General features: G+C 45.8%; 2 long non-coding RNA genes across 12 annotated transcripts; both read right to left on the bottom strand.

Annotated features, from left to right (window-relative positions):
* Positions 1-50,169: 50,169 nt before the first annotated feature.
* On the bottom strand, positions 50,170-130,117 carry LOC118914542 (uncharacterized). 11 transcript variants are annotated; one of them, XR_008993731.1, is made up of 8 exons: positions 129,239-130,117; positions 129,013-129,148; positions 127,047-127,096; positions 102,811-103,134; positions 97,314-97,528; positions 96,465-96,631; positions 73,809-74,623; positions 69,925-72,069 (listed from the first exon to the last, which is right to left on the bottom strand). It is a non-coding gene; the product is annotated as an uncharacterized LOC118914542 (long non-coding RNA). The 11 variants fall into 11 exon arrangements; XR_008993728.1 differs by lacking the exons at positions 69,925-72,069; positions 73,809-74,623; positions 97,314-97,528; positions 102,811-103,134 and adding exons at positions 50,170-50,244; positions 51,067-51,244; positions 64,450-64,769 and having other exon boundaries at positions 129,239-130,111; XR_008993725.1 differs by lacking the exons at positions 69,925-72,069; positions 73,809-74,623; positions 97,314-97,528; positions 102,811-103,134 and adding exons at positions 50,170-50,244; positions 51,067-51,244; positions 92,296-92,516 and having other exon boundaries at positions 129,239-130,108.
* On the bottom strand, positions 84,278-92,287 carry LOC130680684 (uncharacterized). Its single transcript, XR_008993736.1, has 2 exons — positions 84,775-92,287; positions 84,278-84,648 (listed from the first exon to the last, which is right to left on the bottom strand). It is a non-coding gene; the product is annotated as an uncharacterized LOC130680684 (long non-coding RNA).
* Positions 130,118-144,179: the final 14,062 nt, after the last annotated feature.

The following is a 144,179-nucleotide window of genomic DNA, read 5'->3' as shown; positions in this document are numbered from 1 at the left end:
ACAAGACAGATTAATAAAAAAACTGCAAACTGAAGCATGGTACTGCAAGTCAGATCCTTTAGGAAACAGATTCTGAGGTAGAAATTAGTATGCTTTTGGGGAGAGTTCTTGAGATAAAGAAAGCAAAGGAAATAGAATTAAGCAGAGCAAGAAACTAGGTTCAACAGTCAGATGACTACACAGCAAACATTTTGGTTTGGAGAGCCCTTTAGAATTTGCCAAGAGACAGGGAGCATAACAGGACCATCTTTTATACCTTTACATTGATGAGCCATGTGATGCAGGCTGCTCCAGAATGAGGGCACGACATTTGGGGAGGTGGTTCTCTTCAGTGGCGTTCAACTCCTGGAAAAGACTTAGACCTGAGAGTTATCAGCCCCAGAATTCCTGGCAGCTGGGAATAAACCTCTCCCTCCTGGCTGGGCATGTGGGTGGGCAGTACACCACAACACAAAGAGAAAACCGGTTTAAACAATACAGAGAAAAAAAGAGATGGGATATAATGAAAGGGTCTAACCTGCATATAATTAGAACCCCAAAGAAGAAGAGGGCAGAAGTAATATTCAAGAATTTTCCAAACTGACCAAAGATATTCAACCAGATACTTAAAAATCCCCTGAATCCAGTATAAATACAAAGAAAATCATGCTATGAATATCACAATCAAATTGCTGAAAATCAAAACATTTTTAAAGCAGCGAGAAAAGAAAAGACACCTTGCTTGAAAGGAGCAACAGTAACAATGCGAGCTGTCTTATCAGGGGAGACCGTGGAGCCAGGAGATGAAGATACATTTCCAAAGTGTTGATAATAAGAAACTGCCACTTAACCTGAGAAAATATTTTCTTAAAAGTGAAAATGAAAAAACGTGTTTTTAAGACAAAAACCAACAGAACTCATTGCCAATAGAACTTTATTAGGTATTTTCAAAACACTAAGAGATGTTTTCAATCACAAGAAAAATTATCCAAGATTTAAACATGGAAATGAAGAGAATGTAAAGTACTGAAGGAGTAAATCTAAGTGAATGTTATTTCTACAAAATAATGATAAAAATGCCTTATGAGGATTAGCATACGTGTAGAATTAAAATACAAGACAACAGTAGCATAAAGGATAGGAAGGGTGAATAAAATGTAAGTGTTCTCTGGTCCTTCATTACCCAGAAAGTAGTAAAAGTGACAGTTTGTATTAGTCTGCGAGAAGTTAACAAAGAATGCATGCCGTGATCCTGAGGGTAACCTGAGCAAGGATAGTGTAAGAGTATATTGTTAACAAACTATTCATGCAGAAAAGTGGAATACTAAAAAAAATTTGTTAATCCAAAGGAAAAGTAGAAAAAACAGAACAGGTGGCTCAAATAGAGCATAATAGTAAGATAGTCAGTATAAACTTAAATGTGTTAGTAATTAGTACAAATATAAATGGCAGAAATACTTTGAGTAAAAGATAAAAAATGTCAGGCTCAATTTTTAATACCCATATATACATGCTGGTTATAAAAGATACAATTTAAATGTAAAACCAAAGAAAAGGTGAAAATAGAAGGGATGGAAAATTTATGCCATACAAACACTAGCCAAAATAAGATTGGTAAGGCTAAACTAGCATCAGAAGGATAAGAGTTAAGGCAAAAAACATTACTAAAAATAAAATGGGTCATTTATTAATGACAAAGGGCTCAACTGACTGTAACACATAAAAAACAAAATCTATAGTCATATAACAACTTAGCTTCAAAATGTATACAGTAAAAATTTACAGTACTAAGAGACAAAATAGAAAGTCCACAAACATAATTGACAATTGTAACATATATAGCTCTAAGTAACTGATACAATATTCAGATTAAAAATTGGTAAGGACATTGAAAATGACATGATTAACAAGTTTTCCTAATCTACATATATAGACCTCTGCACCATCATTTGCAGGATATACTTTCTTTGAAACTGTTTAAAAAATAGTTACCCAATCACCCAAAGGCTGCAAACAATTTTCAAATATTGAAGTCATACAAATTATGTTCTCAACACAGTGGAATTCAGTTCAAAATTAATTATAAAAAGATAAGTTAAAAATCTCCAAAGCTTAGGAATTAAATATGGTCTGATAAATATTTTCTGATAGTGTCATGAAAATATGTAAATCACAGTAGAAAATATGATTAACTAAAGGTTAATAAAAATATACCATATCAAAATGTGTGGGATGCTGCTAAAGCTGTGTTTATAGGAAAAATTTATTTTGTTAAATGAAGATATTTCTAGTAGGCAAAAGGTTTAAATTAGTAAGTATCCATATCAAGAAGTTAGAAAAGGGGTAGCAATTTATATGTGAAGGAAGTAGAAAAGAGGAAATAATAAAGAGCAAAAATTATTGAAATAGGAAACTGGTATATTACAGAAATATTCAACAAATCCAAAGGTGGCTCTTTGAAAAGATTAATGAAAAGAATAAACTCCTAAGGATTAAACAAGAAAAGAGAGAAAAACTACAAGTTACATATCAGAGATGGAAAAGGGAATCATCATTATGGATCCTACTATTAAATTAAAATCATGAGAAATTACATATAACTTTATGTTAATATATTTGAAAATTTAGTTGATTAGGCCAATTCCTTGAAAAATATTGCTTCCTAAAAATGATTCTGAAAGCTTAAATAATTTTGTATTTATTGAAGATGTTGAATCTGTTATTTAAAACCATCTCACAAGGAAAATTCCATACCCAGATAGATTCACCATGAATTCTTCCAAATATTTTAGGAAGCAACAATGATTAATTTTACATGTTTTCCATAGCACAGGAAAGGAGAGAATATTTACCTGCTTGTTTATAGGTCTGACGTAACCTGGGCGTGGACATAACAAGAAAGGAAAACTATGCACCAGTTTTTCTCAACAACATAGATGCAAAACCTTACACCAAATATTAGGAAATGAAATTCTGAAATGTAAAGAAAAGAAAAACATACACTGACCAAGCTGAGTTTGTTCCATGAACTTGAGGTCGGCCTACCATCCCAAAGGCAATCAATGTACCCTTCTACACTAATGGAATAAAGGAGAAAAAGCATATGATTAACTTAAAGATGCAGAAAGGCACTTAATAAAATGCAGTGCTCTTTTATGATAAACTTTTAGCAAATTAGGACTTAAAGGGATATTCATTTTCCAATAGAGTATTATAAAAACATAGAGTACATATCAAACTTAACAGTAGTAATTTTCAAGTGGAAGGATGTATTTGAAGTACATATATCTAGCAAAGGATTTATATCCATAATATATAAAGAGCTATACAGCTATAAGGAAAAGGCAGGTAACCCAATTTTTTTAAATGGGAAAAGTTGTTCAAGGTCATTAGAAATGAAGGAAATCCAAAGTAAATCCACAAAATGTTACTAGTAAATATCCCCCAGAAAGGAGCCAGAGTAGGAGAGAGGAGATGGGCTGGGGAGAAGCAAGGGGAAAGACAGAGAAGAAAGAGGGGAGGGCGGAATGACAAGGCCACCCAGGGGGCACTCAGCCAGGGGACTCGGCTCTGCAGACAGACACGTAGCACAATACCACTGCTTCAGCCAGCTGTCCACCAGGGTCTTCTTGACCTGAAGACACGTATGTAAACCACAGGACCCAGCAACGCGTACGCCCTAGGGCCCAGTAACTCCACTCGTACAAATATACCCAAGAAAAAAGCATACACTTATTTATCAAAGACATACAAGAACACACTCATCTACAGCACCATTCATTCAAGCCCCAAACTGAAAACATCACCAATGTCCATCAGTAGACAAGTGGATAAAAATCGTAGGGTATTTATACAATAGAAGAACAACAAACAATAGTAATAAACAGGCTACAACCACACACAAAATCATGGGTGAATCTCACAACTATAATACCAGGCATAAGCCAAACACAAGAGTGAGCACAGAATTCAAGAACAGGCAGAGCAAAGCTTGGCCACGGAAGCAAGACAGTGGGAGAGGGGAAGGCAGGCCCGGAGGAGGGCTTCTGGGTCCTGGGACCCCTCTGTGTTTCGGTCTGGTTGCTGGCTTCAGTTTAAGATAACCCAATAAACTTTACACTTAGGATTTTGCTCTTTTCTATATGTTATTCATGAATAAAATTTTAAGTTAAATGTGTTTCCTTGTAAAAATATATAAGAATTCTATACTTGCCATCTTACAGCACTAAATTATGCTTTCTATCTTTATCTTGCATCTACCTACCACTTCAACATTTTATTTAAAAAAAAATAAGGGAGAAATGTGGGATTCACATATAAATCAAGTATAAAAATCAAATGAATAATCATACCTGACTTGATTGTTAATAGTTTATGATGCATGATCAAAACCAAAAGTTTCTGTGATATGACTGCCCTTGCACTTTTTACCATGTAAGAACTTATTCACTATGTAAGAACTTGTTCACCATGTAAGAATTTGTTCGTTATGCTTCAGAAGATTGGAGACTGTTGAGAAATAGGCTTGGGGTTGATTAATGACTGTGCATTGAGTCCCCTATACAGAATTTTTTATTGTTGTTAACAACCATTTGATCAATAAATATGAGACATGCCCTCTCAAAAAAAATAAATAAACTGGAAATGTTTCAAGACTTTAAATAAATAAATAAATAAATAAATAAAATAAGATTGCCCTGAAAGAAAAAAAAAAAATATATATATATATATAAGAATTACTTTGTATATATTCATGAACTTTAATCAGTTTCTTAGCATCAGCTATCTTCAGCATCATATCTTGCTATCTTTGGAGGAATTGATCTTTTCAAATATAGTATTTTTTTTTAAATTGTAATGCCTAGTACAATTTTCCTCAAATTTGAATTGTAGGGTTAATAGGTTTGAAATTATTGGTGTTCCTGTCCTGTGGACTGTCTACCTGAGAAAATCTCTCTACAGGCATTGTGTTACCTGGTAAACTCAGAGCTAATGCTGCTAAACTGAGGATATTCTTAATTCAGTGAATTTCTATTGAAGTGTGCAAATACTGAAGCCCATAGATTTTCTCAGAGAATACCTTTTTTTTTTTTTTTTGAGAGGGCATCTCTCATATTTATTAATCAAACGGTTGTTAACAACAATAAAATTCTGTATAGGGGACTCAATGCACAATCATTAATCAACCCCAAGCCTAATTCTCAACAGTCTCCAATCTTCTGAAGCATAACGAACAAGTTCTCACATGGTGAACAAGTTCTTACATAGTGAATAAGTTCTTACATGTTGAGCAGTGCAAGGGCAGTCATATCACAGAAACTTTAGGTTTTGATCATGCATCATGAACTATAAACAATCAAGTCAGATATGATTATTCGTTTGATTTTTATACTTGATTTATATGTGAATCCCACATTTCTCCCTTATTATTATTATTTTTTTTAATAAAATGCTGAAGTGGTAGGTAGATGCAAGATAAAGGTAGAAAACATAATTTAGTGCTGTAAGAGGGCAAATGTAGATGATCAGGTGTGTGCCTATAGACTAAGTATTAATCCAAGCTAGACAAGGGCAACAAAACATCCATGGATGCAAAAGATTTCTCTCAAAACAGGGGGGGTGAGGTTCTAAGCCTCACCTCAGAGAGTACCTTTTTGCCTGCATTCAGGATATATTTCTTTGATAAATATTTTTACAGAACAGAACTTGTCAATTAAGTTTATGATTTTCTTCAATGTTTGCCAAATTTAGATCCTGAAAAATAGTTTTAAAAATGTGATTAGCCAACTACATCAGCTGCTGGGATTGTAGCCGAGGTGGCACCTGTCTTGGGCTTATGTGCCATCATGGCCCCGGGGAGGCTTTAGTGCCTAGTCATCTGTCCACACTGACATTCACAACGTGGCCATTATCCCACCTGGTTAATGGCATCACCCCTCCATGCTGGTATCTTCTAGGGGGTCACTTCTCAGTGAGTTTTTAGACATACTGTCCCTGATAACCTTTGATGACATCCCCTTGCAACTGATACAACGATGTCAGGCCTGCCAGTTTTCTCTTAGCTAGTTTTGTGCTTTTCTTGGGGTATAGAAAAATGCCGCTCTCCTGTCAACTCCTTTCCGATGTGCAATGCATTGCAGAAAACCTTCTGGGAGTGCCTGCATGTCACAGAAAACCATCCTATTAACCCCCACACCCCATGCTGGTACTGACCACAAAGCAGGGGAGTAGGCAATACAGAACAGAGGGGTCTGTGCTCATGGCAAGCTGGCAGTGCTGCGGCACGAGCTGGTGCCCTCTGAGCCTCACATGGAATTCTTCTAGCTTGCCCTGTATGGAGATAGCCTGGGGAAATCTAGGACAGGAGACTGTTTTGTGTTTGGACCAACAGGTCAAAACAAGAACACCACAAAGGTGAGAAGGCGGGGAAGCATCTCCTGAGAGAGCAGCCGCATGAGGAGTGCGCACGAATCTGGGGCTATGGCTGTTCAACGCCATGTCAGTGGCCAGGCGACTCTGAGATGATGGCGTTTGGTTAAATATACACAGGAATGATTCCAATATTTATTGAGTTCTTGGTATGTACCAGGCCATTTTCCAAGCTCTTTACATGTGTTAACCTGCTAATGCTTATAGCAACTGTATAAGAAAATCACTACTCCCATTTTACAGAGAATTTGTCATAGATCACGTAACTCTTTCACAGCAGAGTTGGGATTCAAACCCAGGCAGCTGATTTACCTGAACCTGTCAAATCATACCATCTCTTAAAAATGAGACATCTGCATTTTTTGCTCTTTTAAGGATTCACTCATACATTAGTGCAGACAAACTAAAACAAAAAATCCACCTTTCTCTTGACTTTATAAGGTCCTGAGTTATATCTGAACTAATACTGCATTCGATCAGAACCTTGCCTTTTGCACAGAATGTCCTGGCTAGCATCCCTTCCTCCAATCCCAGCCCCCTCAAATCTTTCTCACGCTGGCTGCTTTCAGTGTATTAGTTTGCACAGCCATTAAAACACATACGGGTCAGTCCCTGGCCCGGGGTGGACACTCCCTCGCTATCTCGGTGGGAACTTGAGGAAGCGGAGCCGGCTAGAGTGAGCGACCACCATACCTTACACTGGAGCCCCTCTCTGTCGACTGGGGCCATACTCTGCTTTCTCCCCTCCCGCGGGGCAGCTGACACAGCTAGAGAAAATGGGACTACCTGCCAATCTGTTCCCCAGGCTCGGCTGAATCCTCAGTCCTGCCCTTCTCTCCCGTCTGGTTCTTCCGTTTAGTCCACATCTTCTCTATCCCGTTGCCGTTGCAAACCTTCTCCACGTCCAAGGCCCTAACACACGCCCACTCCTGTCATTATCAGCAGGTAGCACTGCTCCCTGCTCTGCCCGGAAGGCTGGGGCGAGCGTCCCGCAGCCACCGCGGCTCCGCACGACCCTGCCGCACGCCCTGCTGCCCCTGAACTCCACGCTCAGGCGGAGACCACAGCCCACGGCACCCGAGCTTGCAGAAAGGGGATCGGCTTTGATCACTCACCAGTCCTCAGCCGGTTGCACAGGCTTTCCCAGGACCTCCCAAATATTCCCCGGATTTGTTATTGTCCCATCAAACCTTCTAACGCTGACCTAGGGTATCTTTATCAGCGTTTAGAAACGACTGCAAGTTCCCTCCTGGTCTCCCTGCATCTACTCTCCTTCCCCTTAAAATCTGTCACTCACACCTGACAACCTCTTTGATCACTTTCAGATCCACTGTCTCCTGTGAGACGCTGCCTGACTTCCCTGTTCCTATGTACACAGCAGATTGTAAGCTAAGCTTCTTTTCCTCCTCCGGTACTGTATTGGTGATCGTGTCACCAAGCTGATGCACCTTAAAGTCACTCCTGGTTTTCAGCCATTGGAATCAGGGCGGGATGAGAGGGCTGACACCTAGAAACTCTTGCAGCCTCTGCATGGCTGCTTATCCTAATGGCTCTCAGTTCTCTGCTTCACACTGAGAGAAAAAGGCAGCAGGAATTGAGGAGGAAAGTGTTTTTCCAGTTTCTGGAACTCAGGATCCAGGGACAGTGGAATAGACACGGCTCCTTGGGCTCCTTATCTAAGCACTTAGACAGCAGGCGCAGACCGATGAGACACACGTGAGAACATGGCCTATGATAAAAGAAAGTTACCAAACTATTTTCTTCAGCAGGAGCCATATAATATTCACATTAATATTGCTTCTGTGGCGTTTAAACGTGCCCTGGCGCCTGTGGGTTGGGGTGTCTCCATCCCCGAGCTGGTGTGCACACACCCGCGTTGCCCCCAGCTGCCCGATGAGCCATGGGAGGGGAGCCCACACACCCCGGGAGCCTTCCTCCGCAGCTGGGTGGAGGCGCATGCTGGCTGGCTTCAGTCCACTGCCCCCTTCCCAAAGGGCTTAGAACTCAAAGAACTGACAGCTCATTACCTTGGAACTTGGAAGAAGTGTTGGAGGTGGCAAGCAAGAGCCTGCCTTTCCCACCAAAGCTACTTTACTGACCCTGAATTTGGTGTCATTCATTCACACAAATATTTATTAATGACCTTGGCACAAAGGGTGGGCCTGGATACTCCAGGACAAAAGGAACACGCTCTCAGATGTCTCACTGCAGGGGTGTCACACAGGGAAGGTAAAGTGTCCTGACATACACACATGCTGTGCGGGAGGGACGAGGGAAAAAGAGGACACAGCCGGTGCCCACGACACGTGGAACACGGTGTGGCCAGTGCAGCTCTGCCCTCCCTAGCTGAGCAGGGCCCTCACCTCAGATAGACAGACTAAGGAGTAGACACAATGTTCCAGGTGTTTCCATAGCACAGTACCCAGAAGATAACAGGAATTTAGCAAGTATTAGTTTCTTCTGCTTTGATGGAATCTGTGATGAAGATTGTCCCCAAAACAGGTGTGAGATTTACAGGCACACCAGGTGCATGGAGACAAGCATTTTAGGCAGAGAAAGATCATGAGAGAACACGGGGGAGAGAAAGTGGACTTTGTTAGGAAGAGCGCATGCTCCAGTTGTATGGCTGGGAGGCGAAGAGATGGACCTGAGAAGGCAAGTTGGGGCAGCATCTGGAGAGGCAGGGAGGTGCAGAGGTCAGGCCTGGTCCTTGAGGCCCGACCATCCAGGCCCGGCTCCTGGCTCTGCTGCACCCACTCCCCATGTGGCCCAAGCAGGCTGACTCTCCGCCCTGTCCATTCATCCTCAAAGTGGGGTTAATGCACGTGCCATTGCTCTCTTCCTGCTCTGCAGATTGTATGGTTTTGCTTTGTGAAGCAAATGGAACTGTGCCTGGCACATAGTAAATGCCAAATAAACACTAACTAGCTCTTAGCAGGCATGAATACTCAGGCTGAAGTATGCCTGCCCGAAGGCACACTGCCACTGCAAGCCATTTAGAGGGAATTCATCTTCCCCTATTAAAATAAGAGGGGACTTCTGGCCTGAGAAGTGACTCTGCCCCTTAACCCGGTTGACAAAAAGCAGAGGCTTCGTAGCCAATGGTGAACAACAGGTGTGGCCTAATCCCCAAGACTCCCTGTTCTTATTGCCATGGGCCCCGTCCACCCACGAGGTGCCCTCGTTCTGCCTCAGAAGAGAGATTGCCATCGGCCACCCCAGAACCTCCTGCCAGTAGCGGTCACCACCCTTCTTGCTTGCTGGCGATTGCAGGATCAGTCACCCTATCGTGCTGGAAAGATGACGAAGTGGCTGGACACCAGCCGTAGTCGTTACAGCTCAGGTTTTCGGGAACTAACGCTTCCCTTTACGAACATGCTCCCCAGGTTCAGAGATTAAGATCTGCCCAGACATGTGCCAGCTGCTGACCCCACCTGGCTGAGCTCGAGGCTGGCTAGATGGAGCGCCCACCCCAGAGGGATGCTGGCAGGCTTGGGGCCGCCGAGCCTCCTCCCCCAGCCCTTATTTTCAGCTGGCAGGAATATTTGTGAGGTAATATTGTGTCCTTTGGGTCGAGATCATGTATTGCCCCTTGAGTAAGAAGAGACAGATGGTTGGAAATATACTTTTACTTTCAGAAAACCCATTAAGTGAAAAATTCAATCCATATGGTTTAGAGAAGCCAAACTATATCCAAAGATAAACATGGACCTCTGCAAAGGGAAGAATAGGGGACCCCATGTGTGTGTGTGTGTGTTTACTGGAATTCTGTGCTAACATGGATGAGGGTGAATTCCACAGCTTTTGCATAGGCAAAAGGTACCAGATTCACTGGAGAAGTTTGGAGACCCCCCTACTCTCCTTACGGTACAAGCTTGAAAGTGGATTTATTAGTGGGGGAAACAAACACTTTTGGACGCAGGTGCTGAGCTGACTGAACTTGGTGCTTGCTGATCGGGGGAGTGCTGAGAAGTACCTGCTGCTCAGGACGTGGAGTCCATGGGGCCCCACCTGCTGTGGGAAGGCAGCCACAGGTCGAGAGGCCACTATTCCTTGGCAAGTCAGGCTCAGGCACAGCCCCCCCACTGGGAAAGCGGGGCCTCTGTCCCAGCCACCTTGGTACCGACAGTCCCGAGTCCTGGGCCATCCCACAGGCTTCCGCACAGAGCCCACACGCTGCAGAACCTCACATCTTGGTGAGGGCGCCAGAGGCTGGTCTGCACTCCCACTCCCACGGCAGGGGAGGGGCAGGTCGAGGGGGGCGGCCAGGGTGGCCACAGCATCCAGACATGCACATACCACCCACTTGGCACTGGATATTCCAGCTGGTGGTGGGTCACACACACACCCTCAGAAAGCAGTTAGTACTTTATGATGCTAAGCTGAGAGGAACTAGGCTCATGCGTAATGGTCACAACATTGGTTAAAACATGCTCCACGGTACCTGGTGCTAATTCTCCCAAGAAACAGCACATTTTTTTAGATTATGAAGAAAAAGCCGACTTATTCAGTGGAATTCCAGACAGCAGACCCAATAATACTGGGTAGATTTCACCTCAGTATAAAAGCAAGTGAAAGCACAGAGCGGCCCAGCAATGGAAGAAGGGCCAGGTCCACTAGAGCGGGTCCAGGTCCCTGGAGGTACCGAAGCAGAGACTGGGGGCCATCTGCAATGGGGCTGCAGGGAGAGTCTGCGCCCTAGGCGACAGTGGACGGCAGCAGAGGAGGGTCGCCCTTGGCCAACTCTTAGCCAGACCACTGTTGGTCCTTCAGTGACACAAACTCTTACATTCCTTTAATTTTACTTCACAGAACCCAGACAGCTAAAGAGTTTTGCTTTTGTTGTTTCAATTCTGCAAAGGACCTTACAGAGCATATGGATCAATCCCACCTCGTTTTTCCGATGGAGAGACTGTGGTGGAACCGTCAGGTGGCTTCTAAGGTTACATGGTTGGTAGGAGGTAGAACGGGTGTGAACCAATGCCCCGGAGCACTAACAGGTTCCTAATGGTCTCCCTCCATCTGTTATCTCCCCAGTACTATTTATCCTACACACACACACACACACACACACACACGCACACACATCCTACATGTACACTTATATTCTATAGACATACACATATATCCTACGCACATACACATCTCCTACACTAAATCACAGCTCTGATTATGTCACTGCTGTTGTGAGACAATTTCAAAGGCTCCCTGTGCTCATGAAAAAAATATTTAGAATTTTTTTATTATGTCATTTAAAATTCAACCTTCTTGATTTTATCTGTAATTCCAACCCCTCAATTCAGTTCTTTTCATACACTAAGATGTTAAGTTAAACATGTATTGGACACAGTGGTTTTGGGAATCATAATTTTTTTCTCAGACTATTTCTTGCCATATTCCTCCTTTGTGGGATTTGCTAATAATCTGATTGTTGACCAGCATGTGACAAATGTCAAGATTTTTTTTAATGTGCTATTTTTCAGGAAAAATAGCACAAGATACCATGGGGCATGTTTTGACCAATGCTGTACTAAGAAGGCATCACATGAGAACCTATAAATGTGGGAAGGAAAAAAACCTAGTCATAGGCTATTTCCAAGAATTTCTTAATAATTTCTCTTTATTTTGCCATAAAAATAATCAGAGCTTTTTAAATGTGCCTTCCAGACACCAGTTTCTCAGAAATCACTCTGCAGCTACGTGAGAGAACGTGCCTTCCAGGCATCAGCACCAGCATCTCTAGTGTTTTAAGAGGAAAGATCAAGCCGCCTGGATGCATTTCAAGGCCAAGCAGAAAAGATTCCTCCAGAAACATTTAAGACATCTGTAAATCTGGACTTTAATAGGAGTGACAAAATAAAATGTACTGAATCACAAATTAACCTGAATTCAAAACCATGATAACTTGGACTCAACCATTTTTACAAGCTATCATTTCCATTAAAGACCAACAACCTATACTCTTCAACTTCCGTGTCAACAGCCCTGTCACTTGCCAGCATGTGTGTGTTAGTTTCTGCTGCCTAAACAACCTACCACCAAACTTAGCAACATAAAATGACATCTATTCAATACCTTAAGCAAACAAGAACACAAAGCTGGACTTACTGTAATGCCATAGACAAGAGCTGTGCCAATCAGGTGCAGTGCCTCCAAGCAGGGCAGACTGTTGGTCTCATAGAGGGTTTGGGGGATACATGGAGTTCAAAGACTGGTGGATTTGTAGGGTCATAAGTGAATTGGCATTATCTGTTGAGCCCACTGTTAATCTTAGTGAGACTTTTATTGATTGGTTGGCTCACTCAAAGGTGTGCTGATTTGAATGAATTCATTCCTTATTGATTGACTTACAGAAGTGAGAGGCTAATTCTGATTGGTTGGGCTTAGAAATGCAATTTTAATGAGGCAAATTGTAGTGGATCTATTAACTGGGTTTAAAACTGGTATGCCAGCTATTTGTTTCCATTGCTACAGAAAAATTTATCTTTTTAAAAGAGTATGTGAAGTAAGTAGTCTCCATAGATGCTGAAAAAACATTTGACAAAATTCAACATCCATTCATGATAAAAACTCTCAACAAAATGGGTATAGAGGGCAAGTACCTCAACATAATAAAGGCCATATATATGACAAACCATAGCCAACATCATACTTAACAGTGAAAAGCTGAAAGCTTATCCTTTAAGATCAGGAACAAGACAAGGATGCCCACTCTTCCCACTTTTATTCAACATAGTACTGGAGGTCCTAGCCATGGAAATCAGACAATACAAAGAAATAAAAGGCAACCAGATCTGCAAGGAACAAGTTAAACTGCCACTGTTTGCAGATGACATGATATTGTGCATTAAAAACCCTAAAGAATCTACTCCAAAACTACTAGAACTAATATCTGAATTCAATAAAGTTGCAGGATACAAAATTAATACACAGAAATCAGTTGCATTCCTATATACTAACAAACTAGCAGAAAGAGAAATCAGGCAAACAATTCCATTCACACTTGTATCAAAAAGAATAAAATACCTAGGAATAAACCTAACCAAGGAAGTGAATGACCTATGCCCTGAAAACTTTTGAGAAATTACAGAAGACACTAATATATGGAAATACAAGCTCATGGGTAGGAAGAATTAATATTGTCAAAATGGCCATCCTGCCTAAAGCAATCTACAGATTCAAAGCAACCCCTATCAAAATAATGACAACATTCTTCAACAAACTAGAATAGTTCTAAAATTCATATGGAACCACAAAACACCCTGAATAGCCAAAACAATACTTAGAAGGAAGAATAAAGCAGGGGGATTATGCTCCCCAACTTCAAGCTCTACTACAAGCCACAGTAATCAAGACAATTTGGTACTGGCACAAGAACAGACCCATAGACCAATGGAATAGAATAGAGAGCCTAGATATAAACCCACACATACATGGCCAATTAATATATGATAAAGGAGCCATGGATATACAATGGAGAAATGACAGCCTCTTCAACAGCTGGTGTTGGCAAAACTGGACAGCTACATGTAAGAGAATGAAACTGGATCACCGTCTAACTCCATACACAAAAGTAAACTTGAAATGGATCAAAGACCTGAACATAAATGATGAAATCATAAAACTCTTAGAAGAAAACATAGGCAACACTCTATTGAATATAAACATGAGCAACTTTTTCATGAACATATCTCCTCAGGCAAGGGAAACAAAAGCAAAAATGAACAAGTGGGACTACATCAAACTAAAAAGCTTCTGTACAGCAAAGGACACCATCAGCAGAACAAAAAGGCATCCTTCAGTATGGGATGCATGCATGTGGAGAGGTTGCCAATTTTAGTGCTGCGCAGAGTGACAAACATTCACCCTGGAGTCTGAGCTCTCTTGCTACTCAGGCCCCATGACCCAGCAGATCCCATGGCACAGGAGTGGCGGTGATGCCACCGAACCCCAGTGGGGGACTGTCAGCACAGAGTCCCTCAGAGCAGAGACTGCTCTCTGCTCAAAAGGCAGCGTCGGGCATGCTACCAGGAACAGTGAGTCCCCGGCCATGGGACATAGGTGCTCCACACGAGCTCTCCCGTCATGACCTGGGCATTGTCAGGTTCATAAGGTCATACATTTGGATAGACACAGAAGTAATCAATTGTTTGATGAGAGAGTACATTGGGATTGGGCCCAAGATGTTTATGCTTCTGGTCTCTGATGGATTAGAGGTCCTGGTTCCTAGAGAAGATAATAATGAGACCCCTCAGCCAAAGAGCATGGCAGGCCAGTAGGAGGAAAAAGGAAGTTAATATAGTAGTAAGAATAATCAACTCATTATGAGAGACAAAGATTGCTGTTACCAAACTGCACACTTTTCTGCATCTGTTGTATTTCAATAAAAATGTACTTTAAAAATTATCTTAATAAGCGTTAGGTTTATTGAGGTTAGAAACAAAAGGTTTAAAAATGCAATTTTTTTTTAAAGAGACCATTTATAAGTATAAGTTTCCTAGGAATGTATCTACCCAAAACGTCAAAGCCTTTCTGGACAAAATCATAAATTTGTATTAAGAAATCTCAAAAAAGATGGAAAAATGGAGAAAAAAGATAGTTTCATGAATAAGACTAAATGTCATAAAGATGTTGCTTTTTCCAGTGTAATATACAGCTAGTGCATAATTCTAAGTAAAAGCCTAAATTTGTTGGGGGCAGGTGGAGGGCTTGAAAAGATGATTCTAAAACTTAAATGGAGGATCAAAATGCCAGAAATGGCCAAGTCAGCTCTGAAGACCAAAGTGGGAGGGACTTTCCATACCAGTTATTGGACTTCAGCCAAAGCCACAGTGATTGGGAGACCTGCTGTGGGTCCAGGCTAACAGGCCAAACGGCCGCGCCTGTGCCACGCCTCTGCACTGACCAGAAGATGGATCACAAGCGTGTCCAAATCAAAATAAGAGGTTTGAGGTACATGTGCACAAAATACTCTAATTCCTTGCTTTCATCAAAATTTTCAATTGGCTAACCAGCAGCATCAATAATCTCAAGCAAGAGGGCTTCTGCCATACCTGTCATCTGGCCTATAAATGTCAATTGAAAACAATCTTTTCAGAACCCATTTATTGACTGCCTCCTGCATGCTAGGATTTGTAGAAGGTACGGATAAAAAGGAACTTTGGATATGGTCCTTAATTCAAGGAGCTCATGTGCCCAGATACCATCTTAAATCCCACCTAGACTGATGGCCTCAGGAGAACGAGGCACAGAAACTGCAAAGGGCAGGTAGGCCCACTCTTTAAATGAAGGGTTTCCCCATTTCATTTCTGTTTTGCAAGGAAAAGCATTGTGCCCCTTTAGGAAGGATCCTTCTAGGTGCCCAAGCTTCTGTTTTTCTCACTCAGACACCTTTCAGCACAGATGACTCCAAAATCCTGATGCCCTGCTTTCCACTCTGATGCCAGCATCCTTCCTGAATGGCCGCCCCGGACCGGTGCTCCCCAGCTGTCAAAGGATCATCCTGTATGTTTGGCCATCTTCCGCTCCAAGGTACCAGGTCCCTGGGGAACCTTCCCTCAACAACGTCCCCCAAAGAACCAAAAGCACTTCAAAATTATGAAAGGGAGGGTTGGGGAGGAGGCGGCCTGCAAATACAATGTGATTGAAATGAAAACACCATCCACTACTGATCAGCTGGCTAAAGTGAATTCACTCCTTTACCACACATAGAGTCATTTTGATAAGCGTCATTGACATTCTCTGAGCAAAACTGCTTTCCATTAAGCAGAGGGTGACAGAGAGTGAAACGAGACACCTGGTCCGTGATTTCAATCCCTTCCACCCTGACTCTCCCAGTCCCCATTCCTCAGCAAACGTGCACAAACACGTTGCTTGACAGTCAGTGTAAATGCTGCCGAGCTTCTGGATTACGCTGTAATTGTAGTTAAAACAAAAATGAAAAGGTAATTGATGCCTGTGTATTATATGTTCATAAGATATGTATGAATAAAATGTATAACATAATAGTACAAGGGATGGGAGAAGGAAACTAAAAATTAATAGTTGTAAGGTTCTTATATTACATGTGAAGATGTATAATATAATTTGAGGGTAAACTATGATAAGTTCAAAATGCATACTGTAAACTCTAGAGCCACCATAAAGAAGAAAAATGAAGCTAGTAAAACAATCATGGAGATAAACCCAAAACATACTCAATTAGTCCAAAAAAAAAAAACAAAAATGAAATGACCTAGGATTCCAATTCAGTAGGTAAAATACCATGTACACAAAAATATATCTAAAGAGAAAAATTAAAAATTAACAAATTCAGAGAAATGAAATTCAATAGCGCTTTCATGATATTTGGATGTTACTTCCTGTGGCTAAAAGCCATGTACCTCTCCTAACCCTTTTTAAATACTTTTTAACTTCAAGCTGTTTCTTCCACACTGTCCCATCTGTGTGTGGCACACATGTGTGTACCCAGTCCATGCCTACTTTCTATTTTTACATTTAATTATTATAAGAATGCTAATAGATCAGTTACTCATCAAACTAAACTGGATGTGTCATCAATTAAAATAGATATTGACCAATATTCTCATACTTCACAATTCTGTGACTCTTGATGGGCACTTACTTACAAGCCTGTTGAAATCCAAAGAGTTAAACAATAATAATATCAGAAACAGTGCTTCCATAGCACATTGACATTTGAGAAATACACTTAAGGAATTCTGATTGTTGTACTAAGTTGACACTTTATGAAAATATTAAGAAAGTTCTAACACCAAAACATGCAGAAAAGGTGTCAACAGCTAGGAAAAAAACCTGCAGGCTACAAAGGATTATTATATTAAGAAATGCTGACTTCTCATAAACTGCTGCTGTGCAAATTGATACAATTACTTTGTACAACTGTTGGCATTATATATTAAAGGTTAAAACACACAGCATATGTACTCCTGGACATATACCTGGATATATATCTGGATGTGCACACACAACACCTGATACTTACCCGGATGTGCATACACATCTCCTACATGTATACCTGGGTATGCACACATATCTCCTACATATATATCTGGGTGGGCATGCACATCTGCTACATATATACCTGAGTGTGCACACACAACTCCTGATATATACCTCAGTGTGCAAGCACATTTCCTGATATATACATGGGTGTGCATGCATACCTCCGACATATATACCTGGGTGTGCATGCACATGTGTACCAAGAGAGGTGCACAAGAGCACTTAACATAGTATTACTTGTGGTGGAATGAAATGGAAACAACTCAGTTGTCCCTAAACTGGAGAATAAATAGATAAAATAAGTATTTACATATAACAAATCTTACAGCGCAGTAAGAATGAACAGACCATCCTACATACAACAAGGATGTATGTCATAACATAGTGTTCAGTAAAGGAGGTTAGGAGTGAGGAAATACATGCTGAATGACTGCTTATATAAATACCATGAAGAGGCAAAATGTACCTATTATGACAAACTAATGGTGTCAGTGGAGGAGGAGGGACGGCATCTGGGAGGAAGCGTCAGGGGCTTCCTGGAGGCACAGTCACGGTCTTTCTTGACTAGCTAGGAACTGAATGGATGTTCACTCTGAGATAGTTCATTCAGCTGTATATTTATGTAATATGCATTGTTTCTTCAATAAAAAGTTTTAAAAGCAGTAATGACACATCACCTGTACTTTTTATGTGTAGAGGAGGCAATACATGAAAACACTGACAACTCTGAGTTAAAAAGTGATTCAGAAGAGTTGGACTCTGTGCAGTTTTAGGTATACCTTAAACAATTTATTTTGCTGATATGGTCCTTTTTTTAAAAGCACAAAAAGGATATATGATAAAATTATCTACATAAATACTGCTTAAAGAGCCTTTAAAATAAGCATCAGTTCAAACTTCTAAGCGAGAAGAAGGCGCAGAGGCATAATTTGGCATTGTTTCCTTAGTTGTACATGAAATGATGGTGCATTTTACAATCGATGGTTTCTTAGACTAGATGAAATAGACATGAAGGTGATTGTTTTTCCAATAAGAAGGGTCTGAATGCAGTGAAATGAGGGGGTTGGGAGACAGCATAAAGCCATGTCTAAGCAGTGGAGTGTACGTGTGGACTTGAGTCAGTGGCAGCCTAGATAGTAGAAGCCCAGCAAGTCTTCCCTTGTGGGGTGGTTAAGCAAAGTGATGATAAAATCCAAGCACAAAGAAATGGAATTTAGAAGATGAACTGAATGAGAGCTGCATATCTGCTGTGTTTTTTTTAGTTCAAGCTAGCCTCGGGGAATCAGTCACCTCGAGTCTACCGATGTGGGCTAATTCCAAGTACTCATTATGAGAATTAACCAAATACCTGCATATTTCTAACTCCAATTTTACTTTGTTTCTCAGTTACCTGTGCACCTGTGTTGCCTCCCCTAGACCCTCAGTCCCCGCGGGCAGGGACAGGCATTTATCCTGCACACCCTCGGGCACCCATCAGGGCTGAAAGCACAGGAGGTGGTCGGTAGGCACCCCAAGGAGTCTCTCTGCTCTGAGCCTCTGTAGGTGCCCTCCAAGCAGCTTCGCCAAAGACATCAGGAGAAGCCTCAAGAGCTCCTAATTGTAATTCACCTTCATAGATCCTACCTTCATTGTAGCACCTCCAGTCACTTACAAAATCCCCACCACCACACAAGTCTTCGTGGGCATCACCAGTAGGTGGCTCGGCTAAGCTCAGTAATAATCCCTCTTGCTGACTGCTACTGCCCCTGCCCTCTCAGAGAGGGGACCCTGTGTGTCAGAGTATCTCCTGGAAAGGGGAAGACCATCTCTCTGTCTCCTGTGGGATCATATTCTGTTAAAGAACTATTCAGGCTGAGCTGCCAGTGCACTCCTGTCTTAGAATTTAGGGAAATAGCCCTTATAATCTTCATTCAGTCCTCTTCTCAAAATAGTAACTGTGGGCCCATCCTCCAGGAGATAGGCTTAGAAAAAATCCCCAAAACGCACTCACTGATACCATTTTCGCTCCTTATGGACTTGATAAGGTCCCTAGAAAAGAAGTCTCTTTAGAACTTTTAACAAAGACTTTCTTTGGCGTCATCAAGCTGTCACCTAAATTAATTGAACCGATAGCCTTTAAATGTACAGCTGGACGAGGCAACTTGATTTTAAATTAGGAATTTCAGTTTAGGTGTTTTGTTTGAAATATAAAAATGACTGCCTTTTGTTTCTGTACATTTCAAGGGCTGGCATGTTACCTGTGCTCGGACGGCCCAGCCTATGAATGCCTGGCTCCTCAAGCAGAGTCAGAACTGGCCCGACCACAGAAGCTCAGGACCCTGCTCCTGACACTGGAAGCTTCAGCACCTAGCTGCCACTGCTGTAACTTGCTCAGACCCTGCGGAGGCAACATTGTCCGAATGCCCACATTTCTGAAGTCTGTGCTTTCTGGATTAAAAGCCCATTCTTCTGGACCTGCATCTAGTTCTCTTCTTAAACCAAAAAGTTAGCCCTTCCTCAGAGTAACGCATCATTCTAGGAACTATCTTCGTTGCCTAACCTCCCCCACGTGCCTGGGCATGAGTGGAGTTCAGGGTGGGCAGGGTTTGTAGCAAAGCTGTAATCCTCTCCTCCATGAGTTAAGGCATGATGGAAGGGCGTGAACTAGTCACTTCAACTAGTTGATTCCCTATCAACAGTTAAATCTCAAAAACGCCCTTATAAAGCATTTTGCATTAGAAATGCATAAGGAAGTTAAAGGCAGTACATGCCAGAGAAATATTATAAATAGCACAGTTTATCTGATAATCTAAGGATTATTCTATAATAATACAGGTTCTGCCTCTTTGTTTGGCAATGAATATTTTCCAGGTAAAGTAATTAATATCTGCTGTGGGCAGTATCTTATAACAGAGACTTGCAATGGGTAAAACAGTATTGTTTGTGTGGTTTTGAAATTGCTCATCCTTAAAAGCACATTTACATTATGAGTTAAATATGGTTTTTGAATTGAGGCTTAGATGACTTAGATTAATGTAGACTCTGTACTGAAATAATGAACAGCTCGAGGAGGAGGATGACTGAAGCGGGGCTCCGGCTGTATAAGGGGAACTCCATGCAGCACCTTTATATTTATATTGTTTAGTGCTCTTCAGTGGTAGCTGAGATGGGTTTCAGTGGCTTAGAGTATTACAGAAAATTATACTAATATACCAATGGTTAGGTATGGTAAGTACACAAGGAGGGCCGTTCTGAAATTTTGCCCTAAGAGACTACAATTTTTTATATTAAATTGTTTTCAAGTTGGAGTTTCTAAGCCCCAAAGCCAAATGAGTTGACCCTCTACTTCCCTCTACTGGAAGCTTCTGGTACTCAGTGGTCTAAAAAATGATAAAAGGTCCCCTTTGCTGAGGTGTCACCAATTATTTTGAGGATTCCAACATTCTCCTTCTACAGTTGGCCAGTGCTTGTTATGTTGATTTCACTTCTTCATGAACTCCAGAGAAGCACTGAACAGTGATAAGGCATTGACCTGTAATTCTTACTAAGACAACCTACTGAAGAAAAAGATAAGAATTTTTAACTCTGATTCTATGAGCAGACAATAATTCCCTCACTGTTTTCGGTTTCTGTGTTTTTGCACTTGCCCAGCGAGATGCCACATAATGATTCACCCACTTTGACAGACTTCGCCAGCGGAGGTGGCTCTGCTGTCTGGAGTATCTAAGGGTGCCATTTCCCTTCTCCCCGCTCCCTCTGCGCCCACCTCTCCGTCCTGCCCTCATCCCCTCCCCACCCCTGCAGCCCCTAAGAGCCGTATCTATACACCTTTCCAGCCAGTGACCCTCACTCTTCTAAATCAAGTCAAGAGAACAATTTAACAACATTTTAACTAAACGCATTAGAGAAAAAACTTGGCACCAAACCATAAACAAGGTGGCTTGGCTTTGCTAACTGTGACCTTTGAGCATTTTGGTTAATTCTGTGAAAATGTTATGCACAGAAAAGGAGATCCAGGACTCAGACCTTCATTGTTGTCAGTGTCCCCTCTTCAAGCAAGCCGCTTTTGTCCCATGGCCTGCAATCGCCACACTAGACCTTTGGGTAAGGACTAACACAGAGTTTTGTTAAGCTCATCAGCTCCTCTTTTAGGGCACCTTTGGCATTTTCTTAACCTTGCTGCACACAGCCAGCCTCCTCTGCTTCAGATGAGTCCAGGTGTGAGCAGAGGCTGCAGGACGTGTGGATGCAAAGGCCTCCACACCACCCTGCTCCTTAAACCAGCATAGCCAGCAGGGTGCCTATTCAAGAACATACCCCTTCTGATCCCCTCTCAGATCACTGCCAACTGTGTCAGCTTGGCATAGCCGCAGTGTGCAGGGCCTCTTTAGCTCCAGAAGATTTTTTTTTCAAAGATTAAGTTATATAATATAGCATTAAATTAATAAGATTAATCTTCCTAGGTGGCTTATTGGAATTAGCATTATTACTTCATAGTCACATATTTTTCAATGGTCTCAAATTATTTAAACTCTTAATGCTTTGCATGAGCAGGCTGATTCAAAGACATTAGACTATTCCCTATAAAAACATCATTGGGATTCTGGAAAAAAGCTATGAATGCTACATTGCTATTTAAAATGTCACAGAAAAGGGCAATAAATAGTTTAATGCCAAGATTCAGCTTAAAGCAACTCTGGAAATGTCAGGACTTTATAACTATTACTTGGCTCCAGTTAGAAAGACATTAATTTCTAATTATTCCTCTTCGAGGCTAGAATAAAAAATTTAAATTAAAAACAATGGAGACCTTACATTCTTTGAAGATGTAGTTTCTTACACTCATACCCAAAATCCAGGCCTAGAGCATGGTGAAGACATGGTGAAGGTACAGAAATGGGGTTCCTTCTGGACAGCACTGCCATATCCCAGTGGTTGCTGCTGAGGAATAAGCAGTTAAAGGTCACCTGTTACTGTGAAGAACTGCTCCTAAATTCTGATTCACCCGACTGGAACGCATTTTCATATTATAGTCAGAATTGCCTCTCTAAGAGACAAATTTTCTTATCAGTACCTCTTTAATTCATTCTGTGGCCACTTTTTGTCCTCATGAAAACTTACCTTGTTCACCTAAAGTTTTCCAGTGCCTTGTTGTGAGATGCAAATCAAAGCCACAGTGGGACCCTACCACACACCAGTCAGAGTGGCCAGTACCAAAAGGACAAGAAATGACAGGTGCTGGCAAGGACCTGAAGAAAAGGGAGCCCCCCACACTCTTGGTGGGAATGTAAACTGGTGCAGCCACTGTGGAAAACAGTATAGATGGTCCTCAAAAAATTAAAAATTGAAATAGCATACAACCCAGTAATTCCACTTCTGGGAATTTACCTGCAGAAACAAAATCACTAATTCAAAAAAGTATATGCACTTCTATGTTGACTGCAGCATTATTTACCATAGCCAAGATTGCTTTTATTTTGTGACTTTTACCAAGAATATTTCTCTTTGTAGACCTAAGTTATTGATTACAAACTGTTAGTTCCTTCATCCTATATTTTTTTGTCTTTAACTTAGTTCAAGTACTATCACCATTCACCAAATCTCCTTTTTATTCTTCATGCTGTGAAATTTTCAATTTTCTAGTATTTTTAGAAAATATTTGAGCAGAAAAATGAATCCAAACTTGTGTAATTCTGTCATACTTTCATTCTAGATATGTCATACTTTCATTCTAGACATGTGTAAGAATTTACACGGTCACAGAGAGCTGATAATAATAAAGCATACAGAAAAGACAGAATCTCCTTATGTAAGATTTGTTTCATCATCTAGTTTCTTCTAGAATAAGAAATAAATGTTTGGGGAATGTCTATTCCAGATTTGGGGAAAACAGACTGGACCTAAGGTCAGTGTCATTTGCTCACCTGGGGCCTCGGCAATTGCTACTTTCGTCACTGGTTGGGCCCCAGGTACAGGTAAGACCTGCTGCCCCCTCTCATTCTGCCTTCAAGGGCTTCTCTCCTGCTATGAAGTCACTAGGTAGCTACCAGAAGACCGTCGTCGTTTTGTACCGCAGTCTGGGGAAGCCCCACTCCCATCCTTGCTCCAAACAGCTGAAAAACTAGAGAAGCCTCACCCTGGGAAGGAACGCTGGCAAGACTTTTAAGAATTTCACATCTCCTTTGAGATCCCAAGTTCTCTACACTCAACACTCTGCTTGACAAGCACGGTCACGGGGAGCTGCGGCTGATCCGCGAACAGCGCCTCCCGGGCCCCGATGTGCTGTCCACTCACCTCCAAGCTGTCCAACATTTCCCACAACTTTAGAGACTAGGCATACACAAGTTTCCATCTGTGCCACAAATATAATCTATATAAAGAAAATAAGGGACATTACGCAAAAGAAAGAAAAATTTGTCCGTTAATAAAACGGTTTTAAGTAGGGTCTGTTTGTGTTGAAATTAGAATTCAAAATATTCTGATAATTTTGATCATGGACTTATCTAATGAAAGAAAGAAACTGAATAAAGATCAACCCTGCCAAGCAGGAATAAAAACTGTACAGTTTGGGACTAGGAAGACGTGTTTTTTCGGCAGTACGGTGAGTGGAACGGGCAGCAGGGGGTGAGTCAGCAAGGACCCCAGCACGGGCAGCGTGAACGTAGCTCAGCGGCGGACTGTGGTCTGACGCCACCAGGAAACGGTCTCGGGCTCTGAATGTCCCTCGTTAAATCGGACAAAGACCAACTCAAATCTGTGCAGAAGAAATTAAACAGGATGGGAGCCTGACCTCAAAGTATATCACATGAGAAAAAAATCAAGTAAATCAGTCATGTAGTGTAGAAGTCCGTGGCAGGCTCATTCCACATGCTTCAGGGGCTGAAAGAGAGCTGGTGATGCCTCCGTGAAAGGAAGAACTTCGTAATTTTCAAGTAGCCCAAGGGACACGTTCCCTGAGGAGTTCGATGCCACCAGAGGGACACGAGCACAGCCGGGGGTCAAAAACCGCAGGACGGTTTGCAGGAAGAGACAGGGGGCTCGGATTGAATGACCTTTAGGACCTCTCCCAACCTGAATTCTATGATTCTTTTACTCTAAAGCAAGTATTTTAAAGCAGCAAGACATGATGGCACGCTTCATATGTTAACTCCATTAAATCATCCTAATGCATGGAGATTCCCCATTAATCACAGCAGAGGTGGTGGTGATGGCCAGAAGCTAGTGGGCAGTGCAGCCAGGCAGCGGGCACATGTCGGCTCTGTTCCCACTGACTGAACACATGTGGATTAATTCCGAACCTCTGGTAGGCTCGGCTTCCTGTAAAATGGTGATGACGTCATGCACCTTGCAGGGGTCTAGCCTCAAAGAGATTCTCAGTCCACACCAGCTATTTTTGTTGCTGTTACCATAGAGAATGTCTGAGAAGCAATACTCCAGTCACAACGCCACAGTACTGAACTCAGCACAACTTGGTAAACTTTACTGCAGAAGAGAGAGAAAAGCATTGCCCGAGTCAAGGAAGAGGTGAAGAAAATAACATTCTCAGCTTTAGGAGCCACATCAGACACCTTTCTGTACAAATGTAGAATCTGTCTCATTTTTCTGCCTTTCAGCATGGCTTGAAACGCTATTAAACCCCATGTAGAAGCATGTGAATCAACAATCTCTGGCTGGAAACATACACAACAGGACTGGGGACGTGTGGAAACAGAAAGGGTGGGGAGCAAGGAGCTGAGGACACAGTCCCGGGCAGCTTCTCTTTCCGTTCCTTTGAATCCCAAGTAAGGGGTGCCTGCCTTCTCAGCAGGGGACACATTGTTTTATTTTCCCTAGATAATATTTTTTTAAATCATGAAGTTCCTGGGGAGAAATGTTTAAAACAATCTAACCGCTGCTATTTGTCCTTCAGAGATAGAGAAGGAAAAGAAAAGGTGTGCCCATATTCTTATTACTTTGTGTTTACCAAACTGGTTGAAAGGCTCAATTTTGGCAATACTGTAAATACTGAGATTTTCTAAAACTTTCCCAGATCTGTTGTTTAGGTTCAACTGCAAGTATATAGAACTGCATGAGACAGTGGGCGGAGTCATGGGCTTTACCTTACGGAGTCCTAGATTCTGTTCTGAGCTATATTTGAAAAGGATGATTGAACTTTTCAAATACACATAAATCATGTCACTCTTCTACCCAAAACCCTCCCAAACCTAAAAGCCCAGAGCTGGTACCACACCTGCCAGGTTCCATGGGAGATGTCGTCTGCCCCTCTGCTGTCCCACACTGCTCCCTCCATCTACCCTGTCTGCCCACACTGGCCTTTGGCACGAGCCCGTCCGCAGACCCCTGCACTTGCTACCTCCCTGCCTGGACCTATGTCCCAGAGAGCCACATGGTTCAATCCTTCGCCTCCCTCAGGACTTGGCTCAGATTCACCCCCACTGAGCATTCCACCTGCAAGAGCCTCTCCTTCGTCTCCCCTCATCCCTTACCTTGCTCAGTTATGTTTTAACAGGTCCCATGATCAGGCCTCCACATATCTCTTGCTTGATATGCATTGGATGCCCCCTTCCCACTAGAAATAAGGCCCCGAAAGTCCTCTTTTCTCACTTCTGAACCCCAGCATGTAGGACAGCACCTAGCACATGAGAGGCACACAGCAAATACTTATTGAATGGATGAATTAAAGAACAACGTTGGACAAGACACAAAATCCCACTTGGGTTCCAATCTGTAAAATGAGGAGGTTGAATCAGAAGATCATCACATTCTCCTCATGCTCTAGCATTCTGGCCCTGCAGTGTCCCAAGCCAGGGTTCACAACTGTTACAGTGTTAAAAAGGATACAAAAAGTCTGCAAGGAAATGCAAGAGAATGAAACTGGATCATTGTCTAACCCCATATACAAAAGTAAACTCAAAATGGATCAAAGACCTGAATGTAAGTCATGAAACCATAAAACTCTTAGAAGAAAACATAGGCAAAAAAATCTTTTGAATATAAACATGAGCAACTTTTTCATGAACACATCTCCTCAGGCAAGGGAAACAAAATAAAAAATGAACAAATGGGACTACATCATGCTAAAAAGCTTCTGTACAGCAAAGGACACCATCAGCAGAACAAAAACGCATCCTAAAGCATGAGAGAATATATTTGTAAATGACATATCCAACAAGGGGTTAACATCCAAAATATATAAAGAACTCACATGCCTCAACACCCAAAAAGCAAATAACCCTATTAAAAAATGGGCAGAGGATATAAACAGACACTTCTCCAAAGAAGAAATTCAGATGGCCAACAGGCACATGAAAAGATGCTCCACATCACTAATTATCAGGGAAATGCAAATTAAACCAAAATGAGATATCACCTCACACCAGTTAGGATGCCAACATAGAAAAGACTAGGAACAACAAATGCTTGCGAGGATGTGGAGAAAGGGGAACCCTCCAACACTGCTGGTGGGAATGTAAACTAGTTCAACCATTGTGGAAAGCAGAATGGAGGTTCCTCAAAAAACTCAAATTAGAAATACCATTTGACCCAGCAATTCCACTCCTAGGAATTTACCCTAAGAATGTAGGATCCCAGTTTCAAAAAGACATATGCACCCCTATGTTTATCACAGCACTATTTATAATAGCCAAGAAATGGAAGCAACCTAAGTGTCCATCTATAGATGAATGGATAAAGAAGATGTGGTACATATACACAATGGTATATTACTCAGCCATAAGAAGAAAACAAATCCTACCATTTGCAACAAGATGGATGGAGCTAGAGGGTATTATGCTCAGTGAAATAAGCCAGGCAGAGAAAGACAAGTACCAAATGATTTCACTCATCTGTGGACTATAAGAACAAAGCAAAAACTGAAGGAAAAAAACAGCAGCAGACTCAAAGAACCCAAGAATGAACTAACAGTTACCAAAGGGAAAGGGACTGGGAAGGGATAAGGGGAACAAGGGGCATTACGATTAGCACACATAACTTGTTGGAGGGGGGTGTACACAGGGAAGGCAGTACAGCACAGAGAAGACAAGTAGGGACTCTATAGCATCTTATTACACTGATGGACAGTGACTGTAATGGGGTATGTAGTGAGGACTTGATAATGGGGGGAATGTAACCACAATGTTGCTCATGTGATTTTATATTAATGATAACAAAATAAAAACTAAAAATAAAAGTTCAGAAAGAATAATATGCTTTGAAAAGACCAAAAGTTCTAAGTAAATATGAGATTATCATCAGTAGGACTTAAAATGCTACTCATAGAAAAAAACATCTATTCCTGTTCTGTCTTTAAAATAAATCCCTCAAAAGACGCTATCTCAGAGATCCAGATACCAACTTTCTCCTGGGAAAGAGATGGAACTTCCCATCACCATGGTGGCAGCTCTCTGACCCGATGCTACAGCCACAAACCATCTTTACTTTGGAGGCCCTGGTGGGATTCCAGAGTGGAGTGTGACCTAATCTGTCTGGGCTGCTATGACACAAGTACCAGACTGGTGGCCTTTAAACAACAGAAATTCACTTCTCACAGCTCTGGAGGCTGCAAGCCCAAGATGAGGGCACCAGCAGCCTGGAGCCAGGTGCAGGCCCGCTGCCTGGCTCACGGAAGGCATCTCCCCACCGTGTCCTCGTGTGGCAGAAGGCGCCGGGGAAGTCTGAGGTCTCTAAGGGCACTAATCCCGTTCACAAGGGCCCCACCCTCATGGCCTCTTCACTCCCAAAGGCCCCTTCCTAACACCATACCACTAGAGGTTTGGACTTTAACATATGAATTTTGAGGGGACACAGACATTCTGCCTATATGAAGTGGGAGAAGAAACAACTCCTTCACTTAATGTCACAAAAAATTTCAGGACTCAGTCACTGAAATCTGTGAGGACACACATCCTTCTACCTGCAAATGACCAGCCCAAACGAGGGTTCTAAAAATGCTGGACAGTCAAACTGTCCTCAGCCTGCTAAGCCGGCTTTGCACTAGATCATCTCGTGCCCTCAATCACCATATATTCTTCTTTACATAATATGTTTAATAAGTTTAAACATTTGTTTTCCACAAATGTTTAGGGTGTACACTGAATTCAAAAACTTGACCATGATATTTTCTCTCTTGTATAAAACTGTAACTCTGGGGCCCAGAACACAGTAGACATAAAATATTTCCTGCATGGATTAGGGAGTAGGATCTAAAGCCTGGGGGACCACGCTCGAGCCAGTTCCCTTCTCACTCTGCCCTGTGGCCCCAGTGCCCACGTGGCGAGGAAGGCCGGAGGCAGTGAGCCGGGCAGATGTACCCGTGCTTCTACAGCTGCCTTTCCCAGGTGCCTCTGTGACTCTTCTGGAGCCAGAAAATGTCCACATTCTTGGAATCCTGAAATGGTAGAGTACAGTTAAAAAATAAAGCCAACCTCAGGATGAGTGCCCAGGAATTCTAGTTTCTGATCCTGCTGACTCCCACAGCATACACCACCAGACTCCCTGAACTTGGCCTTCTCATCCGTATGAGCGTGTGGTCGATCAGTCCCTTACACAGGGGGTTCCTGAGAAGATGGCCTACCCAGCACCTAGTAGGCCTCAGCTCCGTATTTGTTGTAGAACACCCATGACAAGACCATGCCCACCTCCTGCAGGCTGTGCCTGTGCCAGCCTGTCCATCAGCGAGACGCGTCACGGCCGGAGGGCAGGAAGCTTGGAGCCACACTGACGGGTCGAGCCCAGCGCCGGGACCCTGGCTTCTCCCTCCCGGCCGGGTGCCGACTGCCTTTGTCACCATCTTCTGGGAGCTGCTTCTGAGGGAAAAGGCGTCCTCCGGGGTTACTAAGCAGTCAGGGACATAAGGAAAGAATTCTAGCTCAATGGCATAGTCACGTGGCAACGTCGGTGTTTCTAAGTACATCTCATTCCTGCTGCAAGAGCCGCAGACCAGAGCGGTCTCCCCCGCCTTCTCCCAGGCTCCAGGTTCCAGGCCGCACACGGCGGTCAGACCTGCCCAGGGTTTTTACTAACAGCCTGAGAGGGGAACTTCTGGCGGCCTCACTGTGTAAGTTCAGCGGGAAAATGAAACTCTTCTGTTTGCCTTGCTTATGTAAAAGATATGTACTACAAACGTCTTTTCTCTTGTTCTTTCTTGCCCTTGGAACAAAGATGAAATCTCTTAAAGATACCCAGGCAGGTGTGGTCAGGAAAGGAAGTCAGAGGTGAGAACTTGAGGTCACCCTCCGTTTATGTCCTTAACACAAGATGGAAGGATTCACACACCCTCCACACGGCATAGTATTTCTAGAATTTTCTCTCTTAGATTGCAAAATCTTTAATAGTAAAGATAGGATTCTGTGATAACAATTCAGTCAACATCCCATTTCCAAAGGCGTTAGCGTGACCATATGATGTATGACACAAGCTGAGACATTCTGGGGAGTGGGAAGGGCTGTTGGTAATAGTCGTGACAGACGACAGCAACCGACGAGTTTGTGGCCACATGGTGTTCCATGGTTCTGGAAACGATCCAACTAAAACATTTACTATCTTAACATTTTATCTAGAAAAAAGAAAAAAAACCTCTCCTTAGAAAATTTCTTCACATAAAAACTATTTATGCTCATTCTGTACAAACAAGGCCACATTGGTGCCCAGGGCAAGTTGGCATCAGCCTGCTTGGAGCCAGGCGGGTGCCTCCCTCCCTCCCTCCATCCCGTTCTCTGGGTCCTCTCTCTCCCTCTCTCTCTCTCTCCCTCTCTCTCTCTCCCTCTCTCTGTCTCAGACCCTCGCAGAGCATCTTCAGTGGCTACATTTCATCTGAAGACTTCCTCCCAGGCAAGCTCTACACCACCATGTTTGTCTTTCTCTCTGTACTTCTTTTAAATGCTTAAATCTTATTGTCATTTCAAAAAAAAAAACGTTTTGCCAGTTTTCTATTCTAAAAAACACAATGCATTTTTGCAAGAATGAAATGACATACTAATTCTTCAGTTAACGTCCCCTGTAAAGTGAAATTTTGCTTGCTTAATCTGAATGTAGAAATAGAGACAGAGATGGTCCGTAAAAGGGTAGATGTGCTTCCTGGCAGTGAGAGGCAGACACCCCAGCTTGTGGGCAGAGGTAGTCACCTAAGCTCACCACCAACTTGCTGATTTCCTCTGAACGAGGTAGTCAGCATATTTACTGGGTAACCCCACTGAAGAGACATGAGCATCATGAGAACACTTGAATCTTATATGTTAAAATTCAGACAAAATGAGAGGGAAGTAATGGGGTAAAGAGGGGGCAGAGAAAGCCAAAGACAAGGGCCGCACCGCACAGGCCTCTTTGTTTCCTGGCACTCAAATACACAGAATATTTTTTATAAAATCATCGTGATTCTTCAAACTCCTTCCTGACCACCTCATGGGGGAGGCAATATAGATGCGTAACATAAAAGTAATGAATAAAAACAAAAGCTTCCTGTCCTTTAAAAAAAAGTGTTTTAAGGTTTTCTAAGCTGTCTTCTTTTTTTTGAACAAGTGACATTTCCACTTTTGTTCTCACTTGCCCATTTGTTCAGAATAGAAGGTTCTAACACAACAACAACTTTAAAAAACATCCTCCAGGGCCACTAGCTCAGAGACACAAAGAGCCTCCATTAGGAGCAAGCTGTGCTGGCGCAGACTTCCAGGAGGCCCGCCGTCTGCCAGGCACTTTCCCAAACAGCTCTGAAATTCCCCTAAGAGCTGACCCCAACCATCCACAAACACATTATATAATTTCATCAGTTGTTCCACATAACAACCTGTACATATCATTATTAAAAAAAAATACCTGACAATCAGGTTGGCCAAGACATCCGCTCTCACTTGTACACGCACTTGGCCTCCTCCCCCACCGCGTGCAGCTGGCCCTGAAGCACAGAACCCAGTGAGCAGCCCCCCCGCCGCCAGCATCATTTCTCTAGGGACCCTGAACAGGCTTCTGTTTGCAGGTTCTGTTCCCAAACACTTCCCCAGAACACTCAACCCACAGTTAAACCCTAGTCATTCGTCCGATCTCCATAAATATACCATACACAGCCCCTTGTTTTCTGATGAAAACAAAGTTAAACAAAATTAAAGATTTACAAATGTTTTTCTAGTAAATAAAAAGGTGTTGCCCATAAGAGCCTCTTGTTTAGAGGGACAGAGGTGGTCAAGCAACAAAACAAAATTTTTCTGAGCACTAAAACACAGTTTTGTGTCCAAGTGGGCTGGGAGATTTGCTACCAGTGCGCATGGGCATTATAATTATAAATTAGCTGACTCCCCTGGGGAAAGACTGGACACAGAGAACATTTGGCTGTGTTTGCGTCAATTACCTGAAGTCGTTACTCAGCGAACAGGCCTCTGCCCCTCACTTAGCAAGTTCCTTTTAAAGCGCAGTGGGGTGGCTCACTAAAAGAACCTTTTGTGAAGCAATGAGACTTTTGATAGTAGTGTGAATTTTACCCTATTAATTGCTAAGTTCCTGTTTTAGTGCATAGGATTTCCTCAAAGTGAAATACCCTCATTGAGAGATTTGATACAAAGGACATACCTCGTTAAATTTCCCATAAAATCCAATACCTCAAGGAGGGAGGTAAAGGCCAGGACTGAGTCTTTCCTTCCTTAGGAGGTAAGAGGAAAACCGCTCCCTCTCGCAGTAAGTTAACCCTCAGCTTGCCAGTATCCATCCTCTCATCTGGCAACAGACGTGTCCAAAAGAATGGCTAAAGCCATAGGCAGGCTCACTTTATACTGTTAAATAAACTATAACATTTAAAATTAATTTAATTCTTCTTCATCATATTTATCATGTTGAAAAACACAACCTGAAATTGTATGAAATCTCTTTATGTCAAAGTTAACCCTCATAGGCAAAGGTCTGCACGACTGGGGGTCGGTCCTGAGATCAGCCGAGCTCTGCCTGTGTGAACCGAGTATCCGAGCACACCGGAGGGCCGAGAGGGCAGGAAGGTAGCTCTGACCCATGCTGGTGGGATGACCCAAGCAAGTGGCCCCTCTGACCAGTCAGAACCTCACTTCCACTTAGGGATTCTAAAAGGCAACTTGATCACATTTTGCCAGTTTTCTGTTGATACTATTCTGCTTACTGTAAGAAACTGCTATCCCGAATGGTGTCTCTGGCTGCAATGAGATAGGCAGTGATCTTGACTGCCTGTCACTTAGACACACCTCTCTGCAAAGGGAGTTTCTAAATAGGCATCATAATCTAAATGACATTTCATGACAGTTATGCCTCAAAAGTGGGTTCTCCCCCCAAGAACACTTCTGGAAGTCTTTCTCCCCCTACACACAGTTGCACACCCCTCCTCTTGAAAGGAAAACAATTCAAATATGACAACTTGCCACATTTGTTGGTGAAGATCTGTTTTTGCTTAAGACAAAAAGAAGTATGTGAACATTTCTGATTGCCTCCAGTATAGAATTTCCCGTTAAGCCCCAAGACAATATATGTATTGGCCAACAGGGCGTGGGCTTTCCTGAGGGGGAACATTGCCCAGTTCTGATGAGAATATCAGCTTTCCCTTGCAAGATGTGGGACAGCTACAAAACAGCCCCTTTGTCTGGAGCCAGTGCCCTTCACCCAAGCATATTATTATTGCAGTAATCGGTTTCATGCAAAAACAACATTTGATCAAAATTAAGTTAGGGTTTCTGATAGTCTGGAGCCTTCACGGCTTGGTTTCATTTTTCACAAGCCCAAATCTGACCCAAAGTTCTAGGAGATAAAGGTACCTGAATGAAAACACACATCCCTGCGGGTTCTGCAAACTCCCCAGCTACATAGACCTACAACTGTTCTCATAGAATTAAAAGGATCCTTCAAGGTCATCCAATCCTCTGGGGAAACGGAGGCCAAGAAAGGTCAAGCAACTTTCCAAAGGTCACAGCTAGGCAGTACCAAGGACTCCTCCCTCCTGCCTCCGGGTCCAGGAGGCCCCTGCTTATAGCACATCACCGTTCCTCAGGTCAGCATTCAATGCACAAGCCACGACAAGGTGCACCCACCCTAATGCTCACAAACATTCTAACATTCAACAAACTTACATAAAACATATTTAATAACCACCTATCATTCAGGGAACTATCATCTTACAAAAAATTAGTATCCGGGAAGTCAAACCACCTACTTTTCTGACATACTATATCCCTTCAATCAAAGCTCTAAATCGAGAAGAAATTCAAGTCAGAAAAATAAATCAGCAGGTGGGTCCCATGAACCAACAACCATTCCAAGGGGCGGGCAGAGGGCAGCCCCCCGAGAGCGTCCCCTGAGGGGCGAAGAGGCAGGCGAGGGGGCAGGGGCGGACACTGAGCGGGAGAGCCCCCCGCCTGCGGAGGCCTGTCCACCCTGGGCGGCTCTGCCAGAGGCCGGCGGGAATAATGCCCGTGAGCACTGTCGTTCTGAGTGTCTTCAAATTACTAGAAATTTCTGGAGCACATCCCCCTCCGGGCCCTGCCCTCCAGCATTATATAGTCCAATTACGTAAGCACTCAGCGACATTTCAATAGCCTTTTTATATTTTACCAAAGCCCATTTTTCCAAGGTGACTATGGAAGTGTCTGAAGGCACATGGCTCCAACACTGGACATCATGTTGTGGCTGAGGTCAGTACCCGGGCCGGCTCCGGCCGCCTCCTGCCCCCACACACGCGCAGGGAGCCCCGCGCACCACTGGAAAGCAAGCCCGACTGGAAACCCCGGGAAAGGCGTTTGCGTCCATCCCGGGTAGGACCCCGCGGGCAGACGAGGCCGTGCAGGGGTCTCTGGAGCATGGGTGGGGGGGGCAGCCGAGAACCCCCTGGCGAACGTCTTCCTCAGGGCGCTTGAATCTCTTTTTTAACTGGACCTACCGACTGAGCGTTACATCTAAACACCACGTTGCTTCCTTTAGAGAAATAAATGCCGGTCACCAAACATCAGGGGGTCCCTCCATCTCCACCCTGGCAGAACGCGGAGCCCCAGGCCTGCGCAAGGCCAGGCACGGGGACCATCGCCCTTCAGCCGACCCTGCGGGCGAGGATGCCGGGCCAGGGTTGGACGGGACAGGCCCTGCTCAGGTTGTCTGCTTTGGGCCCTTCGATCTGACACACAAATCAAAGGGAAACAGGGGAGGGGAAATCGTCACAGCAACGCCAAGACCTTGTGGGTGTGTCCCTGGTCACCCACGTGCACGCCACTGACTGAATGGTCACCCTGGAAAACGCAGCCTCTCACCATGCCACAAGGCTGGGGATCACTGCTCCCCTGAAATTGGATGTTAGGTGCCCCTACTGTGTGCTCTTAGGTCCCCTGCTCTTCCCAGGACAGCACTTAGCCAACTGTGTTTTAATTGGCTGGGCCTGGGCTCTCATTAGACTATAAGCTCCACAGGGCAGGAGGCAGTTTGTCTCATTCACACTGTATCCCAGGAACTACAACTGTTACAGTTCAATAAGTTCACTGATTCATTCAATAAATATTTACTGAAGACCTACTATATACCAAGCTCTAGATACAGAACAATTAAGACCTAGTCCCAGATCCCACAGAGGTTACACTGTAGGGGGAGGCGTGTGAGCTGCCACTGAGGTGCCTGTCCCAGACCCCTACCCACCAGCATGTCCTTCCCCAGTGTCGGCTCCCAGCTTCCAGTTGCCCTCATCAGCTGAGGGGCACTGCCCCAGCCAGGAGTCGCATGCCCTCTCCCCAGGCCACAGCTGATAACTAACTAGTAAGGGACCAGCCCCTTGTCTCCAGATATGATTTATGGGCAGAAATGCTTCCTCACATCTAGACTCTCCCTGAAACCACACCCTTGCCTGGCTGCTTCCTCCCTGTACCCTGCTTCACCTCCTCCCCACAGGTTTTTCCTGAAGGGCATTTCTGCATGATGCATTTGAATCCCTCCCCCAGGCTCTGCTTTAGGGAACCCAACCTTCACGGACAAGCACAGGCATAAACGGACACCATGTCAGAGGGTGATGTCAGAGGGTGATTTGGACAACAATATAGCAAGGGAAAAAGGAAGGGGTATTCGGAGAGATAAGTCCCATTTTAGATAAAATTGTTAGGGAAAGCTTCTCTGATAAGATGACCTGACAGAGACTTAACGCAGGTTAAAACATGAGAAATGTGGAAGTCCAGGCAGAGGGAACCTCAGGCTGAGGGCAGGTGTACCTGCCGCAGGAGAAGGGCTGGAGGAAGGCTGGAATAAGCAGCCGGGAGAGGACGGAGGGGCAGGGGTGCATGTGGGAGGCGGGACGCTGGGACCGCCAACAGCACAGGGGCGGTGACCCCTTCCCCTGCAAAGTCACCTAAGTACCAGGACTCTGAATAAGAAAAAAGTCATGACACTGAGATGGCATGGAGAGAAGGTGTGTATGGAAACTTAATAATTAGGTGGTGAAAGTGCAAGGCTGCATATATATTTTAGTTTAGTAGAAATGAACAAATAAAGGACAATGGAAGTAAACTTCTCTATTCCCTTTCCACATTTTTCATGAGGGTGTTTTCCCTCTTCTTAACCTTTCTACCTGTATTCTGTCCACCCTACACTGGGATGTGACTTCCGTATGTCAATTCTGAATTATTAAACTGGGAGTACATAATCGATTTCCCTACTTTGATGATATTAATGTAAAGCATTACACAGCTGTATTTATGGGAAAGAAAAGAATCTTACCTGTTCCTTCCTCTGTCCTTCCCCTCTCCTCGCCCCCCTCTCCCTGTCCCTCCTCTTTCCCTTTCTCTCTCCCACGTGGGAAGGAGCTGCCTCAGTAACCAAGTAGGTTAGTGCCAGCTAAGTCAGTAACTGCCTTCCCTCTGCTGTCACTAGTCAGGACAGCAGGCATCACATGGCACAGCCCTGATGAACAAAAAGCAGACGGGGCTACAAGTGATGCTGCAAAAAATATATTAGGTACAGTCTGCGGTCGCTTCATCGACCATCACTCCACAACAGAGATGAATTTCTTTTTACCCCTTTGCAGATAATGGTGTTCATGGAGAGTGATTCCATGGCACACGTACTCATAACAATGGCTAAAAAGTATGACGCCTTGTGCTCACCACTGTGCTCATCAGTTCACACACATCGTCTCACTGAAACCTTACAACACTGTGAGGTGCTTACTGCTACGATCTGCATTTTACAGATGAGGAAACTGAGGCACTGAAGTGCAGTGACTTCCCAGGGTTACTCATCCAGTAAGTGGCATGACTTGGGGTACAGCCAAGGCTGAATGAGCAGGGCCAGGAGCTCCTGAACCCACACTCCACTGCCCATACGTCACACTAAGTCCCTTTTTGCTTCTATTTCCATCCATTCCACCTCCCCGCCTGGCTCTGTCAGATTCTTCAGAGGGATCACATCTTACTGGTCTTTGCCTATCAGGCACAGTAACAGAGCCCAGCAACGGACACCTTTGTTCTCCCAGCCTGACTTCCAGACCAAATGAGGGACAAGACAACAGACTAAAGCGGACGCAGTAAGTGTACAGTTTGCTGGCCCCCAGAGGCTGCCTCTCCTCTGTGCTTGGGTGTTCACGGGCCAGAAGGAGGCCAGGGCATCCTGGCATACCACCTGGGTCCTGCGGGCGGGGTGTGCAGGGAAGTCGCAGCTCGCTTTCGGGGCATCACTGAGAAGAGGAGCCCCTGTGAGCCAGACGTACGGTCAGCCAGGAGCTGAGCACACGCAGGCACTCTGTGCTGAGGGGCACGTAGCACTCGGCCCTCAGAGGAGGTCAGAAGCAACAGGGCGAACGGAAGTGGGTCCTCCCAGCTGCCCAGGACGCTCCGCGTGCCCCTAGAAGACATCCAAATGCTCCCCAGTTCTCCCGACAGCGGGATGTTGGCAGAGTGGCAGAACCTGCTCCCTGTCATCCCATCCACCCTCTGCCCTCATCGTCCCATTGAGATCACATGTGTCAATATTTTCACTCTGGAAGGGGTGGACCACGGGGCAGAGGTGAAGCCAGAACCTGTAACTCAGCCAGCCAAAATGAAATAGCCCAGCCACACACAGGATTTGAGTCTTCCGGGAGAGACAGTCTGCGCTCAAAGAAAATAACGTTTTGCTTAAATTGTCTGAATTGGCTCTTCTAGCTCTAAATATATTAAATTTTAACCTTCCAAACTGTGCTGGCTCTATTGGCCCAAGGGAGCCTTTCTCTGCAGCCGAATAGGAAGTGGAGAAAGGACAGAACCTCGAGGCGAGAAGCTGGCGCCACTGCACCAGCCTCGTCCTGCCACTGGGTTTTGTTCAGGGATCTGGGTGAAAGGACCACCTGAAACTGTTTCATCAGTCAGCCATTTACTTCCATGGGTGTTACTTCAGGTTTTATCCAAATAATACTGAAGGTGATGGTAATCGGAATCGAATGCCAACACCCGCCCCGTAAGACAATCACCTGTTAACATCCAAGCCTGGCCCCGGGATCTGGGGAATCTCCGCGCAGGCCTTCAGCCCTGTCTGCTCTGGTCTGCTTTGCCCGGATGAAGTCGTGGCCAAGAAGGCAACGCCACTGATGGCCCAGCTCTCCCACAATAGCCCCGTAAGGACCAGGGAAGAGCAGACCCAAGGTGACTCAGGAAAATCCACGTGTGTGGGAGGCATCAGAATAGGTCCGCGTGACAGCAACGTTGGTTTAGAGGGAGCATGAGTCTGTGAAATGTTATCTCTGGAGCTAAGCTGTTCAAACAAAGAGATAGAATATTGAAATAATGGTTAGATTGATGTAATCTACTGTGAAAGGTTCCAACCCTGTCTGTGATGTCATCCAAGGCCAGGTTAAATCAGGCTCAGGGTGAATGACGTTGTCTCTGCCTGGACCTGTCTAGACACACACAACCACCTGAAAACGCACGAGGTCCCAAGTCAGGTGTCAGCCACGGGTGATCCCCGAAGCCATGGGGGCAACAGGAAAGCTAAATGCTGCTCGCCTTTCAGCAAGATAATAAATGTCAGAAGGTTGCGCATGTAGCCCATGGGGTTAAAGTTCACCTGCCTTTTATACGCAGGTAAATGACGGTGACTGACGGCACTCTGATGTGGCCTGAGAAAGACAGGCTATTTTTTTCTCCTTGGAACAGACTACAGAACCCGATGTTACGATCTGAAGATACAAAGAAGGAATTGATGTAAGGGAAAGTGTGAGTTAATGAAATAACAGCGTCAGTGGTAGTAATCAAACATTCTCACTTCACCAAACTCTCCATCCCGGCTTCCCCCTGCCGAGCAGCCGAAGTTCTCCTCAGCACTGCCAGCTTACCAGACTCCCTCAGCTGTCAAAATAGTCAGTCTTGGACTCATTAACCAGATCAGCTAGTGATGTAGATAAACTTTGGTTTGTGACACTTTACATTGGCTGATTATGGAGTAGAAATCAGAATCACAACTGAAAGATGTCATTTTCATCAAGAATGTTTGCATAAAATTACCTATTTTTGAAATAATAAAGCCTATTTTTTAAATTAAAAATATACTGAAAAAAACAGCATATTAAAATGATACAAAATTATTTCTAGTTCTCTGTCAATATTATTAAAAATACTAAAATCAATGAAAGTAATAAAAAAAGAAGTACCAACACTGGATGTTTGTACAGAGAATTAAAGCTTAGGGACCACGTTCAAGATTTAAGGTGAAACACAGGAGCTGATGGGAACGCACTACTCTGGGGCCTCCCTCATTTCTTAGTCACTTCCCTCCATGGAGGACACCTAAAGGTGCCTCCTGATAGCCAACATTAGACAAATTTCAGTACATTTTATATGTGTTTGTTTAAAAAACAGGCCAATGTACATACAGAGACTTGATCACACAAATACAAGAATCACTGATGACCAGAGGTGGTAAGCATGACCCCTGGATTCTCTTCTGCAGAATCAGAACCCACACTTACCTCCTGCTCCCATCTCAGTCCCAGCGTAAAAGTTCAACCACCTTTTTGGACACGGTGTCAAACAGCATATGCTTTTGGACTCCTAGCTTCACTGGAAATTGGCTCAAAGGCAGAAAAGTACTGCTCAGACTCTTCTTGGTGACATGCATGAGAAGAGCAGCCTCCTAGGGGACTGATGCTTGAACTATGAGCCCTTTCTCATGAAGACAGCCTCACACCTATTCAGGGAATGGCCAGAAGCCATCTTGGTGCCCACTTCCACAGCAAACAGAATTTCCTGAGTTACTTCTGAAGGGTCCTCACTCACATATCAGGGAAGCAAGGCTTCTCCTAACCCTTCATTTGCATAGCAAAGATGTTTGCCACTGAAGCGTGCTTACCCAGACTGACCCCACCAGCAGAGGGCAACATTAGTGCCATTCCGGCCTCAGCCCCAGTGACCCGGGGCCCGACCCATCACCTACACTACCTGGCCATGGGGGACCCGTGCCTCTCTGGCCCTCAGTGCAAATTTCCCAGGCACAGCCACACTCACACCCCACCTGACTCTCACTTCACCGGATGACTGAAGACTGGCTTTCCTAGGCTTATTTAACTGCAGCAGATAAGCATCCTTGGTGGGCTGAAAGGCCAAAGTCGGCTTCTGTATGCTACCGACTGGCATGTCCATCCCTCCCAAAACTCCAATGAAGGAAATAAAACTGTCTGGAAGCTTGGCTGTTGTGACCACTCCCCTATCATCACATACACTGAGTTCTGGGCTCAGCTGGCTCCCTAACAGGCAGGATGCCCTTGGGAGTTAGCACACAGCCACCGAGGAGGGGTTCGGGACCAGACTCTCTGTCCTTGTGTTGCCCCCGCTTCCTGTGAGGCCAGCGTATCACCTTTCCTGTCTCCAGGGCAAAGGGCCCCTCCCTCAGCCACACTTGTTGAAAAGTGAAACTTTGCGCCTCCCTCCTTTAATAGCCCCCCAGTTTCCCACAAACAGATGAAACGTGCCCCCTGCTCATACCCCATTGTGTTTTGTACTGCTCATTGTATTTTAAATATTCAGTTTGAATTATAAAATTGAGCAGTTGCTTAAAGCCCTATTAGATGGGACAAAGGTACATTTTTTTCTCACCTCCACAGCACCTGAAACAGGGCCCCGAGCTGGTGAGAGCACGGTGAGTATTTGTTACACTGAACAGAGAACATATGCCTGGTCTGCCACCATCACTAGTCTTTGCTAAGATCAGTGTTTATGTCTAATATTCTAAAATACTGGAAAGCCTCAAAAAGAGAAATTCTAATAGTTGCCAGTGAAAAAATTATGTGCTTGGATTCAATTTGAGCTTTTATGCTTTTTTTTAAGAAAAGATTATTTAGACCAACACCAAGTAATTAAGGATTTCCTCATGTAGGTCACTGGATTTAAGGAGAATATGTAATATGATAAGGCAATGTTTAAATTATTAATAACAACCATGTAGAACAGAGTGATTTCCTTTTTCTGCCACTGAGACGTACATGCTGTCCCTTCGGAGGGTATCAAGCGACATGTGACTGAAACCCTACCTGCCCCTCCCCAAAACCCGAGTGTTTAATGGGATGGAGGCTGCTTGCCAACCCAAAGTATCTTAAATTTCTCCTTCTATCTCGTCCCAAGACTTGCCCAGTCATTTCCATCAGGCTTCCATTACAGGGACTCCCCTGTGGCCTGGCGCTGCGGACAGTGGCCAGCCAGCAGATGCACCAGTGGCAGGGGCCCAGCCCTAGGGCCCGAGCTAAGGATGCCCACGCGCCATGCCCAGGCTGACTGAGGAGTCGGAGTCACAGGGCTGTCAAAGCGTCCACATCACATTCACTATCCAGATTGACTAGTGATGCCAACAAGCTCTGGGTTGTGACCCACATTTAGCTATAGGATAGGAAACCAAACGCACAAATGAAAAATATGGGAGAGAGTTACCTGTTTTCTTCAAAAATGAGGGCTTTAAGGACCTCATCAGCAAGTGATTCCAGCAAGCGGGTGACAGAGACATAAGGGGCAGGGTCTGCAGGTCTGTTTCTGATGTCCCTGCCGCTCCCACTGGGGATGCTCTGCTCACCCTTCCTCTGCCCAGACCAAGGGTGGTGGTGCCTCCTCAACTCCCGGAGACAGATGTGGCATCCTTGAAGGCACACTGGAGCCGAACTAGAATCCCTCTCCAGCACTCTGTCCACAAATGTTGACAAGAGGAATGTTTATTAAATTTTGTATTTTGTATTTCTTTTCTTAAGTAGTATGTATTTACTCATTTTATGCAACTCAGAGAACACAGAATAATACAAGAGAAAGGGTTAGTGTTCCATTATTCCCACCCATCCAGCTCTCCTCTCCAGAGACATTCCCAATGGAACTCTTGGGGGCACGTCCATCCAGGTCTCTTTCCTGTGTGTGTACACACATGCACACACAGGCATGCATGCATGCACGCATGCACACACATGCACACATATATAATCATTCTTTATATGCATAAACCAGAATACATAACCACAACCTATCAGCCATGTATTGATTTATCAAATCATTTTGTAAATGCTCTGTAGTAATTTACTGCTTTCACCCACGACATGCTTCAGAGTTCCTTGCTCGTGGGAACTACATGCTTTGCCAGTGTTTATGTGTTCCCCCAGGAAGTTACCTGACCTCTAAAGCTTCCATTCAGGTCCCTTCTCTGCAAAAATGTGGATAATGACGTCACTTACACAGCAGGACCTCACAGACTCCCTCTCAGTGAGCACCTTCTGAAATGTTCATCTTTATTTGCTGTTTACATGTTTATTTTCTGTCTTCTACCCCACCCAACTTTAAGTTCCCTGCAGGCCGGGTCTGTGTCTCAAGTGTCTAGAACAGAGCTGGCACACAGCGTAAGAACAACGACTGCTTGCTTGTGCTGGTCCTGCCCCAAATAGCCAGCTATGCCTCTCAGACTCTAACAAGGATCATAATTCCCTGGGCACTTGGTGAAATGCAAGTTCCTGGGCCCAGAGAAATCCTGAGTTCTGATTCTGTAGGCCTGCAGATATGGTCCAATCTCTTGGTAACACAAATACAAATACAGTACAGACTGTAGTTGGTATATGAAGAAAAGATCCAAGCAGTGCATATGCTCCAAGGGCCGGCAGAGCCAATGCCCAGCACAGCGAGCAGATCCTGAGCAGCTCTACAGGAGGGTCCGCTGCGCCTCCTCTGCTCTCTCCCAGGCCATACCGCAGGGCAGGCAACAGCGAGCACCATGGTTCTCCTCGTCACCCTGGGCCAGCAGCTCCAGCAGCACCCGGAACTTGCTAAAAAAGCAAATGTACTGAGTCATAAATCCTGGAAGTGGGACCCAGCGGTCTGTTCTAATAAGCCCTGCAGGTGATTCTGATGTACAACAATTCTTGAGAACCTTTGCAGTGGGGGGTATCAGGTGGCCGTTTGCACTGCCTTTTCAGAAAGTCTGACTTGCACTGCATATGGGGGCCCCTGGTGTTCTGGAAATTCATTGGGAACCTTGCTGCCAATACGTTGTGAAGGTCACACTCAGGAGAATTTGAGAAATGATTCATTTTCCTATTCAGAGTAACTGGTAAGTTCCAAAATTTTCCAGAAACCCATCAGGTACTAGAAGTTGATGATACGAAGTGTCAACTCCAGCTGAGCTGCCCCCAGCGGGAACTAATGTGAGACACGGTTATCCTCACCATCACCACTGTAACCATCAGCCATAAGCATCACCCATAACCATCCCTATCATCAGCATCACCACTGTAACCATCCCCATAACCATCACCATCTTCATTGCCAACATTTACATGTTTACCATGTATTAGACACTATTATTGGAACATCATGAATATTTATCCACTTAATCTTCACACACACACACCCACACACCATAAGGTCGGTAGTATATTTGTATTCTCCCATTTTACAGATGGGAAAACTCAGGCAGAGCAATTAAATGATCTGCCAATAATCCCACCTCTCCCAAGGATCAGAGCAGGTTTTAAGCCTGGTAGATGACCTCCTGAACCTCCGCTCCTGCGGTCTGTGCCAGAGAGGCAGCCTAGGCAGTGGGTGAGGGCACTGAGGCTGGAGCCAGGCCGCCTGGATGTGAATCCAGCTCTGCCACTTGTCTATTAACTAGTCTAATCTATTGACCAATCTCCTGGACTCTAGTCCTACCCTTATCTGGAAATCCATCCTAAAATAATTATCTTCCATATGCAAATACATCCTTTGTCACTTTGCTCCTTAAAATTCTTACATTTTCCCCTCCCTATAAGATAAAATCTAAGCATACTATGCCATTCATGAACAGTCTCTGCTTCCTCACTCTGCCTCATCTGCCCCCTTCCTCCCTAGTGCACCGAGCCACAGCCATCCCAGACAGCCTACCACTCCTTGACTAAGCCAGCCTGTACTTCCTTGACTGGAATTCCCTACCATCCAACCCTCCTCTTACTTGGAAAGTCTTACTTTTAGTTTTGGCTAAACCACTGGTTCATTTGGGGAAGTCTTCCCGGAGTGCCCCCTGCACAAGCCTAAGTAAGGCACCCTTTCTTCCTGCTCCCATCGACCAGATTCCCAGTGTGGTGGTTATTATATTGTGCTGGAGTTGCATGCCAGTCTCTCCTGCAGCCTGTGAATTTTGGGGGAGCCAGAACTGACACGTCATCTCTGTTGTAGTCCCAGTGCACATCACAGACACCAATGAATACTGGTCAAATGGATGGATGGAATGGATCAGGGAAGGTCAGCCCTTCACCACAGGCAAAGCAAGAGACAAAGTTCAATAACTAGAGAGGGAACGGAAGTCACAGTGAAGTCCTAACAGTTGGTGTGAGATAATGTTCCAGGAACCCAGCGTGTGCAGTGCAGCAATCCTAAGCACAAGGCTGAACTCGATATGCATCATTTCCTGGCATGACATCACTGGGATACAGTCAATAGGAATCCAGTCTAGGAGTCATTTAGTGGGAAATGTCTCCACCTAACCAGAGATTCCTTGTACTTCCTACGACACAAATTTTTGAAAGTCCCCATAGGATTATGTCCCCATGGCTCTTGAAAGGGGCTCTCCTGATGGAGGTTTAGCTCACAGTGTGTGGACGAGAGCACCGTCCCCGAGCCACCCTGCAAGGCCCCACGGAGGCAGCAGCAGGGACAATGGCTGGAGCGAGAGCGAAGATGGGAAACTGACCTGCAGATACGCGGAGCCCAGACTTGAGGTCTCAGCTATCACACATCCGAATCTTAGCTAACAGAAGACTTTTCCTCAAACCTAAAATTTCCTTTTGTTTAGAATGAAATGAAACTACCAAAACATATGTAAAGTTTCATTAGAGTGACTTGTGTATTTAACGGTGCATCTCACACTGATTGCTGGATGGTTACTTGAGTTCAATCTGCTTGTCACTGACTTTTATATACTAATATGCCACTAACATTTATATATTCCAAAATAATTTTCATGATATATATGCTGTCAGACATTTATAATATGTGTGTTTGTATACACGTATATATCAGGGAAGAATGAAATGGCACTTTTACTGGAAAAACAAATCTTAATGGCATGTTCGTTTAATAAAAACCTTCCATATTAAAAAGCTTCCTCAATCTTTGAAAAGATCTCTTTAAAAAGTAAAACAGCCAGCTCAAAACTCTTTCTGGGGTGAAATCCTCCAGATTTTAGCCTGCAATCATTGTGTAAAGTTTGCCAGATGATAATGGAGACAAGCCAACCCAAGAGAATGACCAGGGACCTGGGGACACACCGCTGGCAACCAGCACTGGCTGACTGGTAAAATGTAACACAACCGTGATTCCAAATGTCGGGCGGGCCTCACATCCTTACAAAGAGCAGCGGCTTCGGGGAACACACCCGACACATGGCCCCGGCCCCTCGGGGCTTGGACTGCGTCTGGTTAGACGTCCATGCACACACATACGTACACACATGCACACATATGAGCACACGAGTAAATGTAGAAGGCAGTCTATTCTTCGTGTTACAGAATTAGTACAAAAAAAAGTGCTTCAAGGATCTAGACTAGGAAGAGATCAAATACTGACTGGGGAAGATTCTATAGAAGGAAACAGGGAGAGAGGCCTGGAGGGAGTACCGCTTGGAAGAGAGAGGCCATCGCAGAGGAGGAAAGGCAGAGGGGCTGCGCGCGCCGGTCCCTCCCCGGGCGCCTCCCGGGACGCTGAGCGGCTCGGCGCCCCACGTCCCTCGGTCTGTCCTCAGCCTCCTTCTCCACGGGTCCCCCACTGGCTGCCTTGTCCAAAAGGTCAAACCCGGCACCCCCTCGAGTTTCATGTCACCTTCTGCTGCTTTAGTCTCCCCTCAACTTCTCATCATCTAATCTGTTTTATATTTTAATTATTTATCTTGTTCACGGCTCCTTCCACTGGAACGTACACTCCGCCCAGCAGGGAATTTGGTCTGTTTTGTTCACTACTGGATTCTCAGCACTTATACCAGAGCCCTGCAGAGTAAGTGCTCAGGAAATACTTGTTTAATAAATAAATAAGTTGTATGGAGGAGAAAGGGGTTGATGAATGGGCTATTATTAAAATATAAAATAGACAGAAATAGGAAATTTACACACAGGAATCGGGTTCATGAATCTGGGCAGACAGTTTCAAGACAGCTGGGGGGCACCGGGAAGGCCCTGCCAAGGACTCATGACCCAGAGGCTCCTGGGAGGATCTGAGGGGCCATCTGGTCCGCCTCTCTCACCTCCAGGCAGCCCACAGGGAAGTCATCCCAGACCCAAGCTATTCAGCTTTCTATGTACCCAAGGTTCATTGCATGTTTCTTAGAGGGGAAGGAACATCACAGGGCTCCAGTTTATAGACTGGATATTCCATGTTCAACCTCAGAGGGAGACCTTTACACCTTTGCAGGGCTGAGCCCCTAAATCCCCCTTGATGTTTCAGAAGATCAGGCCTGGGTGTGACTTCCCTTCACTCTAATGGAAAACCAGAAGGGAAAGGATGGTTGCACGTGAATATCAACTTTTTCCTGTTCTGAAGTCAGAGGAGCAGCTTCCTGAAAACTACAGGGTACCTCTGGCTCATTGGCACCTGCCACACTTGTTCGCTTAACAGAGGAGAAACTCTAAGCCTGGGGTGACAGGTGCCCATTACCTGCTGTGTGCAGGCCCTCAAGCCCACCTGCACCCATTCATAACATCTCTCACCCACTTAGATGGAAGGAGAGGTATAAAAAGACACGGAATATGATGTACACCGGACATTCTGTGTAAAGCGAAATAGGAGCTCTAGCTCCCTGCCACCCCACCCGAAGGCCACCTGTTTATATACAGGCACTCACAGGTGGCAGTGCCCCTACCTGTTCCCCCACGGAGAGCATATAATAGAGAAAAGAAAGTTCAAATGGAGGGCAGTGACATGAGAGAAATGGGGGAAGGAGCAGAAATGCAGGGACGTCAAGTCAACCACAAACACACAAGCAAGTATTCAGTGTCTACTTGCAGAACTGAGGTATTTGCTGGAAGCTTAACTTGTCTTTAAGGAACATTTACTCCCATTTAGTTGGTTTAAGTGAGTCTTAATAATCAACAATAAGCTATTGTACCAACTAGCAAAACAAACTCCTGGCTGCATGCTCTAGCTGATGAAATGAAGAAACAGCCCTCATTAACATTTGAAATTCTTGAGTGAAATATTCAACAAGCTGTAGAAAAACAATTAAAGGAACTCAAATACCTACAAGAAGACTGCCCCCTCAGTGGCTCCCACTTTGAAATCAGGCAGGGATTTAACGTTCTAGCTTTTAAATTATTTTTTCTTGCATTTTCACTCTATGTCTAATATCCAATACTTGTTTTTCCAATACAAACATTACACAACTGATATCAATTTTAGACCAGGAAAGGCAAAGATAATATTCACCAATTTGGCAAAAAAAATCCTGAAAACATCAGTGGAGGTAAAATGGACAGTTAACACTGGGTTGAGCTCCTGTTTCATTTTGAACCTGGCAATGGCCACGTGCCACAGGCTTCCTGGTGTGGCCTGTGGTGGGGGATCTAATCATTAACCACACCAGCTTCCAGGATTCATATTAGGCTTGTTAGCAATGTAGTGACAGTTATGCATATATATATTTATGCACAGATATTACCTACAGTGCATTTTCTATTTTGAAGCAGTGACTTGGGTCCCTGGAATTTGAAGTACTGATTTAAAACAAAGGAAAGATTTAACCTTATTTTTCTTTCTTCCTTAGATGTATCTTTATTAATCAGTTTGCCATTATACTTTGTCTACACAGCTAAAAGATACAGATTTTTCTGGCATTTTTATGTTCTAGAAAGTTGTCCTAATTTTCTTACAACCCATAATTTCAAACTTGAGAGTGTTAAAACTTTTCTGGAAGGAGAGAGGAGAAAATGAATATTTACCAAATGGCTCCTCTGTGCCTTCTTCTTTGTGTGCTGGATTTTTTATTTGTCAACTCATTTCAATGTAGGTATACTGCCCTCATCTTACCTCTAAGGAAACTGAGACTCACCAACTAGACTTACTAACTGCTAGAAATAGCAGAGCCAGAATCGAATCCAGGTCTGTCGGGCTCCAAGGGCCGGGCTCTTGTCCATGTAGGGATGGGAGGCAGGATTAAGCAATGACTGGAAGGAGCCTCAGAGGTCGCCTAGCCCAGCACAGCAAGCCTCTGTCCTCAGCATATGCTTATGACTCTGCCGGATACACACACCTCGCAGACAAGAGCCCCGAAAACGAGAACATTTCAGTGGTTTACAGAGCCACATTACGCAGATGGTGAATGCACTCACACAGTGCCACTTAACAGTTCTCAAGATGCAAAATTATTGATTTTTATATTCACCCACTTCATCTTTTTAAAGTCACCTTCACTGAGATATGTTCCAATTCAGACAACTTCATCCACTTAAGGTATACAAATCAGTGACTTTTGACAGGTGAGTACCCTCATGAAACCACCTGACAATCAAGATACAGAACATGTGCACCCACCCCAAAAGGTTTCTGGTACCCCTTTGTACTCTATTCTGCCCTCTGCCCACGGCGCAAGACAAAAACTGACACGCTCTGGTCACTATTGATTAGTTTCCACTTCCTAGAATTTTATGTAATTGACTCATACTCACTTGTCTCTGGATCCTTCTCCTCGGCATTTTTCTAGGGTAAATACCTCCCAGTGGGATAATGAGGCCATAGGTTAGGCGTATGCTTTACTTTTTAAGAAACTGATGGTCTTCCAAAGAGGTTTTTACCATTTCACATTCCCACTGGCAATGCTGTGTCCCAGCTGCTCCACGTCGTAGCTAACACTTAGTCAAAATGTTTCGTCTCTTTAATTTTAGCCATTCTGATAGGTATATAGTAGTTTTTATTTGCATTTCTCTGATGACTGATGATGTGGAACATCCTTTCATATGCTTATCAGACATTGTAATATCTTTATTTGTCCCTATTCAATTCTCTCACTCATTTTTATAGAGTTGTATGCTTATTACAGAGTTTAAGTGTCCTCTGTATATTCCGAACACAAATTTCTTTATAAGACCTGTGCTGTGGTAGTGTTCAAGCTATGCCCACAGATGCTTGGATACCCCTCCCCTCAAGAGGTGCAGCTCAGTTCAATTCCCCTTGAGTGTGGGTTGGATTTAGGGTCTCGTGTCTAGCGAATAAATTATGACACAATTATGAGATTTGTGTTTGGACAGCAGGTCATAAAAAGACTGCAGCTGCTGCCTTCGCTGTGCTTTCTCGGCCTCTCTGTTGAGCTACTCACCTAGGAGAAGCCAGCTGCCATGTCATGAGGATGCACAGGCAGCCGATGGAGCAGGAACTGAGCTGTGCTGTGGATCATCTGCCGAAAGCCGTGTGGGTGAGCTTGGACGTGAATCCTCCCCCAGTCAAGGCTTGAAATGGCTGCAACCCTAATCAGCCCCTTGGCTGAAACCTCCCGGATTCTTGGCCCTGGGAAACTGTGAGACAATAAATGTTTGTTGTTTTAAGTTGCTAAGTTTTGGGGTAGTTAATTATGCAGCAATAGATAACTAACACATGTACACGGCAAAGCCTTCCTCCTGTTCTGAGGTTTGCCTCTTCATTTCCCTAAGGGTGTCATTTGGAGAGCAAAAGCTTTTAATTTTGATAGTCCAATTTATTGTTCTTTTCTTTAATATTCATGATTTTGGGGATCTACTTAAGAGGATATCAAGAACATAAAGTTTTCCCTATGTTCTCTTCTAGAATTTTTTTCATTTTTCTTAAATGTAGGTTTATGATCCATTTTGTATATGGTGCAAGGTAAGATTCAAGGTTCATTATTTTCCTTACAAATATACAATTTCTCCAATATCATTTGTTGAAAAGAATTTTTCTCCATTGAATTGCCATCTTTGTTAAAAATCAACTAATCATAACTATATGGGTCTGTTTCTGAGTTTTTTTGTTTCATTGATCTACCTTTTCACCAATACCACACTGTCTTGATCACTGTAGCTTCATATTAAGTCTTGAAATTAAGGAGTATAACCTGTCCACCTTTGTTCTTCTTTAAAATTGCTTTGGTCATTCTAGGTCATTTGCATTTCATACATTTTATAGCCAACTACTCAATTTCTACCAAAGTAAGCTTCTGGGATTTTGATTGGGAAGGCATTGAATCTAAAGGTCAATTTAAGGAGAATTAACTCTTAAAAATATTGAGTCTCCTGGCCGCATATTATTTACAATGTCATTGAATTTGGGGGGGAATATCAATAGTGTGGACCATCAGACTTGAAGGAAATTACTGTTGTGCAGTTACTTGCCTTTTCTGAATTTCGTTCTACAAAGTTAGGGTTTGACCTCAATTCCACAACTTGGATGTCATCAGTTTCCTAACCTATAAAGCAGAAAATAATAGTACTTAGCTTTGAAGGTTGCAGCTTGAGCGAGGTGGGGATAGAGGGGCATAGATTCAAGCAGTACAGTCCTATTTGATGCTGAGACCTTGAGGAGGGGTGATTTGAACCATTCTGATTGTGGTGTTAAAGAGGGAATGACGTCCAGGCCGCTGCAGCCTCACGCACTGCCACGTTCCCTGAGACCTGGGAACAGTGGGCAACAGGATCGGTGCGGGAATGTGATCTGTCTGATTCGGGTTGAATTTAAGATGTTTTTGAGACCACCAAGGACACACCAGCTCTGGTATTCAAGGGAGAAATGTGGGCTGGAGATTCAAAATTTCAGCCTAAAAGGGGATTAAGAGAGAACAGAGGGAAGGTTAGTCAGAAAACCAGTGGGGTGGATGCCAGAAGGAGGCGTTTCAAGAAGGCAGGGGTGGTGACGGCGTCACGGTGCTAAATGCTACTGAAAAGTCAAGTAAAATGAGCCCTGGGTTGGCAAACTATTTTATAACAGGATATAGTCTCTAGCTAAGGAAAATTTTACTAGTGAAAGAGAGAAAGAGGAGGAGGGTGGGGAGGAGGGAGGAAGAAACAGATAGTTTCTTAAGACAAAAAACAACTAGGAGCTTCTGGGGGCTCTTTACTTATGGACCAGGGGTCCCAAGTTCCAGGATCCTCTTCTCATTACCTTCTTTGGCTAGCAAGCAGAAAATAACTTTCTTGACCTTTCGACAGATTAGAGCTCGGTCAATGCTCTCTCCTGATAATTCTAGATTGTCTAGCTTAAAAAATAATAATAAAAAACTTTGACCACTTACGTCCACATAGTCCAGGAGCTGTCGGGCTCGGTGAGCATAATGATGTCCCGTAAGATCCAGTTCCTGATGTCCCCACGGGCTGGAGCTCGTGCCCTGGCGGATCCCTTGCGGAGCATCACCTAGAGAACTGGAACTGGTCGTGGTGTAGAAACTCCTTTGTGCTCAGGGGTAAATCAGCCTTGAGACAGGGAGAGAAGCAGATCCAGTGTGAAAACAGACACCACACCACAAGACATAATTTTCCAAAGGTACTTTTCAACACATGGATTTTTTGAAGATTCTAGCCTTTTAGACTAGAAGTCAAGACAACTGAGCTTAGCAGCCATTTAACTGTGCTGACCTTCATTTTCCTCATCTTCACATGTAAAAGATGTCCACCCTACCTATGTCTCATTACTGATATAGTGATCAGAGGTTATGGACATATTCTTTACAAACCACCAAATGACATAAAACACCATAAAGATATTTTTGTTAACATTTCCAGCTTATGAATGTGACTTAAATTGCCAAAGATGGTTGAGACAATCAATAGAACATCCTTCTGAGAGCTTATAGCAGAGATTTTAAACTTTGTTCTATTTAGACATTATAATTCCTACCCTGTAATTTCCATGGTATTTTTAAGAGTTCTACCCTGATGCTTTCTCAAAAACAAACAAATAAACCCATAAGAAAACGTCTTGCTTTGGTTATTTTTAAAAACGACCTGGGCCTTATCCAGAAGACAGAGGTCACCCACACCCACCCTTCAGGTCTCACCCTGTCCGGGAGCTCCCGCCTGCCCTTGGCCCGTGGTGGCCACCTGTCCTGCGGCTCCACAGCCTCGGGGACCGGCTTGTGTCGAGCCCTCTTGCTCTGGTCTCTATTTGTTCTGCTTACATGTATATTCTGCCTCGCCAGGTGCAGCATGATGATGAGAAGCAGCTGAAAAACCCAGCCACCACCCATGCTCCTTCCACAGGCCCTCACAGAACCCGGCCCACACCAGACCGTCCGTCTGTTAAATGCTTAAACTGAAATAGCACGAGCGGCGTGTGGGGTGAACATCAAAGGCTCAGGGCTTAGAAAGCCCGGCGGCCGCTCAGCCCTGCCCCTCGCTGAGGGATTCACTTGCTGCTGCCGAGTCTCCCTTGCCTGGAAAGAGAAGGCTGGGCTAAGGTTACTTCTATGAAAATCGAGCTTGGATTTGTAGAGCCCTACCAATGACCACCTTCAAAATCGCCCCTGCACAGTTGCCCACCCCGGAGGTCTGCCCTCAGATCTAGGCTCCGGTCCCCCTCCAGCCTCTGCTCCTCCCGCCATTGACACGGTAGTCACGGGACGCCCGCCGTGAATTCACTGAGTGCCTACTATGGGTCACGCCTTGTGCCAAGGGCTTTCCTTGTCTCATGCCATTTAATATTCACCTTCCCCACGTGTTATGTCAATGGGGACTGATAATGCAAGCTATAAAAACCGATTTGGGCTAATCCGAGGATACCAAGCCCCTGACAGGCTTTCCAGAAAGGCCAAGGGGCCGCGCCTGAGGCCCTACAGGCAGGAGCAGCGCCTGAAGCCCCCCCGCAGAGGCCGTCTGCTCTGGAAGCGGAGAGCGCCGCCTGTACCTGGCCTGGAGCTGACACTCCTAGCCCCGGACGTCACATGCCACCACTCGCATTGCCATCCTCGCCACCACCAGTGTCCCAGAACTCGGTCCTTTGCCACTGTCCCCCCTTTGTGACAGGACTTTTGATATCTGGAGAAGTCCCCTTTGACGTGCGGCTCTGAGGCAGGCGCCTGCACCGCAGCTGCAGGGCAGAGCGAGAGTAGCCAGCCTTCTACAGTGAAAGCATCCCTTGAACATGGGAAGCAGAGTCCACATGCTGGACACCCAGAAAGAGTGACAGGCGTCCACGCTAAGGCTCTCCACTACAGCGTCCCTGCTTTCAGGTCAGGAACCCAGGGCTTGGCAAGGTTAAAGGACATGCCCAAGGCGATGGGGATGGAAGTGGCCAGCGAACCTGCATCTTATACTGGGAACCTTTATCTGTTTCCATTACCCAGACCTTCCGGGGTGAGGGGAGAAATAACCCTGGGCTATACAAACAATGAATTCTGTTGATACAAACCAATCCACCTAAAACCTACTTATTTGTAGTTTGTACTTGCCAAAAGGCCATCAAGTCCTTATGTAACTCCCACATGGCTTATCAACATGTTAAGAGAGAAACTATATTTTGTCAACCCTGAACTATCCAGAATAATGTTACAAACTTTGACAATATTGCCAGAGGTTAAGATAAAAATGAGGCAGTTTAGATGCCTGATAACCAGGAATCCGAAAGTCCCCAGATCCTGTTCTCCCAAGCATTGCTCCCAGCACACTCCTGAGGAAGCCACACTCCTCGAAGCCCATGCAACTAAAAGTTGATCAAGGGCCTTAAATGCCAAGAAACAGCTTTCAGTCTCAGATTTGGGGGATGCACCTGGCACGTGTAAAGAGTGTGCCCTTTGTCCTGTTACAAAAGAAAATCGGAGAACCAGCTTATTCGGATATACCTTTGAGAAGGAGGCTGAATCTTCACACAAGACTGGGCTTACTTGGCTCAGCAGAGATGTAAGAGCGGAGGAAGAGCAGAAGGGTGGGGGCGCAGACACCCCCTGCCTCTCAGGCCTCGGCCCCACAGTGAGCTCCAGCCCTCCAGCCCTCCAGCAGCCACTCTTCCTGCCGCGTTTGCCCTTTCCCAGCTTCCCGCCTGGGGCAGTGCTCACGGTGGGACAAGTCCGTGTTCTTTCCCCTCCTGCAATGCTCTCTGGAGTGAGGCTTCTGAGGTTGTGTCCAGACTAACAGAAAAACAAACATGGAATCTCTCGAGCAATTTGCATAAAGTTGATCTAAAAAGCCCATTAAATCTGTGTGTCAAAAAAAGGAGAATAGTGCTCTCGACGCTAGAAATGCCTGTCAGGAGTGCAGAATGAACTAACTATTCTCTGCACGTTTTAAGAAAGGCTTCACTAGAACAAATTACCACTCCGGGTTCATTCATTCATTCATTAAAAAAAAATCGCTCAGCACTCACGACAATCCAGAGACTATCATAAGCATCAAAGACATAACAGGGAATGAAGCCAATGAAAACCCCTTTGTTTTTGAAATCAGTAGTGGCGATTCAGTCCCATTTGGTCTGTTATGCGCTTAGGATGATCTTTTCAGTGCCATAGGGAATACAGACTATAGAAAAGCTACTGGGCGTTGGTCTTCTAGTGCTTCAGATTGGCCAGCCATGGGGTGGCTCATTATAATATGACACAAAGCAGTAGAGTTTAAGGCAAAACAAATCATTCAGGCTATCAGAGCTCAAAACCCTGAATGTACTAGGAATTCAGTAGGCACATTTGATAAATAAATCTTTTCTTTGAGCAAGACAGTTTTTGATAAACAATCTTGTGGAATTTGAAAACTGAGAAAAAATGGTAGAAACAAAATACGATGGTCAAAATAGGGAGGTTACTTCTCTTATTGCTTATCTTATGTGCTTGTTCAAAAAAATGATACTCTATAATTTACTGAAATTTAGAGGAAAGTATTTTGTGGCCCATGAAACTTTGATGTAACCCTATTATTTAAGCTCATATTGGCAGTTACAGATTAATATTTGCCAAAACATTCAAATTACACAAAATTGTATTTTATGTAGCCAAGTGTGACTTCCAAATATGTTGAACTTGAGTCCAAGTTTAGACCAAAGCCCATTTGCAGAATGCCTGACACTATACCTACTTGATTAAATTTCCCAGTCTCTCTGTTTTCCACTGATGGTTTCTAAACTGTTTATTCCTCTAGCTCCAAAAGCAAATGATGACTGTTTTAGAGGAGAGGACAAGGTATGAATGGGTTGTTGTTTTTGGGGAGAGAGTTGTTGGCTAAAGTCAGAACATCATTTCCAAGATTTTATTTTTAAAGACCTACAAAGTTAGGAGGTAAATTCAAGTACCCTAATTAGATGACCTCGAAGGAGGCAAGAGGACAGGGCTTGCTATTTTGTTTTCTGCATTTGTTAAAAACCAGATCTGAGTGATGGCAATACGGTTTATTATCAATAAGTGGAAGTGAAAGATTTTGAATCTATAACGTATCTGGTTTCCCTACTTTTCCAATCACTCAGAACCCAAAACCCTGAATGTACTAGGAATTTAGTAGGCACATTAGATAAATGTATTGCCTTCTGATACCTCAAAGGGTTTATTTTAAACACTGTTGAGCATGCTATATTCTTTGAGGAAGTACAGGCTCCTTCACTTAACTGTGCTCACAGTCTGCTGGCAGAAACAGCTACACGAATATAAGACCATAATCCAAAGAGCAGCTGTGAGGTGTGACCTCATTTAAGACTCTTCAACCTCTAAGCTCTAAGTCAGAAAGATTGTGTCCTGGGTAGAGTTTCTCCTAAACAGTTTGTCCACACAGTAACAAAGTGTACATGAGAGTCAGTAGTGAAATAGCCATATGTACAGCCCTGGTAATGAATAGTGCCCTATGAAATCTGAATTAACAAAAAGGAAACTAGCATATATCTTAGAAGAAAGGTCTAGTGAACCAAAAAATCTAGCCTTTCAGGGAGTAGAAAATTGTTCTTTATTAAACTATAGGCTAAATTTAACTGAGCTCCACCAGAGCTACCCAGACTTGATGGCAATGATCAACAATAAGTGATGACCGCTGCTCCATTCAGGTGGCCTCTGAGCACACCTGGAGGTGAGCCAGAAGGGGGATTGGGCACTGAAACCCCCTCCCTCCTGACATGGAACTGCCAGGGCCCCAAAAAGTCATGTGAGGTCCACGAAGTTCATAGCAGAGGATGGAGGTGCTTTTTTAAATTATGATTATATCATTAAAAAAAAAAAAAAACAGATCCTACCATTTGCAACAACATGGATGGAGCTAGAAGGTATTATGCTCAGTGAAATAAGCCAGGTGGAGAAAGACAAGTACCAAATGATTTCACTCATCTATGGAGTATAAGAACAAAGGAAAACTGAAGGAACAAAACAGCAGCAGAATCACAGAACCCAAGAATGGACTAATAGTTACCAAAGGGAGAAGGACTGGGGAGGATGGGTGGGAAGGGAGGGACAAGGGTGGGAAAAAAGAAAGGGGGCATTACAATTAGCACGTATAATGTGGGGAGGCACGGGGAGGGCTGTGCAACACAGAGAAGACAAGTAGTGATTTTACAGCATCTTACTACGCTGATGAACAGTGACTGTGAAGGGGTATGTGGGGGGGACTTGGTGAAGGGGGGAGCCTAGTAAACATAATGTTCTTCATGTAATTGTAGATTAATGATACCAAAATTTAAAAAAATTACGATTATGTCCCAACAATAGTACTCAAAAGAAGGCGCCACCACCATCACTATACACATTGTTAGCAAGTTACTCAAATGCTTGAAGTTTGAGAAAAGGAGGGGTCAGAAACATGGCTATGGGGCCAGCAAATTTTACTGTGGCCCTCAGCAGATTTGTATATGTGCCTGGCCAGTGATATTTTCCAGCAAAACTATCTCCTCACTTCAATTTAGGAAAATGTTCTCATAAATGAGGCATTTTTCTCTAAGAACCAAGCCCCAGTGAGCTTATGGAACCCCATCCGTACCCTTAAAACCCAGCTTTAAATACTCATTATACACCAAACACATTCACTGACAGCCTAGTAATCCTGCATGATGTCACCTTCCTCAGACAGAACCAAGCCTCTCATTTCAGCGGACGAGGGACAGTCCCATGGAACGCTCGCAGCTGTGGGCAAAATGCAAATCATTTCCTCTAAAATTAGTGAGCTTCCATCAGAGTTCTTTGGGCTGGTGTGGGGGCCCCGGCTGTTCTCAAACAGCTCCCCAGACAGTCCCGGTGTGGACCGCCTAGAAAAGCTGGGGGTGGTGGAAATCAGGACTGAAAAAGCTGGAAAGGGGCGATCGTGGGCCTCCCGCTGTGCACAGGACACTATATCATGCACCAAAGCGAGGTTAAAAATAGGCCCCATAAATCGTGTGTGATCATCGGGTAAAACAATCTTTGAACCTATGAAGGAGACCTCGGAACAGGTACAAAGCAGCCCCGAGCGATGCCCGTACAACCACTGCATCACTCTCCCGGGGACGGTTCTCAGCCACGGTTGGTCTGTCCCCCAAAGGGTATTTGGCGATGTCTGGAAGCACTGCCAGTTGTCACAGCTGAGGAGAGGGAACTTACTGGCACCTAGTGTTTAGAGGCCAGAGACACTGCTATTCATCCCGGGATGCCCAGGTCAGCTCTTTCCCACAAAACCATCTGACCCCCTGTCAAAGCTGCTGGAGCTCAGAAACCCTGCCTGGAGCCGGACTGCCCAACAGAAACTTTATGTCAGCCACACATGTAATTCTTAAGTTTCCAACAGCCACATTAAATCAAAAGGACAAGAAATGGGGAATTAATTTAGTAATATATTTTATTTAGCCCAATATCCAAAATAATATATTTTCAACCTGGAATCAATATTTTTGAAAACTAAGACTGTTTCTTTTTCTACTTATACTATGTCTTCAAAATCCACTGTGTATTTTCTACTTAGAGCACATCTCAGTTCTGACCAGTCACAGTCCAAGTACTAAGTAACCACATGTGGCTGGCGGCTGCTATATGGAAAGTGTAGTTTCTAGACTGTAAGTACACAGTTCACCATGTTGGTACAGAAAGAGCTGGTTCTCTCCACTAGACAAGAGACAAGTGATCCCCCAACCTTACATGAAAGATTTCCAGAGCTCTAAACAAGTGCCATGGAGGGACAAAACTGAGGCTGCCCCTGGGAAAAAGTCAAGTTACAGCATGTGGGGAGCAAATGAATTTGAAGACAGAGTTGTCTGCCACAGGCTGATGAATGTTGATTTCATTAACGTTATGGTCAATGAAACTAGTAGGACACAGCCAAAGAGCAGCTCTGAGTGCTTAAAACACAGAAAACACATGGGTCTAGTTGCCCGTTATGTTTGAAATCCTCAGAATATATAGTAGTTATCCAACAGAAATACTATAAACTTTAAAGTCTCTCTTCCTTCCACCCAAAATTTAAAACAACTTTCAAATAACCAATAAAATGTTCCATTGAGTGCCAGATCAGTCAGCAACATTTATTTAGCTAGCTCTGTATAATGACCATTATATTATGCAATAAAAGGTGATTAAAAACAGCTCATTTGAGTTGCTTACAATCTGCTTGGGAATAAATAAATGATAACATATGAAAACGATTTTAGGACTTTTACAAAGCAACATTTTACTGAGGGACTCTATAAACACTGCTTTCTTTATACTCTAGGGCATTTAAAAATAATATAGTTCCTTTTATTGATGTAGAAATAGCTGAATATCATAGACATCTATAAAAATTTATTGCCCCCAAATCTGCCAGCTAAGCCAACTACAAACAACTGAGTCCAGGTTTATTTGGAGCACATGACAGTAGTTAGTTTACTTTCTTAAAATAATTCCTTATGTGTTATCTTTTCAGAACAGGGAAATTTCACAGCTGAATTTCATAAAAATATCTATGCCACCACAAAAATGTCACAAAATAGAAATCAACATTCTTTCTCACCTCTATTCTCAAATTATAAACAGATTCAGACATGCACAGAGCAATGGTGCCTTTGTGAAGAGTGGGTAGAGACTGACGCCTTCAAGAGGGTTGGGGACCCAAACCACAGCCTAAATTTTGTGCCTTCTTTTGTCCTGAGTTTAATGCCAGATATATCCGAAAATGGAAAAACACCATCATTTGTATATATTTATCTGCTATTTTTGTAGGCAAGACATGAGTCTGAGAGTAGTTCTTAGAATGTTTGACTAAGTTCTGAAATAGTTGTAAATGTGGACAAAACAGACAGAAACACGTGCTGATGCATTTTTTTTTAATTGTCTCGAGCGTCTGGCTAGGCAAAGATAGCCAGAAATATTAGATCTGTGCCAAATGTACCTGAAATGAGTTCTACTTAATCATATTTTAATTCAATGTTCCTAGGTTGTTTTTTAAAGGATTAAAGTTGTTAGTTACAAACAATGGAAATCAGAATTCTGTAAATGGTCAGAATTTGACCTCTATCTTTAGGGTTTGAAAATCATCTTTACAACCCAACAATAACAAAACAAAACAACCCAATTAAAAATGGGAAAAGGACTTGAAAATATTTCTCCAAAGAGGATATGCAAATTGCCAATAAGCACTTGAAAAGATGCTCAACATCACTGATCATTAGGGAAGTTCAAACCAAAATCACAATGAGATACCACTTCATACCCCTTAGGATGGCTATTATAAAATTTTTAAAAATTAAAAGACAAAATAGCAAGTGGTGAGAATGTGGAGAAATAGGAACTCATGCATTTGTGGAAGGAATGTAAATGGTGCAGTTGCTATAGAAAACAGTATAATAGTTCCTCAAGAGATTAAAGAATTGCTATATGGTCCAGCAATTCTACTTCTGGGCATATATCCAAAAGAACTGGAAGTGGGGACTCCAGCAGATCCTTGCACACCCATGCTCACAGCAGCACTGTGCACAAGAGCTGACAGGCAGCAAGGACCCAAATGTCCGCCAATGGGTGAAGGGCTGAACACAGTGTGGCCCATCCTCACAGCGGAATGTTATTCAGCCATGAAAAGGACCTTCAATTATCATTATCCACACTTAATGACCTCTGATTTAGAAAATTCAATCAAGTGAACTGAAAAAGAATTAGAAGCTATGAGTCAAGACCCAAAGCTCTCTAGGAAACCCAAAAAACTGCATAAAGGTGTGAAAACCCCCTATTCTAGTATGCAGCAAAAAACAAAATATCTAAAATCTTTCCTCTAAAATACATAGGAATGAAATAAGAGATATATCATAGTTCTACATAAGAATACAGAATTCATAAAGTTAAAGGTTTAAGATGGTTATAATCACTAATGAGCATAAAACCCTAATGATAGGATTGTCTTGGTAATTTGATGAAATGTTTCTAAAATTTATGGAATAAATTGAATACATTTTGAACAAACTTAAAATATTTCTTACTCTCCTGAGTTTATTCTTTAAAGAAAACTCCAGGCAGGATTTCAAGTCCCTTACCTAATGCACACTCCTGGCCTCACCACTCCCCTGAACAGATCTTCCTGCCTACTCTGCCTCAAGGACGGACAGGCAGTGCTCATCGCATCTGCTGCCCTGCGTGAAGCTCAGAGGAAGCACTCGATAGTGTTTGTGGAATAAATGATCTTTAAACTGGCTAAACAACCACACCCGTGGAGGGTAAGTGCCAGGCCGCAAGATCCACTTCGCCTGCCCTCATCACCATCTCCGTCAGCGAGCAAATGAATGTGTACATAGTACACTTGCTGTTTTGTGAAAGGCAAGTATCTGGGAGGAATAGATAACAAGCTAGCAGAAATGAGATTGTTCCCAAGTCCTGGTAGGCTGGAAAAATGAGCCAAATTTAGGACAATAAAGTCAGTAAGAGCTGTAAAAGAAACACACACACAGCCCTCAGTGAATAAAGGCTGGAGAACATGAGATGGGACAGTATTTTCAGAACACACTTAGGGTCCTGGAAGCCACAATGAGGTGGTCTCCAGCCTGGAACTTGGTGACTTCATGTGGCCTAAACAGCCCGAGACTCACCTTGAAAAGTAACAGAAGATATTTCCGAATTTAATAACAACTTCAGGTTTTTATAGGTTATATTTTGTTTGGATTAAAATCATCTACCATTTGGCTTCTGTTTTAGATTTCCATTAAATCATTTTGACTGTGTCATCTTTTTTTAAGCAGAAATATAATTTTGTATCACTAAACAGTAGGTTCTATGAGTCCTGGGAAAATTAAACTTTGGCCCAAAGCTTCATAGCATGTAAGGACTCGACTAGATGCAAAGCCAGACAAGAACTTGGCCCTCAGACTTGCCCATAACTATGAGAATAGCATAGTTATAGGTAAATGTAGATAGTCAGGGCACTCATCATGTTCGCACACTTCCGTGTTTTCTGGAAGGTTCTCAAACATCAAGATGTGTCAGTGAAGGCGTGGCTGTTAAAAGCAGAAAGAGAGACTCCCCAGTAAAGGAGTGAGGTGAGGGGCCTGTGCTGGATCTTTAAACATTTCTGTGTTTCTGTTTTTCCAACCCTCTTTTCTTCTCTCTTCCTTTTACATGCATATCTCACCTCAATAATGCAGCAGAGTACTACAGAGATGTGTAAGCAAAAATTCTAACTTCACATAAACAAACTGAAACTTATATTCACCTTTGGTCTAGACACATGAAATTTGCCCTTTTAAAAGATAAGTTCAAGCAATGGGTTATTGGTACTTTTTCCCTATAGCTCACGGCCACTGTTCATGAGTGATGATAAGCCAAAATATGTGGGCATCTGCAAACATGTAGGTACCAGTCTGCAAGCCTCAGACAACAATAGGACTTCCTGTGAAGATTTCCACATATAACAAGCTCCCCTGAGGCCGTGGAGAACGCTGCAGGGAGAGGCCACCTATAATTACACTTCCCATAAGCGCAAACCCACAAAGCAGCTTGAGAACAGTTGCCACAGATTTCAGAAACATCTTCTGGTTTACCGGACACATAACCGACTAGCTCAGACTTGACTTTAAAAATCAAAATAAATGCTAAATACCTGTATGTTTGTAGAAGAAAATGCCGACGGCATCACGTGCTGCAGATAATTAGCACTGTGATAGAAAGTGGAGCCCTAGAGATCAAATCATCCACCCTTACTTCCTCCCTTAATAAATGACTGTGTTTCAGACTGAATTGATGCAACCCAAATATTAGCTGGAATTTACATTCTCCTTCACTCAGATGCCCATCCCATAGGCTGGGAAGACCAAAGTTCCAGACATTTGGAGGGATGGAGGAAGGGGTGGCTGATGTGCGGGCCGGGCCTCCTATTCTGCCCTCCATGGAATGAGGCCTTTCCCAGAAGATTCAATCCAAAAACAAAAGGAAACCCTCCAAGCATGAACTTACCACAGCCTCTGACCAAAGTTTGAGGAGTTGGGATAGTTTACAATTGCAGAAACAGAAACAATCTCATTAAATACTAAACATTCTTGCTCTTAAGAATCCTTCAGTTGCCCCAAAACCTGGTATTTTCCCTCACTGGTTCCAGCCTCTGTGGTTTCCCAACACCATGTCATCTGCCTGGCAAATCTCCTTTCCCCAACCTCCAAAATTAGTACTAAGAGAGCACCTTCGGGTATTCAGACCCAATACGGGGCTCAGCAGAACAAAATGTGTCTTGAATAAGCGGATCCGCCTTCCCTTGGAGCTGGTTGGTCATTTCCCTACTTACATTATAGGCATGGTTGTTTGTTAAAATAATTTGGCACAGGATTTGAAAATCTGGAGAAGCAAATTGTTTGTGTCTCTGCATACCATAACTTTTTTAGAATATATCATTCAAATTAACCCAAAGTGATTTTAGTAATTTTAGTGAGCCAGGTCTTTTTGTGTCCATGTTCGTTCAGCTCTAAAAAGACCAGCTTATAAACAGCGAAATTTGCTTTCAATTTGGATGCGACCCCTGCACGCAGTTATGCATACTGGCTCAGTGTCCTGAAGCGTATCCTCTGACATGGACGTCTCCAAGTGCTACAGAGCCTATAAGGAATGATCTTAAAATGAATAAATTGTGACAGTTAAGAAAATAAAATTTTATTACAACTTCCAACTGACTCTTGCTGGTACATAAACGTTATCCTAAGTACTCTCTCTTCCAAATTCTTTTTGGCTTTCTATGGATTATGTAGCGTTAGTGTGTTTATAAATCCTGTACTTTTATGCTGTTTTTGCATTTTGCAGTCATGCTTCAACCAGTGGGGCAGACTCTTTCGTTCTCCAACATTGCTTATCTGGAGTCTTACAGATTCTCCACAATCAAATCTAAACGGTTTCATACTCACACACAACAGATTTTCTGGTGACATTATTATTCTAATAACATCAGTTTGGGGTGAGTTTTGCTTTGGAAAAAAAAAAAAGGAAGGAAGAAGTATTTTTCCTACAGAGGAAAAGAGTTCCCAGGTTTGCCTTATTTCTTCATCCTGCCAAAACTGTATTTCTGCCTAAAGATGTCTCTTACTCACCTTGTTATTCAGCTCATGGTCTAGAGATGCCCAGGAGGCTGAGACGATTGCTGAAGGCTTATTCCAACCAGCCCTGTGATTCATCGATTCTATGAGTCCACAGTTTGTAATTATAACATAATGGAAGATATTATTTTATGAAAGGAGAAGCTATGACTTGTCCAAAAAAGAACATAGATTATAGTAAATATAAGATGAACTGGAACACAAGTGAATGAACACTTCCCTTTTGTATGAACAGGATTTGAATGAGTCATTCTAGATGAGAAAAAGACTAAAAGTTTAATTTATTATTTAAAACATTTGCCTTATCCTTCATGAATAAATTATCCCAAATTATGTGGTTTTTGTTCTTAGGAAATTAAACTTTTGAATAGAAGGGTTAAATATTTTAATATTAATGAAAATGTTATTCTTATTTTAGTTTCTTAAGAAGTGTGCAAATTTTAAAATTTTCTTTTATAGTTGATATACTTTTACAGTTAATTAACAAAAAAATGCATTACTGGTGTAATAATAACAGCATTATGGGAAAAAAGCAAGCAATGTACCAATATGATGAGTAGCTAAATTTGAAGCTCAGATTCTTTATGAAGCAACTGACTTACAGTAATTGTGCTGTATTTTTCCATCACAGACAAGAGCATTTTGGACTGTCTTATGAATTCAGAGTCCAGGGAATTCCAATGAGATAATGTCATTGACTTTGAGTACAAATAATTGGTGGTGAATATTGTCATACAATAATGTGAAAGTTGCAAGAAGCTGGTTCTCAGACAGACTCTGTCAGAAAACCTGCTAAATCAACAATAGGATGAGACAGTGTAAACTGAGTGTGGAGCTCTAAGACACATTACCTCAAATGCAAAGGCTTCTGAGTAGCTGGGAGATTGGGTGTGAACCCTCCACTGAACTCCTGTTGAGTTAGTTCGGCACGTGGGCGTCCATAGCCCTGCATGACTGAAGGGCCACAGCCGGTCTCCCGTTCCCACTCAGGGAGCCCCCCCACTGCCCCAGGTGCGCTGCCTCAGGAACGTGCCTCACAAGCGGCACTCGGGTAAGTGAGAGACAGAGGCTGCCCTTCCAAGGGGCAGTGCCAGTGGAGAGAGGAGCCCGTGAGCCGCACCACCGTGTGTCCGCCCACAGGCTGCCCAGGAAACTGCCTGATGTCTTTGTCAGAAAGGCAGGGGTCACTAGGGAGAGAAGAAAAGCAGCTCCAGGTGCTCACCGGCCTGAGGCTTCAGATTTATGCACATGTTCATTTTGTTAAAACGCGCAAGCAGAGAGCTGTTGGGGGCCATATGCCGCTCTTAGGAAAAGCACATTCCTCCAGTCTTGGTAACAAAAGCCATATGGCTTTCTGGAAGTTAATTACATTATGAATATGCTGTAATAATAGTGGGGAGCGTGGTCTGGCAACTGCTGGGAGAAACGCTGAGACCTGGCTTTGGGTCAGTTTCTCGGCGGATTCCTTCAGAACCTCGGGGATCCATGGCCTTGTGCCTCAGTTTCCCAATATTCAAAGGGAAGATAATAACAATACGGCACCTAAACAAGAGAAGAAAACTGAAATGTTTTCCTACTTAAATGTAAAATAATGTCATAAACTATATTTCAGGTCAATAAAACAGTTAAATGGTAAAAGATGTTGTGAGATAATCACTAGTTCACGCAAATGGTCTCTGACTCTCCGACGCCCCCTTCCCACCGCCGTCAGGGCGAACTCTCTGCGACAGGCCGGACTGTTTAGCTCCCTGGTCACACATCACGTACAGAACAGCGACATGATGCCGCGCAGGGCGCCCCCACCGGCCAGCGCCCCCGCCCCCGCCCTGCGGACACGCGCCCCAGGCTCCGGACACGCAGGCTCCGCTCACCCCTCCGCGTCCTTCCCGGGCCGCCCCCTCGCCCCTTACCTCCGAGGCGCGGCGCGCATCGGCCCCAGGCCGGCCCCTCCCCGGGCGCAGTGTGCGCCCTCCCGGCCCTCGGCAGGGCCCTGCCCGGCTGCACGCCCTCCGAGGCCCCGGCTGCCCGGTACAGCCGCCGTCTCTGCCCACCTGCCCCTCTCCCCACCAAACGGGGCCCCTGGAGGCAGGCCCTGAAGCCTGTCAAGTAATAGCTACTCAATAAATTCTAGTTTATCATCCACTTTAAAAAAATAAGGTAGCTCACTGTTTGACCCCAGGGGTCTGGCGTTTAACTACTTCATTTCAACCTATCAATCTTCCATCTGCAGCATTTTTTAATAGAAAAGGATCCCAAGGGACTTGTAACGTTAACAACCAGTAACAGGCCCCTCACTGTGCTTTGGATACCAGAAAATGAGATGGTTTTAGAAAGTTTTTCAACGAGGCCGAAAGCCAAGAGTTTTCTGGTTCAACTTCAGCGAACCCAGGGGATGAAACGAAGCACCAGACCTCATTCCTGAAGCTCTTTAGTCGGTCGCGGGTTTAAGGAGCCTTAGTCCAGCACGGGGCTGAAATGGGACGCAAGGGCCAAGGAACCCACTGGACGATGCGTCCCCGCCAACCGCGGCCCCGGTGGTCCCGGCGACGGCCGCATGCTCAGTCCTCGTCCCCCAGACACAGAACTTCACTCTAATGGCCCAGTTAGATTTTTTTAATTTGGTCTGATTAGGCTTCTAGCTTACACTTCGAGGAGACAGAAGAACCCCTGATTCCATAGAGTTTATATTTTATAAATGTAAGTGTCCAAAGCATCGTCTTTCAGGAACTAAATCATTCCACATGTGCTCAACTAGCAAAAAATCAAGAACATTTATGTCTGTGATGCGTGCACATGACTTGGAATGAAACCAGAGGAATGTCAGAGAGTCAGAGAGGACAGAGGGCACAGGGTCTGCCTTGTGAATTTGTTGGGAGCTACTACATAGGAAACAAGCTTTAGGATCTGATTCAAGAGCCAGGAAACAGGGAAAACAATAGTAATAATAAAGGCAAGAGAGAGTCATTGATAGAGTTGAGCTCCAGAACTTTAATTTCCTCAAAATAGTTTCCAGATGGTAAAGAACGTCTTTCCATGTACGGTATTTTTCAGGAGCTAAATAAGAAGTCATCCGTTTGCCTACATGGCAATTTTTCAGCATGGTGCCACATTCACTTAGATTGTCATTGCTGATACTAACCCTCTGATGTCAAAGACACCTGCCTGGGGCCAGGAGCTGTCCCCAGGGCTGAGTCAGGGGCACGTGCTAATCCTGTGCTTGCAGGTCGATTGCCTTCCAAGCACGGTACTAACCGAGGGTCTGGGGAGTCTCTCCTCTCTCCCTGCAGCATTTGCAGGATGCCAGCCATGGAAGCATTGCAGGGAAGAAGAAAGGAAAATATCAAAGAACACAACAGGTGGCATTTCTTGATTCTCCTTTTCCCGTTTCAGGAAACAGATCCAGACTGGGACTCAGAAGACTGGAGGTTCACCCTCAAGTCTGCCTCTTGCTAAGTTAGTGAATCTCTGCCTCAGTTTCTCTGTCAGCTTTCTACCTTCTTACTAGAAGTATTAAGAGTATGAATAATGATACCAACTACATATGAACTTCTTTAAAGTCCTTAAGAGACATTATATAAAGCATTATATAAACACAATAACTTACAAAGTACCATTTTTTATGACCAAGCCATGTATTCGTTCATTCACTCATTTGGCAGGTACTTTTGAATGTCTAGTACGTCACACACCAGATGCTGGAATTTAATGGGGAGCAAAACACAGTCTCTATCCTCATGGAATTTAAAGTCTAATTAGGAAAACAAGGACTGGCTGATCAAATGATCACTCACAGAGAGAATTACCATCTTGTATGTATAGAATTGTAACACATCCCATGGCCCAGAAAATACTGTACTCTAACTATGGGACGTTCCCTAATTGCTTATCTCATTTGTTTATCATATAACGTTAATCATCAAGTGATTCTTGAAAAATACAACATAGCATGTTGGTTTTCAGTTAAGGCTTTTAGACAATGAATAGAATTTAAGTTTTTAGGTAGAGAGGGGTATTCATTTAGTGAAACAGAAGAAATGTTGGTATGAATTTAAAATCATAAGAAGAAAGTCAATCTATAAAGGGCCTCCCCTGAAGGACATGGGGCACATTTACAGAAAAGCATCTGCAGCCTTTATAATAAAGATCCGTGGTGAGAGTAGCAGCTGATGTCACATCAGTGATATGCCAAGGTACTTTACTAAGCACTCTGTAAATATTAACTCATCGATCGCCACAATAACCAGCTGTGGTAGGCATTAGCAGTGGTAAAGGTGTTATCCCATCCTACAGATCAGGAAACTGAGGCATGGAAGGATTAAACAGCTTGCCTGCTGTCACAGAGCCAGCAAGTAGAGCCAGGATCCAAACGCAGCCTGAGCTCTTACCTGCATGGTGTACCAGCTCACTCATACAGTTGGTCTGCTGAAACATGTCCAAACTGTGGGGTTTTTTGGTTCAATAATTTAGACAGCATGTTCAAGACCTATCTCTGTCCTTCACGTGGCCTTCTGTGACTCCACCCTTCTCATATAAAGAGTAAACTGTACTTGGTAACTCCTGGTGGGAGTCACACTTAAGACAAAGCAAAAAAAACTTTCCATTCCCTTCAAACAGAAATTTGATCTCCTAGGGTGAAAAGAGAGGTGGCTGCTCATACATCGCCAAGTGTGGGCTCCCCCATCACTGCAGAGCAGACTGCCATGGGTCTGGCGGTTCTGCCCTGAAGGAAGGAATTCTCTCAAGATCTATGCAATGTGAAACGGGCGCCTTTGTTATAAGCTTCCCAGTAAAGGCAGGTCCAAAAACTTTCTGTGCAACCATGTTCTGTCCCCACACATCTGTGTGACCGTGTTGTGTCCCCTCATACCTGTGTGACCCTGTTCTGTCCCACATATCTGTGTAACCATGTTCTGTCCTCACATACCTGTGTGACCGTGTCCTGCCCCACATACCTGTGTGGCCGTGTTCTGTCCCCACACAGTTCTGAAACTAGAAATGCATATACAGAACATGATAGTGGCCATGACCTTTGCATCTTGAATCACACTGCCTCCCACGCTTCAGTCACGCAAGATTTCAAGAGCAGAAGTAAAAAGCAAAGCAAAGGGACATGTTCAGGCAAGTTGGCAGAGAGAGCACCTTTTGACGTGTGTGTGTGTGTGTGTGTGTGTGTGTGTGTGTGTGTGTGTGTGTGTGTGTGTGATGGAAGGAATGTTTTGAGAATTAAGATTAAGCAATCATCAGAAATAACTCTCCTCATTTGACTGGAGAATTAGCAGAGACTATTTTTTGAACTTCATCCAACAGAAGCCTATACTGAAAAAGGAATCTCTGTACACACAGCTAACCGCTGACAGGCTTGACACAGTTTTACAAGACAAAACAGGGCTCTTTTTGGCAACTGCCACCGAGATGTGTTGGAGAACAAGTTTTACTCCTAGGCAGAAAACGGAGGACGTGAAAGTTGTGTACAGTTGTAAAGATGTGTAAACAGCAGACACAGAGGTAACACTAAAATTTTTAAAAGCACTTTCCTTCTCAGCAGATATATCTGCTGGGCCCCTGAAATACATGGAGTGCTGTGACCACTCCTTATTTTGTAAATGAGGGGAAAGAGCTCAGGTCTAACATGACAAGGTAACACCCTAGGGAAAAGACTATACTGGGATCATTCCTTAACACAGAGCTCCAGCTTGAACCTCCTAAAGTTGTCGGCGCCATTCTGCAGAAGGGGAGGGTCACGCTACGCCTGGGCACTGGCTGTTAGGACGCTGTGTGTGAGTGAGGGGAACACAGGGAGGGGCGGCTCCCTGCTCCCCACCCCTCCACATTACAAGTAAGCGCTTACAGCCCACTCGTGAACAGACCAGAGGCTCTGAGCAGTGCACACGGGCGGAGGCTCAGCTCTGGGCTTGCCCAGCGTGGCCTGGACTTTGGAGCTAAGGCACCTAAGCTGGACGCACTCAGCTCTCTCAGCTGGAAGGGGATGGGAAAGATGGAAATAGAGGGATCTTGCCAAAGTTTCTTTTCCCATTTTGGCCACTTAGGACAAAGCTTAGAGGTCTTGAGCATAGAAACCTAGTGACTTAAGTTTCAGTGTGAAAAGCAAATTGATCAGGAACGAAGTGCAGCCAGCCACTGCCCTGCAAGACCCAGGGCCCACGGAGGCAGATCGTAATTAGCAGAGATCTAGGAGGTAATGCAAACAAACGGGATCCCCATACTCCAGAGGAGCGCAGCAGCCGTCTGAACGGCCACCATGAAAACCTTCACAGCAGCAAAGCGTGAAAGCTTATTTGGCTGAAACCAGGCAGTAATTCCAGCCATTTTTGTCAAGTGTCAGGCACTGTACAGTGCACTTTACACACATTTTATCACCATTTCACAGACTAAACATACCGAGGTCCATAAGGGTGCATGTGTCTTGCCCAAGACCATGCATAGTATGGCTGCATATCCTACCGTTCCCACCGCAGCCTGCTGCCCACTGCCTTAACAATGAAGGCAGTGAGACATGGAAGAACAGTTACAAAATGATGTTGAATGAGAAAATAATACAAGTTGTATATATCACAACCATGTGAAAGATACATACAGTTAAGAAACAGTTGGATACATGATGAAATTTTAAAAGTTGTGTGAGGGTAGTAGGATTACAGAGAAGTCTTAAAAAATTGGGTCTGTGCTGCTCAAATATTTAACCGATTGTGTGCTGAGAAGTGTGTTAGGAATCAGGTGAAGCCACACACCAGGGGACACTGCCTGAATAAGGGGCATTTTCACTACTATTTCAGAAGATGAGAGGGGCTTGCATCAGCAAGAGGAGAAAAAGTTGCCAGGGCGGTGATGAGGCTCTGCAGCACATTGAGAGTATACACCAGAGAGACCGTCAGGAGGGATCAGCTCAGACGTCTGCACCTCATGAGCTAGAAAGTGTGGGTGACCCAAGGCAAGGGCCTGAGGAACTCCAGCTGCTGTGTGGGTGGCTGGGAGGACAGAGGCCAGGCAGGGAGACCACCAGAGAACAGGGTGAGAATGAGGAGGAACGGAGCTCCCAGTCTCCCCACGAGCCATCCAAACCCAGCAGCAGTATCGGAACTGCCCCCGAAGAGCCCGGGCCAGTGGCCCAATCACATTTCTCCTTTTCAAAGAGGGTTAGGGTACCGAAGGCCCCATGATCCCAGGAGGTGCTGTGACCACATTGCACCAGGGCGATCATTTGCATAAACCTCTGCAGGTACATAAGTCATGGGAATAGGAGAGACTCAACGCAGACATATTGCTTTTCTCCTGACAAACCCACGCGGTTCTGAGTAAGACTCATGTGACTGGGTATTCATGACACACCCATTAAACAGAGAAATAATGTCTTTAAAGTGAAATGCTCTGACTTGCATTCATTAGTCATCGGCAGATAAGCCAATACTCTAGCTGGGGTGGGAGGCAGAAGGCTGGAGGTAAGTGAGTAAATAGGTAAATAAGCAGTTTTTTAAATAGCTGCTGTTTTAGGAACACACAACATAAGGTCTTGCACACTGGCTTCTGTGTGACCTCAGGCGACGGTGTGAGCTCAGCCTTCAGGCAGACGTGCTCTCGCTCAAATCATGGGAATGACTGACCTGATCAGATGGCTCACAGCACATCTCACGATACACCAAAGAAACAATTCCAACAAAGGGCTCCGGTTTGATGACTAAAAACCACCAGCTGCTTCTGCAGGCCTTTGGAGGAAGGGAAAGCCCAGTAGGGATAAAGGCATAAACAAGGGCTGCACAAGGTTGCTAACCTCCAATACCACCGCCTGGTTGTTTTACCCTTAATTACCACTGCCTACTTTAAAGAAAAGTAACTCTTAAGAAAAGGAGTCTTATCCATTCTCTGCAAACTATGAATAGTAAAAATGCTATTTTTGTGGTTCTCTTTATAGATATTGTTGAGTGTCTAAACTGTATTATATTTGCTAGATTTTAAAACAAATACTTTTCCCAATTAAAAAGGTTTGGGGAAGAGTGGCCAATCTGGCCTGATGTTGATAATCTGAGTAGCTCATTCCCTGTGTCCAGCTCCAGGAAAGACACCAAAAATTGCAGACTCTCTGCCTGTCTTCTCGGACTAGAGACATAGGAGGGACTTGCCATAGGGCTGCAGATGAGGGAAGATGGTCATCAGTGCAACAGTGGGAGAACCCCCGAGTAATTCTTGAAGCAGAGACCCTTGGTGCTTTTGCAAGGGAAAAGAGGAGACTTCTCCCAGGGTGCATGGGGGCCAAGGAACAGGGAGGTCAGCAGCCAAAGGGACACAGCTCACATTCTGGTTATTTCATGCCCAGGACCGTAACTATAATATGCGCAGTGACAGTTCTGGCTCCACATTTATTTTTACGTCCAGGTGCCTCGTGGTCAGCAAACAGTCTGTTGGTTCATTCTGTCGGGCAAGGCTCCTTAATCGTCGACACTCTCTATTCCCCATCCTGCCTCCCAACATGCCTCCATACAAGCACGTCCCAAAAGGTGAGAGGGTGGAAGTTCAGTCGCACCTCATTTTATTGCGCTCCACGGACACGGCACTTTTACAGACCGGAGGCTGTGGCCGCCCTGCACCGAGCAAGCCTGTCGGCACCATTTTCCCAACTGCATCTGCTCCCTTCATGGCTCTGCTTCCTGTGAACCTCCTTCGCAGCATTTCAGAGTTTTCCATTACCACTGAATTTGTTTTGGCAACCCGTGATATTACTGTTGTAATTGTTTTGGGGCTTCCGATGCTGGGCCCCCTTCTCTGTTGGCATCCCCGCTGAGCTGGGAGCCTGGCCTGCTCCCTAGGCTCCCCTTTATCAGCAGCCACTCTGAAGAAGGCAAGAGGAAGCGTGTGACGTCAGCGGGATGACAGCAGGGCACCGTCGCCCACCCGGATAACAGCCACATAAGCAAACTAAGCCTGGTACTGACTGGGTTGGATTTACGTGGGAGCATTTACACTGGCCACCAGCCTCTGCCTCCCCCTCCAGTCCTCTCCCTGCTGCTGGGGCATGCCCCAGTGACCGGTGGATGGGCTTCGGGACACAGAAACCAGGTTCAAACACCAACTCCACTGTTTACTCCATATGAGACGTTGGGCAAGCTTCCTAATTGCTCTGAGCTTCCCCTTCTGCATCCATAAAATGAAGGCACACCCTTGCACACTGAAAGGAGTGTGAAAAGGACGTGTGCATGCAAAGTGACACACTGGGCATATGCAAGCACCCAGCGAGTGGCAGCTGGAATGCTCAGTGGGGCCGCCGTGCATCTAGGTGCTCAGATGAGGCGGGGACCCTGGACAGATTTCTCCTTCTCCCCAGCCAGCCTGGCCTAACATCCAGTCCACTCCTCCTCCTCACTACAGTGGACCACCACTGCCTCCTGCCCGTCACTGCTGTTACGGCTACCCACCTCTTCTACCATTTTTTCTTTTCTGCCATTACAACCTTTTAACTCTACCCTGTTCCTATTCCAACCACTCTGTGCACATTTCCCCCCGGTGTGAATTTCCTACCCTAGAAATGTCCTCCAGAGCCCCCCCAGCTAAGGTCTTTCGGGGCCCCGACACAGCCTTCAGGACGCGGTCCCAGTTCCTCAGCACAGCCTAGGACCACATCTCGCTGCTCCCTCACTGTTCACCATGCACGCCTTCCGCCCAGGACGACTTGTGCTGCTCACAGTGGCCCTCGCGCCCCAGTGCCTTTGACTGTACTGTGCCTGGCACACGGTCTTCTCTTCACATGATGGGCTCCCACAGACACGCCAAGATTCAGTGCCCAGAGTTCTTTCCCGAGAAGTCTTCCTGACTCCTCATCACATACTGCGCGTCTGTTTTCTGTTTAGACCTGAGCTTCTAGAGGTGAGGAACTGTGCACCTTGCTTCGTCCTGCATCGCATGTGACCCCCATGAATGCTGAATCAATTCATTCAACAAGCACTCAGGGGGCACCCCACCTGTGCCGAGCACGAGCTTGGAGCTGCACATTTGCTATCTCTGCACAGTCCCCACGCCTCATGACCCTTGGGGCCGCAGGGAAGTGTGATCTGCATTTGACTACCTAACATCTCCCTCTTCAAAACTCCCACTCAAACTTCAATCACTGCCCATTGGTAGATGCAAACACTCACTCTTGTATAAATGTCATCTAAGTTTAATCTCACCAAAAACCCTGTAAGATATTATCTACATTTTTCAAATAATAAACCCAAAGTCTGGGAGATTCAGTGACTTGTCCATTGTCTACCAGCTGGCAGCTGGCGCACCCCGTATGAGGGGAGGTAGGTCGCACAGCAGCAGGGAGCTGGCTGTAGGGGGAGACCCCCCTGGGTTCCAGTCCCGGCCTTTCCACCTCTGAGCTGTGTGGGTCTTACAAAAACTACTTTGCTTCTCTGAGCCTCAGTTTCCCCTCTTAGAAAGAGGGGGAAATAATACTTATGTATCTACCCCACAAGGTTGCGTGGCAAGACCCCAGGGAGACCCGAGAGCGTCCCAGAGCCCACATCCTACTCACTCTGTGGCTCCTACTTTCCAGAGAGGTTGGGGCTGTGGGAAGAAGGCAGATTCTACCTGAAGGTGCTCAGGGAACTTGAGGCCCAAACAGGACACCCTTGTTTCCAGCAGTCAAGGTCACCAAGAAAACTGCTTGTGTGCCGACTACGTCCCAGACATTCCCTAGAGAATTCAGATCTTGTCAGTCATCAAATAAGGAGACTTTGTGAAATGTGGAAGTCCTCTGAAAAATACAAACAGGCTGCATTCTTTTCATGACCAACAGTCTAAGTTGGGATCCTATGTGGCGCCGGTGAGCTTGTCAGGTTATCTAAAAATCATTTCCTCCTTCCATCACTTTTTTGGATCGTATAACCATTATTTTTTATTCTCTTGAACACCCATTAAAACTGCCATGTTGCTAATTCTGTCAAGTATGGTATTTTGGTCCCCACAAATTTTGTGAAATAAGCTAATCCACTTACAGGTGTGTATAATGGAATAAAACTTTTTTCAGTTTATTATAATGGTAAAGCTGCTGACAATTATAACAATGGGTAATTATTAAGCTCATACTATGCACTGGGTACTGGGGTTTTAAAAATCCATTATTTTACTTAATCGAAGAACCCAGTGAGAAATCTGAGGGTTAGTGGCATTGAACTGCTTACCTTGGACCACGTGCTGCGAGTGGCAGGACAGGAATCACACCTGTCGGAAGCCAAGTCCTCAGCCATGCTGCACAGAGCATGTGTCACACCGAAGGCCCGGGGCAACCAGGAAACCAGCACAGGCAGCACACCCGCCCTGTCCTGAGAGGGCATCATGCAGCCTCAGTGTGAACACCGCCTCAGACAAGAGCAGGGGCGAGCACACCCAGTGCAGTCGCCGGGCTGTGTGGAGGACACAGGTCACTGACTGACGTGAAGGGCGAGTGCAGGGGAGGAAGCAGAGCTGGAGCCAGAAGGACCCTGGAAAAGATGCCGCCTGCCCCACAGCCTCAGCCTCAGCCTCAGCCCCCTCACTGCTGTTCTTACTAGTTTCCAGTCCATTTACAATTTTGACCTACATCCTAGCACCTGCTGTAACTCTACCTTGCAATCAAAGCAAGAGGATCTGGCTTGCCTTCCCTCTCTTCATTTTTGCAAGTTTTTTACCTTTTAAACATTTATTTTCCCATGACCTGCCTTTTAACCCCTGACAGTGTGGTTGCCACAGCAGTGCTGGCCCGTGTGCTCAGCGCTGGAGGAATCTGAGCCCCAGAAACATCCCAGGTGAGGGTGGGGAGTGACGGACCGGGCCCCTGGCTTCAGCAGGGCTTTTCCTCCTCAAACTGGAGTATACCTTTTAGCTCCTTGCGATGAGGCAGGTATTAGATGGAAGGGCCACCTCCAGAACGGGGGGTAGAGACTTACTCCCCAACACCAATGACTGTCAAAATTAGAGAAAGATGTGAGGTTTTCTCCAAGCCAAAGACTCTCAGAAATAAGGAGAAGCAATAGAAAAATGAGCCAATGATAGTCATAAATTTACAATATATACACATAGATACAACATATATGTGCATATACATACTATAAGCATATAGATAACACACGTGTGTCCATATATATATATTCATATATTCTATACAAAACAAAGAAATACACACTAAAATCCTGCAATACCACTGTTTTGTCTATCAAATTGGCAAAGCTTTTTTTGCAGGTAATATTCCATGCAGCAAGAATAAGATAGCACATATAGAGAAATAAATGCAACACTTCTGGAAAGGGATAGAAATATACACATTGTATATAATATATGCATGTACACTATATACATGTATACAATTATACATCATATATACATAATATGGTGCATGCATGATAACCTTCACCCAGTTATTCCATTTCTAGGAATCTAGCCAAAGCTAATCATGTTACAATCAAAACATAGTTACATATAGACGTGTTCATCCCACTACTATAAAACAGTGAAAAATAAGAAGCAGTATAGATGCTCCAAATTAAGAGAATAATGGGATAAACTATAGCATTTTTACAGAATGAACTACTACTTAATAGGAGAAATTGAGGTTTTCCAAAGGCTAAGAAAATTAACAGCAGCAGAGATAAGATTTGAACCCAGGCATGACCTCAGAGTCTGTACTCTAAAAGCTGACATGGCCGTTCCCCAGTCAATCTGGAAAGCAAGGTGACCACCAGGCACAACAGCAGGTGGATGCTAGCACTGTGCAGTGTTCACAAGCATTTGGTCAAGACATTTCCTAGTCTAACAAGATGGTGAAATACTGGGTTAAGCGAATGTAAACAGATTGTTTTTGATAAAGTAATATGCATCAGGAGCCTCTGACAGATCTTTTTACATGCAGCAGTCCCAAATTTATCCAACTATGATGCCCTTTGTTCAAGGCACTTCCCCTGGGAATGATTTCTCTGAAGCACAGCCTCAGGACCGACGTGTCTCGCCTCCTACACCACTCTGGCTCCGCGTCTCCAAGATCTCATCCTCAGAGTCACAGAGGGAAATGGCATATTGTGTGACCATTCGTATCCCTGGCTGAGCTGTGGTCATACACACATGCTGTCTTGCTATAAAAATAACCAAAAGCATTCAGGTTTTTGCTGGTATTCTTTGAAATAAGACTTCACTCTGATGAAAACTTCAGTCCACACAATATATTTCTAATAGGGAGACTTACGTGCTGTGAAAACCGTCATAGAGAAGATAGACAAATAAGAAAGTTGGGACTTTTCTGACTCTGTCAGCAAAACACAGATGTCTCTAGAAATTTTTCTTGATGCAACATGATTTTTTTTTATTTGAGAGGGCATCTCTCATATTTACTGATCAAATGGTTGTTAACAATAAAATTCTGTATAGGGGACTCAATGCACAATCATTAATCAACCCCAAGTCTAATTCTCAACAGTCTCCAATCTTCTGAAGCACAACGAACAAGTTCTTACATGGTGAACAAGTTCTTACATAGTGAATAAGTTCTTACAAGGGCAGTCATATCACAGAAACTTTTGGTTTTGATCACGCATCATGAACTATGAGCAATCAAGTCAGATATGATTATCCATTTGATTTTTATACTTGATTTATATGTGAATCCCACATTTCTCCCCTATTTTTTTTTTTAATGAAATGCTGAAGTGGTAGGTAGATGCAAGATAAAGGTAGAAAACATAATTTAGTGCTGTAAGAGGGCAAATGTAGATGATCAGGTCTGTGCCTATAGACTAAGTATTATTCCAAGCTAGACAAGGGCAATAAAATATCCACGGATGCAGAAGATTTCTCTCAAAACGGGGGGTGAGGTTCTAAGCCTCACCTCTGTTGATCCCCAATTTCTCACCTGATGGCCCCCTGCGACTGTGCCTGTCTTAGGTTGTTCCTCCCTTGAGGAATCTTACCCGTCTCTGGCTAACCAGCCATCTTCCAGGGCCCTACAGGGAAATGTAAAGTGATGCAACATGATTTTTCCATGAAAATGTTAACTAGTCGAAAGAGAAGAGGATTCTGAAGAGATGTACTCCCATCCAGAATACTTCTGGTGCTTCGAATGTTAGTGAAGAGAAGTCCACATTCCTCAGCGTTGGCAGAAGTGCCCACAGGGTGCCAGCTCCGTTTTCTCCTGGCTTCTCACAGAACCCTGCCTGCAGCCCTTCATGGACTCTGTCAACCCCATAAAGAGCAGACGGATTTCTTTGTTTCCTCTTACTCTCTGCACCAAGCCTTATTTTTTTTCCCAGCAGAGGGGTCTTAAACCTGCTCTGCCTTTGAGCCCCGTCCCCACCCAACTGGGACGACCTGAACTTCTCCTTTGGTGAACCTGTTATGTCCAAATCCTTGGCTGGGGTCCCCACCCCCGGTGTCCCTCCTCTGCTCTAGCAGACTTGGTGTCTTGTCCTCTCCCTCCTCTCCATCTAGACCTCAGAGTAAAACCCCTTTTCTTTCTTATTGTACCTTCTTCATTAACTTTAGGTTGAAATTCCTACCAGTCTTCGCTAGCCTCCCTCCCACCTGTCTCAATAGGAGAAGTGAATGGCCACATGCCTCCCATGGGCCCAGGCATCCCCTGGGCCTTGGCTGCTGTGTGGACTTGGACTTTGGCAAGTTATCTAATCTCACGGACCCTTGTCTCCTCATCTGTACAGCAGATATTCCAGTAGCTACTTTCCAGAGTTTGGGGAGAAATAAATGTATGCCAAGTGACTGAGATTTAATTGGTGCTAAATAAATGGAAGCTATGATTACTGTTACTTTAAGTATTATAATTCCAATTTGCTGGTGATCCCTTGGTCTGGACCCCTTCGCACCACACTCCTGACCATCGCCCTCTCTCCTCACGTGGGGCCCCTCAGGGCACCTACCTGTAACCTGAACTGTGGTTTCCTTGGGCCGAGGCCATAGGCCACTGAAGAGGGCTGCTCTCCTGTCCCTCCCCTGATGTTGGGCCACAGTCTTTGCTAAAGGAAATTACAGCTGGATGCGACTGGGAGACGTTCACAGTATGGAGCTACTGCCTCTCCTGACCAAGGTGCAAGTGTGGAGACTTTCAGAACTAGGAGTGAGCACTTCACATGTTTTATCGGTTGCTTCAAGGGTTAAACCTCATGCAGAAACTGCCACAGCAATGGACTAGCTTCTGCCTCATTTTCCCTGCAGCCACTGGCCGTGGAGCAGTGTGGGGAGCTCCTTGTCCAGCCCAGAACCTGCTGAGCTGCTCGCTGGTCCCATCCCCAGGGCGCGCAGGGCCCGGGAGCCAGCGCTCCTCAACGGACAGCCCCTCCCTCACCAGAAAGGCGGGGGGAACCAGCACCCAGGGCTCTGTTCCCCTTGGGTCTGCACATCCCCTGGGCCGAGAGGACATCCCCTGCCTGCCTCCCTCTGCCCTCTCCGAGGAGTCACAGCTTCTCAACAGGCTCGCCTGCACCGCAGCAGCCCCCTTGCCCACCCAGGCCCCTCCCGCCCACCCGCAGTCCTCCTGGCCTGTCCCTCCGCATGGAAGTGTCTGGCACAGTGCTACCCATTCTGACCTATTGCCCTGAAAGGCACAGGTGGAGACACTTCCCTGAGCAAACCTTGACAGGGACTGCATTTGGGGAGTGGGGCACCAGTTTTCTGGGACTGAGCCCTTGTCATTAGGACTCAATTAGCAAAGCTGCCAGACGACGGTCTTCAACCTCCGACTGTTCTAGATACTCCTGCTCCTCTCTAGAAAACCAGCAGGGCCCACCGGCCGGAAGGGCAGCTCTGATCTTCCAGGTGCCCTGAACGGCATGGGCCCAGACTGACTGCGTCGCGGGCAAACAGCTGCCCCAGGAGGCCGCGGTCAGCGGCTCACGCGGCTCACACAGCCCGGCCCAGCAGATGAACGGGCCAGGCAGGCTTCCCTCGCCATCTGGATGTCCTCCCACGAGCCCGGTGCCGGCAGCAGGGGCTGCGGGGCTGCCGGCCCACATGTGAAGTGCGTGAGCAGTTCCCTGGCTGCACAGGACGGGAGGAGCAGAGGTGCGCACAGAGGCACCACCCGGAGGGCCATGTGCAGACTGCGCGGCAGAGAGTTACCCATCTTGGGTCTCAGCCCCACCACCCCTGGGAGCTAGACGGGGCCGCCGTCTTTGTCCTGTGAAACTCCTCCGTAAGCCTCCATCCAAGCCCCTTCGCTGAAGCCAGCTCGAACAAGGTCTTGTTCCTCTGAACCAGGAGTCCTGTCCGAAACATACTGTCCCCAAAATAGATGCCTGTGTCTAAAAAATTCTTCCAGACACGCGGCCCTGCGGTCCGAGTCTCCTGTTAGTGTGCCTACGGTCGTGCCTCCTCACTCACTGAGCACGTCTCTCTGCGCCAGGCAATGTGCTAAGCGCTCCACGCACATCAAGTCAGAGCGACCCTGTGATGCGCATTATTACCCGTTTTACATGTAAGAAAACAGACTTTCTTTGAGAAGCAAAGTAAAATGCCCGAGGTCACACACATCCCAAGGGCAGACCCCACATCTGAGTCCTGGGGGGCACCATTCCAAGCACGTGCTCCTGCCTGACGGGGCGGGGAGAGCCAGGCAGCCTTCATGCAGGCACGCGGCCATGGCCATCGCGGGGCCACGAACCCACCTGACGCTCAGCTGCTGCGGTCCTCGGGGCGGGTGCCAACGGGTATCGCCCGCCCGGGCGCGCCCTCGACAGGCAGTGTGGGATTAAAGGCATGTTGGGAGAGGCCGTTAGCCTTTGCCTGCAGCCCTGACGGCCTTGCGGGGGGCACTTTCCACATAGGATGAGTAACAGATCCATTTGAGTTTTTTAGAACTCCTCCCCCAATTTACCCCTTGTTAACTGTAAATACCATTTAAAATTAGCATTTCTAAAATAATTTCCTGGGGATGATTTTCATTGTTAGGCTTCTGTTTGTTTCATTGATGTACGGCCCATGAAACTCATCCATTTGTGTAGGAAAAGAGAAAAGCGGATGCAGGCTGACCCTTTAATGAAGCACAGGTGGCTGCCTGGTACCTACTGAGACGTCCAAGCCCAGCTCTGATGGGCCAGCACTGCCGGTTCTGCCAGAGTATCTTCTAGAATAATAGCAATGGCATTAAATAAAAATGCTTTGTTCAAAAACACATTTACCTTTTCAGGGCAGACGGGGGCAGGACGCGACTGGAAGGCCGCTCTGGGAGGCAAGGGAGTGATGAAGACAGATAATAACTACATGTGCCCTAGAAGCCACTGGGTTTTTAACTAGAACTGTAATTACAGGGCTACCAGAGCTGTGCAGCATATGGTTAAGGTTTCGCCAGCACTTTTATTGTAATATTTAGTGAGATTAGTCATTTTAGTTACTCCCTTTCTATGCCAAAAATGGAAGACAGCTGTTAGTGCTCTAAAAACTGTTTTAAAGGTTAGTTCTCTCTGTTTGTCAAGTGCACTTGGGGTGGGAGAACCATACTTTAAAGCTCGTGCCCTTCAGGAGGTGGCAGGACGGTCACCTGCCCTGCTCCGAGCTGGCGGCGGGGAGTTCTGCGTGTGGGAAGGCGGGCGTGAGTGCCACGGAGCACCTGGGTGCACAGGCGTGCTGATTCCCAGCTCTCCCTGCAGAGGTGTTCCTGACGCACCGATCGGCCCGAAACCCGTCCCCTGAGCCAGCGAGCCCCGCAGAAGCCCTTCGCCGCAGGGCCGTGAGGGCGGGTTGCCCCGTGTCAGGGCCAGCCGAGAACAGGACGCAAGCAGCCTCTTCTGTAAGCTGGGCCTCTTAGTGAATCAAGTCAGAGTCCAGGGCTGTGCCTGGCCTACAGGTATCCATTCTCCAAGGAATAACCCTTAAGGATCTGTTTCCATTAGAACACTAGGTATCTGTAGTCTAACACCCCAAAAAGTTTGAAACTTACTTAAATTTTAAAGAAAGCCCGTGTTCATCATTAGTTCTGAGTTCCAACTTGTCAGGTTGCTCCAAGAGGTAGTAACAATTCTCTTCTGTGGCCATTTTGAACACTCACTTTTCTATTTCAGAGGCACCCAGTTGCTCGATTCCCCCACTCAGTCGATGATCTAATAGGAAACCTCATGTGCTGCTTTGCAGAAGGGGTTTTAAGAACTCAGGGAATGGCCCCAACCATGTTTACATATATTCCTTTGGGGGTTTTGTTTTGCCCCAAGGCTCTGACTCGTAGTAAGGCTGCGCTCTGCCGTGAGGTAAGGACCTACTGACTTGAAACAAATCAATGACCAGCACAAACCAGCACCTAAGAAACGTCGGCACAGATAAGATGCGCGACTCAAGTCCCTTTGAGAAAAGACTCGTGGCCCAGCTTCAAGGGCTGTGGAGAGCTGACAGCCACCAGCCGTCAGCTCCTTCAGCTTTTGAGCCAAGGTCATGCCCTTCCCAAGGCCCCAGACAATAACTGAGCGAGGCAGGTGCCATTCCCACCCATGGAATATTCGTCCTTCAGGCCCTCTTTGTTCCAGACTCTCCATGGGGCCGGCAGAGACTGTCAGTCTGCGTGCAGGTGGCTGGCAGCCTGTGCCCGATGCCTCCCCGGTTAACAGGTGCAGCCCTAACTGTCTCTCAGAGACCACCTACCTAACTGTAACAGCATCACAGTGCTACAGAAGTCAGGAAGGGGCTGGACAGGGTCTCTGTGCGTGTGAGGGCAAGTGGGGGTGTTAGAAGGGTCCTGAGGTGCCCCAGGGGAACTGTGAGGATTCAGGAGCTTTGGGTTCCACTGCCTAAAATGATACCTGCCCTGGGAACAAAGGCAGGAAAGTTCGGGAACCAGTGAAGGACACACCTGGGCAAACCAACCCCATGCAGGCCACAGCAGAGGGCGCCTGCAGTGCCGGCTCCCATCACCCCTCGACTGGGGGGACGCTGCAGTGATCGGTGGGGAAAAGCACCTGTCTGCCCTCAGAAAGGCTCAGCTTGAGCCCTGCTTCCTCTCTGATGCCCTTGGCACTGGGCGGGTCCCGTCACCTCCCAGGACCTCCCTGCCTGTTGGGGATGATGTTATCCTGACCCGCCTCACCAAGCAGGCACAGGGAATCGGGGGAGAACATCTTATTGGCCGAGCAGCCCTAGGGGGAAGCAAGCTCCTGTCACCACCCCACAGCTGAGGGAGCAGGGAGCACGCGTCCTGGCGGCTGCAGGACCCCACGCCACCCCAGGCCCGGAGAGCGCGCCCGGCTCACCCTCTCTGTGGGGTCAGCTCCCGGCTCCCCAGCACCATCCCAAGTCTGAATACTTGTGCTCAAGGTATGGTTAGCAGAGCTGTGAATGTGAATCAGCTACTCATTTTACTGTTTTCTTCTTGGAATAGTTACAGTTTAATTTGGTGATCCTGGCACAAAGTACACACTCACTAAGTATTCATTAAATTGAACTGAATTGATCCTTTAATTATTTATGCTATTGGTCTCTCAGTGCTTTGTGACAGAACTGACTGCCTGATCCCGTCCACCCTGTTCTCCAGAGGGGATGCCGCAGCCCCTGGGTGTTAAGTGACATGTCAGCCACTCCCTTCGCCAGGACAGAATGACTTGAATTCAATGTAAATGTATCGAGAGCATGAAAATAAATATTCATGGGCTTTAGATTATCTTCAGTGAATTTCATCCAGAAAAAGTTACTTAAGACCCAAGGTGTTTCTTAGGGTGAATGATCTCAAACATAGTTGTCTTCCAGGCCCTGGGTGGGGAGATGCTGCCTTTCATTTTGTTTTCGTTGCGTTTGCTTTCCCTGCTCAGTATCCCGCCCCTGAGTCTCTTCTGATAAAAGGGAACCACCCGCCCACAGGACGGTGACTCTGGCCGGAGCCTCAGGGTGGCTGCGTGACCCTGGCTCGGGTGACCGACCCGGAATATGGATGCAACCCCAGCCGGGCGAACTGCAGGGGCACACAGAGGGATGGCAGCGGGGTTCTCGTGTCCCTGCGTGGGGTCAAGACTGGGCCTAGAGCTGTGCCAGTCAAAGCCCCTTTTCCTCACCACACAGAGGTCTCTGTGCAGAGGGAAAAATGAGACAAAATCCCACAGGGGGGTGAGGCAAAGACAGGGAGCGGGGACAGAGGGGAGAGAGAATCAGGGCGGGGAGGCCAGAGGGGGCAGAGGGGGGCGGAGAGGAGGGGAGAGACTGCAGTGCGAGGGGAGCTGCGGGGGCCGAGAGGGCTCGGGAGGGGGCAGCCGGTCCTCCGCACGGGGTGTGGATGCCCTGCAGACAGAGGGCAACGTTCCCGCATCATCACACCGGCTTATGGGCTGAACCTTCGAAGAATTTTGAGAAAGTACATTTTCTGATTGAGAAAAAAATACACTTTTCTAGACTAGAGAGAAGATATAATCATAGACTAATTTTAGGATCATGACCTTGAAAACTCCTGAAACACTGTGGAAAACACGGCAACATTACTATTTTTCTATCTTTTACAATGAAGTAATTAAGATGCCTCCCTGAGAAGGCACATGTCTGCGTCCCCACCAGGGCCTTGCCCACAGACCCTTGATGAATGGCTGTTAACTCAAGGTGGGTGGGGGGACAGGGTGAACACACGGCTCCCGGAGGCTCTCTCGCAGCGCCGAGGGAGGTGGCACTTCCCATGGCTTTCCGGCGGCCTCTTCATGGACCCTTTCATCTTCCGGCACCCACCTCCTCCCCCTTTCCCTGTTTCCCATTAATAAAACCTGCCTTCAAATGACAACCCACCTCCTGCTGCTGCCCTCATGGCCTGTTCTTCAGGAGGGGCAAAGCGAGAAAAGCTTCAAAATCCCAAAAATGAATGCTTAGCTCCAGAATTTCTGGCCTGAGCGAGCCAAGCATCTGGATGGGGACCAGGAGGCAGGGTCTGCTAGGTGGCCACTCAGCGCCAGTCCTGGGTGACAGTGGTAAGGCTTCAGGGTTCAGACTCAGAATTCCTGAAATCCTGGCCCCAGGGCCCCAGGAAGATTCCCATGCGTTGGGTCTGATTTCACCCGTTTATGCTTCACACGCTTCTTATACGGAATATGTGTTACCTTGGCCGTGTTGTGCCCACTGGAGTCACAGAATGTTTCCCAGTGCTTTTAATGTCCACCCTGAGAAGAACAAATTTATGACTATTTCACAACTCCAGAGCTTCTCAGAACCTATGAACAAAATATTTCTTAATAATAAGCTAACACACAGAGAAAGAAACAAAAAAGGGTGCCAACAAAAAGGTGCTCATCGGTGAGCAGTTCCAGCCACACCGAAGAACCCTCTCCTGCCTGGACCCCCCGAGGAGAGGCGCAGTTTTCTCAGAGGGTGATCGGATCTTCCTGTGTCATGGCCAATGCTCAGCTGCTTGCAGCCCTGGGGGACCATCGGCGGCCCACTGCCTCCATGACAAGGCTGCTGTGTCCAGATACTGAGAAAAGGTACTGTGGTCGATTGCTAATGTCTGCCCGGGTTCAGAATAAGAACGAGATCAAATGCCATCAGTTGTTTTTGCCATGAGCACTCACTCACTCTTCTCCCAGTATTTCCCCTGGATAAACAACCTGTACCCCCAGGTCAGCCCATGTACCTTGGGCTCAGAGCAGAGCTTAGGTCCAATCTAGGCAAACAGCATTTCCCAGTGCTTCATCTTACATGCTCTGGATGGCCAGATGACTCCATCAGAGGCAGGGAGACTTCAGCAGAGATGCTACAGTAAAACATCTCCCCCTTTTTTCCTGTGGGATTTCAACTTGGAAAGACTTTATAGTTCCCAGTAACTACCCTGCAATCATAGAAGAATAGAATCAACCCAGAGGAAGTGGAACCAAAATTGACAAGCATAACCCCTCATGGCCCATTGCTGAGCAGGATACAAAGCCAGACCAGAGCTGTACTTTGCATTGTTTAAGCCACTTGGGGTTAGATGTCTATCTCATTTGCAACCAGAGGGAGCCTGACTGATATAGCCATTAATGCTATTTCCTCCCCTGGCTGTAACCTTTCACTAATAAGTTTTAAAACTGATTAACATAAGGAAGAAATCAAACAAAAATTGAGGATAAAGATTTGTTGATGGAGTTTTGGGAGTCTTTCCCACATTCTGGGATCCCAAGTGCCAGAGAACTTCTAAGCCCTTCATACAGGGAAACAGGAGCTTAAGAAGGCATGGACCTTGCCCCAGTCTCACCTGCTGACACCCTACCCCCACTCTGAGAAGACGGGGCATGACTGCATAGGAGGAAGCCCGAGGTCCAGGGCAGGCGAGTCCAGCACAGACTTCCACACAGTCCATGAATATTCCTGAGCGCCGCCACTTGCTAGGCCTCAGCAATGAGCTGGGTCTAGAGAGGAGCTAAGATACAACCAGTGGCGTCTAGGCATTCCAGCTACGTGGCCCCAGCCCTGGTGAGGAGAAGCCGTGTGTCCGGGTGAGTGGTCAGAGCTCCATGCGTAAGGATGGAAAGCAGGCCCCGGAGACTGTTCTCACTCCTAACAGCCCATTTGCACACGATACTCTGTAGGGAAGACGATGTCTTCTTGGCCTTTGTAGCAGCAGGACTTTGCCAAAGGGCACCTTCCCTGGCCCACACAGTCTGTCTCAGTGTCTCCAGAGCTGGTTCTCAAAGGTGCCAGTATCAGATCCCCTAAGGAGGCTATGAAACCCCATGTCTTTATGGCATCGCCATTTCGGGGCCCCAGCAAGGCTGGGAGAAGCAACAGCAGCTCTCTGTACCCCCTGTCTCAGCACCCTCCCATCTACTCTGACTCCCTAATACACATCTCCACGCAGACCCTCTTCTCAGACCTGCGATAACTACTGGGCACCTCCATTTGGCTGTAATGTGAGCATTTAATGTACACCTTGTCCTAAGCACCTGCTCTTCTTCATCCCAGTCACCGTCCCTGCTGTCCCCAGGGCAGCCTGATCCCAAAGCCTGGCCCAGTCCTCGTCCCCTCTCCTCACCCACAACTCCACATTTCCCAGCAAGAGACGCATCCTATCAATCTCTCCTCTCACCCCCTTCCTTCCTCCACCATCAGCATCAGTTTGGTTGAATCCACTGCTCCTTCTCTTGGGCTCCTGTTATTCTGACTAACGTCCCCACCTCCAGTCTTACCTGCTGTAGTCCAGTCTCCACAGTTATGATTCAAAAATATGATCACGTATCCCCTATTTAATAAGACCACACCGTCCTAAAAAATAAAGTCCTTCATGTAGGTCACCAGACCTTTCATCATCTGACTCTAGCTTCACCTGGTGACAGCTGCCCTCCTGCCCTCCGTGATCCGTACCGTCCCAGGTGCCATTCTCCTAGGGGAAAACGCCCCCTACTGCGGGATTTTACATGTTCTGGCTGAACCGCTCTTTCACTGCCTCCGTCTACCCTCTCCCAACTCCACGTCACCATTTCCATCCTGATTACTCTCCCAGGAAGTCCTCCCTGGCAGCCAGACCCCAAAACCTGTACTGGTTTCTCTAAACTGTGCTTCCCTAGAGTCTCTGACTTACCCTAAACTCACTTGAATCCACTGAATGGAACTGCCTTCTAGACTCTGGAAAATCATTGGGATCCAGAGCGTGACAAGCTTACTGTTGCATTCCTGGGGATTAATACAGAAGCTGACACAAACAGGACACCCAAAGAGATGAATCAAACCAGTGAATGAACTAACAGGGTCTCTTGAGTGCGCAAAGGTGAAGCAAAGGCGTGCACAGATCAGCACGTTGATGGCACAGGCATCTGAGCTTCCATGCTCACTCTCTGACCCTGTGCTCCATGCTGCTTCCCAGTCATCACGTCTCTGTTTGTGACAGGAGGGTCAGGCAATGCTAGCGAAGGTGATGGCCCTTGAAACTAATTGTAATAACCCTGCACAACTATGCCACCTACAGCTACGGGGTGTGTAAGAAACCACTAGATTTTTAATTATCTGTATATATAAACAGTCACAGAGAACTGGTAAGCTGTAATTCCTAAACACAACATCTCTTGCTGCGGCTGCTGTGCTACACGACTGTGCGGGGCCCTAGAAGCCAGGTCTGTGCGTGGTCCTGGCCCTCTCACCCTAGCAATCAGATCCAGGAGGGACCCTGACCCACATGGGCCCCAAAAGACCTTTTTCTCCCAAGAGCTGGGATGCTGGTGCCGATCCAGTGTCCCGATGGGAGTCATCTGCGTGACCTCTAGATTGCCATGAGCCTCCCCGTCCTAACGCCTACTTCTACTCACCCTCAGAGCCTGTGAGAGCCTTCAGGACCACTCTCACTAATTCTCTATTTCTTAAGTCACTCTCTGTAACTTCCCACCAAAAGAACTTCCTAAGTCATACTGTGTCGCTGTGTCACTAAAAGCTATGCACACTGTGCTTTCCTTACTGGTTCAAATTCCTCAGTGGCCACATTCTTTATCAGCAAAGGCATTTCATCCCATGAGTCATACACTTTATTAGATCAAAGGGAAATCATTCGACTGCATCTTGTTAGACGTCTAAATTTCAAGAAGAGACAACTTTATAAGAAAGTCTTTCCCAACCATTTTAAAGGAAAATACTTTACACCGTGAGCACTCACTTTAACGCTCTCCTCAGAGCCTGGGCTGCGGGACCTACTGCAGCCAAACAGAAGCATGTGGCCTGACCGCACTAAACGTCTCATGTGCCAGGGGAGCGATCCCCCCAACGGCACCCCTAACAGGCGTGTCCCAATCCTGAGCACAAAGGCTGTGGGGTGGTTGATCAGGCTCTGCCGGCAGCCACCGACCATGCACACGGCCGCTGCACTGCAGCACCGACACATAGCATCCTGTCAGTCTGGGTGTGCATCATAGTGAGTCAGTATTTTATACATTACGGAATGTTCCCCGTAAGTCTAGTTCCCGTCGTAACCACACCAAGCTATCACGTTATCGACGGTGTTCCCTATGCTGTACCGCACATGCCGGGGACTGGCTTATTCATGCCCGGAAGCCTGTGCCTCTTCTTCCCCTTCCCCTGCTCTGCCTACCCACCTCCATCCTCTCCCCCTTCCCCGGGCATATTTTGAACATTGATGCTTTTCTCAGAATCCTTTCTATATTGGAAAACTTTAGAGCAAATTCAATTTTATAATTTAAAGCAGGCATTTAAAACACAGTGATAAGCCAGTATGAAATATTTCTATATTCTGAAGGAGTAATAAGTCTCTATTAGCTTATAATTATACTGTATATACTGCTATTTATACTCTTATGCTATTTATGCTACAGGATCTTTTAACTGTCCTTAAAACAGACCTTTCTGTATCATACACACAATCTCTAAGTAGTTGAAAAGAGAAATTCAAACTCCAGAAGCTTGAGTGAATATTTTAAAAACAAATGCTCCCCCAAAAAATCTTTCATTGCTTTCTAATAAACAAGAAAGTAAGAAATTAGGTTTATTAGATGTTTTCTTTGATAATTTAGGTTTTGGTTCAAAAATACTTCACATACATAGAAAATTAGATTGTGCTAAGCAGCATAAAAAATAAAAGTAATTTTAAACTCCCAGGTTTTATGTACAACCAGCATTGTCCGACCTGCCCTTGAAACTTCTGCACACAGAGAAAGACAAAGGGACACAGGCTCCTGCAGCACCCAGCCTGGCCGGCCCACCACACCCACCTGCCGGCAGTCGCCCTCACTTCCACAGCAAATGAACTTCAACGATACTTCTTACTATTACCTGTGGAGTATACAAGTAGCCAAAATTCTCATCAAAGTGTTCCTAGACACAAGAGCATCCCTCCTACCTCACTGCAGGAGTCCCACAGAAAGGAACCTGGCCGTGGACCTCCCAACGAGGGGACTGCTCTTTCCACTAAGAGCATTAATGCCCAACACTTTTGAAACATTACCCGTTCACTCGAATTTAGGGAAATAGTTGTGACCAGAAAGTCCCAGCAAATCTAATGGAGTCCCCTTCAGAGAGCAGGGACACTGCCTAAAAACAGTGGTTTACATTCCATCTTGAAACTGAGATAAGGCAAGATGCCAACACTCAACAGAGGCCCCTTGGGAGCGCCAGGAACACTCCCGTCCCTGAGAGAGCACTGGGATTTGAGCCGTGGAATTTTCCACCATTTATTCTTTCATTTTCCATCTTCTTTACTTTCAAGCATCAATTGGCTCCTGTCAGTCACAGCTGTGTAGATCATAGGGCTTTTTTTATTGGCATATGACATATATATTATTCATCTATTCAGTTTCATCTGCAGGAAATCCAATAAAGATACAATTTCACTTTCCAATGAAGTATTTAAAGCTGTTTTTTCCCCATGAGATACTGGGCAGAAAACTCCATCCATGATCTACAAGGTATAAAACTTGTATGCCTATCAGAGCATGCATGAATTTGATTTTATTAAAATAAAGGCCTGCTGTTTTCCTGTTGTGCCTCACAGTGCTTGTGTTTAAATATGTAGCAAATTCAATGTTTTTATTAATTTGGCAAATAATAGTACAGAACGCCGTGTGCTTTCCCTGGCAAATATTGACTTAAAAGGATGCTGTTGACATCTGCATTACGCCCTTGACAGGAAACATGTACACATGGCAGGATTTGTTTTCCTCTAACTGTAATACAGTGGTGCAGAAAATTCAAATGGTGATTATGCATCAAGTAATTACCTTTGCTTCTGGCTATTTGATCGAACTAGGACCTAGGTTAAGGTCACTGTGAGTGGGGCTTAGCAGGCCCTCTTGTTGCTGGAGAAAATGACCCGTGCCAAAGTCAGCATGCGCACCCCTTCCTGACTGATGGAGGCCAGCTCTGAGTCACAAAATCCCATATGAAAAGAAGGAAGAAAGTGACATGAGCATTGGTACTGAGGTGCGTATCAGCCTTGTGCATTTGCTAAGCAATAGGTTAATTACATGACATGAGGATGAACCTTTCTCTCTTCCCGGAGACAGCTCCCCACCTCTCTCTGTAAAAGGGCTGTGGGAGACACAGGAAGAAACGTCCACCTGTCCCCCAGCCCTGGCATCCCCACGTTAGACCTGCCTCTCCATGGTGGAAGAACTAAGTCCTTGACTAACACCCATCATGAAAACACAGAGCAAAAAGTGATATGAGGCCCTTGCCCTCTGTCAAAAGACCAAAGTTACATTATAAATGAGATAGTCCCATCTTCATAAGCAGAACAGAACTTCCTCAACATGTCACAGCCATCTCATTAACCTGTCATCTCATCATGAGTGATCATGGTTATTTAGAGTCAGAAGCGAAATATGGAGGATCAGGCTGCAGGCAAGTGGAGACATGTGCCATAAAGGAAGAGCTAGGTGCGTGCAGAGAACGATCACTGGACATACCTGAGCACTTACTTCATAGGGAAGAAAATGCGCCAACTTGAGCAGGGATTTAACCCCGTCTGGTTAGAATGCCAAATACCACATAAACAATTATTCTTATTTTTTTCAGAATCCATCCATCTATTGGGTTTAGAGCTTTTTTCTTTTGCCCCTGTACTGGGTTTTATTTCAAGGCTTGGTAAAGGCACCTTGCAAAACTTTTTCATATGTAAAAAGGTGCAAATTTCAACTTCTTTTATTGTTTTTAAAAACTCACTGATTCTGAGTCAATTACAAGGAAATTGTAATTTGTGATGATTCTGTCCGAGTTCCCCCGGAGTGTACCACTGAACTCACAGCTGCACATGCCAGATGACAGACTGAGAGAATTTCTGAACTGTCCCATGCCGGGGCACAAGGGGGTGGCCTTGCAGTGGCTGATGTTGAAAGACCTTAAATTTGAATAATACAGTGCGCCCTGAACACACACCAACAACATCACACCCGTGGGGCGCGTGGTCTGTTCTGAGCCTTGTACATGAGTCTGATGTTTACTTGGGGGTTCACCTTCCTATGTCCCCACTTCAGCTCATGCTCATGTTCCTTTAACCTCCTTGTCTTTGTCTGCATGAACATGTTGGACAAGGGAAAGGATCTGGAACCTTCTATTGCTTAGTGGAGGAATTTGTATTATTGTTGGGGGAAGGGTTTGCTAAATGGGTATTTTCAGAAGTAAAGTGGGAGGAAGGAGAAAAGGAGTGGTTATTTCCTTCCCCTGCTTTTCCCAAAATGTTTTGAAGGGTCAGCACACCTGATGTTTGGTAGATAAATAAAAACAGTAATGGTATGTGACTTGTTTACCCCTGCAAACAGGGTCGGGTAGGGCAGGAAAGGGTAAATAGGGCGTGATAACTCAGCCTAGGTCCACACAGCGTGAAGTAGGACATGCGGTGTGTAGACCGCTAGATGTACAGAACTAGAGAGAACTCTAGAAATCAACTGGTTCAGACCAATTGTTTTACAGCTTAGAAACAGAGGTTTAAGGACAAGAGGATCTTTGCCCAAAGTAAAAAAAACTGAACAGCTCAGGTTAAAGGACAACAATAATTGTAAGCACTTTTAATAAGAAAAAAATGAAAATGCAAATTTTACATACTGGCAATTTTCTAGCTGTGAGCTGGAGCAAGTCACTTAACCTCTCTGTGCCTCAGGTGCACTGTCTGTAAAACTGAGATAATAATAGTGCCTACTTCCTAGGCTTTCCAAGAATATCAAATCAGCTAAGACTTGTAAACTACCTAGAACAGAACCTGGAATGAATAAGTAATTGATAAGCACCAACTTTATTTTTATTATCATCACTACTACTGATCATTCAGTGAGGCCCTTTCTTTGGTGAGTGGGGTCTGTCGAACTGAAAGCTCAGCCCACTGGACCACCAGGCCAGCTGCAAGAAGGCAGCATTTAAGGAGACACTGGGCCTGAGTCTAAGGTGAGGAGTAGGAAGTCTCCTTTCCATGACTAAGAGTTGCTCCTTAAAAACACTGAGGTAGCAACTTTCATGCAGTACAAAAAATCTCCAGGAGAGGAATTGAAAACCCAGTCTTTCTTCAGTCCCAGTTTTGACTAAGCCACTTCCTCCCACTTGGTGGTTTCCATATCTAGTGTTATTAACAAACTTCACCTGAATTGTAAAGATTAATGTATTTAAAAACACTTTATGACCTATAAATTGAACAGAGACTGGTACATTCTTAAAAGCACAATGCATTGCAATTATAAAGTGTTTCTCTTACCTTGAAATCATAGGGGAAAAAATCATTCTTACTTTCTTCCAAGGTTTAGCGCTGACCATGAAACAGAATATGTAATCAGAATATTCATGGAAAATGTGTTCAAAAGCAAGAACACTGAGCTGGGAATCTTGGAGGTCTGGGTTCTAAGCCCAGCTTTCACGTGGACATATCATACAGCTTCCCAGAAGTCATTTAGACTTCCTGGCACCCAGTGTCCGCACCTATAATATACAGGTGAATTAGATGGTCTCTGCCCTGCTAATTCTCTAATTCTAAATGTCATACATATGTTTGCATGAACCCATGAGTCACCAAAACCTGGCTGAGTTCAGGAAATTATTTAATAAACAAAATGTCTCATAAGCAATTCAAGAGATCTGGAACTGACTCTCAAAACATTGCATAATCCTGTTTAGGCACAGACTTCAAACCCAGGAGGAGCATGGAACTGGGCCTCTCTTTGCCGCCATCCGCAGCTCACGGAAGGCAGGCTGCCAGTTCACACCACCGGCTCAGAGCATTTGAACAGCTCTCACTGACTCTGGGCGCCCTTAATACACAGAAATGGTATTACCTCTTTCAGAGTGACAGCATCAGAGCATATCTTATGTCTATACCTTTCCAACATCTCAAAAGATGTTCGTAACAGCTTTTGCATTTCTTTTTATCCTCATTTCTGATTTGATCAGTGTGACAGCATTGTGAGTAGGCCAGGAATTCCTGTGCCCATTTTACAGATGAATATCCCAGGGACCAGAGATGAACTGACTCACTTCCCATTAGGAGCTGATGGTTCTCATGCATGGATCTCCTGACTCATTCCAGCCGGGGGCTCCTCTCAGTGCCTCTCCCCACTGACTGCCTCCAGTTCCTGTCTGCTGTATAGACCCAAAGTGGCTCTGAATGCTTTGGCCCTTTTAAAGAATTTCTATGGAAAAATAAAATTCCCAGATAGAAACAATGGACTTATTGATGCCCAAATTAGCTCCTGCTCCCCATGTGGTTCCCCATAAATGGTGTTCCCATAATTCAGAGGCTGCTCTGGCAGAGCTGTCCAGAACACTGTCACCAGGGCTATTTTTTCATCATACAATTTTGGCCATCTCTTCGTTTATCTTTTAAAACAGGGTAGATCATGTTCTAGAGAGAATGACCCTGAAAGGTCCTAAACATTTTATAGCCATGGGGATAATTAGAAAGATTTGAGAATTATACCCCTCTCTGTTAACTGACTGAGGAGTAGACCAACTTAACAAATCACAAATACAGGATTCTGGAAACAGTGTAATTCTATGTTGCTCACTTCCCAGCCCCTGTGGTAGAAACAGGGACGTGATGTGTGAAGTGCCTGCCCTGGGCTTGGCCGCTGGAATCCAGCAGAGCCGGCAGGTTGGGACTGAGAGATCTCACAGAGATTAGCTGCACAAGAGGCATGCCTGTGTCTGCATGATATTCCTGTTTCCTGGCTCATAATAGCATGATTCCCTTGATTTCCCACACTGAGCGGCAGAGGCGGCCACTCACGGTGGTCCACACGGTTACATTGCTCCTGTTGCTGGCTCCAAGGGGAGCATAGCTGCTCCCCCTCTGGCTTTTGAAGCAAAACAAACACAGCTCCAAATCTTTGACTGGGCTTTTCACTTGCGATGCACGGTACTGGCAGCTGCTTGCACCGTTTCCCCTGAAGCAGGCCCACGAGTGGGCAGAGCACTGTGGCAGGTGCTTTGCGGGGACCTAAATCTGAGCAGAACACAGCCCGTATCTCAAAAAGTTGAACTGAGGAAGGGATTGGGTGGGGTGGCAGGGTGGAGAGAGAAGACGCGTGTATGAATTACTGTTTAGAACCAAAGGTTTTACAACCAAAGTGCACCTCGTGATCAGACACGCTGGGGACCATATCTCCTTGAAATTTCCCTGCTTCCCACCATGGTGCTTAAAGTAATTTTTTTTTAAGGAAAAGTAAAAGAGGTATTTGGAAGTTTCTTGAATCAAGGGGATAAGAATGGTTTCATGAAGGCAATGGCACTGGAATTAAGTCCTGAAGGTTGAGTAGATTTTTAACAAACAGGAAAAATGATAAATATATGTATAATGAACAATTTTAAATGGCATTATTACTTACATCAACTTACTTCTTAAGACAAAAAGAGGGAGCCCCTCAGGTAGGGCCCACAGCAAGCAAAGGCAGGGACTGGGGACCAGACATGGAGGAACTAGCCAGTCATTTCCCATGCACACAAGCCTCAGCGCCCGGGTGAGTGAGGGCGTTGGGGAGCTCGGTGTGACGTGTAGGACACACGGATTCTGAGTGTCACACAGGCAGCAGGCAGGCCCGCACAGTTGGCCCAGAGGTTATGTGTCAGGTGGTAGTAGAGGACAGAGATGGGACCGTGTCAAGAGGGTCCCTGAAACCAGGCTAAATAAAGCTCAGTACTTAACTCAGTGACAACAGGGGATTACTAAAGACCTGGGGTTGAGGACTGATAGGATCCCAGGTGAATGCATGACTCATTTAGAGCAAATGCATAGGATTCGCTCAGAACAGGAAGAAATGAGGAAGAAAGACAGGTTTGGAGAAACTGCAAAGCTCCCCGGGGAGAAGCAAGAGGGCCCTGAAATACGGTACCACCAGAGGGACTGAAGAGAAGGGAAGCTGTGGATTCTCACCTAAAATAGACAGTACAAGCCATTGACTTGTTTGAAAAGAAAAATGTAGATCTGGGTGGTCTGAGTTTGGGATGCCAGGAGGATGTACAGGGAGGTGGGCAGCCTGCCGTTGGACACTCAGGTGTGTGGTGTTCAGGGGCCGTCAAAAGAAGACACACTTTGGTGCTATCCACGCAGAGCGGCTGTTAAGCCCCAGATGGGACAAGACATGAGGGTGTGAGGGTGGGTACAGAAGGAGAAGAAAGCATTCTGGGATCATTTCCATCCACAGCACAGAAGTAGCTGCAGAAGTACGTGCACAGGCAGGAGAAATGAAGGCGGAGTGGAGGTCAAGCTAGTGCAGGACCAGGGGCCCCCGAGGAGGTGGCCGTGGAGGGCAGGCCGCACCCAGTGGGGGCGAGGGAAGCCAGGGGGCCCGAGGAGGAGGCTGTGGAGGGCGGGCCGTGCCCAGTGGGTGCCCGAGGCCAGGCGAGCCCTTGCCTGGGACGCGCCCGCCGCCTCCGGTGGGAAACCTTGGTGGGAGCAGACAGCAGGCACCCGGGAGGGTAAAGGTTGTGCACAGACAGCAAGGACCAGACTTCTGGAGGCCCCGTGGAGGGATAGGAAACGAAGATGTAAGTGAAGAGGGGAGGCTGGACGGGGACGGGGGCGAAGGAACGGCGGCTGGCACACCGCCCATGCCTGGGGTTACCCTCTCCACCTCTCTTGGGGCAACTCACAAATTTCTAGCTCCTGCCCAGCTCCTCCCGAGATCCTGAGCCATTTATAAACAGCCCACTGGGCAGCTCCCCCTGGGTGTCAGCGGCACCTCGAACAACCAGCCCACGTCAAACTCATGACCTTTGCCTCCAAACCACAGCCTCTCCCACTATGGTCATTCACCCGACTGCCGGGGTCAGGAAGTGGGGACCTCCCTCAGCATGCCTATCCTCTCACACCCCCAGAACCACCAAAGGCTTTTAACTCATCTCCCAAAATCTGCCCTTGCCCCCCCACCCCTGGGATCCCCCTACAGCCAGAGAGGGCTTTTTGAAGCTCAGGTCTGGTCATGTCCACCGTTGCTGACAGCCCCCAAGCGGCTCCCTCCTGGCAAGTCTGCCGTGGTGCCCCAGGCCCTGCCCACCCCCGGCGCACCCCACACCCTCCCTGACCTGCACACCCCAGCCATCCTGCCTCCTTCACGTCCTCACACATTCCCACCTCTGTGCCCACACGTGCCGCTCCACCTGCCCGCTGTGCCCTGCCCCTGCCCCGCAACCTTCTGTTTCGGGCCGATGGGAGGCTGCACAGCAGCGCTGTTAGGACTTCCTGCTTTGTGACCAGACTGAGCTCTAGTGCCCACTCCTCCACTCACTCTCGTAGGCAACCCTCAGTGGGTTACTGGCTGTCTCCAAGCTCAAGTTTTCTCACTTATATGTTAGCATGATCCATGCCTCACAGAAAATTCCTATAAATTCCTATAAAATCACCTGGCACATAGTAACCACTTGGTAAGGCACTACCTTTAATTGTTTTTGCTCGCATGAACGAGCGCGTGACGGGCAGCCAGCTGGGCTTGGAGTCCACGAGGGTCAGCAGATCCCGCGGGTCCTTAGGCAACAGCCCAGTATTTGCCATTCGCCGTTTCATCTTTCCTTAGAGAGAGCCAGAGCGCGGTGTGTCATCTCATCTATGAAGACCAGGAAATTATTATTTAGCAGCATTTTGTTTTTGGAAATCAGATCAATCTGGAGTAAAATGCACATTCACGCAGCCCTCCCTGAGCACGGGCATTAGGGGAGCGGTGGCGGAGGCTGGCGAAGGGGGCGAGGGCGGCGAGGGCCGTCTTGTCATGACCGAGACGTCCCAGAACACGCTGGCCAAGTGAGCGGAGAGGCCGGGACTCCAGCGAGGGGACTGGAGTCCCCTCTTGGAGGCCACGTCCGTCGTGCGCCGCATGAGAGGCCCTGAGAGCCAGCCGCCTCCCGCGCTCCCGGTGGCCCGTCCCCGCTTCCTGGGCTGGGGACACGCAGGGGCCTCACGGGCCGTCCGCCTAGACGCGAGGCGCCTTCTTCCGACCACGAGCTCGTGCGGATCACCCGGTGGGCCCGGGATTCCGCGTCCTCCCCCCGCCGGCCGCCTTCCCTCCAGCTCTTGTCCAAGGAAGGTCACTCATCTGGCTCACACAGAGTATAGAGTATCTTCTACTTCGGAAATTATTCAGAAAATTTTCTGAACAATTCTCTTGGTGTCTGCTAATGGGAAAATGCCAAGCTCACGGGAAATGCCTGCATGATCCCGGACAAATATGAGGAAGAGCAGACGGAAGGCCCCTGCGACGCCCTGCGGATTCCCTCTCCTGCAGCACGTACCCCCTTTACCGCCTCGCTTTGCTTCTCATAACGACTGTTCTCCCCTCGCCGGGACAGCTGGGGAGCTGGGAATGACGGGGTGAACATCAGTTCCGGTTGCCGCTAGAACGTATGCTGTCATCTATGGCCTCTTGTTCATCGAGTTCCTAGTAAAGGCAGCGATCACAAGGCCCTAGGGGCTTCCCTTTCATTAAATTGAGCACCAGTTTCCATGCCTGCAGGACGAAATCGCAGCACTGTTTATAGGACACAAAAGGGAGCTGAAGCCTCCGGGCCCTCGGGATGGTGGTGTGGCCCTGGCCTCCCAGGAAGGCTTATCTGAGGAGCTCTATTGGGCTCTTGGCAGACTGTGGTCTTAGTTGAAAAGTAAAAGTACGATTAACTGGTAATATTGAGAATAACAGTGAAAACCTTTTGCTTCCAGAACTTAGTGAACCTTTTGAAGATATCTTTTATTGCCTATAAGTTCTATTATAAAAGCACAATAGCGTTTCAAAATGCAAAGTGGCTGGGAAAAAGGGTTTATGTAACATTAGAAGCAAAAAGCTGGTTGTAAAGTCATGTCTATGCTGAGACTGTAATTATATGAAAATTAGATCACACAGTAACTGGAAGGAAGCATTAAAGCAGCTGGTTTCTAGAAGTTTTTTCTTAATTTCTGTTATTGTAATAGTATTATTTGTATGATACAAAGATACGTCTGCTAAACATATATCTTTTACTTAAAATACTGTAGAAAGTCATCGTTAACTTGTAGTAGAGACATTAAAAATGATACTCCTTCTAAAATTGAATGTAGAACTATGGAGCTTTTCTACCTTATCTTTAAAAACTATTATTCTACAAAATAAAATGGATTGACTTCTAGGATAGTTCTTGAAATTGACAGAAATAATCTCCTTTGGCATCACTAACAAGTCTCCAAAATTTTATTTTCTTCAATGAGCAATGATAGAACCAAATAATTTTTTTATGGTATATTTTCTTTCTGGTTCTCTAGTGGACCGGAAAACCTCTCTGGAACCTCAGAAAATGCTTCAGCATGTATTTGCCATGTGACTATAAATACTTAAAGACAGAGCGCTGGCTGGGTGCTGACACCAGACCCAATGCAGCCCAGAACATGGCACACAGTCCCTCTCTTTCTTAAGTTTCTGTCTACTCAGTGCTTCACCCCAAGACACCTGTTGCTTGTAAACAACACTCAATACAGAGTTTGGCTGAATTTCATACTGAATGGGCATTTCCTTCTGTCCAGAAATTCCCGTGACTTTTAAATTAAATGATTTCTATCGCCAAGAACTGGTTGTCTTTTCCCCTGGGGTGTCATTAGCAGGTTGAGATAGTCAGTGGCTAGTTTGGACTTCCTGTGCCGTAGAGTTCAGGCCTTTCCTTGGGTCCCTTCCATGCAATTTAGCCCAACAAAAATGCACCCAGCTAGGTGACTTCCCAGAGAGTCTGGGTCAACAGGCGCTACCAACGGCTATGGAAACCCCGTGCTGGCCGGAATGCTGTGTCCCACCCACTGGTCGGTCAGCACAGCTCGTGATGGACCGCTAAGCATTCGGGAATTGGCTGGACTGCATGTTCCTGACCTTTGCCACATGACTGGTTATAGTCAAGAGTAATCAGCTGCAAAAACAAATAAGCCCAATGCTATAATAACCAGCATTCTAATGGGCAAGAAGCAATACTGGTAAATTGATCCCATACTAAAGATGAGGGACTTGATTCCGGGGATGGTGGGGACCCCAGAATGATGTTTGAGGAGAACGGGAGCCACGTAACCTGGGTTCAGGATGAGAACTAAACCAGGGGCTGGATGAACAAAAGCTGGAGAAGGTAGAGGCTGGCGAGTCGGGGAACTAACAGGAAGCCTGGAATCGATGAGTCGGCCCAGGCCGAAGCAACGGCGAGAGGCACGCGAGCAGGACAGACACGGCGGAGCAGCAGGTTTGAGGAGTTCGGGGGGCGAGCACCATGCAAAGAGAGAGTTAAGAAGACACTAAAGTTTCCAGCCAGATTATTGAGTTGGTGGTGACGCCACTAATACAACAGAGGCATCAAGAGGAACGGTTTGAGGGAGGTGAAGGGAGCCTGGTTTTAGGATTTAGATACCAAAAGAGCCGGGGAACATCACGGCAGACATGGCAGCGGGACATCCGGACACACCAGGGCTAGGAAAGAATATTTAACTGTACAGACTTTGAAGTTAAACCCTGGTTCTTGCACTTAGGTTCAGGGGCTTTAGATATTTAAACATCTTAGCTCTACATTCTTACCTGAACAATGCAGGTAGTGATTACATTACAGGGTTGCTGCGGTGAGCAAGGAGCATACATGGAAAGCACTTATGGTGTCTGAAATGCAGTAAGAACCCCAGAAGGTTTCTGTCCTTGGACCACTGCGAGCATCTCTCCATGTTCTCTGTGCCTCGTCCTCTGCCGCCCTCCCTGCATGGCAGTCAGAGAGACTGCTCTAACAAAGAGGAGATGCCCACCAGTCCTGTGCATGCAGACCCTAGAGACTCAGCCCCCTCGTCCCGGAACGTGGCCCTCATCAGACTCAGGGCCTCCTTGCTTGCTGTTCCTCTGCTGGGCATGCTCTTCCCAGACTGCTCAAGGCTGGTTCTTTTCCACCCTGCGGTTAGTTCTCATGGAAGCCTTTTGATGGTCTTTTCTTTATCCTCACCACACTCTCTTTATTTGGTTACACTCTTTATTTTACCCATAGAACATTCTCATTTTAAATGAAAATTTCGTGTATATGTTTACCTTTGTGTTTATTCTCCCTCTTCAATTAGAATGTCAGTTTCCTGACAGCATGTCTGTCTTATTCCTGCTACATCCCAATGCCTGGCAGTTAGTAGGATTTCTGTAAATAATTGTTGAATAAAGGAGTGAATGAGAATGAGTGTACATGGGATTATGTGGACTTAAACAAAAAGCACACCGCTCTTCCCCATAGGATGGAACAGCCTGACTCAGACACACGGCCCTGTGGCGCCCAGTTCCTCGGAGCTGGATTCTCCTGAGGTGAGCCGATCAGCCTCTCTGGCCCCCACCGGCCATCTCACTACCGCAGAGCCAACACAGCCATGCCTGTGCCTAAGACGGAGATAGTGAAGAATAAGCGGGATGAAATCGGGCAGGTGCCTGGAGTTGTGCAGGAGGAAGACACTCTACCTAACTGTTCAGCCCCCGTAAAGATGACAGGCATGGGCCAAAACGTGATGATCAAAATCCCCAAGGTCACCTCAAATCACTGGGCTATGAATCCCCACATGGCCCTGACTGACAACAGTCAATCAGAATTTCCACCAAGCCACCAAGATCCATCACATAAACCCCAGGATCACAATTCAGGGTGGTGTTCCTGAAATACCATGAAAAATAAGTCACTCCCCAAATGGACTAGGAATCGCAGAGGGGATGCAAAATGCCCTCAGCCAGAGCAGGGTCAGCACCTCTGTTCCCGGCCCCTGGCTCCTGGCTCCCCGTGGAACTGCCCATCTGTGCCCCAGGAGCCCGCGCTGGAGCATACGGTCAGCACCCTCGCCCACTCTCTCTCAGAAAACCTTGAGATGCAGTGAACCGGACTGAGGAAAACAGCACAGTCTTAGGCTTCATTTCAGGTGCTTTGTAAGTAACGGGTGACTGGCTCAGCCCTGCGAGCCAGACTTGGGCATCCGCTCCCGTTACAGAGCTGCTGCCTCCTGGGGTGCCTCCCCTGGAGCGAGGAACCCCAGACAGCTCATCGCATCTGGTCTGCAGATTAAGAAACTGGTTTTTTTATTTAGGTGGCCCTCAGGTGTTTTCTTGACTTTGCCATTTACCAGTTGTTCAACTTTGGGAAAAGGACTTTAGTTTTTAATTTGTAAAATGAAGATAATAATGCCTACTGTAGTGGGTCATTGTAAAGGAGACAAAGGAGTAAAATGTAAAATTGTAAGTTGCTAAGCATGTCACTGAATACTAGCTGTTAATATTAATTAATAGGCAATAATTAATTGTCCATGATAATATCTGAACCCAAGCTATTTCTTTTTTATCCACCCAGCAAATATTTATCGAGCATCTCTTTGATACCAAGCATTGTGTGGGTGCCGAGGATGCAACGGCAGGCGTGGTACACTGACCCCTGTCCTCCTGGGGCCAACAGATGTGTGACCAGGCGACTGCGTGACAAGCGCCACAGTAGGGAGAGCTCAGGATGCACTGGAAGGGACCTGGAACACGGGCCTGCAGTCAGGGGCCTGCTCGAGGGAGGGAAGCCTAAGTCATACTCCAAGGGCGCCATCCGTAGGTCAGGAGGCCGGAGCAAAGGAGATCCCATGCAGGAGAAACACTACGCACAGATGCTCAAGGAACAGAGCGAGCCACTGCCAGGCTGCTGACGGAGGTCTGACCGGGCCTGTCAGGCTGTAAGAGGGCTCCTCGTAAGTCCTGGCTGAAGAGTCTGTGCTTTAATCTGAGTCATCAGCAGCACAGGAAGATTCTAAGCCAAGAGTGGCATGGTTGTATCTGTGTTTCAGAACAACCCTCTGGCTGCCGTGTGAAGAATAGATCAGGCAAAGAAGACGTTGTGAGTCTATGAATTAAGGAGACGCCCCCCAAGGACGTGAGGAGTGGACATGGTCTAGAGATATTCAAAAGGCGTAGTGACAGGACTTGGCACCTGATAGAAAGTGCAGGGTGGGGGCGGGCAAGATGAATGCCAGGTGGATCGGTGGTGCCCCCTCACTGAGTGGGTAGCATGGAGGGGCAACAGCTTCTGGACGTTCACCAGAGAACAAGCTGAGCTCCAGAGACTCACAGGCCTTTCAGGTGGAAATAGTCCACAGTAAGTGATTGATCAGGTGATTGGGTATGGCCAATTAATCTGGCAATCAGCAGTACATAACCAGTGAGTGATTAATCCCTGTCATGACCATCGCCACCACAGCCACTTCCTCTAGTTCTTCCTAACTGCCACTAACAGATGCTAACCTGTCAAAAAATCACTGCCCAGCAAACTAACTCGGACACAACCAGCTCCGTGAGCCCAAAGCTGCCTCCACACCGGAGACCCTGTGGCGCATCTGAGCAGGGATCGGCCGGAATCACCTCTGAGAGGCAAGGCCCAAAGGCCTCCTCCATGTTCTCTCACTGCCGGCTCTGTCTGGACGTGCAGCCTCACGTTCTGTGGGCCTAGAAAGCACAGCCTGCCACCTGGGGACCGGACAGGACAGCTCGAGGTGCCGAGGCGTGAGCCACAAGCTTCCTCACCAGCCACCATCCTGTGACTTAACTCAGTTCCAATCTTAATTGCAAGTTAATTTTTAAGTCATTTGTATTGACATAATTACAAAAATTAAAAACATTAAAGGAAAAAAGATCCCCCAATTGCCCTGAGTCAACCTAAAGGTACATTTCCTCTGGCCCCTCTCAAGCAGCCAAAATGGCCCTGAGTTTAAATTTGAGTTTAATTAAAACCTCTCTCCCAAGACTGTACTCACCCCCTTTGTGGACAGCCAATCGTCAGAGAAATCCGGCATGTCGTGTGGAAGGGAGGGATGGTCGTGGTTCCCGAGTAAACCTCCCAGTGGAATCCAGCCTGAAGACTGGTTCGGAGCGCTGTTCACTGCTGTGAAACACGACTGGCTGTTCCTGAGATGTGAGCAGTTTCTTTCCTTACACTGTCTCCTCCAGCATTTCTGAGCAGCGACAGTAGGAAATGGCTGTTTCCCCTGCCAGCTGGGCTCCAAATCTCCACCACTAGAGAGGCCATCGCCTGGGCTGCAAACATCTGGAGAGCTGGCTCATTCCAAAAAAACGAACTTCTGTTTGATAAGAGAGTTTGAAGGACATGCTGTAGACTATGTGTTAAACACTGGTGTTACTCATTGCCAGAAAGGCAAGAATAGAATACAGGTAGAACTTAAATCCAAACTTACTTTAATAAAGTCCAGTGCCTTGGACTCTAGATCTTGTATGAACAGAGAAGCTATGGGCCCAGCACATTGTCTCATAACAATGCAGAACTGCAGCCATATACTTGCATGAGTGTCAGGAACTCTCCAGTTTCTATTTGAAGTCCAATAATTTATCTTACTACACCAGGTATGACACTTTCATTGCCTCATCTTAAGTATAAGCCTGGCTGACCTATGTAAGGGTTGTGGTGAGACTGAGTTTATTGTGTCTAACACTGCATCAGCTCTGGTGAGAGCAGCTCATAAAATATCTTTTAAAATTATAGGCAAAAGTGAGAAAGTAAAAAATATATATAGTTTCATCTGTCACAAAGTTTTATAGCATAGAAGGTAGCTATGCAACTATACTCACAAATACATACGTAGTAATTTTTTTCCTAACTTGCGTACACATTTTTGTTCTTCAAAATGTGTAAAGAGAAGGAAAAATTATCTCTTGGGTGAATGCATTTTTTTCTCACCTGGGCATACAGCCAATAAAGATTAAACTGGGGAAGGAATTGATAAGGGCTTGGGCAAGCATACTAACCTCTCAGGAGGCCAGCCTCCTCCTCTGTAATATAAGAAAGTAGACAAGTGTTTCTCAAACTGTAGTGTACATGGGGGTCCCCTGGGGAGCACGGGTCATGGCCATGGGAGCAGCATCTATGCATCTGTGATTTTTTCGCAAACTCTCCAGGAGATTGTAATGCAAACCCAAGTTAAGAATCTCTAAGTCCAACGATGCCTAAGGTCATTTCCGGCTCTAACAATCATTAATCTTTCTTTAAATATCCTTGCCCTTTGTATATGGACAATTTCATAACAATGCAAAACTGCAGCCATATACTTGCGTTGGGGAGTTTTTTTTCTCTTTTCCTCTTTTGTGTGGCTTGCCCTCCTGCTGCCCATCTCTTTCTACTGGAGACAGACACCCTCCGCCTGCAGGAGCCCATGGGGAGCCGTCCATCGGTGATCTTATTAAAGCAGAGGCCTGTCTGGTGCCTTATTCTTAATGATGGTTGGGATGCGGAATTCCAAGCCTTGAACGTGTTTTTTTTTAAACTAACTGAAAGTCAGTTATTACAAATTCTCTGTTCCCTCTTGTTCCCTCTTGTTGTCTCCCTTGCCACCATCTGAACAACCTCATGTAAACAGCAACCGCTGTCGCACAATCACAATGGTTTTTGTCTCTGCATCTCCAGGGCCAACCACAGCGTTTGGTGAGCCCTCGGTACTGTTTGTTGACTGACTAAGTGGCTTTGGAAAAGGAGAAATTTTGATCTTTGCTCCTGATTGCTCTGACTCTTAGTGAGTCGTTATGTCTACTGAATAGACGGCAGTAAGAATGTCAGAGGTGAATGAAGGCTGCAAAGGAGCCGGAAAGCCGGAACCCAACTTCCACCTCTCTCAATTCCACCTTTCTCAACTCACAAGCAACAGACAGACTCTGAAACTCAATGCTGCACACAGAAGAGAGGAAAGAATGGCCCTTCAAAATAAATACATAGAGTCCTACAAAAGATCAGGCCCAACAAATCTAAATAATATCATGTGGAATCTCATAAAAGTTTTAACATTCAGTTTTCTTTGATCATACTTTGTTCAATGTTTACCACTGGCAAGAAATTAATATTTTGCTGATAGATGGAAACCTTTATGAGATTGAAATCCAGTTAGTTTGCTTATAGGACCAAAACATTTCTTTTGGCTGGTCTCTATGGACGGGCAGTCAAGGTATGATCTGCTCCCACATGCCCTGCAACGCATCAGCCATCCCTCTCCGTGTCTCACCATGTGCCCCCTAGACCTCTGGCTCACAACCAGGAGCAGACATGGCACTGGCTTCTCTGAGGCGCCAAGAAGGACTGGGCCGCCTACTTTGGAACACAAACCCATGTATAAAGGCCCTTTTAGTCAGATCACTTTGCAGAGGTGTGAATGTTATTTTAGATCCAGTTGAGAATTCGGCAGAGTGCCAAGGACCCAGGGTGTGGCTCACAGCACACCTCTGACCCCCTGAAAAGTGGGTGCAGAGCCCCAGCGTGACCTGCTCTCAAAGACACTCCCACAGTCCCTGCACGCTGGAGAGCTATCCCCAGGAAGCTCTGGCCCCAGGGCAGACAGGAAAGGTGGTGCCAGTCAGTCAGATCTGCTAAGGAGCCTGGGAGACGGCCCAGGGCCCTTCAAATCTGCACTCCCGCCCTAGGACCTCCCCTCAGCAAGCTGCTGAACGCCTCCTGGGATGGGGAGAGAGAGGCCCGGGGCAGTGCCACGGAAGGGGACCTGCGCATGGCCCTGTATGAGGTGCCTTCTGTGGCTTGCATCAGTGCTGCTCTGGTTCTGAGATTCCTCATATGAAATAGCAGAGTTAACTCTTTTCCAGGAGCAAAATGGGCCACACTGTTCGAGACCAGGAAACGAGGCGTGTTCACTCCCCGCCCCCGTAGGGAGGAGGGCAGATCCGGGAATGTGCGGACGTCTGGAACGTTTAATAGGATTGATCCAGGTTGTTCGGATGGATTATCCATAGAGTCGCTCAATTAATGCAGAAGGAAGTCAAGCAGTTACTACAGGTAAGACCGAAAGGTAAACAGCGAGATTCTATTTTTACTGGCCACTGTATCTGGAGAAGCAAATCTAATACAAACTAATGTCCACCAAATTTTTTAAGTTCCATAGAGACATCAGTACCTGAAATGGCAAAAATTACATACTATTTTTATTAAAATAAATATTAACTGTGATGTGCTATTAGCATATATTTACATGTGAGGTCTCCAGCCCTCCCACCGAATCCCCCTCCCCCTGTTGCTCCGACGCAGAACTCAGTGGACTCGGTGCCCCGCTCTGCCTGGGTCCCCTGCCGGTCCACCGCCAGCTCTGACTCAGAGTAGGTCCTATCCCCCACCCCACCCCCGCCTCAGCCCAGTTCCTGGCTGCTCTGAGCGCAGATCAGCGCCCTCCTGAAACGGCTGCCAGAATGTGTTTCCCGGCTTCCCTCCCCACCCTCCACAGAGCCGACTGGACAGCAGCCAGGGGGTGGTTCTGTCTGCGCTCCCCCCTTACCCCCCAGGACCCTCCAGCCACTTTCACCTCCCACCCACCGAGCTCACTCTCAGCAGCTCCTGGAGGGGCTGGATCCTGCGGGTCACTCAGGTGCCCAGGACTCAATGTCAGCACCCCCAAAAAGCATCTCTTACCCCTCTTTCTAAAGAAGCCTCCCAATTCCAGACTATCACAACAATAATCATGTCTTTGTCTACCCTCAGCTTGAGAGCTGCCTCACCCAGGCTTTGCACCTTGCTGCAGCCAGTTGGTACCCACGGAGGCCCCCCTGCAGTCATCAGGGTCCCAGACCTCCCTGTGGAGTGACTGAGACCTTCCCGGACTTGCAGCCCACCTGTCCCTTCTGCCCCCTCCTGCCCCCACCCTCCCGCCCCCGCACAGACAGGCAGTCCCCAGAGCACCCCAGTAACTTCCCACATTCCGCGTGTTCTGGGTCGGCCTCCCCGGGTCCCAGCCTACTGCAGAACGGGTCATATTCGGGCCAGGTCGCAAGGTAGAGCTGATGGGTGTGATGCAGGGTGTCTGAAGTGGGTGGGGGTGGGGGAGGCAGTAACAGCACCAAGACTTTTAACTGAAGTGATGGAAGAACCAAGTAGCCTTTTCTGTCGTGGGTGACTCTGCAGGAAGAACGTGCTGGGGTGAGGATGGGACTTGGAGTTGGGTTCTGTTCCAATCACAATGCCTGGGGGGAGAGCCTCATGTGAGCACTTGGATGTGAGCTCTGGAGATCAAGGGAGAGGTCAGGGTGGAACCAGAAATGTGGGGGTTGTTTTTGTGGAGAAGGTGAGGCCTTGACCTGGATGAGGATATCTTTAGATCAAAAAACAAAAAAACAAAAAAACAGCTATTATAATTTTGGCCAACCTTCCCAACGTAGCCTTTCTGCATTATATTTTAATTCTGAAGTTCGTCAGATTTATTTTGTCATCATTAGCTATTCTAGCTTCAACAGTCATTCAATTAACTTATTCTGGTTTCTTCACTTGACATGTGGAGATAAATAATGATTATAAACTCCAACTTCATGGGTAATCTGAGGATCAAATGAGAAGAAGGATAGGCAGGCACCTAAGAGAGTTAAAAATGTTAACCTAATGAGACGTTTCATTTCTGCCAGGTTTTTTTTTAGGAATATAGTCTCTGTTATTCAGAGTGAGACAAGAATTAAGTTAACATCATTGACTTTCAAGTGGGGTAAATAACAAGAGTCATTCAAAGGAAAATAAAAGTAAGTGAAACAGCATTAGTAAAATGGAAATAAATACCCTGAAAAACATTAAAATTCTAGAGCAGATAAAACTCAAGTTTTTAATAAGCTAAAAAATGCAAAACCATTTTGCAAATTAATAAAAAACAAAAGATGAGCTTTACGTATAAAATGACAATTTAAAAAAATAAAAGATTTTTCAATACAAGTGAATATCAAAAGTAAGGATGCTAATTTATTTTTAAGCTACATTAACATGGTAATTTTTCATCTTAAGCACAGAAACAAACTTGTTTCTCCGGGAAGTCAATTGGAGTCCCTCGTTCCTAGACAAGGTGTCAGTATGTGTTGTCAACTTTGTGCCACACCACTACTTTTTAAACTGGAAAGCAGATTTTTAATTATCTATGGAAATACCTTCTTTTTATTTTAATGGGAAAATATCAAAAGAATAATGTAAAACACACGGTAGTACCACTCCTCTGACGCGCAGCTCCCATCACGGGGCTCGGTGCTCCTCTGTGTACACTGGGTCCCGCATCCTCGCTGGGGTCGGGGCTCCACAGAAACTGACTGGTCAGCCTGGAGGGCATCCGGGCTCCTTCCCAGTGGAGAGCAGGACTCTGGGGTCAAGCAAACAGAGGATCCGGGTACAAATATTTTTTGTTCTTCACATGCTAAGATATTAGAGTTGACTGGGGCCATTTCACTCTGGCATCACGCACTGTCTTTGTGATGACAAGTCGAGAAGAAGGGGCATTCTGGCCATCTTGGCAACAGTCCTTTGGAAAATGGGAGTCTGTCTTTGGTGGAAACCTTCCAGTGCCTCTTTCCTAACAATGTCAATCTTTCTGAACTTGCCTCTCAATCTTGGAGCACTCCCCTGGCCCAGCCCTCTCCCTCCTGCACACCCTGTCCGGTCTGCTTCTCCCGGAACTGTGCTCAGCCCGTGTGTCACTCTACCACCCGACCTGCTCACGGAGGCTCCGTCCGGATGCCCGCCGCTGGGGAGAAGCAATACTGGAGTGTGTAATAGCTCAGGCTTCCAGAAGTGCCATAGACTGGGCAGCTTAAGCAGACATTTATTTTCTCACAATTCTGGAAGCTGGACGTCCGAGGTCAGGGCACCCACACAGCTGGTTCCTGGTTGATCAGCGACTGCCGCCCCACTGTGCACTCACATGATCTCCTCTTTGTGCTTGTGCAGGGAGAGAGAGTGCCTGGTATCTCTTATAACAACTCCAGTCCTATCATATCAGGGCCCCACTCATATGACATTATTTAACCTTAACCTCCTCAGGGTCCCCTTCTCCAAACACAGCCACATCAGGAGTTAGGGCCTCAGCGTATGAACTGAGGGTGGGTGCAGTCCAGTCCGCGGAAGACTCAGAAAACACTAAGGCCCATCTCAGAAACAAGTATTCTGAGATTTCATTTACTCCAACATGGGGTTACTTTTGCTTTGTATTCTGTCTTCCATCTGCAGGTCTTTGGCCCTAAAATGCAGAGGGAGCGTGCAGTGTTCTCTTCTCCAGATGCAGTGGCATCATAGAAATAGCACTACTTTCAGATCCAGAGAGAGATCCCCACCCAGTGACGAACGGTGACTACTTCCCAGGCGGAGGCGGTGGAAAGAGGTTTCGTGGGGGAATGCTGTGTGATCTGGCATTTCCTGTTCTATATACTTTACGAGCTTTTTATATTACGAGAATGGACATACATTCTTTTACAGATGTAAAGACAAAGGAAGCATAAATACGGAAAAAATAAACTAAAAAATCTGAAATTTAAGGGTATTTGTTGTGGATATCAAAGCTAAGGGGTAAAGGGGCACCTACCTTTTGGCATGCTGTCCCAGCAACTCTGAATCAGACTCCCCAGTTTTCCTATGTGTCTTCCCCTTCTATCTTCTTTGTATGATTTTAAGGCTGGAAATAGATTCCTTAAGAATTCTAATAAACTATTAATTATTAATAAACAAAAAGTTGAAAATTTTTGGAATCAAAATTTTTAGAAACAAAATTTTCAACTTATTTTTTCAGCCTTATTCTTCCACTGTGTCTCCTGTTTCTCTGTGTATTCTTTTAAAGAATATAAACTGCATTTTTTTAGAGACCATATAAAACAGAAGAATACTGCCTGCTTTTGAAGAAACCTATTTAAAACATTTTAGGTCCTGTAGCTAGTTTACGTCATTCCAGCTATCACGAGATAGACGTGGCTACTGGAGAGGGGAGGGCTGCAGACGTCTGTCTGTCTGACCCTCCGGGAGCTCCTGTCAGGTGACTGTCACCCGCTAGCTCACTTTCCCTGGCTGGGCTGCTGTCAGTGTGCACGTCTGTAACGTGGGGACTGAAGATTCAGGAACGTCTGTCCTCAGTGGAGTATGTGCTTCGAAGCCTTTGCTCAAGAAAGCATCACGCATCAGAGGGACTCAGTAAATATCTGGTAGATCAATCAAATTGATAAAATTATTGACCAAACTCATAGATATGACATCTTTAGGAATTAAACTTCAAAAAGTCATCACAGTTCAAAAATACTAATTCAAAGACCTCGCTTATTCTGTTGTCCTTTTTTCACTGGATTACAGAAGGGTTGGGAGGATGGAAACTGTCCGGTTATCAGAGAGGAAGAGAAAACCAGAACATCCTAATCGGCACCAAATGCAGCAATTATGTTTTAATTGAATCCAACAGTTTGTGGGCTGTTAAATGACTTGATGTCTTTTAATACTCCACTGGTAGATGCTGAGTAGTCTGGCCTCTTGTCAGAACAAAAGAGACCGCGTTAACCCGTGAGGCCAGCCTGCTTTCTCCAGGGTATTTTTAGACACGCAGGAAACACTGAAGACTAAGGAAGTCGGAATGTGGTTGACCTTTTACCTGCAGTGAACCAGAGCTAGTGTCCCTGTGATCCCGTGATGTGGGGCAGAGCTGGGCGACTCAGTTTAGACACCAACCCTTCTTCGCATTCTTCGCCCAGAGGCCCCACCCTGCAGTTTTGCAATGTCCTATAATTACCTCAGACATCACTGAAGCTAAAACAGGGCGCGCTACACTTTGTATTTGTAATGAACACTTTTTAAGAGTAATGGTGAGAATCCTATCCTAGTCCTTGACTACAGGGCCAAATGGGATAGCAAAATGGAGGTGGGCAAGTTACCCCGGCAGGTGCGGCCTCCGAGCAGGCACCTCATGAGGACAGTCTCAGAAAAGCGCCTCAATCCTTCCAGGGTCTGGTCACACACAAAAAGCAATTCACCAACGTTTCCCGCTCATAGGTACAGGGCAGCATAATTATGCTTTAAAGCCTTTCTCACTCAGCCATTAAATAACTTGGATAATTTTGGACCCAGTTCATAGAAAATCTTATATAATATATATATTTGCTTCCTTCATAGTTGTAAACCAACAGATGATATCATTTTCCTTTCCTCTTATTTAATCACATGAATCAGAATCGGGCTTTTAATTCACACCAGTTACTGAGCACCCAGAAGGCAGCTACAGACATTTTGCTTATAACTGAAAAACACGAAATTACCCTGCTACCCTAAGACTCCCCTGACAGCATCTCCTCTCTGGGCCCCCTTTTCTTACTTGGTTACCATTCCCCAGCTGGCGGAAATGATTTTGCAAATGCAGCACTGACAGGTGCCGCGTCACTTCTGACGCCGGCCCCGTGGCGAGAGCTTGGTCTCGTTGCTGCGCAGGATGCTGTGAAATGCTGTCTGACACTCCTGGCAGCATCTGTGCCCGGCTCCTCCTCAGGAGCTCTGCCACAGCAGCAGTGGGAAAGGCCCCGAGGGGTGGGCTAGCAGGCTGCCCACTCCAGACCCCAGAGGTGAAGCCACTTCAAACACCACCTTTCAGTGTCTACAGGAGCGCCCAAGGCTCTCACTGCTGCCCTTTCCTGGGGGGCATCCTCTCCAGAATGCGAGAGTAGCGGCAGCTTGCCCATCATGTTTCAGCTCACCTGGTCATTTCTCCTAACAGCCCTTATTTGCCAAGTGTCTACCAAGTGCCAGACATTTAGACAGAGGGACACAAAGGTAACCAATGCAGAATCATCTGGAACCTTTACTCAGGAGCTTCTATTTATTTGGATTATTTTGTAGAAAATGATTACTCTCTTCTGAACATACCCTAAAACCAAAAATTTGTTTAGAAATGATAAATTCAAGGGGAACACACAAGAGAAAGAGTTTTATTTTTCACTTTCCTCAATGTTGTGTTATTTCCACCAATTGGCCTAGTGAAAATTAAAATTTAGTGTAAAAGGAATCACTTAAGATACAAAAACCTTGACTATACTCTTGCAATAAGGGCAAGTCTCAACTCAATCACACCCTCACCTCCTTGTATCCAGCTGCCCTATGGACACCAGCTTTCCATCATGAAAAAGGACTGCAACACACACGGGGCACTTTTCCTCCACGGAGGGTCCCCCAGTTTCGAATCCCACTTCTGGTGGGTCTAAGCCAGCATTGAAACAGTCCTTGGATAACGCAGACACAGACACATGCATAGCCTCTTATTTCACTTATACCTGAAGTACAGAAACCGGAGAAAAGCAGCCTATGTGCCTCGGGACACTCAGCGTCTGGGCGGCCGGAGGCGACCCTCGGTGGGGGCACGCAGGATGCCTCCCTGCCTCTGGGTCACAGCGCTGCCACACAGGGGCGTTCGGTTTGGAGATCCCACGTGTCACTGTGCTGACACCTCCGGGAACAGAGCCTCACTGGTCACGTGACTGAGAAGGCACCTGGACAGCCTGGGGGCCACGGGGGCCACGCACCGCCCCAGCCACACAAAGGCAACTGTGAGGGGGCGCAGTCAGGGGCCCAAGAGACGTGCCCACTCTCAGTCCAGGCCAGTGCTGGTCCCTCTGGGCCCCGGTGTTTGGCGCCATATCTGAACCCTGAGGCAGCCACTGTGCAACCCTTCCCTGTGGCTCTAAAACAGTTTTTTTTGCTTAGAACATAAAATTAAGTAGACAGACAAAAAACGAGTCAATCATGACAAATCTGCACAGCTCTTGCCACAGGCAGGACAGTGTGGCTGGCGAGGCCCGGGGCTCCCAGCTCAAGGTCAGGGCCGGCCACCCCCGACGCCCCCAGCTTGCTGCAGATGTCAGGCAGAACGCGTCGCTCCCCCAGACCCGTTTCTTCATTTGTAAGTCGAGCGGGTGGGACAGACGATGCCCCAAAATCTTTTGGGTCTAAGTTCCTATTCCTGAGTTAATTTGTTCAAGTCTAAGAGGCATTAGAACCAAGAGTCTAGGTCTGTGGCTCAAGCCAGTTTCCTTTCCGAGATACGTACGTACAAAGGCAACCTAAATTCACATTTTAGACACCAACTGTGTGAGGCAGACACATCACCCACCTGTCCGGCATCAGGACGCCTGCCCAGCGTGCGTGCCTGGCTGGGGCCGGAGGCGATGTGGGAAGCTTGCTCCTGATCTCAGGGCCTTCCCCTCCGCACAGGGGCCTGGAAAATGCTCCCACGTCAGAAAACACACCAAAAATAAATCCAACCCCAAAGCAAAAATGGCTTTGCTTTTTCTAGTTTCCTCCAGGTGAGAAAGAAGAAAAATCAGGAGTTTCATTCATAAGGACAAAATCTAACATCCTTTGCTAAAATGACAAAACTGTACACTCATACAAGGTCCCGGCATGGCTTCACATTTGATAGACACATCTTTGCACTGCAGTTCATGTCTTATCTGGAAGATATCAAGTCCTTTGGGGTATGAAAGGCCTTATAAGCACAGAGTCAAACACCAACAAGGATTCTCCTCTTGTTCTCTAAATTTCCTACTAAAGCAGAAAGGCTTACAGGCAGGCCACCCCCTGACATGGCACCCTTCAGGAAAGCAGGGCCTCTGTGAGGCGCTGGCACAGAGCTCCCGGCAAACCTAGAAACATGTTTAATGTTGTAACCTGGCTGATGTTTGTTTTAGAACAAGTCTCCTGTCATGGCCTGGCACTGGGTCTGCAGAATTCCTTAAAAGATGCTGGGCCCAGCAGGCAGTAATATATCTTACGTCCTGGACGTTGCTGCAACTCTTGAGGACTCATTCAAGTTCATGTAAGGGCTTCCAGAAGTAATGGGGTGGGCTTGCTGGGCTGGACTTGCTTCCCCTAGACACTAAGCCATCAGTTAATAGGCAAGGAAGGGCTCTTAGAAGACAGGTCTGAGAAAAATGTACATTTCATCAGTCCTTACTGTTGTTTTCTTTGGTGTTGAATCTCCCATTCAGTTTTTATTCCCAAATTTCCCTCTGCATTGAACACCGAGGTGTGGAGCTGACACACTGCATGACAGGACAGTTCTCTAACCAGGCATTCGAGCCTGCCTGATTTCCCCTGCATGTCAGTGTCCGGGGCTGTATCTTCATGTGCTCCCCGCCCGGCCCCAGTGGTGTGTGACCTCACTGAGAGCAAGGATAATGTCCCTTAGAAGCTGCTTCTCCCTCTGGCACTTTCTAGGTTTGTATCTTTTGTGAAACATATTTGTAGGATTTATTATGCCAGAGATCAGGAATTATAGATAAGCATAGCCAGTGGACAGTGGGCTGCTCCCAGAATGGACCATATCGTCAGGAACCCTGGGACACCAAACGGGGGAGGTGGGGGCCCTGCGGAGGTCAGCCAAGGCCTCCAGGAAGCAGTCCCACCTCTGCTGAGACTCAAACAGGTGCTTGGTGAGCCGGGAGGGCCGTGGGACTGGGGGGCAGTGCATGGGGATGGGGGAGAGGAGACCAGAACATCTCTGGCCAAAACGGTAGGGTTCAGTCTGAGGACAGGCAGCTGCCCTTCCCTCGCACAGTAAGGGTGGCGATGGTAAGTGCTGAAGTACCTGCTGAGCTGGGCTGTGCAGTGATTCCTGCCACCGCCCCACCTTCCAGGGGATCCCCCATAAACAGGACCCTAAATTCCACTCAGTGTTATCTCTTATCCAAGTGTCAGCCGCACCTTTATTTGGGGGCCCCGTGGAGTCTCTTTGCCAGTCCGTCAGCAAGGTTGCACTTGGGGCACGCTGACTGTGCAGTGGGCAGCCTGCTGCATGTTGTAAACAGTAACAGCAACCTCTGTGCCTGGCACTGTCGATCCCTTCGGGTATATTTCTGACTCTCTTCTAATTCTTGCAACCTCTCAGTGCGGGACTGTACACTACTGCCCCTGTTCTGCGGGTAAAGAAGCTGGAGCTCAGAGAGGCTGAGGTCACACGGTGACAGCTGAGGGGCAGCACGCAAGCCCAGAACGCGGCCTCCAGCCTGGGCCTGCAGGCTCTCCACGCTTCGCCGCGGCACGAGGGTGAGCACACCAAGCCTCTCTCCTTCCTTGAGCCCTTGCTCTCCTGGGGAAGGTGGAAGCTCTACTGGAAATAGGAGTCGTGCAAATGTAGCTTCACTGGCAGCCTCAGGAGGCAGGGTGCACGACACAAATGCCAACAGACCACAGTCCCCGCGGAGATGCTACTAGGACTGTGCTTGCTTCGGAGAGCTCCCTGTTCCCCCATCACAGGCAGCTCTCCGTGTGCTATAAGACGAAACTGAGGCGAAGGTGAGCTGTGCAGCAGGCCCAGAGGGTGGAGCCGAGGTGCTGTCACTATCGCCGTGGCCCCTGGAGCAGTGCTGTCCTCACCCTGCAGGCTGGGGTCACACTCAGGTAACTTTCTTCTGTGGGCAGCATAGGAGGAAGCATTTCAGTTCAGGCGGCTACAGATTCGCTCCCCAAACTCTGTGGCAGGAACTCGTGCAAACCCCAAAACTTCATGCCCGCTGCAGCCTGCACACGTGGACAGGCCTGCCCAGCCGCCCCCTCTGAGAAAGGCTGTACAGGGCAAAGGCGCCCGCTGGGCTCCGGACCCCACTGGGCCAGGGTGCAGTGCGGTTGGTCGGACAGCACTGCAAATCAGAGCGGAAAAACAAGGGCCAGGAGGTGGGCAGGCGAGGAGCAGGGGCTGGACGCCCCAGCACACTTCCATTCAAGCTTTAATCCTTCCATCAAGGTCCTCCTTCAACAGCAAGGATGCCTAACCTACACTGGTCAATCCTCTGCTCTGGCCGCAAAGCGTCCTGGAAAGGAGAAGAGGGCTGTGAAGCAAGGGTTCAGACCCAAGCTTTCAGGAGGAGGCATGTTTTGACCCTGGGCTGCAAGATTCCCAGTGTCAAGGAACAGGAAAAAGGAAGCGTTTGGTTTTTGTTCTTAAACATATGCTGCAATTTTATACTGATGGCTTCCTCCTTCCCTCCTCCAACCACACCCCCCCCACCCACCATGTGGAATACCAGCTGCACCCACTGTATCCACAGACACAGAACCTGAGGCCATTTCCATTAGACTCTACGCTCTGTGGGGGACAGACAGGGCCAAGGCATGAGACTTCCCCATGAGCAGAAAAAGGAAAACAGGCACATGAGACCAGACCAGCGTTTGGGCATTCACAGCAGCAATGACTCAAACGAGACTGTAACAAAGGGGGATGTGTGACTGGGTCAAAAATGCAGTGACTTGGTTGAAAAAATCAAAGGGAAGTGAATTGGATCCCTTCCGGCCAACGAGAGCTGACGGCCGTGTGCAGCCTGGTGGCAGCCTGCCCTCCCTTGGGGCTGCTTGAGGGATTAGGTAAATATAAACATCTTCAAATAACCCAAGAAGTGAGAAATTGAAAGCATGACAAGCCAGAGATGTCATGGGTGATATATTTAGAAGAGCTTATTTTGCAAGCTAGAATCACAGAGCAGCGAGATGCTGCCAATGAAAAGCATTTAAGGTCAAGTTTCTGCAACTGCACGGGGTTGCAGCCTCTGACAAAAAACCAGAAGAGACCCACATTCTCCAAAGAGCAGGCGACAATTTTAATAAACTGGCTCGTTCACCACTGCCCCAATGGTCAGTTTCCGTATCGAGACAGCTCAGGATTTCAAAGGGAAGTGGCTTACGAAAGAACTACCATGAACCCAGGAGCATTTGATGGGAAAACTACTAGACAAGGGGAAGCTGGTTCTGTACACCACTTAGCTGCACATGTTTTTCAAGTGGGGGCTTCTCACAAAGGGTAGGCCCTTTCAAACCAGATGCTGCTGCAAAGCCCTACACTTGTGGAATAGGCTTGGCCTGCGGTCAACCAAGCCCAGCTGCCCTGGAGCCGCACGGCCACGTGGTTGGCAGGGCAAGAGTGACGCTCACTTCACAGGGGAGGAAACAGGGGCCTGGGAAGGTTGAATGTATCGATAGGATTGCGCAGCTGTCCGTGCAGGACTCAGATGGGAGCCCTGTTTTAATTCGAAGCCCATGCATTTTTTTTTCTAGGCAGCATGTCTCTCAAAAACATCAAGTCTGAGCTCAAAGATATAAAAGACCTGAAATGATTTCAGCTTTCTTGGCTGACGCCATCACCTGTCTCCTAAGCTGCTCATCACTACCACAGCCTCGTCCGCCTCTGCTGAGGCACTGCTCACCCCACGCACACTGCCTCTGTCAGCCCTGGAGTGGTGATCACATCACATTCTCGACTTTTCCTGTCAGGTTTTGCTGTTGACCCTTCCTTCCGTATCTGACTTGCCTGACTCACAAGACTGCACACCCTTGGGTGGGAGAACCTGTGGGTAAAATTGTAACATTTCCAGAATATCTCGCCTGGCTTTAGTGCATCTGCATATCCTCAGGGGTGGAGAGAAGGTCATCTCCGTGTCAGTGGGTAATTACCTGCACAACTGAGGGCATGTCTGAACCTGAGAGTTTAAGGTGAGGGGCTGACTTGCTTGCTTCCTCTGGAGCAGGGGAGAGAGACGGCCCTGGACTGCACTTTGTAAGCAATAAACAGGTTTTAAACTTCATTTCTCCCTTTGACTGATTTTAGCTTTTAGAGGTATTTTGCCCTGGGATTTCCTTTTCCTGGATTTACAGAACCACTCAGGGTCCCCTTTGTGAACCACCTGCCTTCCCCCATCTCCGGGCACTAAACTCACACACACAAGATGCTCGCTAAGTACGAACTGAACCAAAAAAACATAAGAATTGGTTATTCTTGAATGGCTCTGTTCTCCATGGGGAATTGTTTCTGGCACTCGGTAACATGGGCACTGCAATGAGGTGTATGATATGATGTGAGAAATTCATCAATTTCATAGGACAGGACACTTCAGTTACATGAAGTTCGAATTGCTGATTTCCTTTAATTAAAAAAAATTCTATCTTAATTTAATCTGCTGTTTTGCCAGCCTTCCCCTCTCTCATGGGGAAGAGTGGGAATATTGTGATAGACAAATAATAATAGCTAATATTTATTGTGTTTATCATGTATGGGAAACATTCTAAATTATTTATATTTATTATTTGATTTATTCCTCATAATTACTCTCCTCAGTTTACAGAGGACGAACCCACGCACGGAGAAGCGGAACAGTTTGCCCAAGGCCGCACGGCCGGCAAGCAGCAGGCTCAGATCCACCCCCGAGGCCACGTTTTAAATTCATCACTTGGTACAATTACAAAAACAATTATTCTGTACTCATTTTTTTTATATGGTTATTGAGATGTAATCACTTCACATGACTTTCTTACTTCAGTTTTCACAGACTCTTTGAGATGAGGGACACGGTTCTGGACACAGCACTGCACACGCTCCGTGACTAGAGCATCACCTCGGCTGAGGCTGCCTCCGTGGCCTCTTCTCTCTAAAAGTACCATCCTCAGGTGTTTTCACATCTTTCTAGAACTCAGGATGTGCTTTAAAACAAATAGGTTTGCAAATGCACAATAAATGTGCCTAAACCCATGCCTTTAGGAGATATAAATGCACCTGGAACGTGGCTGGCACCTGTTATTAGGTCACTGAATATTTGATGGCCAGTGTATGAGTGAGTGAATGGGTGGCCTAATAAAGGAATCAATGATCAAAATCTCCAGAAAGTGAATGACTAATAAAGTTATGAAGTTCGAACTGATTTAGAGAACCTGGTAATAAATGAACCCAAAGAGGAATAAAAGGGCAGCACCGTCTCACTTCGCAAGAGTCATCGCCCACCTGACCCGCCATAGCCATGTCTCTATCAAAATGCAACTAATATTTTCCAAAAGTACGTTGTATGGAGTCACTTTAAGAACGAATAAAGCCCCCGGCCAATCGTAAGGGAACCTCAGTGAGCTCCCACCCAGAACCGAGGAAGGAAGCCTACGGTCAGGGTTTTATCTTCACTTCCCATGCTGTTCAAAGAGCCACATCATGACTCTTGCTCAAACATTTGCAAGGAAGTATTGTGACTGTGAAAGTAGATACTCCAAATGCCTAAGCTAAATATTTACATTCTGCCTTTCTGATTGAACAATTGACTTTGTTCTTCAGCATTTAGGTCAAAATCCTTAAAAGTCATAAAACATCAAGAAGAAGAGGATATGGTTTTTCACTAGATAGTCTAAACTTACCAGTTAGCAAAATCTTCACAAGACAGAGTTGGACAATTAAAAAATGTTAACGCATACACAACTTGAAAATAAGAAAAGAAAGAGAGGAAGGCGGTGGCCATTTCTTCTTTTTAGCATAAAAACACACCTCTTCCACTTCCCTGTGTTTATGTAATTAAGACTTGCTGAGCATTTACATCCATGTACATCATTATAACAATAACCTCAATTGCTGACTTCACGTAGGATTTACTTCAAAGGGACCCTGGGGCTGGCATGCATCGATTTATCCATTTTCATAGCATCCCTGTTACGTGGGCATGTGACAAGCATCTTACCTCTATCACATAAGACTAAAACTGGAGGTACTAGGAGTCACATAGCTGTTAACTTGTGACACTTGGCCTAGAGCTCACGTCTTCCTTTAACACAGTGAGGTGTTCCCACTAGGTTCTTCTGCCTTTATGTAAATTTAGGCAGGCAGGGCGGGAGAGGCTGACCCCTGGGCAGACCCCCAGAAGGGTTTGGGGGATTGGATCACCTGACCCAGCAGCAGGAGACAGAAAAGCAAGGCTGAGAACCATGTGTATTTTTGTATTTTGGATGCATTCACTGAGCAACATGCAAATTCCTGTTAACAGACCAGTGAGACGAAGGAGCAGGAGAAAAGGTGGGAAACGAGTGTGCGCGGCAATAGCTTCTTTGAAACCTTGCCAGCCCCACGGCAAGGTCAGCCAGTTGGAGCTCCCCGAGGGGTGAGGGAGTCGCCCCTGCGGGCAGGCCCCGAGGGGCAGGTGGCTCTGTGCCAGGAGGCTACGGTCAGGTGTCCAGCTGCTCCGAACCCACCACAGTCATGACACGGGAACAGCACATTCTTTAGGAGCAGAGCCACCCGAGGGCCCCTGCTGCAAGTCACCAGGAGGCTTCTCTCCCACCCGACTCGACTGAATCATTTTCTTTCACTTGCTCACATTACTGGTGGCAGGTTCCACCTGTTTCAGTATTTGGCTGATGACAGAGTGACCCTGAGAGCTGAGCAACGCGGGCAGCTGAACAGGCTTCCAAACTAGCTGTCCTCACCAAAGGGATCAGGACGTCCCCCAGGGTCAGGAGACGGTGTCCCGACAGGCCTGTCGTCCAAAGCTCAGCCAGGGCTGTGTGCGGGCTCCGAGTGAAGGGCAGCAGGAGAGGAAGAAATCCTGAATCACAGCAAGAATGCAGGGACTGAAGACCCTCCCAAATATCAGGCCTGAAGAGGAGGAAGAGCAGGCCTCAGAGATCTCCAAAGCCGACGCCCGAAGCAAGCCCCCCACGACTCTCTCTGACCCTAGAATTTGCTGGGAGGAAACGGGCTTCTGCCAAATGAGGCACCTTTGAGAGAAGAGAGAAAATCCTTCTCTGCTGCCCTGAAATTCTCTTCCTGTTTCCCCTCACCCTTGCCCCCCGTGCAAACACCATCAATCGTTCCGCATGTTGACTGCTATATTCCTGCATGTAATGCCAGGGTCGCAGTTCTCCCAGCACAGCCCCTGAGCGAGGGGAGAGCTCTATCTGTTCTCTGTCTTCATCTTGCAAATCCAAGAGAAGGATGTCAGCTCTCAGGGAAACCAGGACCGATGTCAGGCTGTGGTAAACAGGTACCCGCAGAGAAGCTCAGAAGCCCAGGGCTCTTAGTCCGCCCTTGCCACATGCCCTGTGTGGCATTATGCTAGTGACTCAAGGGCTCTCCGCTTGCTTTCTTCCCATCACACCTGCTCACATCTTCCTCTTGATGCTGATAAATAACAGGGAGCCAGGCACTCAGCCTGGAGCTGCTGTTTGCCCTGTACCTGGCCACTCACATGAACAGCCCCGGGTCACCCCTGAATGACCCTCTGCTTTCTACCCTGTGTGCCCTTCTCTGGGGTGAGCAGACTCGCAGGAAAGGAATACAACGTGGGCAAGGCCATCAGACTCCAAGTCAGCCCTTTACAGCACTTATAATAATGAACAGTCTTCATCTCTCTGACATCGAGCCCTTCACTAACAGGATATATAATATAGAACAAGGATAATTTCATGACTAAGAATTATTTCAACTTCAGAATTGTCAGTGAATTCAATGATTATGTGGCCTTGTAATTGTGTATTATGTCTGAATAATCTGTGATTTTCTTCATACCTTTCTTCAGCTGCTACAACACTAAGAGTTTCCTGATATTAAAACATCTGTAGTTAGGGCAGAACATTAAATGCCACCACGACTCAGTATTTCCCTGGTTGAAAAAGATGTTATAGGTGACCTTCCATGAAATGGTATTTATGTACTTCTTATAATCTTTAAGCTCATCATATTCCTACTAAATTTTCATTCACAGCAAAATTTTGAGGAAACAGCAAATACATTAAGGAAGGAGGCAAGTGTCACTGTATCTCCTTGTCAAATGGGGAAAACGGCGCAGGAAAACGGGCGATTCACCATAAACCACACAAGCCAGCATGTTTCACGGCACCTCGCCCAAGATCGCGGAGCTAATCAGAGAGGCCTCCTGCCCACCCCCCGACCAGGCGCCCCCAGACCCACACTGCTCGTTCAATTCACACTGCAGAGGGCTCACCCCTTCACTCAACAAAGACACACCGAGCCTACCAGCAGGCGAGGCCCGGAGCAGAAGGCAAATTCCCATGAGCCAGAAAACATTAGGTTCCTCTCCTCCCAGTGGGAGAAAAGCTCAGGAGTGAAAATGAACAGGGACGAGGTGAGGAGGAGCCTCAGCATGGGCTGTGGGCCTGCACACCCTGGGCCAGCCTACCCTGCCCTTCAGCGTGTGGTCTTGGGCTTCTGCTCCCTCGTGCATGAAACCGAGCGCTCCTCAGAGGGTTCCGTGGGACTGAATGCATTTCTTTTTTTAAAAGCAGCCCAGACAATCGTAGCACGTACTACATCTGCCGACCAAATTGGACCAAGTGGGAGAAGCACCTATGGTCCATTTCTCGACATTCTCCATCAGACAGATGGGAGGGCTCACCCCCCACCTCCTGCACACAGGTGGGGAAGCTGTCCAGTCACACGGGGCCCTCGAGGCCTCACTCAGCAGGTTCCTCACACTCCCTCCCTCTCTCTTTCAAGCCTCCTTTCTCCATAAACCATGGCTTTGAAATTCCCTAGAGTCTGTGACTCACCCACTAGGTCCAAACTTGGGCACATTCCTCAAGAAAAAACTCAGAGCCTTGCATTTGGTCCATGGTAAGATACCAGACTAGCCCAGAACTGCTAAATGAAAAAACAAGTGTGTTGAGAGCTTTCCCAACACACTCTTCACCTATTGTCGCCAAAATTCATTTAACCCTTAATAATGTGGAGCATGACATGAAAAGCGACACAAATCCCAACCCTCGTGAGCTCTCCAGAGGACACAGATGAATATGTGAACACAGTGACAGACATGGAGACACAAAGGCAACTGGGGCTATTTAAAGACAGGCACCTGTTCAGCAAGGCTTTAAGGAAGTGCTCTCAAGTGAGATGGGGTGATGGGCGGATTCAGGGTGGACAAGACAGAGAACAGAGCTTCTGGGAGACGGCAGGAAGGGGCCCACCGCAGCAGAGAGCGAAAGGGAGGAGATTCGGAAACCTCCCCACAGCACCTTGGTGCCCACATGATCAACGTGAACCCGAGAGCTGAAAAACTCCATCAGAAGGCACGCGTGAGGATGCGGCACATGCCTTCCCCCAACAGGCTCATCTGCATTAATCAGGCTATGAATCAGCTTTCTATTTACATTTATCACCAGTGGCGAAGTCAATGTCCCAAACCCAGGGCCAAAACAATGACTTCAGAGCCCAGAAGTGGACGCCTGGCCTCATTCAGACCCCTGAAAGGTAGAGACCTTGGGGTGATGGCGGAACTCACCTTCAACTCCCAGAACGAGAGGAGCTCGTGGACTCAAGACCTACCTGGAATTTTTTGAATTCTGTTTTTGTAAATGTTTTTGTTAACATGTCTTGCCACATGTGATTACAAGTATTTAATGTGTAGAAAGCTGGTGATTTTGCTTTTTGGACAATGATGCTTCATACAGCCACACAGCGCTGTCAGCAGGCACTTTATAAATACTTGCTGACTCAGCTGGGTCATAAGACTCACACACGTGTCTGTGTCAACAAACCTTGATTCATTTCTCCACAAAGGCCCTGCAGGCCACATGGGTGACAATTTGTACAGTAAAATAGTAATTTTCCTTTAACAAGTTCATTTATGTGACAGGCACGATTCTGGGTCTCAGTCATCATTTCTAATTCTCCGTGACTGAGGAATCCCACCGTGTGATAGAGCCGAGGTTGTTATAAAGGAGAAAACAGGGGCTTAGGGAAGAGAAGGGACATCCCCAGTTACACAGATGACGCCTTAACGAGGCCATGAGCCGGCCTGTCCGACTCCAGGTGGCAGTCGTGGGGTTTTGCTCAAGGGATCAGATGGATCACATGAAGAATCTCTTAAACCTATACCTCAAATTAGAAAATAAAGAAACCTATATTTGTAGGCCTGTAAATAGTTTTTCAAATATAAAATTCAGTGAAATACACAGTACATTAGCCTCAACAGTCACTGCAAAAGATTGGAAGCAGACCCCTATGCCAACCTAAGAGCCCTTTGCCCAAGAAAGATGCAAAGGAGGTGAGATTCCTTCAGGCCCCCCAGACACCGTTCCACATGTGCCAGGAGCCCAGCTGTCCAGGTCTAACACCAGCAAGGCTGAAATGTTTGCAGTTCAAGACATCTGTTCATAACCCCTGGCAGCCAAAATAAACCCTGCTTTTCAAGGACATCGCACAGAGGACAGTACGGAGGACCCTGCGGGCACTGCTGCTCAAAGAGGCAGGTCCTGCCTACCTGCCTGCCCAGCCCATGCTCACCTCTTTGGGCAGCACCCCGGCCCAGTCTCGTCCAGCCCCCCATCCACGCCCCTGCTCACCTCCCTGCCCACCACCTGCCTTACCTGCCTGCCCAGCCTCTGGAAAGCAGCCATGGAACTGGAGGGGCTGCCAACCTTGCCCCAGCCCAGACTCGGGGAGGCAGCCTGACCAGGAGAGACCTGGGACCACAGAGGCGGTGGGAGGCCCCCGTCCATGAGGGTGGCTAGCAGGTCTGGCCTGGGCAGTGGGGCTGAGCAAGGACCCAGCCAGGCTGGCTAAAGGCCAGCTGCCTCTCCCCACCCCGCCTGGACCCCAGGAATACCACACCCCCTGAGAGGACATGTTGGGCTGACCTGGGTGCTGGGGGTAATGCTCAGGGACCAGTTAAGTAAGGCTGGGGAGGCAGGAAGCGCCAGGCTTCACCATGTGAGAGAGAGAAGAGCCCGGCGCAAGCCACCACCAGCTCAGGTGAAACCAATGCAATGCTGTCACTAGAAATAAATTACAAATCTAGAGAAAGGGGGAAAATCCTGAAAACACCTCGCCCTTCTTAAAGAAGGTATGGCAGCAAAATCCAAACCGATTGTATTTTCTAGCCCACAAACATGTTGATCAGACTGCAAATTCACGTGGTGCTCCACCCTACACCTCTCCTCCCAAACACCCCTCTGTTCCTGCATGACCTGATTGCTACAAATATTGATTACCCATATTTCTGAATATCTTGCTCTCCCATAGCTTGAATCTCCAGGAAAAAAAACAAATTAATAATAGTGATAATAAGTACATAAAGAAAAGACAACTTTTTTTAAAAAAAGGAAGAGAACTGAAATGTCTTTAGATCTGAGTTCTGATTTCCTCTGGAGGATTTCTTCTTACGCTGCCTGTATGAGCCCACGCTCGTCGTGGCTTCTTTCCAGTCCCTGGTTCCCTTCTGCCCCTGGAGGGAGCAAATACTCCTCGGCACCCCCAGGCTCACCCTCTCCAGGCCCCCCACCAGCCCACTGCCTGGTCAGAATGCTAATCTCTTCATGTTCTCCTCCTTAACATTCTTTAGTGGCTACCCATGACCTAGAACAGGGGTTCTAAATTTGGAGACATCTGATAAGATCTTTGCTCACTATTTTCACTCCTTGAAAGTAAATCACCCATAAATAATAAATCCTCAGTTACAAATCCTTGGCCTACAGCTAGGTCCCCAGGGGAGTGTGCGTGCACCCCAGGGGCGCCCTAGATGGCCCATGGGATGCAGAAAACAGTAGTAGCACTTCCATTTTTGTGTATTCTTAATCTTTAACAAAACTAAAGAGGATATAAATGGAAAGAAAGTGAACTAATACTGAACATGTGGTTGGTACTGTACACTTGTCTATCTCCACCTAACATTTCAAAATTCAGTCCTTTATAAAGTACAGACTTGGCATTCTTTTCAGCTAGGTGAAAAAAGTTTACACTCATACCCATTTGCCAGTTATTTTGTGTCAACATAGTTTAAAAAGTTGTCCAGCTAAAAGATGACTTACACACTTTTCCTTTGCAAACGACAAGTCCCCCGAGTCATCTGACCTTTCCGTGACAACTAGGTGCTGCCAGGACCAGGCAGATAGTTCCAGAAAAATAAATACACTTATACTTGTCTCTTCAAGGTGAAAATGACATTTCAGTGGAAACTAACTGCTTCCTAAATTAATTTGCTATTTTGCAAATGGGTGTGGTAGGCGGCCTTGAACTTACCTCACCACCACCACCCCACACCTGCCTCCTACTTTCCACAGTCTTCCCTCCACCTGAGTGTGGGCCAGGCCCAGGGACTCACTTCTAACAAACAGAGCACAGCCAAAGTCACTTCTGAGATCATGTTACAAAAAGACTGATTTCCATTGCATTTGCTCTCTGTATGGAGAAGGCCATGGGAAGGCGCCCCTGTGGCTGGCCAATAGCCAGTAGGGTCTGTGGTCTGCAGACCGGCATGTGGATGCGCTTGGAAGCAGGTTCTCCCCCAAGTCCAGCCTTGAACTGAGCAGGGCTGACTACACTTCCACTGTAGCACTGAGACAAAAAAACAAAGGCTAAGCCACTCCTGGATTCCTGACCCAAAGAAATTATGATGGAGCAAATGTCTGTTGTTTTAAGCCACTAATTTGCAGGATAACTTGTTACACAGCAGGAGACCTTGGGAATACTGCTCCATCATTAATAGGCTGATGGCTGAAAATAATGTAAATGTCTCACTTAAAACCAAGAAACAACCAAAACCCTCTCCTATATATATGTATTTTTTTAAATCAGAAACAGAACTTCCTAGCCTATTTTAAACTTTCCCAGATAAAGACTGTGCCTGGATCTGGACCAGCTGCTAGAAATACAAGCTGAAACATCTGAAAAGTTTGCAAGAATGACTTACTGATACCAGAGAAGACGGAAAGCTATTGATTAAATTTCAAGGAAAACCTGAGCAGGATGCTTGAGGTTAAAGAACCAGCGTCATGACTTAGTCCTGCCAGTATTTCTGCAAATGGAACTCTGCCCCCTTGTAAAGTATCTTGTCTTGATTAAACACAGAAATAAAAATAAACTGAACTTAGAACCAGTCCTTTAAATTACCGTCAAAGTATTAAACCAATATTTTCAAAACTACATGACATTTTCAAACATACTGTTCATTCTAATATTTAACTACTTTTGTGAGAACAAAAATAAAGATGTATCTTTGAAGATTACCCACATCTTATTTCTGTGTATTTGTAAGAGATAAGACTAGTGTGATTATACAAGTACATAAAGAAATAAATATCCATATAAATTTTAATCAACCACATATTTAAAGATATTTAAAGAGTATCTGCTCAAGTTATTTTTACTGTTAGGTATATGCAACTGAAAATGTTTATACAACCCCCTGACCTCAAAGATCAGTCCAAATGCTTTCCACTAGTTTGCACAGCTCCCACCTCTGTTTCTAGTCCTGCACTGCGAGCCACTTGGAATTCTCAAGACACCCTTGAGAGAGCTTAAAAGCACATCCTCCCTGGGAAGGCGTTCCTTCCCACACAAGCCCTGCCCTGCGGTGTCCACTGCAGAATTCCTGCTCATATTTCAGGCTCAGCTTGCTTGTCCCCCCTTCCGTGCTTTCACGGCGCCTTGTGAGCCCGCCAGCTCAGAACTCACCAGCGATGATATAGTGCACTTACCACACTGAGGGCTTCTACAAACGGTGTCAACAGCAATAGTCAGTAACCAGCTGTAGAACAGATAAACATATGAATTCATATTTTAGCTCACTTTTCTCGGAACTCCCATTTTATCCCCAGACTCAAAGCATAACAAGTGGAGAAGGGATTCTCTCTCTATCTCATCCTGGCCAGATATCTGGGTACCTCACCACCAAGATTAAATTTAATAGATTTTTTTTCAAAGGAATTTTTAAACTGATGTAAGGACCACAACCAGCACTTCTGAGATTTCTGCAGTACTGTGTAAGCAGCATCGTCCTGAGGCAAGGAGTCAGACTACCTCAGTTTAAACCCACCTCTGCCTCTTGGGCTCCTTAAGTAGCCTCATTGTGCCTCAGTTTCCTCATCTGGCAAATGGGGAGATAATTAATGCATACTTGGGTGGTACAGAATAAAGGTTCAATAAATGTTGGCTATTAGCCTGTTGCCTCTGTGCAGAGACACTAAGCGTGCAAGAAACAGGTGCTGAGTAAACGCCCCACGTGAGCACCCAGACAACCGGCACGGGCACATGTGGCTCGCAGGTGGAGGGAGCACAGACGGGCGGGGCTCCCCTCCGCTTTGTTTCTCTTGCTGTAGCCCCAGTGCCTGGCGCACAGTAGGTTGCTTAAATAATGTTTGTAGATTTATTTCAGAATTCCCTACACATTCCTGCCCTGTACAAATCTGAATTCACACTGTGGTTCAGAGCACCCTTCTGGAAGCATTCTCGGTGTACTATTGTCAGAAGCAGGATGTGAGGAAATGTGGCTGATGTTGCAGGAAAAGCTGAAAAGGAGACGGGAGGAAATTACAGTTCAGTAGGAACCAAACGTCTATCGGTAATTTAATGGGAAATGATTCACTAGAGCAGTATTTACATACAAATACAAAATGTTCCAGTGGTTCAGAAATAAAAGATTTATTTAAAAACAAGCAAACAAAAAACAACCTTGGCAAATTCTATGGTAGTATAAAAACTGCTACAATTAAATTAATTCTATTGTTAGATTACAAATGACAAATTTGCAAATATCAAGGAGGTTACCTAGCATAAGATAATAACTTAGTGGGTTTGCATAAATAAGAAAGTTAGAGGTTTGTCTCGGGGACTTACAAACTTTCATCAGGTGGGCACTTCACTCCATCTGCCCCTTTACATCTGCACATACATCCACCCTCTTTCTGGCTCCTGACCTCTCTCTCTGGCTTTTGATTGTCCCATACGACAGGTAAATTTTCTTCATTTGCCAGAGAAAAAAAGGGCAAAGCCACCCCACCTCCAGGCATCCATTATTCCAGCCCACTGGCCAGAGGTGGGGAGTTGCTCTTTCCTCTTGGGTCCCTGAAGGGCGGAAAGGGAAGCACCACAAGCCAAACAATATCCACTGGCCACACCCAGAAGAAAACACCCTGAATTCTACTCGGACACACAGACCACCCCCCACTTTCTCACAGCTTTTGCGTAGTATCCTCTCATACGTTTTCATTGGACATTTTATCATAAGGGTTTTATCTGTTGATCCATGGACTTTATAATGATCAGTTGTGTCTTTATATGAAATAATGATACAATAATTTACTTATGTCCTTAAAAATTAAGATTCCAAATGTTGCTGATTAAAAAATACAGTAATTATTCTCTTAGTCTGTTACTATTTTTAAAAGTATTTTTCTTAAAATAATTGCCAGAAATCGGATTAATGAATGAAATGGTGAGAACATTTACATAGCACTAGTTCTTAAGATACATAACCAAACATATGCTCAAAAAGTTGCCCCAATTTTCAGTGTCCCCAGAACTGATCACCTACCGCGGCCCCACCATGTCTTCAGCAGCACAGAGTACTATGTGCAGATAAACTTCTATTTGTCACGGTCCCTAAACATTCTCACCAGTTCACAATGGCCTCATCAGTCCTACTCCAGGCATACCCTGACTCACCTGAGAGAACGTGTGTGCGACCGGCCGGCACTGTCCCTAGCACATGATGGACGCTCACTGAAAGTCAGTAACCCTCCAGCTGGGTCAGTGACGCTCTGCTTGGTGCTTCTAGGGAAGACCACCTGTGAAATGTTGGCTTTGAGCAAAACAGTATAGAACAAAGATAAGCCAAAATATGCCTCTAGGGCATTTCTACAAAAAACTGTACAGAAGAGGAAGGACTTACCTTTTTATCTGTCTATTCATGTGAGCTTCTCGTATCTATTTTGGCAAACAGAACAATCTGAAGGAGAATTGGCACGGAAACCTACTGGCATTATCAGCGCCCTCCTCTAAGAGTATTTTTGTTTAAAGAACAACCAAGCCCACATTGATCAACAGCGTGCGTCAACACCCTGGCTGCTTTCCGAATGACCTGCAGAGCATTTTTTAAAGCAAATGTCTGGGCCCCACCCTAAGTCCTCCAACGTGAGAATGCCCACGGGTGGAGCCAGGTGCTTGCAACTTTTTAAATCTCCGCAGGTGATTCTGACGTGGACCCATGATGGGAACCAGTAAATCAATGGCGATGAGGGCTGCGTAGGGTCAGTCATTCTTGGTCCTTCACTTTAGGTTGAAAACAAACTTCATCAGGCTGTTCTTGCTCTTTTCCCTCTCATGTCTCATGCAGACCAGTCTGCGGCAGAAACACTCCCTCTGGGAGCCTGCTGTGAGTGGCCCCTCTGCCTACCCTCTGTGCATCAGCCTCTGGCCCTCCAGCAGGTGGCCTTTGCTTCTGTAGGCTGCCAGGGGCTGCAAGCAGAATGTTCAGGGCCTCCCTGAAGGAAGAGCAGGTCCCAGGAGCTAACAGATCATTGCCACATTTTCCAGAATCCACCCAATGCCAGGGTCCCACTCTGAACTTCCTAGTTTCCAGGAAAAGGTGCCATTTCTGGGGCTCCTTCCTACCAGTAGCTGTCTGTTTCCACATCGCACCTTCCTTCCTAGACCACACGCTTGCTGAGGGGAAGCTCTCACATACCCTGTACGGCTTGTAAGCCACAGAGCCTCACACTTAGCACACAGCAGGTAGCCCAGAGCTGGCAAGCATGCGGGAAGAGCTGACATGCCCTCCGCACCTGCCCCATGCTGAACACCTGGGAGGCTGTCAGTACATTACCCATGCCACCACGCCACCTGTGTCACACACCCCCGGGAGGCAGGGTTTAACATTACCAATTTGCAGGCAAGAACAGAAATTATCATCCCATGACATTCTCTGTCCAAGACTGTTTTTAGGCAAGAACATAAAAGAGTGAGAATTTATTCCCCTTTTTTGATCTGCTGCCTGGTTTTCTTGATACAGTTTACCCTCGGCTCACAGCCAAGCCTGCAGACCCCTTGTGTGACAGATGTGTGGTCTCCTAGAGATGTTGGAAATGATCAAACAGATAAGGTCTAGCCCAGACAGAGGCCCCTTCTCTCTCTGCATTGTTCATTACCATGAGATCTTGGTTTTCAAATCGGATTATGCCATTGGGCTGGGCCCTGAAGATTCCGTTAGGGCCACAGCTGAGCCATTTTTAGGTGATGAGTTTTAACATCCAAGGAGGGAGACACCCTGAACCCCCAAACTTGTGCCATGGGGCTGCTGGAACACTCAGCATCGGGAGTTCTAGAACGTTCCATAACAGGGCTTATGACTTGAAACGGAATCATATTCGAGGTTTCTTCGGAAATGGCTTGTGCCGTCCTGGACTGTGCACTGTTAAGCCGCACTCACCCAGACAGCTGAAGGAAAAGGAAAGGGCCATTCCCCACTGCTTCCGCCTTCACTGAGGAGCCTTTAAGGTCACCCTGGGGCTGGACCCCCGAGGGCAGAGTGCACCACAGGCAAATATTTCCCCAGCCTGAAAAAAATCACTGGTGGGCAGATGCAGAGGCAGGGAGAGCTTCCTACAGACTCAGGATTCAGTGCTCAGTTCCCCAAGGGCCCTGAGCCACTTCCCTGAGGAAGTGGCTTGGTTTATACAAACCCCAGGGAGAATCCCATCAGGGTGCAACATCAGTGGGAAAGTATAGAAAATGCTGAGCACTTCACTACAAGCAAGCCACCTTGCTTATTCAAAATCTGAGGTCATAAACCTTACAGCTGTCACTCTTACTTTTGCAAATGAAGAAGCAGACGCTCAGAGAGGTTAAGTGACATGCCAGTAATCACACAGCTACCAAGTAGCAAAACTGTGGCTTACAGGCAGTTCTCCAGAACTTAATTCAGTGTTCTATTTATAAGAGAGAAACAGGGAAACAGAAGGCTGAAATTTAACTTTGTTCTAAAACAAAATGATTTATCATCTAAAGAATAACATAACTGAAGATGCATAGAGATGAGAGTGGACAGAAAGATGCAGTTTTTCTGCTTTAAAAGAGATCCTCAGGCAGGAGGAGTAAGCAGGCAGTAAAAGCCCACTCTTTGGTTTGCAGCTGGTTATCTTAGGAAAGTTTGTTGACTTCTGTGAATCTGACATTTTTTCATCTGTAAAATGGACCTATTCACTAGGTTATTATAGGATTTAAATGAAATGATTCAGATAAACTAGCTGAATTCCTAGGTAGGTGCTCAGCAAATATTACTTCCCTTACTTGAAACGGCTCTAAGTTAACCATTATTCTTATTTAGTCACTAAAGAGCCCTCCCAACAACCTTTAATTGATGGATTTGGGGCCTGTTGCTGTGTTTATTTGCTTATTTGTTTATTTTCTGCCTTCTCCCTCTAGGATGTCAGCTCAGAGAGGACAAGTCTGTTTCTGTCCTGATCCCCTTTTTATCCCCATTTCCTGGCACAGGGCCTGATCTATAGTGACAATTTTTTTTTAAATAGGCAAATGACATAAGATAATTTAAAATTTCATAGGGAGAAGTGAAACTGCTTTTCCTCACTATTACTTTTTTAAGGTAATATTTTATTAATTCCTTTGTCCTAAATATGTCCTATGTAAAGAATATGGTTATATGTATATTTTATGTATATATATATATATATATATACACACACAAATATATTCAATGCAGTATATACTAGTAGTTATAATATGTGTGTACTAATAAGTATATACTAATAAGTTGTATGTTATATGTAATATAATGTGTACTAATGACATATGTAGCATGTGTATATAATACATGTAATATATGTATAATAAACTATATTTAGATATCAAAACAAGGGATATACAAAATATGAGAGAGTATCTGCCATTGGAGGGGGTAAAAGAATAAGTACTTGATTCCCCAGCAGACAGGATGACCGTCAGCAGAATCCCAGACACCTGACTCCAGAAGAGTCACGGAGTCACTGCTAACAGAGCAGTCACTCCCCAGAGGAGGGCTCACAAACATTCTTCCAGCAAACACTGCATTTGTGAGCCACTGCCCTATTATAAAGCTGTGTTGGCCAGCTTTCAATAGATATGTCATTAATAGCCCCAAAATCTCAGTGGCTTTCAACAGCAAAGATGCATTTCCCATTCACATCGCCTGTATTGGCTGTGGCCCTTCTCCACGCCTTCTTCATCCAGAATGCACACACGCCAGGCCTTGCAGGGACGAGTGCCAAGCTTCTGCCCAGACGGGCGCATGGCTTCTCTCCTCTAGCAGAGCAAATCTCATGGCCAAGCGACACCAGAGGCAGGCAATCCCAGAGAGGCCCCAGAGGTCACCCAGCTACCCGCCGGCATATGTGGAACTCGTAAGAGGGGCAGGGATTGTGAACGATAAGACAGTGTTCTGCAGGTGCATGATCTCTGCTTCAACAGGGTTTCAGTTCTGGTTTCTGACAAATACACGAACACTTGCTTTCTATCATTTATGTAAAGTATTTCTTCACAGCCTGCTGCAGAAAGTATTTTAAAATGCCCTGAAGTTCCCAGAAAACCTACCATCCATTTTGGAGGGAAATGCAATCAATAATAAACGGTCATAACCCATCCTAATATGCTGAGGCTCTTCCAAAGATTATGGCACGTCTAACTGGTCTGCATATTTCCTCTCGGATCCAGAGGTCAGCTGTGTAATAGCAATACTTCAAAAGAAACAAGTGGCATCCGTGCCCAGACTGTGTTCCTTTTGTTCAGTAATGGTTTGGAGTTTTCCCACTGTGGGTGCTTACATCAAAGTAGAAGGAAATTCCATCAGCAGAGCCTGCGCTTGACTAATCCTGTTGTTGCCATGTTGAAATTCTCCATAATTTTGAACAAGTGATTGACATTTTCATTTGCACGGACTCCGCCAATCATGTAGCCAGTTCTGCTCAGAATAGACGTTCCCTCCCCTGTAACAATTTCTCGGACCCCTCCCAGAAAGCCAGGTGCCCCTCCTGGATGCCCTCAGAAGGCCCTGCAGTTACAACCCTTGATACCCTGTACTGGAATTTTCAAACATACTGTCTTTGCTTCTGGCCTGGGGGTTCTTTGAAAGCAGGAATAATGACTAACTCATCATTGCATTTCTAGCATCTACTACCCAAAGAACATCTGACAAGTGATTATCAGACATGGAGGCACTTTCTTAAAATTTCCAATTTTGTGAAACTTTTTCTTCTGCAAAAAAACTGCTCAATCCTGCCATGTGGTTCTTGCCAGATATTGCCAAGTAAACTGAAAGCAGCAGGGTGCCATTTATACTCCCTCAGACTGGGACACAAGCCTCCAGCTGGAACCTCACATCACTAGACCCTTCCCCCAGATTCACTTTTTTCTCCCAACACAGGAAATCATACGCAGTAGGTTCATCGATGTCTAATGCTTCAAGTCTCTGACTACTATCCACAGGGTTAGAAACAAATACAAATTACCACACTTTAGAAACAGGAAAAATGAAAGATTAACAGAGTGCATTTTTCCAATCCTACACAAGAATGAAGGAGTCTATTTTCTATTAATAAGGTTGTTCTGATGCACAAGGACGAAGTACAGAATAAACTTCAACAAGCCATAGAAGGACCCACATCTCTATATGCTCTTTCTTTTTCCCAGTTTTATTGACAAATAATTGGCATACATCACTATATAAGCTTAAGGCATACAGCAAAATAGTTTGATTTACAAAAATTGTGAATTGATTACAATAGTTCAGCTAACATTTATCTTCTCATACAGATACATTAAAAAATAAGGAAAAAAAGTTTCTCCTTGTGAGAACTCTTTCCTGTATATACACAGCTGTGTGAGGGGCAGTAACTATGCCATACAGTACAACCCTAGGACTGATTTCTCTTATAACTGGAATTGTAACTTTGGACCATCTTCCTCCAGTTGTCCCTCCCTGCATACCCTGCCCCTGGTAACTACAAGCCTGACGTCTTTGCCTATGGACTTGATTTTTTGTTTGTTTTGAAGTTTGGTTTGGGCTTTTAGATCCCACATATAAGTGAGATTATACAGTATTTGTCTTTCTGACTTATTTCACTTAGTATAATGCCTTCAAGGCCCTTCCATGTTGTCACAAATGGTAGGATCTCCTCGTTTTTACAGCTGAATAATATTCCATTATACACATATACCCAACTTCTTTATCCATTCGTCCACTGATAGAAGCCTAGGTTGTGTCCATGTCTCACCTATTATAAATGCTGCTGCTGTGAAGGTGGGGGTGATATCTTTTCAAGTTAGTGTTTTCATTTCCTTTGAATACATTCCCAGAAGCAGAATTGCTGGATCATATTTTCTATAGAAAAGTTCTATTTTTCATTTTTTGAGGAACCTCCATGCTGTTTTCCATAATGGCTGCACAAATTCACAGTCCCACCAATAGTGCACAAGGTTCCCTTTTCTCCACATCCACCCCAGCATGTGTTATCTTGTATCTTTTTGGTGATGATCATTCTGACAGGCATGAGGCGACATCTCATTGTGGTTTTAATTTGTAGTCATTTCCCCCCTGATGACTAGTGATGTTGAGCATCTTCTCATGTACCTCTTGGCCTTTTGTACATCTTTTTTGAAGAAACGTGTATTCAGTTCTTTTGCCCATTTTTAACTGTGTTTTTTGTTTTTTGTTTTTGCTGTTGAGTTGCATGAGTTACACTTTGCATATTAACCCCTTAGGAGATAATATGGTCTGCAAATATTTTTTCCTGTTCCATAGGTTTTCTTTTCCCTTTGCTGATGGTTTCCACTGCTGTGAAGAAGTCTTTTAATTTGATGTTGTCCCAATTGGTTATTTTCTATGTTGTTGCTTGTGCTTTTGTGTCATGTCCAAAAGATCATGACCAAGATGCACATCAGGGAGTTTGTTCCTATGTTTTCTCCAAGGAGTTTCATGGTTTCAGGTCTTACATTTGTTAATCCATTTTTAGCTAATTTTTGTGAGTGATGTAAGGTATGGATCCAGTTTCATTCTTTTACATGTGACTATCCAGTTATCCCAGCACCATTTATTAAGGAGATTGTTTTTTCTCCATTCAGTATTCTTGGCTCCCTTGAAAAATATTAGCTGACCATATACTCTTGGATTTATTTCTGGGCTCTCAATCTGTTTCTTTGGTCTATTTGTCTGTTCTCATGCCTGTACCATATTGTTTTGATGGTTATAGCTTGTGAGATAACTTGTGCTTTGTTCTTCTTTCTCAGGATTTCTTTGGCTGTTCAGTGTCTTGTGGTTCCATATAAATTTTAGGAGTGTTTCCTCTACTTCTGTAAAAAATACCATTGGAATCTGGGTAGGGATTGCATTGAATCTAGATATGGCTTTTGATAGTAATGACATTTTAACAATATTAATTCTTCCAATCCATGAACATGGAATGTATTTCCACTTATTTCTGTCTTCTTCAATTTCTCTCATCACTGCCTTGTGGTTCTCAGTGTGGAATTTTATCACCTCCTTAGCTAAATCTCTTCCTAAGTATTTTATTGTTTTTGATGCTGTTGTAAATAGGATCAATTTCTTCATTTCTTTTTCAGAAATATCATTGTTAGTGTACTGAAACACTATTGATTTTTATAAGCAAATTTTGTATCCTATAATAACTTTACTGAATTCATTGATTAAATCTAAGTTTCTTGGTTGAATTTTTAGTGTTTTCTATATATAAAATCATGTCATCTGCAAATAGAGACTGTTTTACTTCTTCTTTTCCAATCCCAATACCTTTGTTTCTTTTTCTTGTCTGATTGCTCTAGCAAGGGCTTCCAGAGTGACAGTGAACAGGAGCAGCGAGGGTGGGCACCCTTGTTTTGTTCCTGATCTTAGAAGAAAACTTTCAGGCTTTCACCACTGAGTATAATATTAGCTGTAACTCTGTCATACATGGCCTTTGTTACATTGAGATAAATTCCTTCTTTGCTGAATTTGTTAAGTGTTTAATGAACAGATGTTGAATTTGATCAAATGCTTCTTCTCTAATGGTGGCTTTTTTTTGGTTCTGGTATCAGAATAATGCTGGCCTCATAAAATTAGTTTGGGAGTTCCTCCTGCTTGATTTTCGTTCCCTCCTTTTAGTTTGAGTTTCTGTGTGTGTCTGCTGGTAATGTCCTTGGGATGGGGCCTGATATTATGGTCTATTTTGAGGTGAGGCAATTGCTCAAGCTCTGAGGACAGGGATGCGGGGATGGGGCAGTGCCTCTGGCTGGACAGGACTGCTGGCTTGGTTGCCTACCCAAGTGAGTCTGTACGATAGGCTCCACATGTGCCTGGATTCTCCGGTCAGGCTTACTGGATGGCTGCGACTGGGGATCATATTCGGTAGCAGCTGGGGCTATGAATTAGCTTCCCTGCACTGACAGGGCAGCGGGATGGGACCTAGATCCTGTACAGCTCATTGTTTGAGGACCTGAATCAGGACAGAGTGTGCACTGAATTCCCTGGTCATGTGAGGCCACCAGGTTTTCTCCACAGACAGGGAAAGCCAGGGGCTGTGCTCTCTGTGTACTGCTGAACGGGCTGTTCAGCCTCCTGTGTACTCTGGTTAGGTTCCCTAGTCAGCATGCTGAAGCATGGATTCAGGGATGAATGGGCTGTGAATTAGATTCACTGCCTGGGCACAGTAGGAGAAGCATCTCTGAAGCTGGTAAAGCCCTTATTTGCTGAGCTGCACCCCAAGTTCCTTGGATGAACAGGGCCACTGGCTTGGCTTTGCAAACTATTGGCTGTGCCTGCCCTTGTCTAGACTCAAGCAGCACTGGGCCACACAGATTCCAGGAACTGCCTCCAGCGCTCCTGGCCAGAGGCGGCCAGAAGACACTACCCACAGCAGGTGGGGATATGCCTCAGCTCCCTTGCCTGGGCGGGATGGGGAGGGCATCTTTCAGGTTCCCAGCGACTCTGTCCTGGTGGAAGGGGTGAGAAGCTATCCGCACCCTGGCTACGGAGTAATTCCCCGGCCTGTGCACAGCCCTCCACACCCGTGTCAGCTCTACTTGAGGGACAGTCTGCTCTGCCCTCCTACCTCTCGGCTGCCCCGCCCCAGGCCACACAGCCAGCAGGAGCTGTTACCAGCCCTTCTGATAAAATGGGCCAGAGGATACTCTCTACAGCGGGTAGGGCTGTGACTCCACCCCTTGCCTGGGCATTGGGCAAACCACACAGCTCTAGGGCAGGCAAAACTCCTCAATTGAGGATCCAAATCAGGCAGATCTGCACCCCAACAAGTCCCCTGGTCGCCTGTGCCCCCGACTCGGCTCTGCAGATAAGCAAAGCCACTGGGTGGGATCACTGCTTGGGCACCGCTGATATGAGCGCAGTGGGCCGGCTGCTGCAAGCCCCGCCGGCCTTCTCCGTCGCAGTCGGAGTCGCAGCGGCGGGATCCACAGATTCCCCACCGGAGGGACGCGAGGCCAAGGGGAGACCTCTCTGAGCAGCTGGCCTGGGGGAGGCGCGATACAGTTCCCGGGTGGCGACTTCTCTTACCCTCTAACGCAGCCCGTCCCGGCCTCTGTAGTGCAGGGGGGCTTCAGCCTCACCCCCAAGTTCCAGGACTCTCTCAGTGGGGTCTCGCTCCTGAATAGTTGCTAGTTGTTCTTTTTTGGGGGTGGGGGGTGAAGTCAGGAACAACCCAGCTCCTTGGTGCTGTCACTTCCTTCTTATCTTTGAACAAAAACAAATTGGAGCATGTGCCACTTGTGTTTAAAAAATATGCTGGGCAGTTAACCAAAAACCAACTGGGAGAAATCGCAACGTCAGTGCCGCTTAGATGGACATACACATCATGGTGAAGCATATAGGCTTGGGGTCCAAACATTCCTGAATTTGAATTCTGACTGCTATTTATTTGCTGAAGTCCTAGTATAAAGTAGTATCTTCAAGAAATAAGATACCAATTATTTTTAGAATGTTGCACTTAACTTATTTGGGGAGGGTAAGGAGAAAGAGAGGAACCAAAGATCGTTTGGAGAGTCTCATGGAAACCATGGCCCTTCGCTCTGGAACACGTCCACGTGTGGATGTGCTCATATTTTTTGCATCACGGCGGACACAGTGGCCCGCAGTGAATCTCAGATTAAGGCCCTCCTGGAGCACTTGAACATAACTCAGGACTTCAGTCCACTCAAGCATTTCAACAAAATTACTTTCTATTTATATAGTATTTTACAAAATCCTTTCCTATACAAGGTTGCATTCAAGCACACCAACTTACTGAAATAAATAAAGGATGCAATGTTCATTTCAGTTTTTATAGCTGAGAAAATTAAGGGCTCAGAGAAGCCAACTGATTTATTCAAGGCCTCTCTGCCAGAACCCCGGTCCTGCTCTTCACCCTGAATCTGGGTCTCCTCTCCATTCTGAGGGGCTGCTCTGCAGGCTTTGGACTCCACCAGTTTATAAAAGTAGTCTTTAGCTGGGCCTCTGCGGCCTCAAGTTTAGTTTCTCTGTAGCACAACACTTTAGTCTACAGAGTAGGTACTCAGCCAATGTTTGCTGGTGATCATACTTCACTGAGCAGCAAATTCTGGTGTTCTTAATACTGTCACTGCTTTACCTGCCTGCAAAGTTGAGATTTGGGGAATTATCTGGTTATTTCAATCAAGGTAGGTACCTAGTAATTAATGCTTTAAGGCATCCATTTTTCTCCCTGAATCACTGAATAGTGAAACCATGGAAAATTAAAGAGCAGCGAACATAAGATGTGCAGTTTTGATGATAGTGTTTTTTAAAAAAAAGTTTTACTATTGAGTTTTCTCTTCTTGTCAAATATTATTTATGAAGGACACTAAGGGCAACTGGAGAGGAGAACCGCACGGAGGGCAGTCCCCTTGGGTCGGGTCCAGGAGGTTCCTGCTGTGTAGCAGGTGCCTCTTATCAGAAAGTTACCAGGATGCCATCTCTTCTTTAAAGGAGAGCCAGACCTCCTTTCACACACCTGACCTCACTGAGTCACTTACTGACGCCAGGGAGGACGTTCCTGGTGCATGTTGACCCCTATCTCTCTGTTACCAATGGAATCATCATCCCCCGGACACCCAGGCACGAGGACATTCCTCTCTAAAGGCATTGACTGGCCGTGGTGACCTGGAGATTAACTGAGTCTATACCTAGAGGTTAATTTGGAGACAGGATAAGAGGAATGGATATGAGCGGGGTAGCGGTAGATCACATGGTAAGACTGTGCCTGGCTTTGTAACAAAGTGCCAAAACCTCCCAAAGTGGCTGCTGTGAATCTGCTTCTTAATCAACCATTTACTGTAGACGCATTTCCATATAATAACTAATACTACCTAGTGTCCTAGAGTCTGTATACGCAGCACCTTACTGAACCATTCTCTTAATACTGGGCACTCAGGCCATTTCCCGGTTTTTCCTATTGCAAATAATGCTGTGATAAACATTTTCATACATACACTTTGATCCTTTGTCCAATAACATCTGGAAAAAATATGAATCTTAAAAGGCATAAGCACATTTAATTTTGGTGGAAGGCTACAGGAAGGTGCCCTCCCATCACAGCAGATAGGAATGTTGTGTCCCCCCTGCCTCTCACCATCAGTCCCCCTCGGCCTTACCAACCCTGCAGATGAAATACTGCATCTGTATGGCTTTGATTACTCAAGAAGTTAAACGTCTTTTCACATTGTTTGGCCATTTGAATTTTTTTTGTGAATTGTGTTCATATTCTTCTGCTACAGGCATATAAATTTTTTGCTTTCTAAAACTCTTTATTCAGTTTATATCTGGTTTCTAACAGGCAGTTTATTAGAATATGTAATATTCCATTGATTTAACAGCTCCTAAGAGCAAGAGGAAAGACATTACCCCATTAAATATATACACTAACTTCAGAATGGGTGAAAAATTAAAATAAGGAAATACAGTGTTTCATTGATATGTGTTATTTTTCAAGAAAAATTTAACTTTTACGAGTGGTGATTTTGATTATTTTCTTTTGATTTTACCACATTAAACTTTTATATCGTCAAATTTGTGGCCCGTTTTACTTGAGTTCTCCGGCTTTGTTATCATGCTATAGTCAGAGAATGAGAATAAAATACTTACCTACCTATTCACCTAGCAGTGTAGTGTGTGTTTCTTAACATTAAAATCTTTTATTCATTTGTAATTTTTGTCTACATAAGGTACAGTCCCACCTTATTTTTTTCCCAGTGGTTAGCAAGTTGTCCTAGTGCCGTTTATAAACACTCCATTCTTTGAGCTACTTTATCACATGCTAAATCTTCATATATATTTGGACCAATCTCTGAACTCACCGTTTTGTTCCATTTTTCTGTGGCTTTTTGGTGCTAAGACCACACTGTTTTAATTACTGTAGCTTTTAATATCTCAAATAACCTCATGACTCACCTCCTGCAGGCCTTTACTCAAATACCACCTTCACTGTGAGATCTCTCCTGAGCACCCTATTTACAACTGCAGCTTCTGTCTACCCCCACGCCTGCCCCCACCCTGACACTATCTGGTCTCTGCTTTATACACATGTCACCATCGGGCATCCTATGCAAGCACAGCTCACAGGTATCACAGGTTGGGTTCCAGACCACCAGAAGACAGCAAATACCGCAATAAAGCGAGTCAAACGAATATGTTGGTTTCCCAGTGCATATACAAGTTATAAACCTTTACACTATTCTGTAGTCTATAAGTGTGCATCAGCATTGTGTCTCAAAAACAATGTACATACCTTAATTTAAGAATACTTTGTTACTAAGCAATCCTAACCACCACCTGACCAGCGAGTCAGTGGTCATGCTGGTGCTCAGTGCGGGTGGCCACTGGCTGATCAGGGTGGGGCAGCTGAAGGCTGGGGCACTGCGGCCACTGCTAAAAATAAGACAACAGTGAGGTTTGCCACACTGATTCTCTTCCTTTCATGAACGATTTCTCTGGCGTGTGGTGCTGACAGCATTTCATCCACAGGACAGCTTCTTTCCAAACTAGAGTCAGTCCTCTCAGACCTGCTGCTGCTCTACTAACTAAGCTTATATAATATTTTGAATCCCTTGTTGTCATGTCAACAGTCTTCACTGCATCCTCAGGGGTAGATTCCATCCCAAGAAGCCACTTTCCTTGCTTGTCCATATGGAGCAGCTCCTCATCTGCTCAGGTTTGATCCTGAGATGCAGCGATTCAGCCCCGTCCTCAGGCCCCACTCCTGGTTCTCGCTCTCCTGCTGTTTCCCCCCCATCTGCCGTGACTTCCGCCCCTGAAGCCTGAGCCCCTCGGCGTCCTCCGTGAGGGTTGGAATCAGCCTCTTCCAGACCCCTGTTCATGTTGGTGTTGTGACCTTTTCCCATGAATCGTGGGTGTTCGTCGTGGCATCCAGAACCGGGAATCCTTTCCAGAAGGTTTCAGTTAGCGTGGCCCAGATCGTCAGAGGAATCCCCACCTATGGCAGCTCTAGCCTTGTGGAAAGTATTTCTTGAATAATAAGACTTGAGATTGAGAATACTCCTTGATCCGTAAGCTGCAGAATGGGTGTCGGGCAGCAGGCATGAAACAACATTCTTCTCATTGCACATCTCCGTCAGGGCTCCTGGTGACCAGGTGCACCGTCAGTGAGCAGGAATGCTTGGAAAGGAGGCTTTTTTCTGAGCAGCAGATCTCAAGAGCAGGCTTAAAATATTGAGTAAACCATGTTGTAAACAGATGTGCTGTCATCCACGCTTTGTTGTTCCATTTCTAGAGCACAGGCAGAGTAGATTTAGCAGAATTCCTAAGGGCCCCAGGATTTTCAGAAGGTCAGTGAGCACTGGCCTCAACTTAAAGTCACCAGCTGCATTAGCCCCGACAAGGGAGTCAGCCTGTCCTTGGAAGCTTGGAAGCCAGGCACTGACTTCTCCTCTCCAGCTATGAATGGCATCCTAGATGGCATCTTCTTCCAAAAGAAGGCTGTTCTGTCTACACTGAAGACCTGTCGTTTACTGTGGCCACCTTCACTCAGTATCTCAGCTGATCTTCTGGGCGACTTGCTGCAGCTTCTCCATCAGCACCTGCTGCTTCCCCTGCACTTTTACTTATGGAGACACCTTCTTTCCTTAAACCTCCTGACCCAGCCTCTGCCAGCTCCCAGCTTTTCTCCTGCAGCCTCCTCCCCTCTCTCAGCCTCCCTGGACTTGAAGAGAGTCAGGGCCTTGCTCTGGATTAGGCTTTGGCTACAGGGACTGTTGGGGCTGGTTTAATCTTCTGCCCAGAACACTGGCACTTTCTCCCCATCGGCAGGAAGGAGGTTTCCCTCTCCTGTCATCCGTGTGCTCACTGAGCAGCACTTTAATTTCCTTCAAGGACTTTTCTTTGTGTCACAACTTGGCTGTTTGGCACAAAAGGCCCAGCTTTCATTTATCTCAGCTTGTGACATGCCTTCCTCACTGGGCTTCATCATTTCCAGCTTTTGATTGAAAGAGAGGGATGTGTGAGCTGTCCTTTCACTGAACACTCAAGAGGCCATCGTAGGGTTACTGATCGGCCTGGTTCCAATGTTGTGTCTCAGGATAGGAGGCCTGATGAGGGAGACGGATGACAGAACATCCAGTCAGCAAAGCAAAACACACCCAGCATTTTCTAGTTTTACCAAGTAGACAATTATATCACCCACAGATAGTATAATTTTGCCATCTCCTTTCCAAAGGTATACATCTCTAGTTTGCTTTCTCCCTACATCATTTAGTACAATGAAGTTTTCCAATAGAGTCCCTAAATTTACCCACACTTTAATTTCTGGAAATTAACTCCATTTTTACAGTCAAGGAGAAAAATCATTTAAAAAATTTTTTTAATCTTTAGGCCTGTATAGTATACCAGAAATTTTAATTAAGGTGAATCAAAATATCTGGTATGATACAATCAAGATCAGTTGTAATTCATGTAGAAGTCATTTTTAGAAAATATTAATATTTTCTCTTTACTGGATTGTTAATGTAAAATTGGTAAAAAGAAAAAAGACTGAAGTTAGTTTGTGTTTAGGAGGCTAAGTAATTCATTAAATCAGCTACTGCTGAATCTATTTTTTTTTAATAAAACAAAACCATGTTTCTCCATTGAACGTTAGAAAACATTAAATCTCCTTATTTCTTTTATATTGCTTTCCAGTCACCAATTACTTGTTCAAACACTGAAATAGCTAAGTATTTAATTTGCATATTCAACCACATTGAAATAAGGTTGTTTGATCAAGGTTTTATGCCACATCTGTAAACGAGGTTTTCTAGTGAGTTGTATAGGTCTTAATAAAATAAAACAGATTAAGAGTGATGATCCAGTGCCCGTTTCCACAGGTGGACAAATGGGCTCCGGCAGCCCCAGTGTCTTGCCCACCCTCACTGAGTAGGCCACAGAGCCCAGACCTAAATTCTGATTTTCTACTACTCATCAAATATTATTTCCATAATGCTCTGCCTGTCACTTGGCATTATCTATGTAATTAGAAACTGAAATGTGTTTCCTCACCTACCTAGAAAATGTCCTCAACTGTTACCAATGTGTATTTTTTTAGCAGGAAATTATTTCTTATAATTTATATATTCTCAAAATTCACATGTGACTTTTGATTTTATGGAACCCTTTTCCTGGAGGTTCAAATAATGAATGAAAAGAGTAAATTCTTACAACAGTCCTGTGTGAGGGCAAGAACTGATGAGTCTCCTGTGATATAAATCAACATCCTAATCACTAAAAAAATAGGTGCACTCATTCATAAGTGTCACAAAATACTCCACACTGAATGGGAAGGAATATCTGAGTG

The sequence above is a fragment of the Manis pentadactyla genome, chromosome 14 (assembly GCF_030020395.1).
Source record: "Manis pentadactyla isolate mManPen7 chromosome 14, mManPen7.hap1, whole genome shotgun sequence".
Taxonomy (NCBI): Eukaryota; Metazoa; Chordata; class Mammalia; order Pholidota; family Manidae; genus Manis; species Manis pentadactyla.
Note: the sequence above shows the minus strand (reverse complement) of the source record. Positions and strands in the feature narration are given on the sequence as shown.